General features: G+C 68.9%; 16 protein-coding genes across 28 annotated transcripts in view; 9 read left to right on the top strand and 7 right to left on the bottom strand.

Moving 5' to 3' along the window:
* The first annotated feature begins 6,289 nt into the window (after nt 1-6,289).
* On the top strand, nt 6,290-8,252 carry ZBTB7B (zinc finger and BTB domain containing 7B). Its single transcript, XM_035567457.2, has 2 exons — nt 6,290-7,296; nt 7,808-8,252. Exons 1-2 carry the CDS (start codon nt 6,293-6,295, stop codon nt 8,250-8,252), a joined length of 1,449 nt encoding a protein of 482 aa, XP_035423350.1. The 5' UTR covers nt 6,290-6,292.
* A 2,103-nt stretch (nt 8,253-10,355) lies between these two features.
* DCST2 (DC-STAMP domain containing 2) lies at nt 10,356-14,083 on the bottom strand. Its single transcript, XM_035567456.2, has 15 exons — nt 13,774-14,083; nt 13,522-13,692; nt 13,292-13,393; nt 12,975-13,169; nt 12,804-12,869; nt 12,475-12,688; nt 12,242-12,399; nt 11,983-12,147; nt 11,699-11,866; nt 11,499-11,599; nt 11,293-11,423; nt 11,069-11,184; nt 10,892-10,985; nt 10,536-10,793; nt 10,356-10,455 (listed from the first exon to the last, which is right to left on the bottom strand). Exons 1-15 carry the CDS (start codon nt 14,081-14,083, stop codon nt 10,356-10,358), a joined length of 2,349 nt encoding a protein of 782 aa, XP_035423349.2.
* Nucleotides 14,084-14,137: 54 nt separating this feature from the next.
* Nucleotides 14,138-18,003, top strand: DCST1 (DC-STAMP domain containing 1). Its single transcript, XM_050715819.1, has 14 exons — nt 14,138-14,270; nt 14,549-14,623; nt 14,711-14,839; nt 14,922-15,061; nt 15,136-15,313; nt 15,444-15,587; nt 15,749-15,870; nt 15,959-16,116; nt 16,306-16,405; nt 16,519-16,614; nt 16,694-16,820; nt 16,963-17,079; nt 17,199-17,341; nt 17,437-18,003. The coding sequence occupies exons 1-14, from the start codon at nt 14,138-14,140 to the stop codon at nt 18,001-18,003; spliced, it is 2,229 nt and encodes a 742-aa protein (XP_050571776.1).
* Nucleotides 18,004-18,757: 754 nt separating this feature from the next.
* Nucleotides 18,758-27,464, top strand: ADAM15 (ADAM metallopeptidase domain 15). Of its 4 annotated transcripts, XM_050715853.1 has the most exons (24): nt 18,889-19,067; nt 20,099-20,202; nt 20,333-20,419; nt 20,928-21,004; nt 21,396-21,474; nt 21,566-21,642; nt 21,716-21,896; nt 21,973-22,035; nt 22,112-22,180; nt 22,277-22,446; nt 22,538-22,622; nt 22,689-22,837; nt 22,929-23,106; nt 23,260-23,352; nt 23,477-23,672; nt 23,741-23,849; nt 23,919-24,069; nt 24,146-24,223; nt 24,297-24,411; nt 24,518-24,656; nt 25,013-25,066; nt 25,334-25,439; nt 26,554-26,675; nt 27,302-27,365. In XM_050715853.1, exons 1-24 carry the CDS (start codon nt 18,992-18,994, stop codon nt 27,345-27,347), a joined length of 2,604 nt encoding a protein of 867 aa, XP_050571810.1. In that variant the 5' UTR covers nt 18,889-18,991; the 3' UTR covers nt 27,348-27,365. The 4 variants fall into 4 exon arrangements, 3 of the variants coding, with proteins under 3 accessions (XP_035423390.1, XP_050571810.1, XP_050571811.1); XM_035567497.2 differs by lacking the exon at nt 20,333-20,419 and having other exon boundaries at nt 18,758-19,067; nt 27,302-27,464; XR_007709183.1 differs by lacking the exon at nt 24,518-24,656 and having other exon boundaries at nt 18,890-19,067; nt 27,302-27,338.
* Nucleotides 27,465-29,511: 2,047 nt separating this feature from the next.
* EFNA4 (ephrin A4) lies at nt 29,512-34,484 on the top strand. Its single transcript, XM_035567504.2, has 6 exons — nt 29,512-29,647; nt 32,181-32,473; nt 33,431-33,499; nt 33,612-33,671; nt 33,747-34,012; nt 34,120-34,484. The coding sequence occupies exons 1-5, from the start codon at nt 29,535-29,537 to the stop codon at nt 33,839-33,841; spliced, it is 630 nt and encodes a 209-aa protein (XP_035423397.1). The 5' UTR covers nt 29,512-29,534; the 3' UTR covers nt 33,842-34,012; nt 34,120-34,484.
* Nucleotides 34,485-46,415: 11,931 nt separating this feature from the next.
* EFNA3 (ephrin A3) lies at nt 46,416-56,608 on the top strand. The gene is made up of 5 exons (XM_035567454.1): nt 46,416-46,525; nt 55,050-55,339; nt 55,878-55,943; nt 56,094-56,171; nt 56,283-56,608. Exons 1-5 carry the CDS (start codon nt 46,416-46,418, stop codon nt 56,402-56,404), a joined length of 666 nt encoding a protein of 221 aa, XP_035423347.1. The 3' UTR covers nt 56,405-56,608.
* A 4,967-nt stretch (nt 56,609-61,575) lies between these two features.
* EFNA1 (ephrin A1) lies at nt 61,576-65,052 on the top strand. Its single transcript, XM_035567500.2, has 5 exons — nt 61,576-61,721; nt 63,332-63,627; nt 63,719-63,784; nt 64,063-64,113; nt 64,230-65,052. The coding sequence occupies exons 1-5, from the start codon at nt 61,603-61,605 to the stop codon at nt 64,343-64,345; spliced, it is 648 nt and encodes a 215-aa protein (XP_035423393.1). The 5' UTR covers nt 61,576-61,602; the 3' UTR covers nt 64,346-65,052.
* A 742-nt stretch (nt 65,053-65,794) lies between these two features.
* Nucleotides 65,795-68,555, top strand: SLC50A1 (solute carrier family 50 member 1). 3 transcript variants are annotated; one of them, XM_035567502.2, is made up of 6 exons: nt 65,795-65,890; nt 66,969-67,064; nt 67,190-67,313; nt 67,392-67,553; nt 67,635-67,754; nt 68,043-68,555. In XM_035567502.2, exons 1-6 carry the CDS (start codon nt 65,823-65,825, stop codon nt 68,142-68,144), a joined length of 672 nt encoding a protein of 223 aa, XP_035423395.1. In that variant the 5' UTR covers nt 65,795-65,822; the 3' UTR covers nt 68,145-68,555. The 3 variants fall into 3 exon arrangements, with proteins under 3 accessions (XP_035423395.1, XP_035423396.1, XP_050571857.1); XM_035567503.2 differs by having other exon boundaries at nt 66,969-67,046; XM_050715900.1 differs by lacking the exon at nt 66,969-67,064 and having other exon boundaries at nt 65,806-65,890.
* A 2,562-nt stretch (nt 68,556-71,117) lies between these two features.
* On the bottom strand, nt 71,118-71,691 carry DPM3 (dolichyl-phosphate mannosyltransferase subunit 3, regulatory). The gene is made up of 2 exons (XM_035567507.2): nt 71,546-71,691; nt 71,118-71,430 (listed from the first exon to the last, which is right to left on the bottom strand). The coding sequence occupies exon 2, from the start codon at nt 71,422-71,424 to the stop codon at nt 71,146-71,148; it is 279 nt and encodes a 92-aa protein (XP_035423400.1). The 5' UTR covers nt 71,425-71,430; nt 71,546-71,691; the 3' UTR covers nt 71,118-71,145.
* A 683-nt stretch (nt 71,692-72,374) lies between these two features.
* KRTCAP2 (keratinocyte associated protein 2) lies at nt 72,375-74,766 on the bottom strand. 3 transcript variants are annotated; one of them, XM_035567505.2, is made up of 5 exons: nt 74,651-74,766; nt 73,325-73,479; nt 73,187-73,250; nt 72,833-72,899; nt 72,375-72,581 (listed from the first exon to the last, which is right to left on the bottom strand). In XM_035567505.2, exons 1-5 carry the CDS (start codon nt 74,751-74,753, stop codon nt 72,461-72,463), a joined length of 510 nt encoding a protein of 169 aa, XP_035423398.1. In that variant the 5' UTR covers nt 74,754-74,766; the 3' UTR covers nt 72,375-72,460. The 3 variants fall into 3 exon arrangements, with proteins under 3 accessions (XP_035423398.1, XP_050571813.1, XP_035423399.1); XM_050715856.1 differs by having other exon boundaries at nt 74,645-74,755; XM_035567506.2 differs by lacking the exon at nt 74,651-74,766 and adding an exon at nt 73,958-74,075.
* On the top strand, nt 74,619-79,855 carry TRIM46 (tripartite motif containing 46). The gene is made up of 10 exons (XM_035567508.2): nt 74,619-74,681; nt 75,499-75,754; nt 75,872-76,215; nt 76,345-76,488; nt 76,662-76,757; nt 76,889-77,142; nt 77,252-77,373; nt 78,553-78,852; nt 78,963-79,260; nt 79,365-79,855. The coding sequence occupies exons 1-10, from the start codon at nt 74,619-74,621 to the stop codon at nt 79,738-79,740; spliced, it is 2,253 nt and encodes a 750-aa protein (XP_035423401.1). The 3' UTR covers nt 79,741-79,855.
* A 10,147-nt stretch (nt 79,856-90,002) lies between these two features.
* On the bottom strand, nt 90,003-98,318 carry THBS3 (thrombospondin 3). The gene is made up of 23 exons (XM_050715820.1): nt 98,222-98,318; nt 96,814-97,020; nt 96,403-96,659; nt 96,203-96,305; nt 95,727-95,753; nt 95,220-95,302; nt 94,979-95,030; nt 94,745-94,893; nt 94,409-94,549; nt 94,137-94,214; nt 93,900-94,052; nt 93,664-93,774; nt 93,443-93,550; nt 93,027-93,186; nt 92,797-92,915; nt 92,609-92,661; nt 92,309-92,502; nt 92,052-92,230; nt 91,909-91,957; nt 91,534-91,730; nt 91,264-91,436; nt 90,455-90,594; nt 90,003-90,061 (listed from the first exon to the last, which is right to left on the bottom strand). The coding sequence occupies exons 1-23, from the start codon at nt 98,316-98,318 to the stop codon at nt 90,003-90,005; spliced, it is 2,889 nt and encodes a 962-aa protein (XP_050571777.1).
* A 1,448-nt stretch (nt 98,319-99,766) lies between these two features.
* Nucleotides 99,767-103,272, top strand: MTX1 (metaxin 1). Its single transcript, XM_035567448.2, has 8 exons — nt 99,767-99,908; nt 100,003-100,072; nt 100,714-100,793; nt 101,463-101,555; nt 101,695-101,877; nt 102,062-102,138; nt 102,594-102,752; nt 102,882-103,272. The coding sequence occupies exons 1-8, from the start codon at nt 99,828-99,830 to the stop codon at nt 103,102-103,104; spliced, it is 966 nt and encodes a 321-aa protein (XP_035423341.1). The 5' UTR covers nt 99,767-99,827; the 3' UTR covers nt 103,105-103,272.
* A 1,910-nt stretch (nt 103,273-105,182) lies between these two features.
* LOC118258584 (lysosomal acid glucosylceramidase-like) lies at nt 105,183-108,770 on the bottom strand. The gene is made up of 11 exons (XM_035567452.2): nt 108,733-108,770; nt 107,674-107,792; nt 107,341-107,532; nt 107,102-107,248; nt 106,842-106,975; nt 106,474-106,646; nt 106,135-106,372; nt 105,820-106,044; nt 105,580-105,743; nt 105,372-105,497; nt 105,183-105,291 (listed from the first exon to the last, which is right to left on the bottom strand). The coding sequence occupies exons 2-11, from the start codon at nt 107,738-107,740 to the stop codon at nt 105,183-105,185; spliced, it is 1,575 nt and encodes a 524-aa protein (XP_035423345.1). The 5' UTR covers nt 107,741-107,792; nt 108,733-108,770.
* Nucleotides 108,771-118,039: 9,269 nt separating this feature from the next.
* Nucleotides 118,040-122,010, bottom strand: GBA1 (glucosylceramidase beta 1). 3 transcript variants are annotated; one of them, XM_035567510.2, is made up of 11 exons: nt 121,861-122,010; nt 120,914-121,027; nt 120,547-120,738; nt 120,324-120,470; nt 120,066-120,199; nt 119,807-119,979; nt 119,477-119,714; nt 119,097-119,321; nt 118,822-118,985; nt 118,548-118,673; nt 118,040-118,399 (listed from the first exon to the last, which is right to left on the bottom strand). In XM_035567510.2, exons 2-11 carry the CDS (start codon nt 120,978-120,980, stop codon nt 118,297-118,299), a joined length of 1,569 nt encoding a protein of 522 aa, XP_035423403.1. In that variant the 5' UTR covers nt 120,981-121,027; nt 121,861-122,010; the 3' UTR covers nt 118,040-118,296. The 3 variants fall into 3 exon arrangements, with proteins under 3 accessions (XP_035423403.1, XP_035423404.1, XP_050571858.1); XM_035567511.2 differs by having other exon boundaries at nt 121,865-122,002; XM_050715901.1 differs by lacking the exon at nt 121,861-122,010 and adding an exon at nt 121,651-121,769.
* Nucleotides 122,011-122,088: 78 nt separating this feature from the next.
* The window catches only part of ENTREP3 (endosomal transmembrane epsin interactor 3), a 5,943-nt gene continuing 3,036 nt past the window's right edge, over nt 122,089-124,995 (bottom strand). The window contains exons 9-12 of one of the 4 annotated variants that reach the window (XM_035567446.2): nt 124,438-124,995; nt 124,082-124,147; nt 123,583-123,845; nt 122,089-122,883 (exon numbers count right to left, since the gene is read on the bottom strand). The exon at nt 124,438-124,995 is cut by the window's right edge and continues 21 nt beyond it. In XM_035567446.2, coding sequence (XP_035423339.1) covers nt 122,713-122,883; nt 123,583-123,845; nt 124,082-124,147; nt 124,438-124,995 — 1,058 coding nt within the window. In that variant the 3' untranslated portion in view covers nt 122,089-122,712. Of the gene's footprint in view, nt 123,151-123,582; nt 123,846-124,081; nt 124,151-124,437 lie in introns of all 4 variants that reach the window. The other 3 variants (XM_035567445.2, XM_035567443.2, XM_035567444.2) reach the window with 3 other exon arrangements.

A 124,995-nucleotide genomic window follows, 5' to 3' on the forward strand; every position in this document is an offset into this window, starting at 1 on the left:
GACTGGCGACGGCGTGTGGGAGGTTGCAACACCCCCAGGGTGGGGGGGCCGCGGTGAGTCACCCCCAGCGGGGCCTGGCCACCAGCGGGAACCCTGAGTCAGGGCTGCGTGCCCATGCCGTGCCCCTCCCTGCCCGCCTCGCCCACCTTATCTCCCGCCCTTAGCACCTGGCACACCTGGGCCAGGGGGGGCTGGCGCCATTCCCCTCCTTTATGGGGAGCAAAGGGCAGGCGGAGGGTTGGCAGGCAGGTGCCACGCTCCCTCCCTCCCGGGGCTGCTGGCGTGAGGCTGTGCCCACTGCCATGTCCTGCCAGCCCCGAGCATCGCGGTGTGCTGGGGGAGGCTGCTGGCGCCACGAGCAGCGGGGGCCTGCCCGATCCGCGGCACGGCTGCACCCTGCCCGGCGCACGGTGCCCGCGAAGGCGAGATGCTGGCGTGGCTGCTGCCCCTCTGCACGCCTGCTGCCCGCCCGTGTGGTCGGGCTCTTGCACAACACGGCTCGGCTCTTTCCGAGAACGTTGCTGGGGCCAGAGGCCCCCTCCCTGACGGCTGGGGCGGCCGCGCCGGCGCAGCGCTCTTCCCCTTTCTGCCAGGCCTCGTGCCATGGCCAGCACGGCTCCCGGGCGCTGGCACGGCCGCCCGTGGCCTCAGCCAGGCTCGGGGGGGGAGCAGCCCCTGGCACGGCCCTGGCCGGGTGCTGAGCTGGTGTGGGCGGCCGGGGCGGATGCTGGGTGCTGGCGGTGGGGTGTGGGGAGCTCTCCTTGGGCTGCTAATTGCTGTTTAGCCGGGGATGCAGAGGGTGTAATTATGGGGGCATTGCGAGAACCCTAAGCCTGCCCCAGGCAGCGGAGCAGGGGGCTGAGCAGGGGGTGTGGGGCCGGGCAGCGGGGAGCTGAGCCCTGTGGGTGCCCCTGCCTGGGTTGCGGAGGAGACCAAGTGACGGCGGGTGCCTGGGGCCATCCACAAGCCCCTTCCCCAGGTCGCGGCGTGCGCAGCCCTTTGTGCCAGGATGCTGGTGGCCGGGCTCCCCGTGCCACCCGCCTTTGTCAGGCTGCGGCACGGCAGGACCCAGGGCGGCGCGGCGGTGTCGGGGCTGCCTTTGGGGGCAGAGCGGGACGTGCATGTGCAGGGATGGGGGGCGGCTCCGGGGCAGGCCATGGCACGCCGCACCGAGCCCAGCCCTGCGGTGGCAGCCCCGCTCCCGCCGAGCGCAGGCGCCCTCCTGGCTTGGCCAGGGCCGGCAGCGGCCAGTGGCGAGCACCCAGCGCCCTGCCCCGGGGCGGCGGGAGGGCGAGGGCCCGTCCGACGCCTCGGCGCGGGGGGCCGGTGCGGCGGGGAGGGGATGCCCGCGGTGCGGGGCGCACGGTCCCAGCGCCGCTGGGAATTTCCTCCGGCGGGAGGGTGCCGGGGCTGCCCCCTGCCCGGTTCCGGGTTGGCGCCCCGGCCGCGGTGCCGGTTGCAGAAGGGTTAATGCTGTGTGTGTTCTGGGAAGCGGGGCTGGGAGGTGCGTGACCCGGGGTGTGGGCGTCAACTCCTTTTGAGGTGGGATCCGCGCTGAAGTGCAGCGGGGAGCGGGGCCAAGTTCACACAGCACCCTGCCTTCCCCTCCCTGCCGCTCGCGGGCCGTGGACCCAACGGCGGCGGAGCGCCGAGCCACGCGGGGACACGCGCCAGGTGAGCCGTGCGCCCACCCGCCGCCGGCCACGGCGGAGACGGTGCCGAGTGGCCCTTGGGGAGCCGGCAGGGCCCTGGCACAGCCGGGTGTGGGGAGGGCACCGGGGCACCGGTTGGGAGGCTGCCGGGCCGGCCAGCGGGATGCTGGCGTCAACCGAGCCCTGCACCGCCCTCGCTGCCGCTGGGATGGGGAGGGATGGGATGGGTGGCGAGGTGCGGGTCACCTCGGTGTCCCCGCCTGGCAGAGCGGGACCCGCACCCCATAGCAGCGGTGTCGGGCGTGCCTCTGCCTGGCATGGGCAGTGGGGAAGGCTTTGGCAGCAGGATGGGGCTGTGCTGCCAGGCTGGGGCCCGTGGGCAGGGGGATGGAGTGGGCTCCCAGCTGCTGGTCCCCACTGCAGGCGCTGGGATCAGCGGTGGCGATGCCACCAGGCCGGCTGTGCCGCCATGGCGGGGCTGCCTGTGCCTGGAGCCCGGCCCCGGTCCTGGGTGCACACAGAGGCAGACTTGGGCCATGATGCTCGGGCGCTCCGGTGCCGATGGCTGGGCTCTGGGTGCACGGCTGTGACCGTGGGGCACTCGCCACTCGCAGGGACCAGGAGCTCTCCGGGTGTCACTGCGGGCCGGGAGGAGCTGGGGGGTGCGCAGGGGGCTGGGGGGCTGCTGGTGGGGCAGCCGCTGCGGGGCTCACCCCCCCCCCCCCCCAGTACAGGGCGGGTGGGTTCTGTTTGTTCTCTTGTCTCTTCAAACCATTTCCTTTCTTGTGTGCTCGCTGTTTTCTTCTTTCAAAGAGCGGGACCGCTTCCCCAGCCCACGTCCGGGCTCCCCTTCGGCATCGGGACCCCCAGCCGCACCTCTGGTGCGTGCCCCTTCGGGGACCACCAGCCCGGCCGGACCCTGACCCACTCCCTTCATTGCAGATGGCAGCGGGGCTGTGCAGCCCCCGTCCCGCAGCCATGCCACCCCCCATGCCCCACGGCGTGGGCGCCTGGGCCGCCGCTGCTCCCTGCAGGCTTTGGGCAGGGTGATGGGTGGGTGGGGGGACGCCCGGCCACCTGGGTCCCCTTCCCACCTCCCAAAGGGCGAGGGGCCCCTCTGGGGTGAGGGGCCGGGGCCCGATGCGCTGCCTGGTGCTGCGCTCACCTTCCTGGGTGACTCATTCTCCCCGGTGCGGCTGTGAAGTCCCTCGACAGCGTTTCAACTCTCGTTAATGAGAGCAGCAGCACCCAGGAGCAGCCCGGAGCCGGAGCCGCGTACCCCGGGACCCCCAGCCCTTCATCCTCCTGCCCACGGCAGGGAGCAGGCAGAGGCCCCGGGGTCCCCGCTTCCACCCGGGTCCCCAGGCCCCGAGCTCGGTGGGGGCTGGCCCCGTGGCTGTGTGCGGGGTGCTGGCGAGGTTCTGCAGCGGGGGACGCAGCCGGTTCCTGCGCCGGGTGGGTGCTGGCTGCCAGGTGCCGCGGGGCCGGCAGCGGCTGGGATGTCAGGGTGACCCGGGAGCCATTGTTCCTGCTGCAGCATGCCCCGGGCACGGGAGCCGGCTCGGCGCGGGGAGCAACCCCCCCCCCCTTTTCCCCGGCCCTGTGCAGCTGCGGAGGGTAAAACGGGCCCGGCTGCGGGCATTGACGTAACCGAGAAAGTGCTGGCTAGGTGGGGGCACGGGCAATGCTGCCAGCCCCTTCCCCAGCTGGCTGCACCCCGCTGCATCGTCCCCCCGCACCGGCCGGGGGACCCTGCCATGCAGGGGGGGCTGGGGGTGGCTCTGGCTCCCTCACACCTTGCCCCCCCCCCCCATTTCCTTATCGCCGCTGCGATCTCCTCAATGGCACCCGCTCAGCATGTGACTTCGCTCCAGTGGGGAGGATGCGCGGGGGGGGGGGGTGTCGGGGAAGAAGCAGTAACGGGTGGTTTGGTGCGATGGAAAATCCCCCTCCTGCCACCTCTTCGCCCCCGCCCTGCCCCAGCGCGGGTCGCACGTCTGCAGGCATCCGGCCCCAGCGGCCGCTCCCGGGGGTCCCGGCTCCTTCACCCCGGCCTCCGAGCTGTGCCTCTGCCCGAGGCCGTGGGGAGCTCTGCAGCACCCAGGCTGCTCCCGCGGACGGGGCGCTTGGGCTTGGGTTCCCGCGTGCACCCTGCGGCACGGCGAGGCTGCCAGAGGGATGCGTGAACGGAGGCTGTGTGTGGGCTTCGGAGCCCCCCGCGGTGCAGCTGGGGCCGTGGGTGCTGCAAAGGGCCCGTGGTGAAGCAGTACCCCAAAGGGGAGTGTGCCAGCGGTGCCAGCCCCGGCCCTGCAAACAGGAAGAGCCGTACGAGCGCGTCGTGCCCGGATGTCTCAAGGGGCTGGGGGTGCTGGAGGGCACGTGGGGACCCTGGGGCAGCGGGTGCCTCCTGCTGCCATCATGTTTGTCCAGGGAATGCAGCGAGCGATGGGCGAAGGAGGGCATGAGTGGGCTGCCTCGCTCCGCCAGTGTTTCCTGCCCTGCTTTGCTCCCGTCCGTCTGTCCTGCCAGCGTGTCTAGCAGCAGCGAGTGCCACCCGTCCCAGGACAGCTGGTGCTCAGCCTGCCTGTGCCAGCCCTGAGGTGCAGGCAGCGCTCGATGGACACAGTGTCCCTGTCCCCCCACCCAAGGGCCACCCGAGCCCCGGCACAGGGTGCTCACCTCCCATAATCCTCCCCCTGCTGCTAATCCTGCCTAATCTCATCGGGGGCTGTCACTGCCTGTTGGCTCCCAGCGCCCTGATGGCTTAATCGCCCCTAATCCGCTCGCCCCCACCCCGGCGGGCAGTGGGGACCCGGGGAGCGGTGCAGGGCGCGCGGCGGTGGGCACCACAGGGTGGGTAGGGGTAGGATGCGGGGGGGGGCACAGGATTTCGGTGGCGCCGGCGTCCCGGGCGGTCGGCACTGCCCGGCTCCCAGTTTCAGGGGCGGCTGCCGCCTGCCCTGCCGGTCGGGCCTGCTCGGCAGCGGCTGGGGCGGCTCCGCAGCCGGTTGCTCCGGGGCCGTTCCCAGCCGCCTGCCGAGGCAGCCCCAGCTGGCGGGCGCCCAAGCGCAGGGAGCGGCCGGCGTGGGGATGGGCCCCTGCGCCGGGGGCCCGCCGGCCGCGCCGCCCCTCGGCGGGCAAGAGGGGGCACGTCCCCCGCGCCCGCCGACGGCACCGCGCGGCTTGGCACGGCCGTCCCGGCGCGGCAGGGTTCGGTTCGGAGCAGCTTGGTGTGGCACGGCTCGGCATGGTGCGCTGGGGACGGGCACGGCTTGGCGCTGTCCGGCAGTGCCATGTGCGGCGCCGACAGCCGTGGCTGCGCTTGGCATGGCGTGGCACAGCACCGCCGGGTGTGCGGGCACGGCGATGCCACGCTCTTGGCATTGCCTTTACCAAGGGTCGCAGCCACCAGACAGACCCTTGCCCCGGTGCCACCGAGCAACCACAGAGGGCTGGGACAGCGTTGCTGGTGGCTGAGCACTGGGGCCACGTCCAGGCAACAGCTCCAGACCTCCTGCAGCCACCGTCCCATGCCCAGGGCTGGGGATAGCAACAGGGCTCCCTCATCCCACGGGTCCATCGCCCTCTGAGCACCAGCCCCGGCAGCTGGCCGCGGCCATGGGTGCTGCTCTGCGTTGGGTGCCTGCACGTCCCCTCCTTGCTGCTCCGTGGGGACCCAGTGGTGGCGGTGCCCCTGTGCCGGGCACAGCCTGCCCCGCGGTGCCGCAGGCCCGGGAAGGCCTCGGTGCTGGGTTTATGGCTGCGTTGACGTAAAGCCCTGCCAGTTGCAGCGTGGGAAAGGCCCTGCTCACGCAGGCAGGGCTTGGCTGGGCGAGGAGCGGCCCCGGGCTGGGGCAAAGGGGGAGGGAGGGGGCTGGGCCCCCACTGGGAGCGGGGGCAGGAACCGGCGCTTGTGCTGATCCTAATCTGCCGTGGCAGGAAGCGTGGCCCGTGTTCCCAGCCCGGCTGGGCTCTGCGGGGCGGCCCCCGGCCCTCGGGGCCCTCTTCCCGGCACTCGCCCGCCCACCCGCGCCCGCCGCCGGCGAGGCCCACGTTCCCAGGACGGGGTGCCGGGAGCCGGCGGCTGCGCCCGGCCGGGCTGGGGGCCGCAGGGGGTGGGCTGGCGCAGGAAGCGCCGCGCCTCGGCACCGTTCAAAGGCACCGCACCGAGATTTCCCCCTTTGCTGTGGTCGCGCGGGGGGCGGCGCGGGCGGCTGGGTGCTGGCGGCAGAGGAAGCGCGGGGGGCTGCGGCGGGGGGCCTGCCACCAGCCGACCTCACAGCAGGGGGCGAGGGCAGCCCCCGCGGCACGGCTGCCTCAACGTGGCGGGGAAGGTTCAGCATCCAACCCAAATCCAAGGCCCCGGCGGCGGCGGTGCTGAGCCGTACGCCCCTCCAGCCCCAAGCACCCCACTGTTGGGGGCACCCTGCCCCCAGCACGTTCCTCAAGAGCAGGGGGTTTCCTTGCCCCCCCGGCTCTGCAGCAGAGCTGACACTTCAGCCACAAAGTTTCCTCTGAGCGCCATCTTCCCCCCGCCTCCCGTCAGCCCTCTGCGCCGTCAGCACCCCACGGCTCTGAGCACCCAAGGGCGCTGCCCAGTGCTGAGCCTCCTTGGCTTCTGCTTCCTGCAGGTGAGGACGATGGCGAGCCCGGAGGACGACCTCATTGGCATCCCCTTCCCCGAGCACAGCAGCGAGCTGCTGAGCAGCCTGAACGAGCAGCGGCAGCTCGGGGTGCTCTGCGACGTCACCATCAAGACGCAGGGGCTAGAGTACCGCACGCACCGGGCCGTGCTGGCCGCCTGCAGCCGCTACTTCAAGAAGCTGTTTGCGGGGCAGGGGCCGGGCCAGGAGGTCTGCGAGCTGGACTTTGTGGGGCCGGAGGCACTGGGCGCACTGCTGGAATTTGCCTACACGGCCACGCTCACCATCAGCAGCGCCAACATGGGCGAGGTGCTGCAGGCTGCCCAGCTGCTGGAAATACCGTGCGTGATCGCTGCTTGTGTGGAAATCCTACAGGGCAGCGGGCTGGAGGCGCCCGGCCCCGATGATGGCGACTGCGAGCGGGCTCGCCGCTACCTGGAGGCCTTCGCCACCCTCCCCGAGGAAGAGGTGCCCACCCTGCCACCCGCCCGCCCCGTTGCCCGCCGCAGCAAGAAGACCCGCAAGTTCCTGCAAGCCCGTGGCTCCCGGCTCAACAACCACACCGAGGAGCTGCCCGCCGAGGCCGAGGGGTACGACAGCCCCCTGCCACCTCCCCAGCCGCCCTCGCCCCCGCTGCCCCCCCTGCCTGAGGGCCTGGTCCAGACCTACGAGAGCTACGAGATGCCCGAGGAGGAGGAGCTGCCCCCGCACCCTTTCCCCTTCCCCTACCAGCCGCCCCTGTCCCCCGAGGAGGCCGGCTCCGATGAGGACGCCATCGACCCCGACCTCATGGCGTACCTGAGCTCGCTGCACCACGAGTCGCTCGCACCCGGGCTGGATACGCCCGACAAGCTGGTGCGCAAGCGCCGCTCGCAGATGCCCCAGGAGTGCCCCGTCTGCCACAAGGTCATCCACGGTGCGGGCAAGCTGCCCCGCCACATGCGCACGCACACGGGCGAGAAGCCCTTCGCCTGCCAGGTCTGCGGGGTCCGCTTCACACGGTGAGTGCTGCCGGCCTGGCCCCCTCCCTGCCCTGCTTCGGGGGTCCCTGGGGTACCCTGTGACACGTCCTCTTCCAGCCCATGTGGCTGCTGGTGTCCCCGCAGCGTCCCAGGGACACATTTCCCCTGGGATGCATGCCTGCCTGGGGGGGCTTTGGTCTCCCTGCGCCCCAGCCAGGCAGCAGGGATGTGGTCCCCTGCCCTGCCAGAGCAGCCCGACCCCGCGTGTCCCGTGCACTCTGCTGGGATGCCCGTGCTGCCCCCAAGCCCATCCTCACTCTGGGGATGCCTGTGCCACCCCCTCGCACATCCCTGTCCCAGGGGTGCCCCTGCTGTCCCCTGGCACATCCCTGTCCCATGGATGTCCCTGCTGTCCCCGCAGCATATCCCTGTCCCAGGGTGCCCCCACTGTCCCCGCAGCGCATCCCTGCCACGGCTGTGCGCTGTCATCCCAGCAGCCGCTGCCTCGGGGTGCCGGCCACCCTGCTGACAACTCCCCCCCCACCCCCAGGAACGACAAGCTGAAGATCCACATGCGCAAGCACACGGGCGAGCGGCCCTACTCCTGCCAGCACTGCAGCGCCCGCTTCCTGCACAGCTACGACCTGAAGAACCACATGCACCTGCACACGGGCGCCCGGCCTTACGAGTGTAACGTCTGCCACAAGGCCTTCGCCAAGGACGACCACCTCCAGCGGCACCTCAAGGGCCAGAACTGCCTGGAGGTGCGGACGCGCCGCCGCCGCCGCGACGAGCCCCCGCCGCCGCCAGCCGGGCCCCCGGGGCTCGACCTCTCCAACGGGCGCCTGGACGGGCTGCGCCTCTCCCTCGCCCATTACTGGGGTCCGGCGAGGCCCGACGAGGAGGAGGAAGAGCCCGAGCCCGAGCCCGAGCCCGAGCCGGAGCCCGAGGAAGGTCCGCAGCCGGACGGCGCCGTGCCCGTGGAGACGGCGTAGGAGCCGCCGCCGCCGCCCCGACGGAGCGCGCCGGGGGGCGGCGGGCCGAGCCGAGCCGGGCCGCTTCGGGCCGAGCCGAGCCGGGCCGGGCCGTAGCGAGCCGAGCCGAGCCGGGCCGGGCCGTACCGAGCCGAGCCGGGCCGGGCCCGCTGGGCGGGGGGGGGGGGGCGGGGGGGGGGGAGGCGCGGCGCCGGCCCGCCTGGGTCCCCCGGGCAGCCCCGGGCGCGCTGCCCCGCCGCCGCCGCGCCCCGCCGCGCCTCCCGACGGGGTTTCTGTTCCTGTTTTTCCCGTCACGGTTTGTTCTGAATTATGCAAAAGGGGGAAACTCCCCCTCTGGCGGATTTGCACAATGGGGCGGGGGGGGCCCCCTCGTCGCCGCCCCCCTCCGGCCCGGGGCGCCCCCGCCGCCGCCGCCCCCCCCCCCCGAACCCCGACTTCCCGGGGCGCCCCCGCCGCCGTTCCCGGGACGCCGGAGCCGCTGGGAAGGGACCGGCCCCGGGCCGGGAGGGGCCGCCCCGCCCTCCCCCGGGGCCGCCCCCCTCCGTTCCCGGTAACCGGGAGCGCGGCCGGGGGCGGGACCCGGCCGGCGGGGGGGCGCCCCCTGGCGGCCCCCCCCACCCTCCGCGGCGCCGGCCGGGGGGGGTCTCCCCGCCCGCTCGGCCCGCGCTGTACATAGCTTGTCCCCGGAGCCCCCCCCCCAAGCCCACCCCCGCAGGCCCCCGGCCCGAGCAGCCCCCCCCTCCCCGGCGAGCCCCCTCGCCCCTGCACTCCCGGCTGCTTTCTCTGGTTGCACTATTCCGGGTGAGCCCCCCCCGGCCCCCCCCCCGCCCCCCTCCCCCCCCCCCGCGACGCCCCGGCCCTGTGGGACCCCTTCCCCGGGGTGGCCGGGCCCCCGCGGTCACCCCTCTGCCCTTTGCACATGCCCCCAGGGCGCAGACCCCCCCGGCACGACCGGGGGGCAGGGGACCGGCACTATTTGCCTAAAATAAGAGTTTTATCTATATTTAAAAAGATGATGTAATATATTCCCCCCCCCACCTCCAGCCACCCCTCCCGGCCCCTCCGCTGCTGCCCGCCAGCGCTGCCTGGCCTCTGCGTGTCTGTCCCTTGCCATGGGGTGACGGGAGGGGTGATGGGGACGGGGGGGGGGGGTTGGCTCCTGTCATGGCTTTAAAGTGCCTTATGGTGAACTTGAAATCTTCGGCTACTTGAACCTCTCTGGTGTAAGAAACCAAATGAAATAATCCGCGGGCGGCCGCGCCCCCGCGCCGCCGGGTCGCGTCTTTTTGTTGTTTGTTTGTTTGTTTGTTTGTTTTTTAAACGAAGGCTGCTTGATAATAAACAGAGAAGCAGGGATCCCGTGCGCCCTGTCTGTCTGTCTGTCCAGCCCCCTCCAGCGCCACCAGTACAGCTCTGCACAGCGTTGGGGACACCACGGGGCTGGAGTTGGGGGCATGGTGGGGCTGGGGACATCACGGTGATGGAGCTGGGGACATCACGGTGATGGGGCTGGGGACATCACGGTGATGGAGCTGGGGACATCATGGTGATGGGGCTGGGTTCACTGCAGGGATGGAGATGGAGCCACGATAGGGCTGGGGACACTGGGGGGACACAGAGGGGGCAGGGGGCACCGCTGGGATGGAGGTGGAGGCATGATGGGGTTGGGAATAGCGTGGGGACAGGGGCACCGTGCAGCTGGGGACATCACGGGGACAGAGGTGGGAGAGCCACCGGGATGGAGGAGGGGGCACAATAAGGTTGGGACAGGGATGGAGCTGGGGGCACCATGGGGACGGGGCTGGGGGCACCGTGAGGGGTGGGGACAGGGTTACAGCAGGGCTGGGGACAGCGCAGGGCTGGGGTTTGGAGCTGGGGGTACAATGAGGGGGGAGGACGGGGCCACTGCAGCGGTGCCAGATGCCAGCTCAGGGCACGAGGATGTTGGTGGCTTGAAGACCGGGTGCTTTATTCACCAACCCCTCCCCATCTGCCCCAGCAGCTCACGGCTTCCACTGCATTGCTGGGGCTTTGGCTACATCCCCAGAGCCTTGCGCCATGTCCCCGCGGCCACCGAGCTGTCTGCGCGGCACCGTCCTGCCGTCACCCGGCCCTGCCCTTGCTGCTGGGTGGCTGCAGGACCCTCACCTCCTCCAGCTCACTGCCGCTGCCCTCGGGCTGCTCCTGGTAGCTGAAATCAAGGCTGGGAGGGGATGGTGGGGGCAGAACAGCATCAGGGACCCACACCCCCATGTCCCCAAGGCCGCCCCTCCCAGTCCTCACCTGGAGAAGGAGCTGTCCTCACCAGGCACCCCGTAGCTGTCCCCATCGCTCTCCGCGCTCGCCTCCTCCTTCAGCTGGGCTCGCAGCTGGGCCAACATCTCAGGGGGCAAGCGGCGGGCTCCCCCCCAGCCCCCTGCCACCTCCTGGATGCGCTGCCTCAGCAGCCGCCCTTGCTCCCGGCGCTGCTCCTGCTCGTGGCCCCGCAGCGTCCGCAGCGCTCCCAGCCACAGCCCCACCGTCTCCTCGTCGCTGGAGTCCCTGTGGGGAGAGGGCAGGGGAAGCCCTCCCCATCCCACAAGCCCACGGGATGTCCCCAGCTCTGTGCCGCCCCCTGTGTAACCCCCCAGCCTGCTCACATCTCCTCGTCCCCCATGTCCTTGTAGCTCAGGGGACCCATGCAGATGGAGCAGACGTTGTTCAGGGCTTGGTGGCACTCGCTGCAGTACAGCCCTGGAGGGACATAAAGCAGGGTGGGATAGGTGTGTGTGTGTGTGGGGGGGGGGGGGGTTCCTGCCTCTCCTCCCACTGCCCACCTTTGCAGCTGGGTGTGATGCACGCGATGAAGTCCTTCTGCTCCGCCATCCCGCAGGCCAGGCAGTGTTTCTGCTGGATGCCCAGGAGCCGAAGCAGCCGGCCAAAGGCAGGCACCCTGCAGGAAGGAACGGGGACAACTCAGCAGGGACAGGGCAAAGCCACCCCCGGGGGTTGGCACCGACCTTCAGCAATGCCCAGTGAGGCGCATAACGGGGAGGCTTGCCTGGAGGTGAGGAAGAGGAGCAGATTGCCGTGCCCAGCATCCGCCGAGTGCAGCCTCGCCGCCTGGCGCAGGGCATGCACCAGCCCTGCCCGCCGCGCCAGGATGCTGTTGTAGAGGAAGGACGTCCGCTCCTGGGCACGAAGGCGACAGGAGGGTGAGGGCGGGCGGTTGCTGGGGGGGTTGGTGCCTTAGTGGGGGCTTCTCACCTGCTCACGAGCCGGGTAGTAAGCGGCACACACCACCCGCCGCAGGCGTCCCACGTGGTTGCCGAAGATGGCAACGAAGAGGCAGATGCCGTACAGGATGCCTGCAAAGAAGGGATGGGTCATGCCGTGGTGACCCCCCCCCCCCACCTCCATCCACCTTGCATGGGGTGCAGGCACCCCCTGCCCGCCCCGTCTTTCACCCATGCTGATGTAGGCGCTGTAGTCGGGCTCCACAGGCTGCAGGAGGCACCGCTGGGAGAGCACCGAGACGTTGCCCCGCTGCAGCACGTCGAAGGCAGAGACCAGGTCCTGGAAGATCTCGCTGGTGTAGCCTGTCCCGTTCACGCTGACGGCCAGCATCGCCGGGGCTGCGGGGTGGCTGAGTCAGGGGCACAGCAGGACCCCAAAACCTCATCCCCGAGCCAGCGAAGCAGAAAGGGGGGGGGGGGGCAGGGAAGGGCTCAAGCCAGGGATGCCCGCTCACCCCTCGCAACGATCTCGCCCTGCATCTGGTGCCGCACCAGGTCGAGCAGCCAGAAGAGGCTGTAGTCGGCCAGCACGAGGCTCAGCCCCAGCAGCACATGCCGCAGGACCCCCGCCAGCTCCAGCCCGTAGCGGCGCCGCTCCTGCTGCGAGAACCACGGCATCCCTGGGCGGGCACGGGAGCACCGTGAGGCTGTGCCATGCCGGGACCCCCCCCCGGCTCCCCGGCACAGGGGGACCCTCCCCACCGCAGGGCTCACCGGGGTGGATGTAGCGGCCGCTCTCCCAGAAGTTCAGGGGCAGCACGGTGGGTTTGCCCTGCTCTGCTCGCCGCACGTCCATTTCCATGAAGCGCTGTGTGATGTAGACGTTGTCAAAGGTGTCATCCCGCAGGTACTGGTGGCGGTACCGCAGCGCCCTGGGGAGGGTGTGGGGTTCTGGGCATGGCTCGCTGGGCTCCCCGAGCCCCAGAGCAGAGCCCCAGCACCCTCACTTCAGATACAGGTAGAGGATGGCGCAGGAGGAGGCGTATGCGAAGAGCCCCACGACCTGGCGGGTGGGCTCCAGGCGCTGGCTCACGCCCTCCATGATGTCCAGGGCCACATCACCCAGGGTCTTGCTGGAGTTGAGGCTGACGTCGAAGTGGTGCACAGCCGAGATGTTGAACTCGAACTCCCTGCGCACACGGTCCAGCGCTCTGCTGAGGGCTGCAGGGGTGGCAAGGAGCGGGGCAGTGCTGGGGGTCGGGGCGAGAGAGCCAGGAAAGGGGAAATGGGGGGCAGAGGGGGGCCCCCAGTGCCCCGGCAGTGCCAGGATGCTCACGGGCTGCGATCGTCTTCTTGAGGAAGGACTGGATGTACTGGGGGATGATGCAGAAGAGGAGGCCAGCTGTGGAAAGGGGAGGCTTTGCCAGGGTGGGGGCACAGGCAGCGGTTGTGGCTCTGCCCCACTGTGCCCCCCCTCGCCGCAGAGGTGCCGGGGGGGCGCACGCACCGTTGGCCAGGCCGCAGAGCGGCCTGAAGGTGATGATGATGTAGCAGAGGAAGAAGAGGAAGGAGAGGGCGCGCTCACAGTTGTCCTTGGCCTCCTCGAAGAGGCGCAGGCAGCGGCGGTATGGCGTGCCCAGCTCCTGGTTGCACAGCTCACCCACGTTGGCCAGCCAGCGCCACACGTTGCGCAGGGCTCGGGCTGTGGGCAGGGAGAGGGCAATGGGGACGGGGAACGGGGGCTCGGGGATGGGGACGGGAGGGGCAAGGACGGGCCCGACACAGGGTGATGAGTCTGGGGGCAGCCCGGGAGCCCCCACGCACCGACGTGGCTCACGGAGTCCATGATGGAGCGGAAGAACTTGCGGACGCGGTCGCCCACCACCTTGGCTTTCTGGGCAATGTCCTTGATTTTGGCCAGCACGTCTGCAGAGAGCAGGGCCCTGAGCGCACCCCGCAGGGCGTGGGCAGCCCGGGACCAGCCAGCACTGCCCGTCTGCTCCCACACCCCGGGGAGAGCCCCCCCACTCCCCCAATCCCCCCCCCCATCTCACTCAGCAGTGGCTCCCGGGCACGTTGCAGCCTCTCGGCCGTCTGGTTGAGGGCGAGCTCAGCACCACACGACAGGGACTCAGCGGCCCGGGAGAAGTTGTGCAGGATGTTGGTGCAGGGCCCCTGCACAGCCATGCCCAGTGCCAGCAGCAGCAGCAGCATCTTGCCCTCCCCTGCGGGGACAGGGTGACCCTGGGGCTCTGAGGGGGGCCAGCACCTCCCGTGCCCCCCGCTGCGGGACCCCGGCTGCTTACTGGTGAAGATGTGGGGCAGCGTGAGCAGCACGGAGACGCGCACCTTGGTGGAGAAGGCCATGCCCAGCCCCAGCGCCGTGCCCAGGCTGATGGTGGTGACCAGGCAGTACCAGACGTTGCCGCTCTGTGCCAGCAGGACCAGGGCCCCGTACAGGCTGGCCAGGGCCATGCCCAGCACGAAGCCGGCGGTGCTGCGCGCCACCTCCCGCACCTTGCTCTCCTCCTCCAGCCAGCGCTTGTGCCGGGGCTGCCTGCCCCAGGCCCTCTTTGCCCAGCTCCAGAGCCTCTTCAGCCCCAAGACTGGCTCCATGCTTGAGTCTCTGAGGCTCCCGGTGCAGTTCCTACACCCGATGCTGCCGGTGGAATGGCAGTGGGCGGCTCACAATGCACCGGTTCCACGGGAGAACCCGCCCATCGCTGGGACGAGCACCGAGCCACGGAGCTGGAGAGCATGGCTGGCACGGAGGCACACTGGAGGCAGAAGCCACCCAACACAAGTGAGGGCCTCTCCTGCCTGGCTCCTGGCCCCACGGGACGCGGGTGAGGGCAGGGCTGATGCTTCCCTCCCCACCCAGCCCTGAAGCGAGCAGTGGTCATGCTGCTGCCCACCTCGTGCAGCCAGTTCCTCTGGAGCCGGCCAGACCAGCACCGCGGCACCAAGTTCTTCCTTGGCGCCAGCATCGGGAGCCTCCTCGGCCTTGGTGAGCATGTCCCGGCGCAGGGCACAGAGGGGCTCTTGGCACCGGGGACTCAGGGCACTGTGCGGGTGTTTCAGGGCTCTGCCAGCTCCTCATTGTCCCCATGAACCTCACGGAGACACGCAAGGTGCAGCTGACATGCGGGCTGGCAGGTGAGGATGGAGGTGGGGGGAGGCACGGGACTACGGGAGCCGTTGATCCCCTGTGGGGCCGTGGGGACAGCTCTCTGCTCCCCGCAGGGGTGACTGTGCTGGGCTGGGCCACGTCCCCGCACGTCCGCTGCGCCAGCCTGCTGGTGGCCCCCAAGTTCCTGGGCAAGGAGGGACGGGTCTTCGTCCTCTCCTTCGTCCTTGCTGCTATCTACAATGGTAGGGACCCCCCAACCCCTGCCCTCGCGGGGTCCTCGGGTTTGGGGGTGGGTTGTGTCTGAGCCAGCCCTGCCTGCGCCAGGGCCCGTGGCCAACGTGTGGCACAACCTGGATGAGGTGATCCGCGCGGTGGGCTGCGTGACGGAGCTGCAGGTCAACCACAGCCGCCACCTCTGGCGGGTGTCCACGGTCCCGCTGCGCATGGTGATGGAGGACATGGTGGTGAGGCTGCGGGGTGGGGGGCGGCGGGAGGGGGCCGGGGGGTGCGGGTCCGAGCCGCTCCCCCCCTCTTGCAGCGGAGTGGGCAGAGGCTGAACACCGAGACGCAGAACATCTCGCGCGCCTTCGTGGGGCTCAACGAGGAGGTGGCCAGCAAGGAGGGGTACGACCTGAAGCAGGGCGAGCGCATGGACTCCCAGGCCACGCTCAGCACCCAGAAGCTGTACGAAATGAAAACCAAACTGCGCTGCACGTGTGAGTGGGGCACAGTGGAGCCCGGTGCTCATCCCCACAAGCCCTGGATGGTTCACAGCTGCAAGCGAGCAAGGGTTGGGGCGCAGGGGAGCTGTGCTCTGAGCTGAGCCCCCCACATCTGCCCCCCCAGATGTGGTGGACCAGGCCATGCAGCGGTGCCGGGACTGGTTCAACACGAAGCACAAGGCTTGCATGGCGCTAATCGTCGTGCCCCTCATCAGCCACCTTCTCTGCTTGCCCATGAAGTTCAAGTTCCTTTGCCACATCGTCAAGGGTGGGTGATGTGGGGGCCCAGCCCCGGCCTCCCACGGGGGAGCTGCTCCGGGAGCTCAGCCCCCTTCGCCAGACCCCTTGGACATGAGCCCCAGCCCGTGCCAGGGAGGTGCCTGGGGGATCCTCCGCTGATGCCAGCGCTGTCCCCTCCGTGCCCCCCAGTCATGCACAGCTGGTGCTGGGACAGGATCCCCGTTGAGGGCAACTTTGGGCAGATGTACAACATGCTGAACAACTCTGTCAACAACCTCAGCCAGCACTTCAGCGCCAAAGTGGTCTTCCAGGTGGGCGCCCACCCCATCCACCCGGTGCTGGGGCCGGGGCAGGATCGTGCCTGGCCCCACACACCCCTCCCCCCCCCCCCCGCTGCAGGAGGAGCACCACGAGATGCTGGTGGGCATCAACGTGTCCGGGGAGCAGATCGTGGAGGAGGTGACCTCACAGATCCGGCAGCACAGCGCCCACCTGGGCCAGGCCATCTCCTTCTTCCGCCTGCTGCTCTCCTTCACCTTCCTCCTCGTCTTCATCTCGTGAGCCGTGGGCTGGGCTGGCTGAGCCCTGGGGCTGGGGGGCTGGGAGGGCTCCGGCCGTGCTAGCCGCAGGGCGCGGAGGGATGGGAACCTCCTTTAAGGACAGGTACGGTGGGTTGTGAACACAAAGAAGGTGCTGGGGGGGGTTCAGCTGTCCCCTGCCTCCTTAGGGACCCCCTCTCTTCCCAGGGCATTCTCCTACACCAAGAAGTACTGCCAGGACATCTGCTTTGACAACCTCTACATCACCACCTATTTCCGCCAGATTGACGCCCGCCGCAAAAAGCAGGTGAGGGGGAAGATGGGGCAGGAAGTCCCCCCCACCCAGGGGTCCCTGCCACCCCTGGTCCTCCCACGCCCCCCCAGGGCTGTACCGAGCCCCCCTGCTCTTCCCTCTCCCAGAACAAGCGGACGCTGCTGCCGCTGCGGCGGGCAGAGATCCCTGCCGTGATCTTTCCGTGCCGCCTGGCCATGCAGCCCCGCGAGCTGCAGAGCGTGGTGAGGGGCTGGGGGGGGGGGCTGGGGGAGTGGGGTTGGGGGACTGGGGGCAGGTTGTGGAGGACCCCGCTCCCCACAGGTGCTGGAGCTGCTGGAGTGCATCCCGCCCCTGCTCCTGCTGCTCCTCGCCTGGGGCCTGGACCACACGCTCTACACCATGCTGAGCATCATCCACCAGCACTCCTTCGTGCAGTACTCCTTCCGCAGTGAGGCCCGGCCCTGCAGCGCCTGGGGGGCAGCTCCCAGCCCCACAGCCCCATGGCAAAACCTGCACCCCCCCCCCCCCCGCCTGCCTCCCCAGCCCCCAGCCCTGCCGTGCAGCCCCCACATGCCCCCGTTCCCCTGCAGGCAGCCACCACTTGTCCGTGCACGTGACGGGCACGTCCCTGATGGCTCGGCTCCTGCGGAGCACCATCGGGTCCCTGAACTCCTCCTCCGACACGGAGCTGGAGACGTCCAACTTCGGTGAGGGCCCCCTGGGGATTTGTCCCTGGAGATGGGGTGGGGATGGGAGCCCCCCTAGGCTCCCTGGCCTGGCTGCTCCTGCCCACGAGAGCTGCTCAGCGCCACCGCCTCGTCCCCAGCCTGCCTGCCGCAGCCCCGGGGCATGACGCGGCAGCAGTACGTGGACAGCTGCCTGCCCCTGGCCGTGCTGGTGCTGCTCTGCCTGCTCCAGGTCTACATGTACCGCCTGCGCCGCGCCATCGCCGCCTTCTACTTCCCCAAGGTGAGCGGTGGCACCCGACTCCAGAACCCCGGACCCCGCTCATCCCCAGGGACTACATTTTTTTTGGGGGTGCTCACAAACTGTGCCCGGCGCAGCGGGAGAAGAGCCGCGTGCTCTACCTCTACAACAAGCTGCTCCGGCAGCGGCAGTGCTTCGTCCGCCTGCAGAGGAAGCGCATCGCCCGGCGGGCACGCCGCTACCCAGCCCTGGTGAGCGGGGACGGGGACGCGGGGCTGGCACCGCACCAGGGAGCCTGGCCCCCCCTGCCTATGCCAGGATGGGCAGCCCAGGGTGTCCCCCGCTCCCCAGGTCCATCCTATTTGCCCCATGGGGTGGCCAGTCCTCCCCACAGGGCAGCTGGAGCCCCACGCGTCCCCCTCCCTGCTGCAGGGGACGTCCCTGCTGGAGTGGTGCTGTCGGCGCTGGCCGCGACTGCACCGCTGGGTGCGCCGGCCGTGCACGGTGTGCGGGGAGCCCGAGTCCTCCCGGGACCACCAGGCCTGTCCCTTGCCTGCCTGCGGCGCCTCGTACTGCAGGCCCTGCTGGAGGGACGTGGGCCGTGTGTGCCCCGCCTGCACCCCCGGCGACCACGGCCTCTCCGAGGACAGCAGCGAGGAGCAGGAGGGGTACGCGGCCTGAGGGAGCCCGGCACCCTGCAATAAATGCTGTGTGTTACCCCCACCCCGAGGCGAGTGGTGAGATGGGGGTCTGTGGGGTGACGTGCTCTGAGGGTGGGGGGCCGTGGTGCAGGGGGTGGTGAAAGTCGGGGTCTCCGTTGCGCAGGGTGACAAAGGTGGGGGGCTCTGGTGTATGGGATGGTGCGGTCAGGAGTCCACAGTGCATGGGGTGGTAAAGGGTGGGGGTCTCCGGTGTATGGGGTGATGAAGCTGAGGGTCTCCACTGTACAGGGTGATGAAGGTGGGGGTCTCCAGTGTATGGGGTATTGAAGTTGAGGGTCTCCAGGGTATGGGGTGATGAAGGCAGGGGGCTCCGGTGCATGGGATGGTGAAAGTGGGGGTCCACAGTGTGTGAGGTGATGAAGGTGGGGGTCTCCAGTGTATGGGGTGATGAAACTGAGGGACTCCAGTGTACAGGGTGATGAAGGTGGGGGCTTCAGCTGTATGGGCTGATGAAGGTGGGGGTCTCCAGTGTACGGGGTGATGAAGGTGGGGGCCTCAGCTGTACGGGCTGATGAAGGTGAGGGTCTCCAGCGCACAGGATGGTGAAGCTGGGGGTCCCAGCCCACGGGATGCTGCAGGCGGGGACCCTGCTGTGCACCAGCACCGAAAGCTGGGGGCTCTCCGGAACACCGGGCAGCGACACCAGGCTCCCCGGCGCGCCCGCTGCCGCCGCTGCGCGGAGCCCCGGAGCCGCGAGCCGAGGCGGAGCCGCCGCCGGCCCCCAGGCACCGGCCGGGGCTGGGCGTCGCCGGCGGAGCGGCGGCGGCGGGCGGAGCCGGGCGGCGGCGGGCAGGAAGTTCCTCCTCCCGGGCCGGGCCGGGCCGGGCCGCTGCCGGCGGAGGCGGTGGCGGTGCAATGCGCACCGGGAGCACCGGCGGGGGCGGCCGCGCCGGCTCAGCTCGGGAGCCGCCAGCCCGGGGCCGCGGCAGCCCGCACCGGCTCCGGGACGGGCCCCGGTGCCGGGAGGGCGATGGCACGGGCGCTGCTCCTCGTCCTGGGGCTGCTGCTGCTCGCCGCCGCTCCCGGGGCGCGCGGGCGAGGCGCAGGTGAGCGGGGACCGGGAACCGGGGACCGGGACCGGGCGCGGCGGGGTCCGGAGGCGGGCACCGGGCTCTCTGCCTCCTCCTCCTCCTCATCGTCATCTTCCTCCTCCTCCTCCTCCTCCTCCTCCCCCCGGTACCCGGGAGCTGCCATACGCGGGGGGCTCGGCGTTGTCCGGGCCGGGGCGGGGGGGGGGCTCGTCCCGGTTGGGACCGGCTGCCGCGTCACCTCCTCGGCCGTGTGTCTGTCTGTCTCCTCGTCCGTCTGTCCCGCCGTCCGTCTGTCCCACCCCCGCCAGCCCTCCCGGGGGGGCTCCCCGAGGTCTCCGCTCGGTGCCAGTGGGCGCTCGGCATCGCTCGGGGACCGCCAGCCCCCGGGGACAAGGGGGGCCGTGGCGAAAGGGAAAGGCTCCCGTGGGACCGGGACACGGGGGTGGCTGTCACAATCTCGGGGGATTTTGGGGACAACGCCACGGCCCAGGCGTGGAGGGGTCCAGCCCTCGCCCGGGGTGTCGGGGCGGTGGGGATGGGGGCGTGCAGGTGTCCCGCCGTGGCCCCAGCTGCTCCGGCCCCGGGCCGTGCCCGGAGCCCTCTCGGAGGGTGGGGAAGCGTCGTGGGGAGCTGCAGGGGCGAGGGACACTGAGTCAGCTGGGGCCAGGCCTCCCCGGTCCCCGAGCGGGTTGTACGGGGCGGCTCGGTGCCGGCGGCTGACGTAAGAGCTGGCAGGAGACCCCAGGAAACCCATCCCGCCTGGCCCGGGGCGTGCTGCGACGCGGGGCCGCAAGCTCCCTCGTGCCCCCATGTGCCACGTCCCGGCTGCAGGTGCCACGTCCCGGCACCTCCAAGGCTTTGTGCCCTGGTCCCTTGGGACCAGTGATGTTCGGGGGCTTCACCCAGTGGCAAGCCTGGAGCTGCTGGGGTGAGCCTGGGGACCCTGGCTCCTGTTCCCTACCCCAAATCTCCCGCCCGTGCCGTGGGGGGACGGACGGACTGTGCTGGGTGACCGAGCTGTGACAGTGGCTCTGGGCCCTGCGCAGGTGACAGCTGGCAGCAGCGCCGTGCAGGGCTGGGACACTACTGGCACGTGACGCCGCAGGTCCTGCGGGGTGACCGGCCGCTCCGCTTGGAGGAGGCGATGCAGGTGAGCCCCCGCCACGTCCCTGGGGTGCCCGTGCCACATGGGTGTTTGCCTGGCTCGTGACAGTGGGACTGCGGTGGGGTGGGCGCTGCCCGTGGCCTCGCCACATCCCCTTGCACCCTTCCTGGTGCAGGAAACCCAGCATCCGAGTGCCCCTGACCCCAGATCCCCCAAGGGACCGAGCACCTGGAGCCTCTGGGCGCAGCTGCTCAGCCCCGAGGTCAGTGGGGAAGGGTCCGGTGGGGTGGGGGGTCAGCAAATCCCCTCCCCTCTCCTCTCCTCTCCCGGTGCTGGGAGGGACCCTACCGGGTCCTGGCACCCACTGTGCGCCCAGCACCCCTCCTGGCCGGGGCGGAAGGGCCCAGCCCGCCCCGTGGCCGTTGGGAGTCTCTCCAGCGTTTCCGCCGCCACACCAGGCAGGAAGCGAGGGGAGCGGCCGGGGGGGGCTGGGGGTGGTGGCGGCAGCTCCGTCCGACACCCCCGTCCCCGCACAATGAGCTGCCGAGGGAGGGACGCTTCCTGCGCGGTGTAAGGGTGGGGGCCAGGGAGCACGGGGGGATCCCTTCCGCCCCTCCCTGGTGGGCACACGCCAGGCTCAGGCGGGTCCCCGGCCCTGCTGGCACCCAGCTGGGGGCCGAGGTGTTTCAGAGGGCACGTAGGAATGGGGTGGGATGGATGGGGATGGGTCCTTGGGGTTGGGGTCCCGCTGTGACTGCTGCCTGTCGCAGGGGGGGTTCCCCAGCCAGCTGCAGGTGGTGCTGGAGCTGGAGGGAACGCAGCTGGTGCTGGAGCTGGAGCAAAACTGGTGAGGTGGGGGCTGGCTGGGGCAGGGCAGGGGTGGGAGGAGTGGGGTGGAGGTCCCGTGGGCCCTGTCTCCATCTGTGGTTCGTGTGGGGTGGGGGTCCTGTATCCACTGAGGAGGGTGCAGGGTGAGGGATCCAAGGGCTCTGTCCCCATCCGTGACGCATGTGGGTGAGGGTCCCGTCTACTTCCACGGTGTGTGCAGGGTGGGGGTCCCGTGAGCCCCGTCCCCATCTGTGATCCACATGGGATGGGGGGCTGGGGTTGTTGTCTTCGTCCACGGACTCAGAGCAGGGTGGGGGGGAGATCCTGGGGGCCCTGTTTCTGTTGGTGGCATGCTGGGAACAAGGCGAGCTGGGGGACCCTGACTTGGGGCTGACACGCTTCTCTGGCAGGGATCTGGTGCTGGGCACCGGGGCGCTGCTCTACTACCTGCCCAACGGCACGCGGGTGGTGCAGGAGGCCAGCAGGCAGGTAGGACCTGAGTGCCCTGTGTCCCTGAGCCCTCCCCGTCCCCAGAGGGCCCCCAGCACGGGGCCAGCTCTTAACCCCCACTCTGCTGCAGGAGCACTGCTGCTACCGGGGGAACGTGCGGGGTTTCCCCAGCTCCTGGGCCAGCCTCTGTGCCTGCTCCGGACTCAGGTGAGCCCCCAACCCCGGTGGTCCCCGAGTCTGGGTCGTGATGTGCCGCTGACACCTTGTCCCCTCTTTGCAGTGGCCATTTCCGAGTGGCCGAGAACAGGAGCTACGGGCTGGAGCCAGATGCCAGCGGCCCCCCGGGGAGCCATATCGTGTACCGGCTGCGGGAGGTCCGGCTGGCACCGCGGGCCTGTGGGCAGGGCCCCCCGGAGCCTCCCCGGGTGGAGGTGGAGACGGAGCCACCCCGGCTGCAAAGGGTAAGGTGGCTCTGGGGTCCTCCCCCACCAGAGCAGGGTCCCCTCGCTGGTGCCCTAACCCATTTTTGTCCCCCAGGGCAAGCGGTCGACGGTGGAGCAGCGGTTCGTGGAGCTGGTGATGGTGCTGGACCACACTGCGGTGAGTGCAGGATGGGTAGGCACCCTGTGCCGGGGGCTGCCCCCTCCCCTGCTGATGCCCTTCCCTGCGCCCGCAGTTCCAGAACTACCCTGACCTGAAACGTGCCCGCACCCGGACCCTGGAAATCGCCAACCAGGTGGACACGGTGAGTCGATCAGGGGACCCTGCCACGCCGTCCGTCTGTCCTTGTGTCATCCCCTTGCTGCCGCGGGGGTCCCTGACCCCCCTGCGCCCACCCCAGTTCTTCCAGCCGCTGGGCGTGCGGGTGGCCTTGGTGGCGGTGGAGGTCTGGAGCGAGGGCGACAGGTTCGAGGTGGGGCGCAGTGCCCGGGCCACGCTAGAGCGGTTCCTGCGGTGGCGCCAGGAGGAGCTGCTGCCCCGGCTGCCCCACGACAACGCGCAGCTCCTCACGTGAGTGATGGGGACGGGGACAAGGGGATGGGGACAGGAGCAGGGCACGCAGGCGGTGTCAGACCTGCTGAGGCTCCTGCTCTCTCCCCAGGGGCTCCAGCTTTGACGACGTCGCGGTGGGGATGTCGGTCCAAGCCTCCATGTGCTCGCCCACGCGCTCCGGGGGGGTCAGCATGGTCAGTACTCCCGTGTCCCTCTGTCCCCCTGCTGCCCCCCCGCCCTGAGCCCCTCCTGTCCCACAGGACTACTCGGTCAGCGTCCTTGTCATCGCCTCCACTGTGGCCCATCAGCTGGGGCACAGCCTGGGCATGGGCCACGACGGCGTCGGGCGCTTTTGTGAGTGCAGCAACCTCTACCACGACCATGGCTGCATCATGGACTTGCCCACGGGGTGAGGGCCCCAAGGGGGACTCCGGGGAGGGGGGTGGGAGGGTGGCCGGTGACCCCCTGCCCTCCTCACTGTCCCCTCTGCGTCCCTGCAGGCTCACACCCGGCTTGAGCTTCAGCAACTGCAGCCAGCGGGACCTGGAGCGCAGCCTGGAGCAGGGGCTGGGCTGGTGCCTTTTCAATGTGCCCGAGCCCCAGCGGCTGGCCGAGAGCCCCCGCTGCGGGAACCGCTTCTTGGAGCCGGGCGAGGGCTGCGACTGCGGCCTCAGCCTGGTACGGGGGTGCGGGGGGCACCGGCTGAGCCCCAGCTGCCCTTGCCCTGGCTTAAATCTGTACCCAGGAGCTGTGCGTCCCGGCCCCGCTGTGAGGCTGGGGTGGCAGCGGGGGGGTCCCACCGTGTGCTCACCGCAGTCCCTGTGCCCGCAGGAGTGCACCGACCCCTGCTGCAACAGCAGCACCTGCCAGCTGGTGCCCGGAGCGCAGTGTGCCACGGGGGACACCTGCTGCCACGACTGCCAGGTGCCAGGGGAGGGGTCCGGGACCACCACCCACCTCCCAGCCCCTCCGCAGGGCTGGTTTTCTTGGGGTGCCACCCCCAGGGGCGCAGTGGAATCCCCGCCCGTCTGACTTTGCCCCTGTGCAGCTGCGCCGCGCGGGACATCTGTGCCGGGAACCTCTGGGGGAGTGCGACCTGCCCGAGTTCTGCGACGGGGTCTCGCCGCACTGCCCACCCAACGCCTTCCTGCAGGACGGGCAGCCCTGCGCTGGGGGGCGGGCGCGCTGCTACGGCGGCGCCTGTGCCACCTACGAGGGGCAGTGCCAGCAGCTCCTGGGGCCAGGTACGGCGGGGATGGCGTGGGGACGGCGGCCTGGTGTGGGGGCTTGGGCTCACTTCTTCCTGCCGCAGGTGCCAGCCCTGTCTCCAGCTCCTGCATGGCCTCTCTGAATGCGAAAGCGGACGAACGTGGGCACTGCGGGCAGCTCCCCAACGGCTCCTACGTCGCCTGTGCCCAGCAGTGAGTGCTGTCCCCATTTTCACTGTCCCCATCCTTGCTGTCTGTGCCCCTGACCCTCGATCCCCACAGGGATGCCGGCTGCGGGAGGCTGCAGTGCCGGCGTGGCGGTGCCCGTGGGGGCCGAGCGGAGGGCTCCTGCCGGGGGACCGTGCTGCCCGGGGTCGAGGACGTGAGCGATGCAGCCATGGTGCTGCCCGGCACAGCCTGCGGCCCCGCGAAGGTGAGCGTGAGGGCTGCGGGGGGGTGCCAGGGGTGTTCTCCGTGCCCACGGGTCCTGACGCCGCGTCCCACCGCAGGTGTGCCTCCAGCACCAGTGCCAGGACGTCTCGGTGCTGGGCGACCAGCAGTGCCGGAGCAAGTGCCACGGGCACGGGGTGAGCTGTGGGCCTGGAGGGGACGCGGGGGCTGCCAGCAGCTGGGGACTGAGGCTCGGTGTCACCCACCCAGGTGTGCAACAACCACGGCCACTGCCACTGTGAGCCGGGCTGGGCGCCCCCCACCTGCGAGAGCCCCGGAGCGGGGGGCAGCCAGGACAGCGGCCCCGCCGCCACGCTGGAGCGAGGTGAGGGCACGAGCTCGGGGAGGGAGCAGCAGGGAGGAGAATGGGGCTTTGTGCGGCCCGAGGCGGCGCGGGGCACAGCCGGGCACTGACGCGTGGCTCTCGGCAGGGGGGAGCGCCCTGCCCACCGCCCTGCTGCTGAGCGCGCTGCTGGGGCTGGCGCTGGTGTTGGGGCTGTGCTGCGTGCGCCGCGCTGGGCTGCACAAGCACCTCTGCCAGCTGGGCAAGGGGACGTCGTGCCAGTACAGGTGAGCGCTGGCGGTAAGCACCGGGGGCGGCCGCCCAGCCGTGGCCGTGCACACACGCGCGTGTGGCTGCACGTCGTGGGGCTGCCTGCGTGCATGTGGGCACGTGTGTGCGGCCGTGGGGGGGAGCGGGGCACGTGGGCTTGCATGAGTGTGTCCGTGAGCAGGTAACCGAGCCATGTCTGTGCGCATCCCCCCCAGTGCAAGTAGCGGACCCCGTCGCACTTCGTCGTCCCGTGTCACTGCGGTTCCTCCCCCCCTGTCGCCACCCTGCCGCCACCCTGCCCTCCCCACCTCTCCACCGCGCTGCAGGCGAGCCCCAGCCCCCCCGGGCTGAGCCCCGACTCTTCTCCCCACAGCGCTGAGACCCGGGTCCGATTCCTGGGTCCAGAAGCCCCAGACGGCTGGAGCGGGTAACGTCACTGCCGGAGCCTGGGCCTGGGGGCTGTCCCTGAGCCGTCCTGCTTCGCAAGGCGTCCGGTGCTGCGATCTTCCCCTGGCAGTGCCCTTGGGGTGTGGGGACGGCCCCGGGCTCGGGGGCGCAGGGTGTCGCATCCTCCGGTGCCGAGGGGTTCGTTTCTCTTCGGCTTCTGCTTGGTGTTGGTGTCGCTTGGTTGCCGTGCGGGGTCCCCCCCAAGGGCCAGGAGCGAGCGGGGCCTGATCCTGCCTCTCCCCTGCAGGATCTCGCAGCTGGAGCCCCCCTTGGCCGGGCAGGGCCCCCCGCAGCGCCCCCGGCCCCCGCAGTGGCGCCAGGCCACGGAGCTGCAGGTCATGCACAGCAGCAAGGTGAGAGGTGGGGGGCTGCGGGGGGGGGGATTGGGGACGTCACCCTGGGGAGGGGGCTGCCGTTGCCGTGGTTATGGGCTGTGCCACCAGCCTGCAGTGCGGTTGCCTTGGGTACCGGGGTTTTGTACGGCTGTTGCTGAGGAGATGCCCGGCGGGGAGCAGCTCGGATCGTCCCCGCTGACCGCAGCCTCCTGGTGCTGCGTGCTTCGGCTCCGTGACACCCTGAGCCTGGCACAGCCCCGGACCGCTGTCCCGGTGTCCCTGTGCCCGGCACGCTGTCCCTGTGCCCATGGGGGCTGCAGGCGGGGACCCCATGCACGGTCCCGCAGCCTGGGGTCTGTGCCTGGCCGGGGGCTGCGGTGGCCACCGTGGAGCGGGGCTGAGCCCCGGATCCCCCTGCTTGATGGTGGGGTGGGGGGGTCTCTGCTTTGCTGGTTCGGGGGGGGGGGTCTCCGCATGCTGCACGGCTTGCACGAGCCCCGTGCACGGCTGCATGGCGCGCCTGCCCTCTGCCGCCTCTCTCTTTCTGCAGCCGGCTGTCCCGGCCCGGCCCGATCCGCCTGCGCGGCCTCTCCCGCCCGACCCTCTAACCAAGGCCTCCCAGGTAACGCCCTGGCCGGGGTGGGGGTCCCCGGGCCCCCCCTTCTCTCTGCCCTCCCGCCACTGCTGCATGCGTCTGTGCACGACCTCAGGGGCTCGGCCTCAGGGGCAGAGGCTGGGCTCAGCACCCAGGCGGGCTGCGCCCACCGCCCCCGGGGCCTGGCACCCCCACGTCCTGACACCCCCCCCACCCTCTACGCCCACCCAGCCCCTACCTCGGAGCCCTGCCCTGGGAGGCTCAGCCCTGCGCCCCCCCGCCACCCCGCTCCCCAGGCTGCGCTCACCGTCCCTGCTCTTTCTGCCCAGGCCCCCCCCTCGGACAGGCCGCCCCCCCCCACCCGCCCGCTGCCTGCGGACCCCGTGGCGCCAGGCACTCAGGTAACGGCAGCACGGCGGCACCCGGCAGGACAGCGGCCCCCTGCTCCCGCTGGGGCAGGGGAGGTGGTTGGGCCCCCCCAGCCTCCCGGGGGGGGTCGCTCCGTGCCAGAGCTTTGACGCCCCCGTTCCCCCGCAGCCCCCAGGTCCTGCCAAGCCCCCCCCGCCTCGCCGGCCACTGCCCTCGGACCCCCCGGGGCCTTCACTGACGCGCAGCGAGACCCCCCCCGGCCACCCCCACGTCACCGTCATCCCTTCCAGGTAAGGGGGGGGGGGGAGGGCAAGCTGAGGGGCTGCAGGCAGTTATGGGGGGACAGTAGGGCCTGTAGTAGTGATGGGGGTGGTAGGGACTGTAGCAGTGGGGGGGGGGGGCGGTAGGGACTGTAACAGTTGGGGGGGGCTGCAGGGACTATAGTGTGGGGGGCTGTAGGGACTATGGGGGGGAGCTGCAGGCTGTTATGGGGCAGGGTGTAGGGACTATAGTGGGGGGGCTGCAGGGCCTATAGTGTGTGTGGGGGCTGTAGGGGGAGCTGTAGGGACTCTGGGGGGGTCTGTAGAGGTGGCTGTGGGAGGGGCTGTAGGGATTATATTGGGGGGCGGTGGGGGGGCCTGCAGGGACTATAGTGTGTGTGTGGGGGCTGTAGGGACTATATGGGGGGGCTGTAGGGACTTTGCCGGGGTGCTGTTGGGGGCGGCTGTAGGGGCTATAGTGGGGGGGCTGCAAGGGCTATCTCTAATGGGGGGCCTGCAGGGACTTCGTGGGGGACGGGGAGCTCAGGGGCTGAAGGCGGTGAGGTGCAGCTGGAGGCCGCAGTGGGGCACAAGGGGTGCTCGGGGGTCCCTTGCCGCCGCCCCCCCCCCCCTCAGCGCCCCTCTCCCCTCCCCAGGCCGGCACCGCCGCCGCCGCCCGCGGGCGCCCCCCGGGAAGCCTGAGCGGGGCCGGGACCGCCGCTGGAGCCGCCGGGCCGGGCCGTGGGGGAGGGCCTCGCCCCCCCGGGGCCGCGCCGCCCGCTTGTCGCCGCCGGGCCAATAAAGGGGCCGTGAGCCTGCCTCCGTGCTGCCTCCGGGGCCGGGGCACCGGGAGGGGGACGGGGAACGGGGAACGGCACCGGGGGGCGCCGGGACTACAACTCCCGGCAGCACTCGCGGCGCTCGCCGGAACCGCCGCCGCTACCGGAAAGGGCTCCGGGGGCCGCCAGCGCCGCCTGGCGGGAGGGGCGGGGGGGACACCGGGGCGGCCTCACGGGGGGCGGCTGCAGCGCGGGGCGGGCCGTCGGTGTTCCTCTGGGTCCCCCCGCGCTTCTGGGGGGCCATGGGGGGGTTGAAGGGGCGGGGGGGGAGGCAGGCAGGGCACGGAGAGGGCCTCGGGGGTCTGCACTGGGGGAGGGGCGGGGGGGGCACCCCCAGAGACTCGGTCCTGAGGCCCGTGGTGCGGCTTTATGTCCCCGGGGGGAGCGGAGGGACCCCCTGAACCTCGAGGGGGTCACCCCGGCCCCCCCTCCCCGGGCTGTAGCCCCAAAACACAGCTGCACCCACCGAGGGAGGGGGCGTCCCGCTCTCCTGAGTCCCCCCCCCCCGCAGCGCCACATCAAGCTCTGGGTCCCCAGCACGAGGCGGACGTGGGGCTGGTGAGGCCCGAGGAGGCCGTGAGGCTGCTCGGGGGCTGCGGCACCTCTGCTGCGGGGCCAGGCTGGGAGCTGGGGGGGTCGGCCTGGGGAAGGCTCCAGGGAGGCCCCCCTGCAGCCTTTCCATACGCAAAGGGGGGTGTGAGGAACCAGGGGGGCTTTGAGCTCCCTGCCACCCCAACCCATCCCATGGGTCTGCGAGATGCCTTGGGCACGCAGACACAGGTGTGAGCAGGAGCTGACCCGCGTGTGCAAACCCACGTACGGGAGCTGGCCCAGGGATGCACACAGGCGCAGGAGCTGCAACATGCACAGACACACGTGTGTGGGAGCAGCCCGTGTGCAGACACACGTGTGTAAGAGCAGCCCATGTGCAGACGTGTGTATGAACAGCCCACGTGCAGGCACATGCATGTGCAGGAGCTGCCCTGGGTGCAGGACCAGCACTGGACCCCACTGGGCGAGCAGCACCGGGTGCTGGTGGCCCCTGGCTCCCACTGCACTTGGCTGCAGCCAGGGTGCCCCAGGCCACTGATACCGGTGCTGGGTGGGGACCGGTTCTGGGCTCTTCTGGTCAGCGCTGGTCTCGGTGCAGTCAGTACTGGGAGCACTGGGAGAGTCCATCAGGGCTGTGGGGGGCGTGGGGATGCCAGGTCGGTACCGGGGATGCCAGGTCGGTACCAGGGATGCCAGGGTTGGCAGTCCCAGTCCTGATTGGTACTGGGGATGCTGGGCCAGTGCCAGGTGGTACTGGGGATGCCGAGCCCGTGCTGGGGGTGGTGGTCCCAGTCCCGATCGGTACCGGGGATGCCAGGGGTGGCGGTCCCAGCCCCAGTCGGTACCGGGGATGCCAGGCCGGTGCCGGCTGCGGTGGTCCCAGTCCCGATCGGTACCGGGGATGGCAGGGGTGGCGGTCCCAGCCCCAGGCGGTACCGGGGATGCCAGGCCGGTGCCGGCTGCGGTGGTTCCAGTCCCGATCGGTACCGGGGATGCCAGGGGCGGTGGTCCTAGTCCTGATCGGTACCAGGGATGCCGGGCCAGTGCTGGGGGCAGCAGTCCCAGTCGGTACCGGGGATGCTGGGCCGGTGCCAGGCGGTACTGGGGATGCCGAGCCCGTGCTGGGGGTGGTGGTCCCAGTCCCGATCGGTACCGGGGATGCCAGGCCGGTGCCGGCTGCGGTGGTTCCAGTCCCGATCAGTACCGGGGATGCCGGGGGCGGCGGTCCCAGTCCCGATCGGTTCCGGGGATGCCGTGCCGGTGCCGGTCGGTTCCGGGGATGCCGTGCCGGTGGCGGGGTGCCGGTGCCGCCCCCCCCTCTCCAAAGGGTTAATGGCACTCGGGGAAGTTGCCGGGCGGCGGCGCAGCGCGGATTGGCCCGAAGTTGGCGGGGCGGGGCGGGCCTGGCCGGGCCGGGCCGGGCCGGGCCGGGCCGCCCCCGGCCCCCGCCCCCGGCCGCCGCCGCCGCCGCCGCCCCCCGCCCGCCGCCGGCGGAGCCATGCGCCCCGCGCCGCTGCTCGGGCTCCTGCTCTGGGCGCCGCTGCTCTGGGCACCGCCGCCGCCGGTGCGCGGCCTCCGACACGGCGTCCACTGGAACGGGAGCAACCCCAGGTAGCGCCGCCGCACCGGGGCGGCCCGGGCCGCCCGCCTTTGTGTGCGCCGGGCGGCGCGGCCGAGCCCGGGCGAGGCACCGGGAGCGGCACCGGGAGCGGCACCGGGAGCGGCACCGGCCCCGAGCCCGCGCAGCGCGGCCGGTGCTCGGCACCTGGGCACGGGGCGGCCCCGCCGCCGTGCGAAGCCGGGGCCGCGCCGACGGGAGGGTCGCGGTACCGGGGCGGCGGGACCCCAGGGCGAGGCGGAGCCGGCGGGCACCGAGCCACCGGGCATCCCCAGTGGGCGCCGAGCCCCGGCTGGCACCGAGCCGCTGAGTCCTTCGGGCGGCACCGAGCCACGGGGCACCTCGGGGTGCCACCGAGCCCCGGGCGCCACTGAGCCATCGGGCACCTCTGGTGGCACCAAGACCTAGGTGGCACCAAGCCATCGGGCACCTCCGGTGGCACCGGGCACTCCCGGGTGACAGCAAGCCTTTGGGCACCACCGGCTGACACCGAGCCCGGGGTGGTACCAAGCCAGTGGGCACCCCCAGGTGAGAGGGAGCTGGTGGGCACCCCTGGGTGGCACTGTGCCCCCGGTGGTGTTGGGCATCCTTTGCTGGCACCGAGCCCCCGGTGGCAGCAAGCCCTGGGTGTCCCCAACCTGCCAGCCACCCCTGGGCAGCACCAAGCCCCCCACCCTCGGTGGGGCATCCTCGGGTGGCGCCAAACTGGTCACCCGCTCTGGGCATCGTGCTGGTGGGCACCGAGCCCAGCATCGCCCCCCTGGCCGGGGGTGCCGCCCGCGTCTCTGCCATCATCCCTGGGCTGGGGTCCAGCCCCGCACTCGCCTCAAACCCATCCCTCCCTCCTGGCCTCCTCCATTTTAGGCATTTCCAGGCTCGGGGCTGCTCTGGGCGCTGGAGGAGGGGGGAGTGCAGGGGGCAGGGTCGGAGCGCTGTGCTGGGGGCCCTGGAGCCGTGCTCCCCCGTGGGGGGCTCGTGCCTGTGGAGCCAGGCTGAGGCAGGTGGGCACACACCCGAGCAGGGTTTGGGGCACCACCTCGGGTGTGGGGAGCCATGGATGCAGGAGGTGGGACCCAAAGCCCACAGGCGCCCGGTGATGGAGGAGGGGGGTTGCTCAGCACAGGGCTGGGGTGCTGAGCACCCATCTGCAGGGTCAGGGTGTGGGCCCTGGCCCCCGGGAGCCCTCAGCCCTGCCTGGGCTCGTCCCGGCCAGCGTAGCCCAGCGGGAGCAGCCTGGCTGATGCTCTGAGTCAGCTGGGAGCCCACGCCTGGTCCTGTCCTCGAAGAGCCCCCGGCTTGGGGGGGGCTCACAGAGGCCTGAGCCTCCCAGGCCCGACAGCGCTGCCGGCCCGGTGATTAATGCGCCGGTCTCTGCCACAGCTGCCAAAAATCTGCGCCTGGTGTAAACACTGCCCCGGCTGGGCATGGGGGCAGGAGAAGGGGGAGGCTGCTGGCCGGGGGGGCTCCCCGCTGGCCCTCCTGGGCCAGAAGTAGCCCCGGAGATGGGGCAGCACTGCTGGGTTGGCTGCAGCAAGCGGGCGATGGGAGCCCTGGGCTGTGCTGGTCCCCACATCCATCCCACCCTGTCAGGCTGGTAAAGGGTGCAGGGGAGCACCCAGTCCCAGGTGCTGGCTCCACGTCCCCATCCTTGTCCCCATCTCTGCGAGCAGCCAGGCTGCTGAGCCTCAGGAGTCCCCTGTCCCACCACAGCTCTGCCAGCACGGCCAGGGCTCTGCCTGCTGCCAGCTCGACACCCAGCCCAGTGCTTGCCCCGGCTGCAGCAGGATCCAGCCGACTGGGAGACGTGGGCGTGGGGGGGGGCTGCCACCCTACTGGGGTGGGGATGGGGGAGATGGACTCCTGCTGCACCTCCCGCCCCGGGCTGGCAGAACCGAGCATGTGCACACATGTGTGCATGTCTGCATGTGTGTGCACACGTGTGTGTCTGCAGAGGTGTCTGCTCCACCCTGGCCTGGCTGCACAAGCTGTTTGCACAGGCGTGAGCTCATGCCGCGTCGGTGCGTGCCTGCCTGCACAGGTACCTGGGCTGTGCCCCCTCCCCTGCCCGTCCCCGGGCTGGGTTTGCACAGCTGGGGCAGCCCCTCTTTGGGGCCAGAGCCCCCCCCCGCCAACCCCAGCAGCTGCCCCATTGCAAGGCCAGCAGCACTCGGGGCCACCCCCCATCGGGGTGTCACCGCCGATCAGCGCTGGGGGCCGTGAGGCTGCTGCCTGGGGCGAGGGGCTTTGTGCCCTGGCCCCTGGCCCTGGCCCGCGTGGCCGGGCTCCTGCAGGCCAGCCCCGGCCCCCCAGCTGCAACCGCTGAGCCCATTCAGCTCCATCGGGCTGCAGCTAATCGGAGCTGATGCCTGTTTGTTTGGAGAGGCCGGGTGCCCGGTAGCTGTTTCAACAAAAGCCTGGCCACCCGCTCTGCCGGGGCGAGGAGGGGGCTGAGCAGAGCAGCACGGGGTGGGGGGCGTCTCTCCCGGACCCCTGGTGCCCACTCCCCAGCTCCTCCCTGCCCGGCAGGTTCCTGCGGGACGACTACTCCATCCAGGTGTCCATCAATGACTACCTGGACATCTACTGCCCGCACTACGAGGGGGCTGTGCCCGCCGGCCGGGCAGAGACGTTCACGCTCTTCATGGTGGACCGGGAGGGCTACCGCGGCTGCTACGAGACCCCCGGGGCCTTCAAACGCTGGGAGTGCAACCAGCCCCAGGCGCCCTTCGGGCCCGTCCGCTTCTCAGAGAAGATCCAGCGCTTCACCCCCTTCTCGCTCGGCTTCGAGTTCCAGCCGGGGGAGACCTACTACTACATCTGTGAGTGCCCGTGCTGGGGGCCTGGGGCATCCCCGGGGCTCTGGGTGCACCCAGGTCGGGGTGCGTTGGGGCTGGCGTGGGCTGGGGGGTTGCATGCGGTTGTAGTGGGGTGCAGCAGGGGTCGGGGTGCAGCTGGGCTTGGGGTGCACTGGGGGTCTGGCTGCCCCCAGGGCTGGGGTGCCTGGGGGGTACCAGCTGTGCCTGGGGTCTGGGTGCAAATGGGGTTGTGGTGCATCGGAGGTGTGGGTGCACTGGGGATCTGGGTGCAATGGGTCAGGGTGCACTGGGTGCAATGGGTCAGGGTGCACTGGGGGTCTGGGTGCAATGGGTCGGGGTGCACTGGGGGTCTGGCTGCACCCGTGCAACCAGGATTGGGGCACATGGGAAGGTTGGGGTGTAGCAGTGGTCTGCATGGAACTGGGGTTGGAGCACGCGGAGGGGCAGGATGCAATCGGGGTTGAGGAGAACTGGGGGGGGGGGTTGTCTGAATGCACCCAGGGGTCTGGATGCGATCAGGATTGGGGCACACGGGAGGGTGCAGTGATTGCACCTGGGGCTGTGCATGCAACTGGGGTTGGGGGGGGCTCCAGCTGTACCTAGAGCTCTGGCTGCATGAGGGATCAGGGCACGGGGAGGTGGGGGAGGTCTGGGTGCCCCCCCGGGGGGGGGTGCACCATGACTTTGGATGCAGCCAGAGGTGCAGGAGGGGTGTGGGGGGCATCTGGGTGCCCCCGGGGGCGAGGCGCACGGAGAAACGGGGCTGTGTGGGAGGTGGGGGGGGGGGGTCTGGATGGGCGGGGGGGGGGGATTCACGCCCCGCATTCCGCCGGGAGGGGGCGCGCCAGGCCCGGCTCTGGCCCGGCCCGGCCCGGCCCGTCGGGGAGCCCCGGGGCTCCCGTCCAGGGCGCCGGTGCCGGTGCCGGTGCCCGCGGCAGCTGCTGTGTCCGCTCTGCCCAGCCCTGCCGAGCCCCGAGAGCGCCGGGCGCTGCCTGAAGCTGCGCGTCTCCGTCTGCTGCAGAGCCACCAGTGAGTCCGTGGGGGGGCTGCTGGGGGGCACTGGTTTGCACTGGGGCTCGGGGAGGCGCGCGCTGGTGCCGGGGGGACGCCGGCTCTCTGACGTCTTCTGGGTTTGTTGCAGCGCCGGAGCCGGTGACAGAGGTTCCCAACTCCCAGCCCCGCGGGCGAGGAGCCCCCGAGGGTGAGTACGAGGTGGGGTTGGGGTGGGGGGCCCCCCCGGGCCGCCTCGCGCTGACCTCTGCTCCTGCCCTTGCAGACACAGGGACACCCCGGGACACCGCGGCCCCGGCCCTGCAGCAGCGCCATGCCCAGTGCCTGGCTCTTACGCTCCTCGCCCTGCTCTGGATCTGACCCCGCGGCGCTGCCCGCGGCGGGGACACGGGCTCCTCCGCCACGCTGGCCGCTTGCAAACGTTTTTCTCCTGCCACTGTCCCACCGAGCCCGTGGGGCAGCCCTGGGCCACAACTCTCCTGCCAACCCCCTGCCGAGCTGAGCTGGGGGCCAGGGGCTCCCGGCTGGAAGGTGAGGGGATCCCGGGGGGCTCCCTGGGCCAGGCAGCTCTGCAGCCCCTGGAGCTGTGCCCCTCGGCCGTGCCGCAGCGTCTCCTGATGGCGCTTTCTCCTTCCTAGGGGCCTTGCTTCCCTGCCAGCATCCCTGCACGCCGGCCCCGACAGCCACCCTGCCCCGGCGCTGTGGGCTCCCTGCAGCTCCTTGGACACCTGCTCTGCCCCAGGGCCGTCTCCTCATCTTGTGCCTTCCCCCATGGACCCCCTGCTGCGGGGGGCCGGGGACCCCCAAGCCCTGGAGCAGGGCGACAGCTCCTCTGGGCGCTGGATGGAGGCAGGCGCCCGGCCCCTCCGCTCGCCTTGTCCTCCAGCGAGGACACCGATCTGTCTTCTGCGAAGACGCCCTCCTCCTCCGTGCGGTTCCAGTCCGTACAGTTTGGTTTTAACCCCTGGTAGTGACTGAGCCAAGTAATACAGTATTTGCAAGACCACCGTGCCCTCGGGCTCTGCGCCCCTGTCCCAAGCGCGGTCCCTGTCCCCGCGGGATGCTGGGGTGTCCGTCTCGCAGCCTTTGCCGCAACCTTTCAGGCTGGGGGGGGGTTAATTGCAGCGATTGATATTGAGACGTCAGCTCATGTGACAGGGAGAGCTTTAATTACGGATCAGTCGCCTGCAATTAGTGCCTGGTGGCAGGGCCTGGCGCCGGCACCTGCAGAGGGGCAGGGGCGAGGGGGTGGCAGAGCGGGGGTCGCTCTCCCACAGCCCCAGGCCGAGCGCCCTGGTCCTGATCCCTGCCCGTAGCTGGGCTCTGACGCTGCTCCTTGCCCTGTCCGTACCCACCCTGTGCCGCCCGGCCCTGCAGCAGCACCTGCGGCGCCCAGGCAGGAGCAGCGCTTGCGTATGCCCTGCAAAAAGCCCATGAAATGGATTTATCCCCGGGAGCCGGCGCCCTCCTCGCAGCACAGCTCTACCCGGCATTAAGAGGGTCCCCTCCCCTCACCCTGCGCTTAAATGAGGCAATTAGGCTCCGCCGTGCGAGGCGGGGGGCTGCGTGCGGCTGCAGAGCCCTGCAGCAGCCCCTTCACACAGCCAGACCCGTGGAGCCCTCCCCGCCCGGCTCTGGGGGTGCCACCCTTCTCCACCGGAGCACCCATGGGTGATTTCGTGGTGCAGCGGGGCCCAGCACCAGACCAGCAGCATCCTGCTTTGTCTGCTGGGCAAGCGGCGCTCGGGGAGGCATGGGGATGCAGCTCCTGTCCCCCTGCCCCATGGGTGCAGCCCCCGATGTGGGGCTGAACCCCAGCCTCGGGGGGGGGGGGATGCTTGGGGGCAGCCGGGCCCCGCCACCCCCATTCCCGGCGCAGGCGTTGCGGCCGCCTGCCGCAGTGGTGCCGGGCACGTCAGACAGGTTTTATGGCTTCTCGAGAGAAACTGCTGGGCGAGAGGCTGAGCGAAAGCGGCGGCCGCCGCCGCGCCCCTCCCTCGAGCCGCTGCGCCCGCCGCACCCTGCGCCAGGGGGGCCCCCGCGCCCTCCCCGGGGCTCGGCAGGGCAATGGGGCCTGGCCATGCCATGGGGACGGGGGGCTGGAGGGGGACATGCGCTGAAGGGCCCCCGTGTGGGGATGCTGGGGGTCCTGTGCCCTCTGGGAATCCCCTTGCAGAGGTGCTGGGGGTGGGGTGTGTCCCAAGAGACCCCCCAGTGTGTGGATGGTGGGGGGGGGGTGCCCCGAGGACGCCCTGTGTGGGGATGCCAGGGGTTTCTCAGCCCTAAGGGCCCCCCCCGTATGGTTGCTGGAGGGTCTGTACCTTAAGGCACCCTATGTGGGAATGCTGGGAGGGGGGGCCTATGCCCCAAGGGACCCAAAATGGGGGTGCTGGTCAGGGAAATGCCCCAAGAGACCCCCCCCATGAGGGCATGCTGGGGGTACTCTGCCCTGTGGGACCCCCATGCAGGGGTGCCATGTCCCAGGGGACCCCGTGCAGGGATGCTGGGGGGATCTGTGCCCTGCAGCACCCCAGTGTGGGGAGGGTGGTGTCTGTGCCCCAAGGGACCCCTGCGCAGGGATGCCAGGGTCTGTGCCCCACCCCCCCCCCCCGGGCAACCCATCTCACCACCCCAGCACCCCAACCCCAGCCTGCTGGGACTTTCCTGGGTGATGCCAGGGGGTCCTTGTGGCCCCAGGGGGACGCCCCCCGCTGGGTCCCGTGCCCCGCACCCCTGTGTGGTTGGGCCCTGTCCTTGAGCACGGGTTGCTTGGTATGCTGGAGCCACCGCCGGCTTCAAATCCCATCGACTTCCAATGAGCAATGCCATCAATAAAAGCTAATTGATGGCACGGCCGCTCCAAATCAGATTCCCCGTCCCCTGAATCGAATTGATGGCTCCGCGCCCCGCAGCCAGCCGCGGCAGAAATTGAATCTATTAAAGGAATAGGCTCCATTATCCCTTCCCTTCCGTCTCGCAACCCCCCCGCCCCAGGGCTCCCTCCAAATGCCAGCCCCCCCGCCACCCATGCCAGTGCTGGCTGGGATATTTGGGTGCCAGGGTCCCACGTGGGGAGGGTGAGCAGGGCCGTGGGGTGAGGGTGCCCCATGGGCTGCCTGGGTCCCGCTACCCCTGCTCCAGCCCGTGAGGTACCGGGGCTGGTGCTTGGGGTGGATCTGTGCACCTGAGCCCTGTAGGACAGGGGCTGTGGGGTGCGCATCGGGACGGGTCCAGGACCAACCTCGGGGCCCTGCGGCGCTCCGCGGCCGGGCGGCAGTGCCACAGCCCTGCTGTGAGGAACTTGGCTCCAGGGGGGGCAGTGTCCTGCTCCTGGGTGCTCCCACCCAGCCTCCAGGACAGGAGACCCGATGCACCCCGACACCTCTCAACAGCCTGGGAGGAGGCCAAGCACCGCAGCTGTCCCAGGGGGGCAGCAGCAGGGCACAAAGGGCTGGAAGTGGGGCCCGGCAGCACCCCAAAGGCATCAAAGGGAAGAGCGTGCTCCCCCCCCCAAACATACAAGGGGCTCATCCCTGCCAGTCTCCCATGGGCGCAGGGCAGTGGCTGCAGACCCCACCCCGGGAGCTGCTGAGAGCATCCCGGAGATGGGAAATGGCTCCGTGTCACCATGGAAACGGGGCCACCGGATTGCCATGCCGAGGGGACAGGCACGTGCGGAGCCCCACGGAGCGCAGCACTGGGCAAGCCGGGCACCGGGCACCAGACCCACGCCCCCAGCTGCGACCTCCCCAGCACCCTTTGGCCACGCCACAGAGCCCATCTCCTGCTCCTGCATCACCCACACCAGCAGGATGCCACCCCAGCAGGACGTCACCCCAACAGGATGCCACCCTGGCAGGATGTCCCCCTGGCATGATGCTGCTCCAGCCGGGCAGCCCTGCACCGCTGCAGCTGGGTGCTCAGCGCCGGGCGCACGGGGCTGGAGCCGGCTGTTCCCCGAGCAGCCGTCTGATGATGCGCATCGTCAAGGTTATAATTTAGCAAAACACTCAGCAGGGGCTTTGGAGGGAGCCGGCCCGCGCCAGCTAATTATCCAGAGCCGCACGCACCGAGCCCACGCCTGTCATAGCAATGAGGGTGTGTGTGTGTGTGTGTGTGTGCACTGGGCTGGTGGGCGTGCACACCGCTTTGCACCAGCGCAGCGCACACATTGCACAGGGCAGGGGCTGCTGCATCCCAGCTCGCATCCCGTGGGACCAGGGCAGGGTGCTGGGTGGGCAGCATGGCTACGCAGGGCTGGGGCAGGCTCAGCGTTCCCCTGCCCCCGTTTTTCTTTGCTTTCTCCTTGCTTGGAACAGCTTAGCCCCCACCGGGTGATGCACGGTGCAGTCCCTGACCCCCCCCCCCCCACACACACACACACACTGTGCTGCCCCCCCCAAATCCATCCTGGGCCCAGCACGCCGGGGCGGACACTTCGTCCTGCACCCGCTGGGGAGCTTCTCTCCGCGTCTTCTCCAGCCAATTCCTGCTGACGGGGTCGGAGCAGAGGGCACCGCTGCCTATCTCCGCTGGCCCGCCGCCAGGGCAGCAGCCAGCACAGCGGGGAGAGTGCGCGTGAGCTCGGGGCGTGCGCTCGCCATCCCGTGCACCCGCCGGGTTTGCACGCCCAGGCAAACGCTGCCGGCACGTGCTTCTGCTCCGCGCCGCTGCCAGGCGTCCGTCTCCATCTGCCCGTGTCCTGTCCTGGCCGCCCCCCAGCCTGCTATAATCCCAGCGGACAATAATCCTGCCGTGCCCGAGCAGGACGGGCAGGAGCTGCCCTTGCAGCGCAATTCAGCTGCCAGCTTTGTCGTTGCCTGCCATCACCTGCTGCATACTAAGGGCCCTCGGTGCTGGAGCTGCCTCTGCCACACCTGGGGTCCCCATGGCAGGGACCCCTGCCCGGTTCCCCGGGGACGGGGCTGGTGGCTTGCCATGGCACCAGGGAGCACAGGCAGAGCCTGCAGTGTGGGATTTGCCCCATCGGGATCTGAGCAGGGCACGGGGCAGGGCTCCCCCCCCAGGTTTTAAGCATCCCATCCTCTCGCTCCTAATTGGTTTTAAATGGAGCCGAGTCCATCCTGGGAATCTCCGGCTGGCACCCGCCCAGCTGGCAGGGGGACAGCGGAGCCGCAGCTCACCCAGCGCTCAGCGACGTGGCTGGGAGGAAGATCAGGAAAATAACGGGTTGGTGCGAATGATACGGCATCAACCCCTGGCGTGCTGCGTCCCCAGAGACAGCTGGAAGGGGCGGCCAGGGTTGGGCTGGGGCTCATGCTCCTGCACCAAGGGCAGCATCGCCCATGGGTGCGCTGTGCCTGGGGTGGGTGCTGCGATGGTTGGCATGGGGCCAGCTGCTCGGATGCTTGGGGTTCACTGCGGTGCTAGCAAGGCTAGGTCATGCAGCGGGTGCACAGCCTTGCTGCCCCATCCAGCACCTCCTCACTGCCCCATCTGCCCCCTCCACGCACGCATCTGGCTGCTGCCAGGTGCTGGTCCTTCGTGGAAAGCAGGGCCTGCGCAGAGCCCCCCTGTGATGGCTGGAGGGAGACCCCTGCAGCTGGTGGCGAGGCAGGGTGGGGAGGAGGTTCTGCCCATCCTGTTACCCCGAGCCCCCTGCCCGTCTGGGAGGGATGGGGGCCCTGTGCTGAGGGCTGAGCTGCACAAACGATGCCCGGGCACAGGATGGAGGTGCTGGAGCTGGCAGGCTCCTCTCCATGGCTCCCTGCCAGCCTGTGCAGGGGTCCCTTGTCATGCCAAAGGCCCCGGCACAGGAGCCCTGCAGTGCCTCTGTGCCTGTTCCCCATGTTCATTGATCCACTCCATGCTCCTTTGATCGTCAAGCTGCTAACGAGCTTCCCTGGCAAAGACCTCATCAGCTGTGTGAGAGCCCTGTGCTGCCCAGCCAGCACTGCTGGGCACAGAGCTGACGTGCCCGGCCCCGCTCCAGCAGCTCAGCACCCCCAGTGCGTGGGGTGGCTCCCTGGGGCTCCCCAGCTCCATGCAGGGCCCCAGCCGAAGACGGGGACGAGGACAGGGACGGGGACAGGCTGGTCCCCCTGTCTGGCAGGAGCGTGCCTTGGCCGGCCCATGGCCAGAAGCACTTGCAGCAGGAAGCGGATCGATGCGCTGAATTATTTAGCGAGCGAGCGCGTGGTGCTTGCGCGACGGCAACACCCCGTGTGGTGGCGGGGGCGCGGGGCCAGGCTTGCACCCGGAGCACAGGAGCCCAAACACACACACACAGGCTGGAGGGGGCAGACAGACACCCTGCTGGGGTGCTCTGGGCTCCCCTGGGTGGCACTGGGCACCCCGCTCCCCAACAGCTCTCTGTCCCCAGGCGGTGCCACCAGCACCCCAGGGGTGTCCCCAGCAGGGCACCAGCTGCTGGGCTGGGCAGGGCTCGCAGCGCCCGGCGAAGGAGCCATCCCTGTTCCTCGGGGCCCCAGCTGGGCTGCCACATTCAGTAGGCGAGCACTGATCTATCGCCACCCTCGCCCCATGCGGCGCGCAGCCCCTCTCAGAGCCTTTTATAAGCGATGCATTATTAAAAATACCCCGCGCCATCACTCACGGCCAGCGTGTCTCTGAATGCGGCACGGGCGCTGCATCAAACCTGATAAATATTTCAGGCCCTGAAATCTCCCCGCGCCTTTATTTTTTATCCCAAGCACCCCCCACCACTCCCCGGATTTATTAGCTTGTTTGCTTCCCTGCCATTCGGCACCGAGGGGGCAGCGGAGGCAGGGTCGCTGCACGCGTGGCGAGGCTGAGACCGGGCAGCAGGGCTGGGGCAGCCCTGCTCGTGTCCTTCCCCCGTGCCTCAGTTTCCCTCCCTGGCTGCAGGGGTGCCTGCTCCCCCGAGGTCGGGAGGATTAACGCAGCCCTAGAGCAGCTCTTTGAAGAAGGAAGCAGCCCCGTGACCGCAGCACATTTCCATCACAATGCCGGTTCCTGCTCCTGCTGCACCCTGCTCAGCCCCTCGCCTGACCCCTTGCCCCGACCCCTTGCCCCGATCCAGGCCTGGGGGGTCGCTCGCTGCCAAACCACAGCTCCAGCCGAGCACCCTGCGTGCAGAGAAGTGACCTAGGGCAGCGATGGAGCTGGCTGCACATCCCCTGCGTAGATAGAGCCAGCGCAGCCCCACTAATCCAAGCTTGGGGCCAGCTGGGGGTCCAGGGGCACTTCCCGTGTCCCCTGGGACCCTCACACACCTCCTCTGGCACCGAGGAGCTGCAGTCCCCCTGGCACCACCACCCATGAGAGCAGGCTGGGAGCACGGGGACAGCCCTGGGCATGGACCCCATCCTGCTCACCCCCCACACACACACCCCTTCCTGCAGCCGCCTGAGCTCCTGGTCCTGGCAACTGCAGCTGCTAATTGTGGCGTGATCTATGTACGGCGGGAGCGGGATATTGATGCCGCCTGTCACCCCGCTATCGGATTAATGTCACTTAGGCACCGGTAATGGGTGGCTCAGAGCTCTCTGCTGCTGGGCTGGGAGGGGGGCTGGCAGCGGCTCAGGCACCACCGCCCTGCCCCAGCACACAATCTGGGTGCCTCTCGCCACTCCCCTAGGTCCCGTTCCTCGCTCAGTCCCCGCGGCTGCTCTGCTGGTGGCTCAGTCACCCCGCTGCACCCAGGGCACCGCCGGGGCCATGGTGGGGTGCACACGGCTGCCTGTGCTGGGATGCAGCGGGCGGCCCCTGTGCATGCTGACAGTGCCGGCACGCGTGCTCCTGCACACACCCACACACGCTCACCCTCGGGGTGCACACGGGGCCCCGGGCACAGGCAGAAACCGTGGAGCTGGCAAATGCCAGGTGTAGGCAGCGTTCGAGGAAGGCGAGACGCCCGTCACCCCCGCGCTGCTGCCAGTCCTGAAGGCAGCCTGGGATTGTCAGAAGTGGGTCTGTGGGACAGCACGGCCCCAAAAAAGGCTGAGCCGAGCCCAGACCCCGGTGATGCTGCGAGGCCAAAAGGGAGCTGAGCACCAGGGCAGGCGGTTGCTGGCCCAGCTCTGTGTCCTTGGCCCTTCTGTGGGGAGCAAGGGCTGCTGTGCTGCAGTGGGGCCAGGTGCCAGCCCCTGCCATGCTCGCCCTGGTCCAGCTCCCTCCCGGCACAGCCCTCGCACCCTCTCGAGTGTCCTTGCCATGGCTGTGCTGGAGCAGGAGGGGCTGGGCACAGGCCAGCGGGGCTGGGGCTGCAGCTGGCAGATGATATTGGAGTGATCTTGAGGCCAGGGAAGGAGGTGTGCCACGCAGAGGAGAGGAGAGGAGCTGGCTGAGCTGCTCAACGCTGGCTGCTGACACAGGCACTTCTTGCCAGGTAGCCCCTGCTGCGGGCACGGGGGCAGTGGGACCAAGGGGTGCGGGGAGAGGGGGCAGCAGGCCCCCAGCACCCCCCCAGCACCTGGTTTCCACCTGCACCCGCGGTGCTGCCTCGCATTGCGGTCCGAGGCGTGCGCACCGGTGTCAGTGGCGCCCCGGGGCATGGAGCCCAGTATCGGGCTGTGATCAACCATGGCAGCACCGCCACACCGGGGAGCAGCGTGGGGTGACAGCGGCTGCGGCTGCCGGGCCGTGGGAACCCCAGGGACCTGGCCACCGCCGTGTACATGTCTACGTGTTTGCACACATGGGCGACCCCAGTGCCTCCTGCCCGGCCCCTCTGGGTGCCCGAACCGCCGGGTGCTGGTGGGATTTGGCATCGAGGAGTCTGTGTGCTGCCCCGCCGGAGCCAGGCTTCCTGCGAGCAGGCGCCTGGCGCCCAGGGCAGGGATCCTGCGGCTTCCTCCCTCCCAGGGGAGCAGGAGCTGCCAGGCCCCGTGAGAAACCTCGGGGCTGGCAGCGGTGGAGCCAGGAAGGTATGCATGACTTAATCCCGGCGACTTCGCGAGGAAGCTGATTTCCTCCGACAGCCTGGCTCTGCGCTGCCACCGCCACCCGGCACAGGCGCCTGCTCATGTAGCCACTGCAAGCGTGGCGGGGCTGCTGGTGGCTGTTTCTGCATCGGTAATTAACCCTCCTCTGCGAGCCTGTGCCATCAAGTTCCCCGTCAATTAACTCAAGCCATCGAGGCGATAATTAACAAATCACCCCCATGTTCATCTCCGTAGCGGAGCTCACCTCCGGCCCCCCAGCCCCTGCCACGCACAGCATGAGACCACCAGCGAGGTGGCCCCATGGCCCTGCCACCCCTCTTCCTTCCTCAGTGTCACCTCCCTGCCCTCGGATGATGCAGTCTGGACCAGCGGCACCTCCACCATCCCAGCTCAGTCATGGGGCTGCAGTGCCAGCAAGCCACAGGGTGTCCAGTGGGAGGCTCCCAGGCTGGGGGTCCCCCTTCTCCCCAACACGGGTGTCCCACCCAGCACCCAGCGCTGCCATGGGGACAGCTGGAGCCCGGCGCTCACAGAGACACTGACGCAGCGCGACCATCCGTGAGGCCTTCATTCAAATTTAAAGACCGACACGTGGACGAAAAAGGAAGCGGGGAGCAGGGCGCAGGGGGACCATGCTGTGGCGAGACCGTGCCCCAAGAACGCCAGCCGTGCGCACTCTCCAGCAGGCCGGCGGCATGCACGAGCTGCGGCACGGGGCTGGATGTGGCCGTGTCATTTGTACGGCTGAGCACTGGGCTGGATGTGGCCAGGCCATTTGTAGGTCTGAGCGTTGCCCAGAGGAGCCTGGGCACCTGCCCCGGTGCCGCTCGGCTCCGCACAGACGTGCCCGAACCTCCGGCCACCTGCTCCGCAATCGGGGGGCTGCAGCCGTGGCCCTGCCGCCTGCACTGCGTGTAATTAGCATGTTCTTGCCGTGTCCGCTTGGACACGCGCCGGCGCCTGGCTCCTCCCCAGCAGGTCGGGAGCCCTGAGCTCAGCGTGTTCGGGGACGTGTAGGTGTGGCTGGTGAATATTTCATGCCCGCGTTCACCGAGCCCTTTCTTGGTTACACTCCTGCCTCCTCCCCGCGTTCTCGCCATGTTTATTTATTTAATGAATTATTTATCGGCTCCCCCTCTCGCTTGGCTGGTCGCTGCTCCACTGCTGCCCCCCCCCCTCTGCTCCCACCCCCCCCAGCGCCCAGCCCAGCGCGATGATTTATTGAATGCTGGCTCTGCTTTGCGGTTGCGACATGCTGTCACAGGAAGCCGTGGTTAAATATTAACCAGAGCAGGCGACGCAGGTCCCCCTTGCCCCGCCAGGCACCCACGTCCGACAGGACCCCCGTGCCCACCCCAGCTCAGGCACCACCAGCTCAGGCTCGTGGTGCCCCCCCTCCAGGGACAGGGCTGGTCAGGGACAGGGTGAGCCCCGCATGGGGTGGGAGCTGCTGTGCCGGTGCCCACGTCCACCTGCTGCTCTGCTCCGACCCCCCCCGTGCCTCCCGTGTTGACGCACAAATCTGCTGGTCCTCACTGCGACGGGCGCAGGGGGTGGAAGAGCCAGGGGTCCGTGCAAATGGAAGGGGGGGGGGAACCCCCGGCTGCTTCATGCCACGGCGCTCCTGGAGCTGCTGGGAGAGCTCAAGGCCTCTCGCATCCTCCTGAGAGTGCAGCCACCCGGCTGGCAGTGTCCCCAGGCTGTCCCCGCTGCAGACGCCGTCTCCTGCTTCTGGCAGCAAAATGGAGCCGAGCCCCTCCGTGTGCAGGGTTGGGGGGACGGGGGACGGGGGGGCCTGCAGGGTGCAGGGGGTGCTGCCAGGTGGGTGCTGGCACCCACAAGTGGGTGCACGGAGGGGGCAGGGTTCACTCAGCCATCCAAGCCCCTCCATCCCCGCACCTGGGCATGATGGTGCCGTGCCCCCCCCTTCTCATACCTGGGGGGGGTGGTAACGGGGTGCGTGGCCGTGCATGCGGGGTGCTTCCAGACGGGCGAGCGCGTTGCCATGTGCGGGGTGTCTCCATGTGGAGGTGTGTGTTGCCATGGGTTTGCCGAACGATGGCGTTTCCATGGCTGCAGGCGCGTTGTTGGTCGCGGTCCCTTCCAGAGGTGCGCGCCCCCCCCCCCCGCCAGCATCGCCCCCCCCATCCTCCCAGCACCATGCCCCAGCCCTGGGACAGCGCAGGGATGGAGCCACCGCTGCTGTACGGGGGGACCCGGGTGCCTCGATCCCCCCTGCAGCCCCCGGCCCCCTCCTGTGCCCCCCAGCTCTCCACCCACCTCCCCCCCATCCTTCCCCCCCCCCCAGGCCAGCCGGGGCCCTTTCTCACGTGTTGTATTTTCTTCACTTCACTTCTCCAGATGAATAATTAATGGATGCTTTTTTGGTCCTCCCGGTTGTTTCACCAGCACCCTCCCCCTTCCTGGCAGGACTCCGCTGGGGGCTTGGCCCCCCAGTGCTGCTGGTGTGGGTGGGGGCCACGGAGCCGTGGCACAGCCCTGCTGCGGGCACCACTGGCAGGAACGGGGACCAGGGAAGGACCCAGCACGTGCTAACTGGAAGCGAAACCTGGCAGAAAGTGGGACCAAGAGACCTGCCCTACCCCAGGCAGCGCTGCCCTCACCCCTTCTCCACGGTCTGGGGCAGCATCCGCTCGTCTGGAGGGTGCTGGGGAGCCCACAAAGGGGTCCCCAGGGGGATGAGGCTCTGCTCCCACTGAGAGGTCCTCATCGTCTGGCAGCAGATTCCCCCCAGGTTACACCGCGTCTCCCTGCCAGTCCTGGGAGCAGCCGTCCTCGGGCGCAGGGGACACGGGGAATGGGCGCTTGGCCCCGCACCGCCGCGGCCGCGCTCTCTGCCACCACAAGGCGCTGGGCCCGGCAGCACGGCCACCGGCGGCAGCACCCAGGGCTGGCTCAGCAAGCTCGGCTGTGGTTTCGATAGCCTCCCGGTTTTGCTTGCAAGCTCCTCGAGCCGCCGAATCCCCAGGTCATGTGCAAGGGCTTGGGTCAGTGCCGGCAGCGGGCACGCGCGCACGCTCGGCCACGCATCCGTGTGCGAGCTCACAGCGAGCCGGGTGTGTGCGTGCCAGTGCCTGCACTGGTGCGAGCGTGCTCGTGTGCGCACACGTGTGCCGGGGCGTGGAGCTCCTGGCACACGGGACCTCTGGGCGGTGCCGCACCAGCAGTTGCTAAGGGAACTTGCTGAGGACTGGCAGCTCGCAGCTGGCACCCAGCTCCATCGGCACCCAGCTCGATCCCTTCCCGCATGGCCCACGGGGACTGGTGCCCAGGGAGCACCTGTCCCCCCCCCCGCCAGCTGCCACGGGTCCCCTGGGTACCTCTGCCCTCCAAGGACCTTCGGGGGAAATGAGCCACGAGCGTGGGGAGGGCAAGGAGACAGGGCCAGTGGGTGGGCGCTCAGCCAGACGGGCTCCTCGGGGCAGGACAGGGCAGAGCCTGGCGCTGTGACTGTCCTCCCCCGGCATCCGGGGTGCCCTGGCTGGGTGCCCACCTGCTCCCTCTGGTTGCCTAATGGCCCCCGGGGCGGCCAAATCTGCGAACCCCCGGCCCCCCCGTGGTGCCAGCAGCATGCTGACCCACAGCTCTTCCAGCCACGTGAACCTCCAGGGGCTGGGGCGCTCAGCCCTGCCACCCCCCCCACACACACTGGGGGGCTCGGTGGGATCCAGCCCCGGTGCTCCCACCTGTGCGGGTCCCGGTGAGCCCCCCCCAGCAGGACACGGTCCCGGTGAGCCCCCAGACCCGGTGGGAACCGAGCCCAGTGCTTCCACCTGCGGGGGTCCCGGTGGGACCCAAGCCCCTTCCCCACCCCCCTCCACCGCCGCGACCCCCATCCCCGCCGCCCGGTGCCGGTGCAGGCGAGCCCCGGGGCGGCGGCGGCGGGCGCGCGCGCGCGCGGGGGCGCGGCGGCGGCGGCGGGCGCGCGCGGGGCGGAGCTGGGCGCCGGGGGCGCGGGGCGCGGGCGGCTCCGGCTCGGTTCTTCCATTCATTGGGATCGCGGCGGGCACCGCGGCGGCGGCAGGATGGCTGCTCGGCTGCTGCCCCTGCTCCCGCTGCTGCTCTTGCTGGGCCGGGGGCCCCCGGGGGCCCTGGGCAACCGGCACGCCGTGCACTGGAACAGCTCCAACCTGCAGTGAGTGCGGGGCGGGGGGGGGTAGTCCGCCGGTACCGGCGTGGTGGTGGTGGGGGGGGGCAATGTGGGGGGCGGTGGTGGCGGCATGGGGGGGTCCCCGGCGCCGGTTTGGGCGGGGGGCGCCGCCGGGAAGGACGCGGCGGGGGCGCGCTGAGGATCGCGCTGAAGGATGCGCGCCCCGGGGGCTGCGGAGGGGGGGGGGGTCTACACCGGGCCGGGGGTGCGTGCACCGGGACCGAGTCGTTCCCCCTCCCACCCCACCCCCGGTACCGGTGCCGGTGCCGGCGCGACGCCCCCGTGCGGGCGGGGCTGCCGGGGCACGGCCCCCACCGGCCGCTCCGCTGCCCCTCCCGGGCCGCCGCAGCTCGCCCTTCCCGCGGAGGCGGGGGCCGCTCCGGTCCGGCGCACCGGGATTTTTTTTTTTGGGGGGGGGGGGGGGGGGGCAGGTACCCGGGCCGCCCTGACCCGACCGGCGGCGGAGCGGAGCCCCCGGTGCCACGGTGCGAGGCGGCGGGGTGGGGGTGGCGCGGGCACCGTCAGGGTCGGTGCCCTCCGGCTGCGGACGGGCTCGCCGCTGGCACCGGGGCTCGGCGGCACCCGGTGAACCGGGGGGCAGCGCGGCGGTGCGGGTGGGGGTCGCTCGGTGGCACCGGGGCCGAGCCCTCCCCGACGGCGCGGGAGCTGCCGGCGGTGGGCAGCGGGGGTCCCGCGGACCCCTCCCGGGGCGCCGTACCGGGCACCGGGGTCCCGCAGCGCCGCCGTTCCCGTGGCCGCGCCGCCAGACGCCCCCCCCCCCCACCGCCTGTCTGGGCGCGGGAGCGACACCGGCGGTGCGGCGCGGAGGGGGGGGGGGGGGCGAGAGGGGAGAGCGGCGAGACCCCGCTGCCTCCCCGCCCCCCACACCGGCGGGTGGCCCCGACACGGTGACATCCCGGCCAAGGTGGATGCGAGCGGCAGGCAGCCCCCCCTGCCACCCCCCCAGTCCTACCGGGGCTGCCGGCTCCCCCGGCGGGGGCTGCGGGGGCGAGTGGATGGGGTTTGGAAGCGAAGATGTGGAAATTGCCGTCGCGCCCACGGCTGCTGTCAGCAGAGCCGCAGGGAGCCCGGGGCGATCGATGGGCACGAGCAGAGCCGGACCCACGGCGCAGCCCCCACGCCTCGTGGGGGGGGGCTGAGCGCTGCCCTCGCCGGCGAGGGGGGGCCGGGTGGGCATGTGGCACTGCTGCACGGTGCGGGCACGGCTGTGCCGGGGGGGCACCGTGTGGGCTTTGGGCACGGGTGGGCACAGATTGATCGGGCTCCTCCCTGGTGTGGCAAAAGGGGTTTTGGGGACCCCAGGGGGTACGTGGACCCCCCTCCGTGGGAAGTGGGGGCCTCAGCCTGCTGGGATGGCCCCTCTCCCTCACCCCTTCTCCGGTGCAAGTGCTCAGGGTTGTGGCTAGGGGCTGTGCCCAGCCAGAGGGACCCCCGCCACCCGTCCGTGCTGGGGCTCCCCTGGGCTCCCCTTGACCCTGCACCCCTTTGTGCGGGGAGGGAGCATTTGCTGGGCAGCTCCTTCCCCTCTCATTGAGGTTGTGTCTCCAGGCGGAAGCCCAGACCCCATAAATCGTGCGTGTGTAAGACGTGCCGTGCCGAGGCGCAGCACAATGGCAGGGCACTCGGCTCGTTCCGCTGCGCTTGGGCACCTTCCCGCACCCCGCTCCTCTGGCCAGACCCCGCTGACGCCCCCATCCCTGCTCTGTGACATTGCCGGGACCCTGGCGGATGGGCGATTCCCGTGCCCACCCTCGTCCTGCTGCTCCCAAGGGGCTGCCTCCCCCCACCCTGTCGCCCGCAGCCAGCGCTGTGACCCTGCACTGCCCTCGCCACCTCCTGGGGGACGGGGCGGGGGGGTGCCGGAGGTGCCCCCGCCGTGCCGTGCCGTGCCATGGGCGTCGCAGCCAGCTGCCTGCGCCCACCACGCACGCGTCTCTGGCGCGGCTGCGAGCGTCCAGCTCAGGGCACGGGCGGCGAGGTGGGGGCGGCTGCGGCAGAGACGTGTCCCAGGGACTCCGGAGCGAGGATATTTATTGTTAGGCAGTGCGGCAGCTCGGCCGCAATTATAGCCGCACGGCAAAGTGTCTGGATTAGATAAATTATGGGGGGAATTAGGCTCCCTGGGCCTCAGCCTGCAAATCCCAGCAACCCCAGTGCAATCAGAGCAATAAACAAGCCCTGCACAGCACCCGCGGGGCTCTCCGGGGAGCAGGGCGTGCGCTGCCAGGCTCGGCTGCAGATCTGTCCTCCAGGGGTGCCGGCTGCGGCAGGAACCCCACAAATGTATCGCAGCTCTGCACCGCTCTGGCCACCGCAGCCGCTCCCCTCGCTGGGAGGATGTCGCTTGTTGCTTGCTGGCACACTGCTCTGCTCCTCCACGGCCCCTTGCCACCACGGGAGACAAGGGGTTGTGCATGGAGGACAAGGGAGGCAGAGAGGGCAGGGCACCCCTCTATGCAGTGGTTTTGGGGTGCCTGGTTGCAAGGCCTGGGGTGGGGGCGAAGGCAGGAATTGAGGCTCGAAGGCAGTGGAGGCTTCTGGCCGTGCTCTGCGTGCCGTTTGGGTGTGCTCTCTGTCTGTCACGCTGTTTCTGCTGGTGGCAGCGTGAGGGGTGCGGGATGATCCTTGGTCCCTGCCCTCCGTTCCCAAGTCCTGCCAGGAACAGGCGCGGTGGCACGGGGCAAAGGTGCCGGGTGGCCGTGTCCCACCCAGCGCTGCCATTCGGGGCCACGGCTGCCTCCCAGTGGCGCCCTGTGGCCAGGGGCTGGGAGCTCTGCAGGGTGACCCCCAGAGTGCCACCTCCCTGCTGGGAGCCCCGTGCACAAGGGATGGGGACAGTGACACAGGGTTTGTCCCCACACATGGGCATGGGCATGGCCAGCTGTCCCCAATGAGCCCCCAAAACCGGCTCCGGGGTCCGCCCCGCTGGCTGTTCCTGCAGAGCCACGTCCCCTGAACCCGCATGCCCTGGGAGGTGGCAGCAGACCCATTGCCCCACACCGGGGGGACACTGCAGGGCCCAAGGGCACAGCTCAGGGTGCTCAGCACCACGGCTGGAGCTGTGAGGAAGGGGTACGGGAGGTGCCGGTGGCCGGCCAAGGCAGGTGGGTCAGAGCCCACCTGCGTGCAGGGAGCGCCCAGCATTGTGCAGCCCCCCCAGCCGCCACCGCCGCCGCTGCGCTCACCACTTCAAGGCGGCTTTTATCTGCCTGACTTTGTATTTCAGGCGGCGAGAGCTGGAGCGGGCTCTTGAGAGAGCCCTCGTGAGGAGCAGCCTCTCCTGGGAGCATCTCACGCAGGAGAGCGGCCGCGGCCCTGCTGTGGGGTGGGGGGAGCGGCACACCTGGGCCCCCCGAGGGTCCTGGGTCCCGGTGCTGCGGCTCCATCCCTCGTCACCTGTGGCGTGATGGGGTCCCCTCTGTCCCCCGCGGGCATCCAGGAGGGGGGATGCTGCAGGTGTGGGGCAGTTACGCCATGCAGGGTGTGTATGGGGGCGGGGGTCGCTTCCCATCCCCAGCGTGGGTGTGGAGATGGGGAAAGTGGGGATTGCACCTCTCCGGCTGGTGATGGCCCAGTCCCGGCTGCCAGCATCCGTGCCACGGCATCCCCATGTGGGCTGGGGGCAATGGGGGGGGGCTCAGCCACCCCCACCCGCAGCTGTTCCCCCCACCCATGGAGATCTCCCTGGGGTGCAAAGCCCTGGCTGCCCATGCAGCGCGGGGTGCTGGCTGCAGCGTAGTAGGAGGCGCTGCCCGGGGGCAAAGGGTGTTGTGCCCCGTGAGTCACCGTGCGGGGCGGCTCCGAGCCCAGGGGATCGCAGGGGCCGTGGCCGGTGCCCCGCGGGGTTCCCATGCCGAGGGAGGGCCCTATGGGAGCAGAGGCTGTGGCATCGGGGCGCAGGGGCTGAACCGAGGGTGCAACAGGGCTGGGGCCACCCGCTCCTGCCCAGGCTGGTAATTGAGTCACCGGTTGCAGATTGATGGTTTAATTAAAACCCAATTAAAAACCTCATTGATCTTGTTAGCAAAGCGGGAAGGTACGGGCTTTAGCAGGGATTAAAGGGATCGTGCAGCCGTCGATATGGACGGGGGGGGGGGGCTGCAGGGGCACCTGTAAGGCAACACTGGGGACACCGTCCTGGGGCTGCGGCTGTGCCTGCCACCCCGGCATGGATGCGGCCCCATCCGCCCGCTCCCCAGTCCCTTCTCCTGCTGCCACGGCCCCGAGAGATTTATGGCCGTGCTGGGGAGCAGCCCACGGCCCCCCAGGAGCCCCAATCCCCCCCCCCGCACACGCCCCCGGGTGTGCGAGCCGGGGAGGTGGCCCTGGGGACAGGGACGCCGTGTGCTAGCGATGCCTTTTGTGCCTGCACCTTGCAGCTGCGCCAGGCGTGAGCCAGGCGTGCCGGGGAGGGGGGCAGCACAGGGGGGCCGCCATGGCACCATGCCACCCGTGCGCGTGGGCTGTGTCGCAGGCGCTGTCTGCCGAGCGAGCGCGCGTGTGCGCGGCCGTCTGGGTGCCGTGACTTTGCAGCGCTGCCTGCGTGGGGAGGGGGACATCCGAGTCTGTCCCTCCGTCCGTCCGTCCGTCGGGGGCGATCGATGCGCCTTCACCTCTCGCTGTCGCGTGGAGTGACTGGAAGGGGAAAGCGTAAATCAATGGCACTTTTTTTGTTCGCCGGCTGATCGATGGGCCCCGGATGTGCCGAAAGGGCAAAGCTCCCAGAGCCAAACAAAGGGCTGGGGGAGGGGATCCGCCGTGGCCCCCCGCACTGTCACCCGCACTGGGGGACGCCCCACATCGCCCCAGTCCCCGGCACTGCCCTCAGCACTGTGGGACACCAAGCCCGGATCTGTCCCCAAACCCGCCGGGCCTTTCCTGGGACGGGTCCCGTGGCGTGGGGGTCCCCGTGGGGGTCTGGTTCCCCCTTGTGCTGCTCCTGCCAGGGGTGGCCCAGGCATGCTGCAGTGCACCAGGCGTTCCGTAGCAGCGCGTTAGCGAGCGTGCAGTGCTCAGCCCAGATTTATCGCAGCAGATGGGAGCGGAGCAGCCGCCCAGCTCGCCAGCGGCTGCGGCGTGCCAGGTAGCCGGGGTCCTGCCGGTGCAGGGCCCACGGGCGCCGAGCCCAGCCTGTGCTCGGGATGGTTCTGCCAGGGGAAATCCATCTGCCCAGCTCCGACAGGATGCTGGAAGGTACCACTGCTTTGCGAAAGCCCTGCTCTAAAAATGCAGTCGTGCAGAAGTGATGCTGCCCGTTCTGCTCCCGCGCTTAACCCTTTGGGCCCTGCCGGAGCCCAACGTGGCCCGCCAGCCACAGCAGGGCTGTCTGCACCCAGAAGGGCTCTGGGATCTGTCCCGACCGGGGTCACCTCTCACTGGGGCTTCCCAATAACCACGTGGGCCGCCAGGAACCTGGCGCCCTGCGCGCTCTCTAGGGTGGGTTTCAGTGGGGAAAGGAGGTTCGGGATGTCATGTTGGGGTCTGTCCCATCCTTCTGCCTGAAAACAGGGACTCTGGGTGCTCCGGTGGTGGCACTGGGACTGCTGGGATTCAGGGGCATCCAGTGCCCTGCCGCGTCGCTCCTCACCCTGCAGATGGGTGGTCATGGGGGGCTCGCACAGTGCAGGAGCCGAGGATGCAGCATCGCAGCCAGATCTGCTGCAGCCCCGGGAAGCGGTGGGGACACCCTGGGGCTGCTCTCCCCCCGGTACCAGGGAGCTGGCAGGTCTGTGGAGGGGGCAGCAGCCGCCAGAGCCCCTTGCTGAGCCCCTTGCCATGCCCCAGGCCATCATGGCCCCCCAGCTCTGCCCACTTTGGGGGTGTTCCCCAGCCCCTCCCGGCTGGGGATGGTGCCCTAATGCCTGCGAGCTCCTCGTGCACGGTGGCTGTGGGGCTTGTTGCTGGCCGTGGGGCTCGCTGCCACGGGGCACAGAGCCCCTGCAGCACCTCCTGGGCTCCCCAAACCCCTCCACTGCAGTGCTGGCGTGCCCCAGCCCCGTCCCTGCCCGGGGAGCCGGGCCCTCGGTGCCCCAGGGGGAGCGCTCGTTAGTTAGCGAGGCTGTTTATCAGGAGCCGTGTTTCCTAATGGGCCCCGGGGGGGGTCCCAGGTGGGGGCACCCTCAGCACTGGGTGCACCGGGGGAAAGGAGGGCTTCCAGCCCCGCTGCTCCCCGGCACGGCGTTTCCCTCGGCGCAGTGGGATGCAGCGCCTGTTTTCACTCCCGTGCAGCCCCAGCAGTGGTCCCGGGGGGGGGGGGGGGCACGGCTGCCCCAGCTCCTTGCTCCTGTGGTGCTGAGCGCCAGCTACCGGCCCCCCCTCATGGTGTGGGGCAGCTGGTTCGGGGTGTGCTGGCGTCCCAGCCCTGAGTCCCGTATGGAGTTAATTGCAATTTTCTCCCCGGGGCCATTTCTTTAATAACAAGCTCCCCCCCCCACCCCCCAACACCTCCCTTTCACACCACATCAAAGGTGGAACATGAAAGGTCGCCGGCACCGCGCGGAGCAAGGGTGGCTGCCTCAGCACCTTGATGTCGGAGGAGTTGCCCGGCGGCCGGCGGCTTGCTGGGCTCCTGCCTCGCCGGGCTGTGGGGCTGGGACGGGGAAATAGCGGCTGCGCGGCGAGGGAGGTGCCACGGGGGGGCTGCTCCCTGCCCCGCGAGGTCTGGCTCGGAGCCCCCCACGGCACTGGCAGCACCGCCAGGAGGGCGGCAGCGCTGCTGGGGTCCCTGGTGGGTGCTCGGCCCCGTCCAGTTCCCTCCACGGTGCTGATCCGGGGCGCTGCGTGCCGGGTGCCCCGGGCCCTGGCCGGACGCCCGGGCTCCCCAAATGGTGCCGGGGGCAGTTTCCAGGGTGGGGCGTCTGCACGCGCAGCCTTGCCCGCTGCCTGCCGAGCCCTGCCGGGCGGCCATGAGAAGCTGCACTGCGGGCACGGGTGCCAAGGGGTCCCCGAGCCCTTCACCAGGGCCCCATGCGCCAGGATTCACTGGGAAAGAAGGGAAAGGGGCCGTGGGGTGGCGGTCCCAGGGGAGCGGGGCGAAGGGGAGGCTGCTCGTCCCTCCAAAAGCAGCAGGGTGGTGGCACCCGGGGGTGCAGGGGGGGGTCCCCTTGCCGCAGCGTGGCCACCGGGTCTCTGCCGAGCTGGGCGATGGAGCCGGGTCTGGTCGTCATCCCGGGGCTGCTGCGGCATCTCGGTGCGGAGCCAGCGCCTCGCAGCGCCGGCTGGTAATTAATTGGCAGGAGCAGGGGGTCAGCGCCAGGCGGCTCGGCTGCGAGGATTACCGCGGCCGGGATTTCAATCGGGCACGGATTAGGAGCCAGCGGAGCCTCTCCTGAGTGGATCTGAGGGGATTGCCGCTCCTAATCAATGTAAATGAGGCTCCCCCAGGGCCACCCTTTACGGCATTAACAAAATAACGGGATTAGCCAGAGCGGGGTGAGAAATCCTCTCTCTGAGCTGCGGCGCGTGGCGGGGCTGGGGCTGTGGGGCTGGGTGCGCAGTGGGCAGCCGCTGCGGCTGCCAGAGCACGGGGAGCACTGGGGCCATCGCGGCCGGGGTCCTGAGCCCCTCCTGTGTATCCACGGCCGTGCTCTGCCCCAGGGCTGCGCAGGCTCTGCGTCCTCCAGGGTCCCTGCATGCCTTCGGGACCCTGGTGTCCCTCAGCCCCACGCACTGCTCAGTGTGTCTGTCTGTCTGTCTGTCCATCCTGCTCTGAGGCTGCCGACGCGTTGCCTGCAGCACCCAGCACCCCCGTCTCACGCTCCTGTGCTCACACGGCGGTGTCACCCGTGCACGTGGCTTGGCATCCGTAGCATCCTTCCCTGTGTGGCGGCGTCACTCCTGCCTCAGGCAGCCCAGGGGGGTGGTGAGCGCCCGGGAGCCCCCACCCCAAATCAAGCCCCAGGTCCGTGGGGCACCGGGCCGGGGGGATGGGATTGTGGGGAGAGGGGTTTGCCCACCCTGGTGTGGGGACACAGGGTCCCCCCTGTCTCACGTCGCAGAGGTGGCCCAGCCCCGCTCTGCCCCCCGAGCCCCCCATGGCACGGCCCTGCAGGAGCAGCAGACCTGGCTGCAGCCCCCGCGGGCTGGGGGCTGGGGGGCAGCCCCAGTGTGCCACGAGCTCTGGACCAACGTCCCCGTCTGTGCTGTCTCGCTGCGTTGCTCATCCCCACCGCTGCCTTCCTGGTGTCCCATGGGTCTGGGAGGCCCGCAGTTACCCACGGCAGCTGCCCTCGGGTGTCGTGCACGGTGCTGCAGTGGTGCCTCCCGGGACAGGGTCTGGGGCCTGGAAAGGGACGGATCCTGCCCCAGGCTCGCCCCCACGCTGGGGGTCCATGGGGCTGAGGCTGGGCAAGGCGGGTGCGTGGGGTGGCTCAGATGGGGGGGGTCAGGAGGTTGGTGGTGGGGGCAGAGCACTCGGGCCGGATCCTGATTGCTGTAAGCCAGTCAAGCACGGGTGTCTCTAACCCCATCCCCATCCCTTCCCTTGCAGCCTGCGGCGGGAGGGCTACACAGTGCAGGTGAACGTCAACGACTACCTGGACATCTACTGCCCGCACTACAACGCCTCGGTGCCCGAGCACAGGCTGGAGCAGTACGTGCTGTACATGGTGAACGCGGAGGGCTACCGCACCTGCAACACCAGCCAGGGCTTCAAGCGCTGGGAGTGCAACCGGCCCCACGCGCCCCACAGCCCCATCAAGTTCTCGGAGAAGTTCCAGCGCTACAGCGCCTTCTCGCTGGGCTACGAGTTCCGCGCGGGGCAGGAGTACTACTACATCTGTACGTGGGGCAGCAGGATGGGACCCCCGCCCAGACACCCCTCAGCATGCCTGCCCCTGACGCTGGGTCCCCTGAATCCCACCCCAGCTCGTCCCCAGGCTCTGGGGGGGGCCTTTCCACATCCCCCACACACACTGGGGACCCCTGGCCAGGCGGCTGTGCCCACCCCTGCTCCGAGGAGGCCCCCTGACCTCAGGGATGGGGCGAGGGTTTAGGGGTGCTGTGGAGGGACAGGGGGTGGGGGAAGCTTGGGGGTGCGGGTGCCAGTGTGAGGTGGGGATGCCGGAGGAAATCTGGGGTGCTGATGGGTGAGGTAGGGGGGTACCAGGTGGGGATGCAGTGTGTTTTGGGGTGCAGGGTGGGGATGCAGCATGTTTCGGGGTACAGGGTGGGGATGCAGTGTGTTTCAGGGTGCAGGACGGGGGTGCTGCAACCCCCCCGCACCCAGAGCCAGTGGGCAGCAGCTCGCTGAGCTGCGGGGTGCCTGGCACTGGGGTCCCCTCCACAGGAGCCACCCCAACCTGCTCTTGCTTTGCAGCCACACCGACACACAACCACCGCCGGGCCTGCCTGAAGATGAAGGTGTTCGTGTGCTGTGCCTCCAGTGAGTAACCCCCCGTGGCACCCTGGGGTGGGTGCTGCAGGGATCCATCGGGTCTTAGGGGGCACCCAGGTCCCCTTGTCCCGGCCGGTGGGGCTGCGGGAGCGGGGTTGGCCAGGGTGCATCACCCCATCCCCTCTCTCCCTCTTGCAGCGTCGCACTCTGGGGAGAAGCTGGCGCCCACCCTGCCGCAGTTCACCCTGCGGCCCGAGGTGAAGATTGAGGACCTGGGTGAGTCTGGGGCAGCCCCAGCCCCACGGCACCCGCACCCCGCAGCCTCCTGGTGGGGGGTCAGGGCCAGCAGCCCCCGCCGCTCCGCTCAACGCCTCTCTCTTCCTGCAGAAAACTTCAACCCGGAGATCCCCAAGCTGGAGAAGAGCATCAGCGGCACCAGCCCCAAGCGGGAACACTTGCCCCTGGCTGTGGCTGCCGCCCTCTTCCTAATGACGCTGCTGGCCTCCTAGCTCTGAGCGCGGCGGGGGCCCGGCCAGAGCAGCACCGCGGAGCGGGGACCCCTCGTCCCCCCGACCTGCTGCTGTTTGCCAGGATGGAGCTGCCCCGGGAGCTGCGCCCAGCCCCTCTGCACCGTCAGCGCCTCCAGCCCAGGGACCCTTCCCGTGCGGGGCAGGGGATGGTGGCACGTGCCCGGCCCCGCTGGGACCTGCATGGGACTCGCCCCCACCCACGTCTCCAGCCCCTGCTGGGGGGACTCAGCTGGGTGCTGCCGCCTCCCACCGATGCCGTCCCACAGCGTGGAGCCCCCAGCCCTGCCCGGGGGCTGCTGCGGCCCCACCAGGCGTCCCATGGCTGGGAGCAGCGCTGGGCCCCGTGAGGGCAGGGCGCCGGGGCCGGGCAGCCTGTACATACCTATATAGAGATCTATACATACTGTACAGAGAGCGACTATATAGATATATCTATAATGTACCATAGGCAGTGGCGCTGGCCCCGGGCTGGCTTGTACATAGTCAAACGTGTTGGATTTTCCTCGTCTTCCGTGAAGACCCGACCTATGCAAACGCACAGACACTTTTTGGGGAAAAAAACAAAAAAACAAAAAAACAATCTCGACCTTTTTTTCAAAGTGCTTTGGCTGGTGATTTTCATATTCTGCTCTTAGTCTATAAAAAAAAAGGAAAAAAAAATCAAATAAAAGGATTTAAAAAAAAACACGAACGTACCCCATGTCCTGGCCCTGCGCAGCGCGCCCCGGTGCCCAGCCCTGCCGGTGCTGTCCCTCCTTGTGCAAACGGACCTTCCACGTGCCCCCCACCTCGGGCACAAAGGCGCCATTTGTGGGGCTGACAGCAAGGCCCCCCCTCCTGCCCCCCGGCTTGTAGCTGCCCCGGGGCTCTGCGCTCCCTCCTGGGGGCTCTGCGTCCCCCCGACCCCGAGGCACCGACGCGGAGGCAGGAGGGAAGGATCCAGCTGGGACCTGGCGCTGCAGGAGCCCAGAGCACGCAGGTAAGGGCAGTGCGGGGCCATCGTGTTTGGGTGGTGGGTTGTGTCCCCCAGCCCTGGGGGGGAGCGGGACCGGGATATCCCCAGCCCATCCCTCCTCTGTGGGCTGGATGTGGCAAGCAGGGGGGGAGAGGAGGGGGCGTGCAGGCACCCCCATGTGCGTGGTGGCCCCACGGGAATCCCTGTGGTCCCCTGCTGGTGCCTCTGGCTGTGCCAGGCACCCCGGGGCTCCTGCTGGCACTGGGGGGGTCTCACATGCCTGTCTGCATGGGGGTGCCCCCGGCACTCAGGAAGGACCATCGGTGCCAACCGGGGGCTAAGGGATGCGTAGGGAGGGGACTGTGCCCTGGGACCCCGTGGGAGAGGGGCACACCAAGGGGCGGTGCTGGGTCTGTTGGGGTGTGAAGTGCACCCAGCCCCATGCCTGGCACCCCACAGCCCCCACGGGGTGAAGGGGAGCAGGCACCTGGCGCAGCCCCGGGCCTGCTGCGCCCTGGGGGGGCCTGGTCAGCCCCAAGCGGGGGACAGCCTGCTCTGCCCACCAGGCAGGGTGGAACAGGGCTGCACCCCCTTCTCCTGCTGGGGACGAGCATGCTGTGGACGTAGCCTCAGGTTTGGGGGGGGGGTCCCCACGGCCATCCCATCAGTGTGACGTGGCCGCTCTCCCCCCAGCCGGCGCTGCTGGGCGGTGGCTGCGCTTCCCGGCCGGCCTGGGCTTGTCTGGGTGCGGGACGAGGCGGCGAACCCGTCCAACGGGTCCTCGCAGCGCTCCCGGCAGGCGCCGCGCTCCCCAGCTCCCTGCGGCCCCGTCGCGCTCGCGCAGACCCAGCCCAGCTGTGGGGCCAGGGCCCCATCCCCCTGGACCCTCACCCTGGGGGCTCGGAGCAGGGCTGCCACGGCCAAGCTGGGCCACGTGGCCAGGTCGGGGGCCGTGGCATGCCATGCTGCCCGGTGCCGTCCCCACGCTGAGTGCTGGATTTTGGGGACCGGCCACAGACGCCATGCTGGTGCTGGCTCCCCACAGCGCACGGCAGGGCGGGCTGGGGAGCCCAGCGCAGCCCCGTTTGCCATTGCGTCGCAGTTGGGGGAGCCAGGGACTGAGTCAGCCGCCCCAGCACGGCGAGCTGCGCTTGCAAAATCCCTCCTGCCGCTTGCCTCGGCCTTGGCACCATTCCCCGAGCAGTGCGTGGCACTGGCCATGCAGCCCTGCTCCCCTCCGTGTCCCCAGGTGCCACACAGGTGCTGGTGTGGGGACCCCCAAGCCCCAGGCAGGGGGGAGCCCTCGATGCAACCCCAGCTCTGGGGCTCGGGTGCTCCCCACGTGCAGGGTGGGCTTCCCCAGGACCCGGCAGCAGGTCAGGTCCGGGCTTGGGCGCAGGATGGGTGCCTGGACCAGTCGCATCGTGTGAGGCTTTGCACCACCCCGCAGCAGTCTTCCAAGGTCGGGGCTGGCTGCACTGCGCTCCGGCCAAATGTATAAGGGCCTGGCGTGGCCAGACAGCCTCTGGGACGCCGCACTGCCCCTGCCATGCGTGGGGCCGGCCCAGCCTTTGCCTACCTGCCGGGCCGCACGCAGGCAGCACGGCACGTCACCGCGGCCTTCGCTCCCCGCGTGGAGGGGACGGCTCCTGTCCCTCCTCCAGCCCCGTGGCCGCAGACGTCAGCCCAGGTAGTGGCTGGAGTGCACCTGGGTGTCCCGAGCCGATAAACCATAAACGGTTTGTCACGAGCTCGGTGGCCTCCAGCCAGCCCCACCTGCCCTGCTCTGTTTTGCTTCAAGTGCTTGCGGTGTGTAAAGTTTTCACCTTTGGCTGGCGAACCGCGCCTGCGCGGTGGGAGCACTGCCTGCTTGTGCATTGACACCGTACCGCGTGATGTGTGCTGGCCCCATGTCCTGCACGCACGCAGGGGGTGGCATGGCCGTGACCTTGCACTCCCCTGCTCCTACCTCCAGCGTGTTGCGGGCGGGCGCCCACCCTGCACAACGCGACGCTGGCTCCAGCAGTCACCACGTGCCTGCAGCAGCCTGTCCCCCCCGCTGTTGAGACATGGAGAGCCAGCACGGGGATGTAACGGGGCACCCTCCAGCCCTGGCTTGTCCCCAGGCTGTCCCCAGCATGGCACACGTGCTTGTTCTCCCTCCCCAGGCCCAGCCTGCCGCCGCCCTTTTGCTGTCAGACAGGGAGGGAACGACGCTGGGACCCGGCCAGGTCCCTATGGCCTCGCTTCCAGCCCTGTCCCATGTGCTGGGGACCCTGCCCCAGGGCTGGGGACTGTGGCACTCACCTCCGGCCATCCAGAGCGGGGGGAGCCCCTCAGCCAACAGCACTGGGTGTCAAATCCCGGCCGTGTGTGGTGCTCCAGGATCCATCCCCAGGATGGATGTGCTGCAGTGCTCTTGCCGTACACCAGTGCTTGCACCAGCCCGCTGGGGGGGCAGCCTGGGGTGCTGGGGTTCGCTCAGCGCTGGAGGAGTGGAGGTGCCCATGGGGAAGGGACTGCGTGCCCCCCCCCCCATCACTGCCTCAGTTTCCCCAGGTGCCCAGCCTGGCCTGGGGCATGCTTGGGGCAGGAATGGGGACAAAGCGAGGGGTGGGAAGAGGCCGTGGCGCTGACCCGCTCCACCCACCCACCGCAGCCTGGCTGCACCCAACCCAGCATCTCGCGCGTGACACGCTCGGGCGCTCTGATCCCGGCGGGCCGCAGACCTGAGGGGTGTTCCCGGGAGTTCCTCCCTGTACAAGCCGCAGCAGCGCCGGCTTCCCGGGAGCAGGAGGCCTCGCACAGTCATTCCAGCTCAGGGGATGATGTCAGGCCTGGCCACAAAGAGGGAGGATGAAAGGCAGCGAGCCGGGTCCCCGCTCCCCGGGGAATGTGGGGTGCAGGGACGGAGGGTGGGGAGAGTGGCCCGGGGTGGGACGCGGGGAAGGATGTGGGGCACGGAGCTGCAGCCCCGCACAGGCCCCGCGCTGGCTCCTCGGGCAGCCGAGAGCCGTAGCAGCCGCTCTCCGGTTACAACCGCGGTGCCGCCGCCTGCCCGAGCCCTCGCCGAGCGTCGGGGGAGCAATCCTCGCACGGCTGCAGCCAGCCTGCACCGCCTGGGCTGCGCCGGGCATGCAACATTACCCACAATCAATGGATCATTATGTAATAAACAAGAGGAAAGTTGTTTTGCAAATGCAGCTGAGTTATCGCTCCACGACACAGTGGCAAAAAAGCATCTCTCCGCCGGGCTTAACAAGAACGGATCGGTGTCGGGGGCGGACAGAAGCACGGAGCGAGCAGAGGCCAGGCAGCCGGCAGGGAGCCCGTGCCCCCCCTGCTCCTGCGGCGGGGGCTCGGAGGTGGAAATTTCACAATATCGAACCGACAGAGAGTGAACGTGAGCGGGGTGGGGGCCGCCTGCTGTGTTTGTCTGGCAAAGCCCTGGGGAGCAGAGGCAGCTGGTAAGGGCAGCAGGAGGACGAGGAGGAGGAGGAGGATGAGGAGGGTGAGGAGAGCTGCGCTTGCTGTTCCCTGTCCCTCTCCCTACCCCCACACCTTATCAGCAGCCGCTCTCAGCCCCCAGCCCCCACCTATCCAAGTGTTTCTGATGTCCCCAAACATCTCAGATAAAGTTTTTTTTTTTCTATGGCAAGGGCCAGGAGGACAACAGCAAGGCCCTGCGTGCCAGCAGCCTGCTGCCCGTGTCCCCTCTGCCATGTCCTCAGTGGGGGGGGACGACAGTGGCAGCTCCGTGCCCAAGCCCCCCGGCACAACCCAGGTCCCCCCCGGCACAAACACATGCGTGTGCGCACAGGACCCCGGCCTCCACGGGTGCCACCGCCACACGGTGCCACCACAGGGGGTGGCAGCACCTGACCCCGGTGACCTCCGTGCCGCATCCGTGCCTCCTTCATGCTGCCCCCAGCACAGCCGGGGGGGGGGTTCAGGCCTCCCACCCCCTCCCCACCTCGTCCCGGGGCTGTCCCCGCGTGGGGACGGGGCGGGGGGGGGGAGGTGTCCCTGCGTGGCACCGTCCCCGCGTGGGGCCCGCTGCCCGTCCCCGCGCCGCCCCCGCCGTGTTGTTGTTGTGTCTCGGCCCCGCGGCCCGGTGAGGCGAGGCGGGGCCGGCGGGGGCGGGCGGGGCAGCGGCGGGGCCGCATTTAAGGACCGGGAGCGGGCGGGGCGCGCAGCCCGGCGGAGCGCACCGGCGGAGCGCATGGAGCGGCTGCGGGTGGCCCTGGGGGTGCCCCTGTGGGTGCCCCTGCTGGGGCTGTGCTGGGCGGCGGCGGCGGCGGCCGAGCGCCACACCGTCTTCTGGAACAGCTCCAACCCCAAGTGAGTCCCGGGAGCCCCCCCGACGCCCCCCAACCCGGGAGGGGGTGGGGGCAGCGCGGACCGGGCGGGCCCCCGAGGGCGCGGACGGCGGCGGCGGGGCCGTGAGCGGGGCCGCCTTCCCCGGGGCTGCGGGCTTTGTTCGGGGCGGCCGGGGGGGGCTGCACGCTGCCCCCCTTTTGCTCTCCCCTTCTCCCCCCCCTTGGCTCCCCCCCGTTCTCCCGACCCGGCACCGGGGGCGCCCCCGGGGCCGGGAGGGGCCGGGGCGGCAGTGGCGGGGTGAAGTCCGCGGGGCCAGGTGCGGGCCCGGAGAACCGGGAAGAGGGGGGGGGTCACGGAGGGGGGGGGGGCCTTTCCGTTCCCAGGGCCGAGCGGAGCGGGGCCTCTTCCTTCCCCGGGGGGGTGGCGCGGCGCCAGCGGAGGCGCCGGGGCTCAGGGAAGCCGTGTTGACAAACACGGGGCTGGCCCCGGGTCCCGCGGCACGGGCAGGATGTGCGCGGCCGGCGGTGCCCCCCCGGAGGTGGAGGGGGTGGGGTGGCGGCAGGGGCCCTGGGCAGTCCCCGTGTCCGCCCCGGGGCTCGGTCCCCAGGTAGGGCCGGGTTTGTGGGGTGCCCACCCGAGGTTGTGGGGTTCCCTTTAGCTAAGTGCCCCTGTGTGTTGTAGGGGTGCCCCCCTTCTCTAGGCCGTGCCCCCCCCCTTGGTTGTAGGGGTGCTCCCTTACACGCTGTGGGTGTGCTCCCCAGCTGTGTGCCCCCATGTGCTATAGGGGTTACCCAAACCCCCAGGATGTGCCTCCCAGCTGTGTGCCCCCACATGTTATAGGGGTTACCCACACCCCCAGGATGTGCCCCCAGCCCTGTACCCCCACAAGTTATAGGGGTTGCCCATCCCCCAGCCCTGTGCCTCCACATGTTATAGGGGTTGCCCAAACCCCCAGTTTGTGCCCCCCCAGCTCTGTGCCCCTACATGTTATAGGGTCACCCCCCCCCCTCCCCTCCACCCGGAGTTGTGCCCCCCCCAGCTCCATGCAGGGCAGCAGACCCAGGTGGGGTCCCACAGGGGTTTGGGAAGCTGGAGCCGGCCCCACTTGGGAGGCCATGCCTTCCCCAGGCTGCCACAGCCAGCGAGGTGAGGAGACCCCTCTGTGGCCCCTCGCAGGCTGCGTTCAGCCCCCTTCATCCCCCCCACAGCGGCCCCGGTGCCGTGCAGCCTCCCGGGAGAGCCGCGCTGGCGGGCGAGGTGTGGGGAGCAACATGCTGGAGCCGGGCGGGCTGCCCCCCCCCCCCCCCGGGCAAGAGCTGCTCACACCTAATGGCTCCCCAGAGCTTTAGGGACAGCCGGGGAGCTCGTCCCAGCCGGTCCCCTCCCTCCTGCAGTGGGGCTGGCCCCAGGGGGGGAGGGCTTTTCCCCAGCACCACCAAAAAAAAAAAAAAAAAAAAACCAACAACAAAAAGCACTCCCAAAGAGCACCGCGGGGCTTTGTGTGGCGCTGAGCAGCTCTCAGGTTGCCCTGCGTTGGGCTCTGAGGGTTTTGGAGAGTTGTGGGGCATGCTACCTCCGTGCCCCAAATCCCCCCTCCACACGTGCTGACCCCCGCCGCCCCCCTGCCCCAGGTTCCTTTGGAGCGACTACACGGTGGAGGTGCGCCTCAACGACTACCTGGACATCATCTGCCCACACTACGAGGAGGGCAGCGTGGCCCCGCACGCCATGGAGCGCTACACCCTCTACCTGGTGGACCTCGAGGAGTACCAGGCCTGCAAGGCCCGCTCCAAGGAGCAGATCCGCTGGGAGTGTGACAAGCCCAGCGCCTTGCACGGCCCCGAGAAGTTCTCGGAGAAGTTCCAGCGCTTCACACCCTTCACGCTGGGCAAGGAGTTCAAGGAGGGGCACAGCTACTACTACATCTGTGAGTGCCCGGGGGGGCTGTGTTCCAACCCCCGTGGGGCTGGGGTCCCTCTGGGTTTTTCCCCCCTCTAACCTCCGCCTCCTGCCCGCAGCCAAGCCGATTCACCACCACGGGGAGACGTGCCTGAAGCTGAAGGTGACGGTGGTTGGCAAAGGCAGTGAGTATCTGCGGGCTTTCCCCTGCCTTGTGCTGCTTGCCCTCCTCCCCCCTCGAGGCCTTGGGTACTCCGAAGGCTCTGCCTTTCCTGCGCTGAGTCATGGCGGGGCCATGGCCCCCTGCCAGCCCTGGCTGTGGGGCCGGGGACGGTGCCAGCAGACAGAGTGGGGATGGCACGGGGGAGACCGGGCTCCTTGGCTGGGGGGGGGGGCGCCTTAGTTGGGGGCTCAGGGAACTGGAGCAGCCCCTCACCGGCGTGCCTTTGTGTTTGCTCTGCAGCTCAGGCGCCGCCTGCCCCCGCCTCGACGCAGAAGGGGAGGATCCAGGCAGGTAGGTGTCGGAGGACGCATCCGAGCGGCTGCAGGGCTGGTGGGGAGCTCCCCGGGGCTGGCTCAGGAGCAGGGTGTGGGGCATGGGGGCCGCTCACAGCTCCTTTTGCCCCGCAGACGATGCAGCTGCGCATGTCCTGAGGAGTGTGGGGCAGAACTCGGCGATGCGGGCTAGCAGCCCCTTCACCTTCATCAGCCTCCTGGTGCCCCTCCTGGTGCCACAGGGGCTGTAAGCGGGGTCGCTGCGCCGGGACGGACTGCACTGCGCCGTGCCACTGGGGATGGAGCCCTGTGGGGTGGCCCCCGCCTGCTCGGGGACCCCCGTGGTCCTGCACGCACACCTGTGGCGGGCTTCCCTGCGGACATCTGGGCAAAGCAAAGGATTTGTCAGTATTACGGGGCCAGCGGGCCTGAATTGGAGCAGCCAAAGCCCTTGGGGCCTGAATTGGAGCAGCCAAAGCCCTTGGGATGCCACCTCGCCCTCGCAGGAAGGGTGCTTTCGGCAGCTGGAGGTTGAGCTCCGGACTGGACGGGCTGGGGGCTGGCCCCCCTGCCCCAGCAGCACGGAGCTCCCCGGTGGACGTCTCTGGGGGGGGGCGCTCTGACTGTGAAGTGTCCCGCGGGAAGGGACACGGTGCTGGCCCAGCTGCGGCGGTGCCCTGGGGCTGGCTTCAGGAGCATGGACGTGCTCGAGATGCCAGGCAGTCGGCGGAGCGGAGTCACAGGGGACAGCGACTGCATGGCGCTGGGCCCCCCCTCCCCAGTGTCCCCCATCTTGGGTGGGGGGCTGTGGAAGCTCCCTCTGCCTGGTGCCGGAGGGGCACGCGCCCCCTGCCTGGGCCAGCACAGAGGCCGTTTTGCCTGCCTCTCCATTTGTACAGCTTTGTACAGCTAACACTGGAATTTTTATACGATTGTCTTGAATAAATAACTGAGACCATGCCTGAGTATGGGGGGAGGAAAGGGCCTGTCCCCTGCACTGGGGGCTGCACCTGGGTGAGGGAATGGCTACGGGGGGGGGGGGTTAATTAATTAATTGGTGTTTGCACAAGGCTCTGGAGGGGGAGGTGTCACATGGAGTAGTGCCAGGGGTTGGTTTCAGGTGGAGGTGCAAAGTCCTCCTGGGGCTGGGGAGCAATCACTGGGGTGAGCCGGGGGGGGGGGGGGGGGGGCTGGAGCTGTGGGTTTTGGGGTGCAGCTGTGGTCAGCTGGAGCCCCCTGAGCTGCTGGGGGGGGGGGGGGGGGGACACACAATAACAGAGGGTGGTTATGGGGAGAGATGGGCCCCAGAAACTGGCGGACCCTGGGGAAAAGGGGGCCCGGTGGGGTAGGGATTCTAGGAAAGGGGGATCCTGGGACCCCAGGAATGGGGGATGTGGGGTGCTGGGGGAGTCACAGGGCTGTGACCCCAATCCTGGGAGACCCTGGGGTGCTGGGGGCGGGGTCGCTGAGCCGTGGGTCCCATGCACGCAGCACCCCGGGGTGCTTTGGGAGGGGGTCACAGGGCCGTGACCCCAAACCTGGGAGACCCTGGGGGGGGGGGGTGTCACAGGGCTGCGGGTCCCGCGCACACAGCACCCCAGGGCGCTGCCCGCAATCCCGGTGCCGGTCCCTCCCCGGTAGTGCGCCCCGCGTTCGCCTCGCCCCGCCCCGCCCCGCCGCGGGCAGCGCCACCCCCCCCCCCCCCGGCTCCCGGTGCCCGCGGCGAGCATGGAGCCGCTGCCGGTGCTGGCCGCCGCCTGCCTCCTCTTCACCGTGGGCATGTTCTGCAGCGGCCTGTGAGCGACCCCGCGCCGCCGCCGGGAGCCCCGGCACCGGGAGGCGGCGGGGGCGGGGAGCGGGGGTGGGGGGGGAAGGGAGGGGCTCGGGGTGCCGGGGGAGGGTGCTGGGGGCGGAATGGGGGGTGCGGGGGGGTGTGGGGGGGAAATAGGGGGCAGTGGGGGGTTGGGGGGGATTGGGGGGGGCAATGGGGGTGCAATGGGGGGGTGCAATGGAAGGCTGGGGGGTGTGCAATGGGGGGGGAGCAGTGGGGGAGTGCAGTGGGAGGCTGGGGGGTGTGCAATGAGGGGTGCAATGGGGGGGTGCAATGGAGGGGGGAGCAGTGGGGGAGTGCAGTGGGAGGCTGGGGGGTGTGCAATGAGGGGTGCAATGGGGGGTGCAATGGGAAGCTGGGGGGGTGCAATTAGGGTGCAATGGGAGGCTGGGGGTGCAATGGGGGTGCAATGGGAGGATGGGGGGTGCAGTGGGGGAGTGCAGTGGGAGGCTGTGGGGGGAATGGGAGGCTGGGGGGTGTGCAATGAGGAGTGCAATATGGGGGTGCAATGGGAAGCTGGGGGGGTGCAATTGGGGGTGCAATGGGAGGCTAGGGGGGTGCAATAGGGGTGTGCAATGGGGGGTGCAATGGGGGGTTTCAATGGGGGAGCAATGGGAAGCTGGGGGTGTGCAAGGGGGGGTGCAGTGGGAGGCTGGGGGGTTGCAATGGGGGGGAGCAATGGGAGGCTGGGGGGAGTGGAATGGGGGGGTGCGATAGGAGGCTGGGGGTGCAATGGGGGGATTCAGTGTGGGGTGCAATGGGGGGAGCAATGGGAGGCAACGTGGGTGCAGTGTGGGAGGCATTGAGGCTGGATCGGGGGGCTGGGGGTCCAGGCTGAAGGCCAGGCGTGCAGGGGAAGGTGGGGGCTCTGAGGGTGCGGGGGGGGCACTGGGGTGTGGGAGCAGAGGCAGAGAAGGTCACAGCTGCTGAGGAGGGGCTGGCGGTATTTCAGGGGGGCTAAGATTGTAGCCCCCCCCCCCAACACTGTAGGGCCCCCCCATGGCGCTGGGCACCCAGGAGGCCTCTCCCCCCCCTGGCCCTAGGTCTGACCTGCGCTGGATGATCACCGCCAAGAGCGTGGAGAACATCCAGCTCCTGCCCTTCCTCACCACTGATGCCAAGTACACAGGAGTCAAGCTGTGTGTGGGGTGGGGGGAGGGCGGGCACATCCTTTTGGGGCCAGGGAGTTGAATTTTGGGGGTGGGTGTAGGCAGAAGCCCCCAGGCTACAGCAGCAAGCAGCGCCTGTGCCGCTCGCCCTGCAGCAACCTGGGCTGGCTGGGTTACGGGTGCCTGAAGCAGGACCGGACGCTGATCGTCGTCAACAGCATTGGGGCGGCTCTGCAAAGCCTCTACATCCTGGTGTACTTCTACTACAGCACCACAAAGGTGGGTGCCGGCCCGGCTGGGTCCTGGGGGGGCGCACAGCAGACCCCCACGCTGACGGCCCCGCGCTGTGTGCCGCAGCGCGAGGTGGTGCTGAAGGTCCTGGGGCTCCTGGCCCTGCTGGCCGTGGGCTATGGCTGCTTCACCTGCCTGACCCCCGACGAGCACACACAGCAGAGCTACCTGGGGCTCTTCTGCAGCACCTTCACCATCGCCATGTACGTCTCGCCGCTGGCCGACCTGGTGCGTAAAGCTCGATGGGACTGGGGGTGGGTGTGTGTTGGGGGTCTGCATGGCACCGGGCCAGCCCCTCGCTCCCCGCAGGCCAAGGTGATCCGGAGCAGGTCGACGCGCTGCTTGTCCTTCCCCCTGACCGTCACCACCTTCCTGGCCTCCAGCAGCTGGACGCTGTACGGGCTGCAGCTCTCCGACCTGTACATCACGGTGGGTTGGGGGCAGCAGGAGGCCGGGGGCTGCTGTGGGTTCCTCCCCCCCGCCAAACCTCCAGCCCCTTTCAGCGGAGCGCTTGGCACCGGGCCGGACCCCGTCCGGCGTCGCGTGTGTGTCACACAGCAGAGCCCGTGACTAGGCTCGGCAAGATGAGTATTGATTTTAATTAATTAGATGGGATAAGGCCAATAAATCTCCCCCGGCGACGCGGGGCTGATGGCGCGGGGGAGGGCAGCAGCACCGCGAGCTGGGTAACGCCACCCGGCCCCGTGTCCTCCGCAGGTCCCCAACGTGCCGGGCATCGTCACCAGCGTCGTGCGGCTCTGGCTGTTCTGGCGCTATGCCCCAGGCCGGGACAAGCCCTACAGACCCCTGCACGCCTGAGGGGGTCCTGCCGATGCCGGAGCCCCGGAGCCAGGCCGGTCTCAGACACTTGGTGACCAAGGAAGGCCCCCCCAGCTCACCATTCTGCTTCTGCTGCCGCAGCGTGGCCAGCTCCCGCTGGGTGACACCAGGGTGTCCCCATCGACCGAGGGCTCCCAGCAGGACTGGGGCCCTGGGGGGGCGCCTCCGGCCCTCGCCACCGTGGTTTGCCCTCTGGCAGCTCCTCTCCGTTGTCCCTCGAGCCGGTTTTCCTGCGGTGGTGGTTGGTTTGTTCGCAGCGATGCCTTCGGGGTGGCGGGCTGCCCCAGCCCCCGTCCCCGCGATGTTCTTCCAGGCCCTGCCCCAGCCCCAGGGCAGCCCAATTTTGTACAAATCGAAGTGCCTTTTAATAAATCGCAGACTCTTCCCAGCGCCTGCTTGTCGTCCCCTCCCGCTGTGGGCTCTGCTGGCTGCGGAGGCCGGCACGGCTCCTGTCCCTGCAGCGCTTTGGCCTCGGGATGCTGGGGGCTAATCCTGGCACCCTCTGAGCCCCGCAGTTCCTCATCCACCGGCACCCGCTTGCCCGTGGGGTGCAGCAAGCCCCCCGCAGGGGGCTCCAACCTCAGCCTGGGGAGCGGGCAGCAGCACTTGGTGGTAGGGGCAGGGAGCGGGGCACGGAGGAAGGCAGCGCTGCTTGAGGGTGCTTCTCTGACCTCCTCAGGCAGCAGCATGGGGACACCGGTCACGACGTGGAAAGAAAAGTCCCTTCCATAGCATCGACACAGGGCTTGCTACCGCCCATTATGCCAGCAAACTTAAAATCAATTAAAATCCTCGCTAAAACCACGACGCTCGAGTGTGCGCATCAAATCAAGGCAGCCATTGGCATCGACCCAAGCTCAATTAATGAATTAACAATGATCTGGAATGAAGTTATCAGGCAAGCACATCAGCAGATGGACAGGAGCGAGTGCGGGTGACCAAGTTACACAACAGATGCCGGAGCCGTACAAAACCGGGGGCCCGGGGTGGCGGCGGCCCCGCGCAGCGAGGAGCCCCGTCCCTGCCAGCTCCCGGGAGGCCCTCGGCGTGGGCACGGCCGCAGCCCGGCTGACGCAGGCCGGATTAAGGAAGTGTTGACGAGGAATTTGGCCGCGCTTGTGCACTCAGACGCTCGCTCACACCTTGCGCTGTGTCCTGGGAAAAACCAATACGGTGGCAGCGGCCCTGCCACGCCAGCAACAGGGCAGGGGCGGGAGAGGGGAAGATGAACTCCAGCTGTGCTGCGGCACTGCGGGGCGTGCTGTATCCTGCTGCCGTGGCCTGCGGGGTCCGAGCCCTCGAGGAAGCTCCTTCGCTGGGCTCCCCTTGGCTTTTCCAGCTGCGAGTGCAGGTGTTTCTGCCCTTGGGACTCCCCCATGGGGCTGCGCTCCCCGGGGCCCCACAGATGCTTTTCCCACCAGGTTGGAGCCACCGATCTGCTCTGGCTGCTCTGGCACTGGGGCTTCAGCTCCCGGCCCAGGAGGAACATGGGGGGACAGGGCAGCTTTTCCCGGTGACGCAAGCGAGCAAAAACCCAGCTGCCAACCGGTCACTCCGGCTGGCGTGTGCCGTGAGCGGCCGTGACGCAGCCCCGCTCGTGAGGCTGGAGGTGAGCAAGAGCAGCCACCGGCTACGCGAACGCCTGCAGCGGGCACGTGCCCATGCAGGGAGAAGCCGGGGCCGTGCTGCTACCTGCCAGCCTGCAGGGCTGCAGGGAGCCCGCCGAGGGCTCCCGGCCTCGTGCCACGCCAGCACCGCGGTCCCAGCCCCGTAAAGGCTGCGCTGAAGCCGAGGGGCTGCCACCCCCCAAAACGGCCGCACACGGGCACGGGACTGCGGGAGCCGCCCACCCCGCTCCGAGCTGCCACTGTTGCTCAGGAAACAGCTAATTAGTCGCTCCTGCTAATTAGCCCGAGTCCTCCCTCATGATACCAACTGCTCCTTTTTGCAGAAGGATGCGCAGCCGATAATTAAAAAAAACAAGAAAGTCCTTCGGCTGGTATGCGAAGAAGCCGGGGAGGCTGCCAGCAAGGCAGGCCCCAGCATGCGTCACCGCCAGCAGCACGGCTCCGCCAGCCGGGCCGGCAGCGCGGCTCTCGTGCACCCCCAGACAGGAGGCACCCCCGGACCGAGGCCACCCAGGGCTCCCCCCCCCCGGTGTAGCAGGGACGTCCCTGCTGCAGGAGCCCCACACGCAGCTCCAGAGCACCTGCGTCCCATTTTTCCTGTGGAGGCGTGGGGCAGAGCAGCAGCAGCCGCAGTCAGCGCTCCGCCGGGATCGGGGAGCAGCCCCCCGGCGTGGGCTGCGCCGCCCCAGCAGGCTGGGGGAGACCACAGGCTCTGGGCACTCTGCATTTTAAAGGCTGCGCCACCCGCTCCACCCAGCCACGCTCTCTCCTCCTTCCCCGGGAAGCAGGCCAGCAGGGCCGGGCCGACTCTTTTTCCAGCTCCCACCTGACGGCGCAAACCACATCTGAAGGGCTGCCGGGAGCCCGCTCTGCCCGCAGTGCTACCCAGCGCCGCGGGCTGCTGAGGCAGGGCCCGATCCTGCCCTCCCTACCTCGCATCCCTGCCTGTGCGGCCAAGCTCGGGGATGCTCGGAGGCTGGGTGGGACAGCCCAGGCTCCCTGCAGCACCTGCGGAGGGGTGTGGGTGCCGAGAGGGGGCCGAGGGGACGCCCTGCTCTGCTTGGAGCCCGCACGAAGACAGCTGGAGCCCGGCTGCACAGGGCAGGGCAGGCAGCTGCCCCCTGAGCAGCACCGGGGGGACTCGGCCACCCCCTGCCCGCAACCAGGGTGGCACAGCCCAGGCCGGAGCCCCCCTTTCCCCTCCTGGCAGCATGGCACAGCCCAGTATGGCCCAGTATGGCCCAGTACAGCCAACACGGCCCGGTACGGCCCGGTACAGCCCAGCACGGCCCGACACGGCCTGGCACAGCACAGCACGGCCCGGTAGGCACACTTTGTCGTCTTTATTGTGCTCAGAAGCGCAGCCCCCGCCGCCGCAGGTCCTCCCGCGCTGCGCTGATGTGCTCCCGGAGCTCGGCGGCCGCTTCCTCGCAGTCGTTGAAGGTGGCCAGGCGGTAGCCCACGGTGGCCAGCGCGTAGCAGCCGAAGGCCACCAGCAGGTAGGCGGGCAGCGGCAGCAGGGCCTGGCGGTACGGCGCCGGTAGCCGCAGGCCCGGCGGAGACAGCGCCAGGGCGGCCCAGGCCGAGCCCAGCAGGGCGAGCCCGCACAGCCACTGCGCCAGCTTGGTCATGGCGGCCTGCGGAGAGACGGACAGCGCCGTGAGGGCGGCGCCGAGCCCCCGGGGCCGGCCCCGGCCCCTCCCGGTGCCCCCGGGGCCTGCCCCGGTCCCCCCCAGGCCGCTCCCCCCCCACCTGCAGCGCTCCCAGGCCCGGCGCTGCTCTGCCCGTCGCTAGGTGACGTCACTGCGGCGCGGCGGGCGGCGCGGGGCACGCTGGGAGTTGTAGTCCGGGACGGGGCCCCCTGGCGGCGGGGCCCGGCCCCGGTCCCGGCTCAGGAAGCGCCGCGCTTTGGCCGCCGGGGCCGGGGCCGGGCCGGGCCCCGCCGCAGGAAGCACCTGGCTTCCTCCGCGTCCGGCCGCGACGGGGAGCGCGGGAGCGGCGTGGGAGCGGGCCCGGCCCGGCCCTCCCACGGGCCTGGGCCTCCCACGGGTCTGGCCGGGCGCCGAGCCCCGGGGGCACCGGGAGCAGCGGGCGGCCACGGCCCCGAGGGCCGGGTGTCTGCGTGGGCCCCCCCCCCCCGCACCCCCAGCTCGGGGGTTTGGCGGCGCAGCAGCTGGCAGCGAGGGCAGGAGGTGGCCCCGGGGGCTGCTGAGAGCGCTGCGGACACGGAGCGCGGCGGTGCTGGAAATGTCCGAGCTCCGCTGGCAGCGGGAGGAGGCCGGGATCGGCCCGCCCTGCCCTGCCCCCCGCCGCTGCAGGGGGTGCGGGGTCCCCGCGGCTCCCGGGAGCTCAGTTAATCGCAGCCGGGGCTGCTGGCGCCCCTCTTTCGGCACGTCAGAGCTGCTGTTCCCGGAGCAGAGGGCTCCGAGCATCTGTGAGGTGCGAAATCCACCGCAGGCTGCCACAGCCGGAGGGTTGAGCAGGATCAGCACCACACGCGAGCACACAGCAGCTCGAGAAAGCCGGGCTGAGGGCCAGCAGAGGGGACCCCTGGGTGCTGAGGAGGAACCAACCCTGAGGCTACAAAGAAACTGCTTTATTGCCTGGCTCAGAGTCCGAGTCCAGGCTGGAGGAGAGGGAACTGGCCCGGGAAGGGGCCCCGGGACATCAATTCCTCTTCCTGCCTTTGCCAAGGGCTTTGGTGGGAACAGCTGCGGGTGCTGCGGACTGGTAGAGCGTGGAGGAGATCTTGTTGATGTAGTAGAGGCCGACCATGGAAAAGATGAGGCTGCAGGTAAAGAAGAGAAGAGGCTACTCAGCTGCAGCCCTTGTGCTGCAGGCAGGAAGGAATACGCCAAGGCCAAACTGACAGCACCCCCGCGCTCCCACTGCGCTGCAGTGCCTAGCACTGGTCACCCCAGGTGCTCCCGGCCAGCCTTGGCCCCGCCAACAGGGAGCACGAGCCACCAGGGCCCCTGGCAGCCACCCCGGAGCGTGACAAGCTGCTTCCCCACCCTCCGGGGCAGGCTCTGGTCTTACCAGGTGGTCACGCAGACTCTGTGGATGAGGCCGGAGGCAAAAAGAGCCAGCAAGAGGCAGGTGAGGACTGCAGGGAAAAACAGGAGAGGAGAGATGCAGCCACACCGTTCCATCAGCTGCACAGCCCCTCCTGAGAACCTCAGCAACGCGGTGAGACAAACCCACGCAAAGCACAGAGGGAAACAGCAGGATGGGCTCTTCCCCTAGCTGATGGCTGGCATGCCGAGGTGCCCAGGGAAGCAGAGCACCCGCCGGGAAGAGCCGCGCTGCGTGCCCTTTGCAAACCCAACGTGGGGCAGCACGCCCAGTGCCCGCAGCCGACAGCGCCTTCACCTCCCCGCCGGTGGCACTTACTCTCGGGGAATATCTTGGCCTGGAAGCCTTTGCCAAACACCAGGTTCTCGAGGTTGTTGAAGGCCTGCGCAGGGGGTTAAGGTACAGAACCGGGAACCACCTCCTCAGCCCCGCTCCCCGTGCGGCCCCAAAGGATACGGTGAGGGAGCAGACGAAGAGCGCGGCGCCCAGCAGCCCGCCCTGGATGGTGAGCCACTCGGTGGAGGCCAGCTGCCGGCTGTACATCTGCATCCCGGCGAACAGCAGCAGCGACAGCAGCGATGAGAGCGCCAGCGACGTGCCCGTGCCTACGGCTGCGGCACGGCCCCGGCTCAGCAGGGCGGGGGGGCCGACCCCCAAAGCCCCCTCAAGGCCCTGAAAGCCCCCTGAAGCCCCCCCAAGGCCCTGATTGCCCCCGACCCCCCCGGCCCCGATCGCCCTCTGCAGCCCGCCCCCGAGGCCCCTCCCCACCCACTCAGGCCCCGGTCCCGGTCCCTGCAGCCCCCCCAGGCCCCACTCGCCCCCTGAGGACCCGGTGCCTACAGCCCCCCCCCCCCAGGCCCCGATCGCCCCCTGCAGCCCCCCCAAGGCCCTGATCGCCCCCCCCGAGGCCTCCCCCGCTCCCTGAGGCCCCGGTCCCGGTCCCCGCAGCCCACCCCGGGGCTGCAGCCGCCCCCCGAGTCCCCCCCGCCCCCTCAGGCCCCGGTCCCGGTCCCTGAACCCCCCTTCAGGGCCCCGATCGCCCCCCGCAGCCCCCCCCCGAGCCCCCCCCCGCCCCCCCGGTCCCGTTACCCATGGTGCCCCGCGGCGTCGCCCCCCCCGGCCCTTTCCCCTCCCGGCCCCGCCGCCGCCGCTCCCCCCGCACTACGCAGGCGCGCCCCGGAGCCGCGCACGCGCACTGCGCGCCCCCAACCCCCTCCCACCACCACCACAACGGGACACGGCGGCAGCCGCGGGCACGCGCGGCTCATGCGCGCCCCCGCGCGGGGCTCGGCCGCGGCTCGGACGCCCCCTAGCGGCCGGGCGCGGCGCTGCAGGCCCCGCCGGTCCGCGCGCCCCCCGGCGGCGGGGAGCAGGGCGCGGGGAGGCCCCGGGGCACCGGGCGGGGGCGCGGCCGCCCCCCCCCAGCAGCCCGCCCCCCTCCCCTCTCCCTCCCCCCCCCCCCCAACCCTCCGCCGGCTCCGTTCGGCCCCTTCCCGGCTCCGCAGCGGGCCCCGGGCCCGGCGCCGCGCTGCCGTCCGCGGGGAGCCGCCGGGGGCCGCCCCGGGGAGCGGAGGGGGCGTCCCGGTACCGGCCCGGTGCCACCGCCCCCCGCCGCCCCCCCCTCTCCGGGGCGGGTCCCTCGGAGCATGCGCGCCGCCGCCCCCCCCCGCCCTCCCCCCGGTTCCGCCGCTCCCTGCACCAGAACCGGGCGGCCGCTGCTGCCGCCGGGACCGGCCCCGGGCGCGGAGCCATGGCCGAGGGCGAGGACCTGCAGACCTTCACCTCCATCATGGACGCCCTCGTCCGCATCAGCGTGAGCGGCGGCGGGGAGCGAGCGGGGAGCGAGCGGGGCCGGGCCGGGCTCTCCCGGGACCGGCGTCGCCATGGCAACGCGGCGGGGCGGTGGCGGGGCCGGGGCGGCGGCGATGGCCGCGGTGGGGCGGGGGGGGGGAGCGGCCGGGGTGCCCTTGAGGGCCCGGCAGGCCGCGGAGAGGCCTCGCTGCCTCGGCCCGTTCCCCGCCGGGCCCGGGGGGGCCGGATCGGCCCTCACCGAGCCCCGGGCGGGGCGCACCGGGCACCGGGGAGCGCCCCCCGAGGCCTCCCAGGACGCCGAGAGCCCAGCGCCCCCCGCGGGGACCGGGGCGGGGAGTGCCCGGTGCTGCCCGTGCGCCGTGGGGGGGGTCCTGGGGCTGGGGCTGGTCCTGGTCCTGCTCGGGACCTGATCCCGGTGCTGGCCTCAGCCTGCATGCAGGTCCTGGTCCCTATCCTGGCCCTGATGCTGGTCCCTGTCCTGGTCCTGGTCCCTATCCTGGCTCTGGTCCTGGTCTCGATGCCCGTCCCTATCCTGGCCCTGATCCTGCTCCTGCTTCTGGTCCTGGCCCTGATTTTGGCCTTGATGCCAGACCCTGATCCTGGTCCTTGATCCTGGTCCTGATCCTGGTCTCGATGCTGGTCCCTATCCTGGCCCTGGTCCTGGTCTCAGTGCTAGTCCTGTTCCTGGTCCTGCTCCTGGCCTTGATGCCGGCCCTTATCCTGGCCCTATTCCCAGTCCTAATCCAGGCCCCAGTCTCCGTCCCGCCCCGGTCCCCGTCCCGGCTGCGCCCGGTGACACTCTCCCCCTCTCTCCTCAGACCAGCATGAAGAACATGGAGCGGGAGCTGGTGTGCCCGGTGTGCAAGGAGATGTACAAGCAGCCGCTGGCCCTGCCCTGCATGCACAACGTCTGCCACGTCTGCGCCAGCGAGGTGCTGCTGCAGCACGGCTACCTCTGCTGCGACCCCACCTCCGAGCCCTCCTCGCCCGCCGCCACCCCGGCCACCCGCAGCCCACGCCTGGGCCGCAGGGGGGTCCCCAAACCCGACCGCCTGGACCGGCTCCTGAAGTCAGGTGGGACGGCCGGGGGGGACGGGGATGGCGCGGGTCGGGGGTAGAGGGGCTCTGCTGGCCCTGAGGAGGAGCCGCAGGGTGCTGGGCTGCGTGTGACGCCTCCCCGGCCTCCTGCAGGGTTCGGCACCTACCCAGGGCGAAAGCGGGGCACCGTGCACCCCCAGACCATCAGCTTCCCCTGCCCGGCCTGCCAGCGGGACATCGACCTGGGCGAGCGGGGCCTCGGCAGCCTCTTCCGCAACCTGACCCTGGAGCGCGTGGTGGAGCGCTACCGCCAGACCATCAACATCAGCGCCGCCATCATGTGCCAGTTCTGCAAGCCCCCGCAGCTGGAGGCCACCAAGGGCTGCACGGAGTGCAAGTCCAGCTTCTGCAACGAGTGCTTCAAGCTCTACCACCCCTGGGGCACCCAGAAGGCTCAGCATGAGCCCACGCCGCCCACGCTCACCTTCCGCCCAAAGGTACGGCCTCCTCCGTCGGGGGATCTTTCCTACTTGGGGTTCCCCGGGTGCCACAGCGGACGAGCTGGGGAGAGACCCTTGAGGGGGGGGGGTCCTAAAACTCTGCTGAGCTTCCTCGTGTCCGTGCAGGGTCTGATGTGCCCAGAGCACAAGGAGGAGGTGACTCACTACTGCAAGACCTGCCAGCGGCTGGTGTGCCAGCTCTGCCGCGTGCGACGCACTCACACCAGCCACAAGATCACGCCGGTGCTCAGCGCCTACCAGGCTCTCAGGGTAAGGGCTGCTGCGGGCACGGGGCTGCGCGCTCGGTTCGGGGTCAGGACGCCTACGGGGAGGCAGGGAGGAACCAGGGGTGCGAGCTCAGCTCGCAGCACAGATGGGGTGAGGGCTCTGTTTGTAGGTCGGGGGTGCACGAGGCCAGCGGTGGCTAACCTCCTTCCTTGCAGGAGAAGCTGACAAAGAGCCTTGCCTACATCTTGAGCAGCCAGGACACGGTGCAGACCCAGATTGCCGAGCTGGAGGAGACGGTGAAGCACACGGAGGTAAGGGCGCGAGGTCCCCGAGCAGTCCCTAGGTGGGGATTGGTACCGCCTGGCTGGTCCCTCTTTGTCCCGTGCTGTCTGTGGCGCGGGTAGGGGGCCGTACAGCACGCTGACAGCGCCGTGCCTGGCAGGTGAACGGCTCGCAGGCCAAGGAGGAGGTGTCCCAGCTGATCCAGGGGCTGTGCGCCATGCTGGAGGAGAAGCGGGCGTCCCTGCTGCAGGCCATCGAGGAGTGCCAGCAGGAGCGGCTGGCCAGCCTGCACTACCAGATCCAAGAGCACCAGGCCATGCTGGAGAACTCGGGCATGGTGGGCTACGCCCAGGAGGTGCTGAAGGAGACCGACCACCCCTGCTTTGTCCAGGCTGCCAAGCAGCTGCACAACAGGTACCGGGCTGCGGGGACCCATGTGGGTGTCCCCGCGGTGTCGGGGCTGGCCGGTGCCCAAGGCAGCCCTCGTGTGCCACCCTGACGTCCCCGCCCTCCCGTGCTGCAGGATCCTCAGGGCCACCGACTCGCTGCAGAGCTTCCGGCCCGCAGCCACAGCCTCCTTCAGCCACTTCCAGCTGGATGTCAGCAGGGAGCTGAAGCTGCTCACAGACCTGGCCTTCATCAAAGGTAACCGCAGCAGGACCCTGGCACCGGCTGCGGCCCGTGTGGAGGCGCAGCCCCCGCGGGCAGAGCAGCTCCGTGCCCGCCCGTCTCCTCCCTTGGAGCCAGAGCTCGGCTCCGGCCACAGAGGGATGCGCTCAGGCGGGCGCTCGTGGATCTGCCAGCCCCCCTCCCTGTCAGGAATGGCCCCAGCAGCCCCCAAAGTGCTCCCTGCCCTGCCCTGTGCCAGGGCTGCAGGCAAGGGGGCAAGAAAGGCAGGGCTGTGGTGTGAGGTAAGGGCAGCAGAAGGGTGAGTACGGAGTGGAGGCTGCCCCAGGTGCAGGGCAGGCGCTTCCCCCCCAGGGCAGGTGCCGCCCGGGCCCTGCCGGACCGGCTGGCAACACTTTTCAGACCTGCTTCTACCTCTCTTTGTTTATAGGCTGTGGCCGCTGCTGATCGTCACCGAAGTAACTGAGGCAAGTCACTCCCCTGCCCCAGAGCCACCCCTGCTCTCTCTGTCCCATCCCTCCATCCCCACTCCTGCCCCATTCCCACTCCGCCGCCATCGACCATCCCCGTCCTGCCCGCTGGTGGTGGCAGGTGGTGGCTCTGCCCGCGCTCGCCACCCTTCTCTGCCCCCTCCCTCCATCTGCTGCAGCTCCTCCTGCCATCCCCATCCCCTCCTCACCCCATTTCTGTCTCTGCATCCCCTCCTCACCCCATTTCTGTCTCTGCATCCCCTCCTCACCCCATTTCTGTCTCTGCATCCCCTCCTCACCCCATTTCTGTCTCTGCATCTCCTCCTCACCCCATTTCTGTCTCCTTTCCACCCCTGCTTCCCTGCTCCAGTTCCGCTGGCATCTTCGCACCACTCTGCCATTCCCATCTCTTTCTCCTCCTCCTCTCCTGCTGTCTCCATCCTCTCTCTCTCTCTCTTTCTTTCTTTCTCTCTCTCCCTCCCTCCCCCCGACTTGCACTCAGCCTCTCTGGTCCCTGGAGCCTCACAGCAGCCAGCTCCTCTGTCTCCCCAACTCTCTCCCCCCTCTGGTGCCTACACACAGTCTCTGCAGCCAGATCCCCCTAGACTCCTGCTGGTTGTGCGTCCGTCCGTCCGGAATGCCCCCTCCCTGCGTCTGGCCGCCTCCCTGCCCGCGGGGGGGGGATGCTGCCTGATGCCTGCCCCCCCCCCCGTGCCTCTCCCCGCAGTGCCCGAGGCCCCCGTCATCGACACGCAGCGCACCTACGCCTACGACCAGATCTTCCTGTGCTGGCGGCTGCCGCAGCACTCACCCCCCGCCTGGCACTACACCGTGGAGTACCGCAAGACGGACACCAAGGCCAAAGGGCTCAAGCTGTGGCAGCGGCGGGAGGAGGTGCGCGGCACCAGCGCCCTCGTCGAGTACCTGGACACCGACAGCGTCTACGTGCTCCGGGTGAAGGGCTGCAACAAGGCGGGCTTCGGGGAGTACAGCGAGGACATCTACCTGCACACGCCGCCCGCCCCAGGTGAGGGGACGCCCACGGGCTCCGATGGGGAGCAGTCTCCCCCAGCCCGCCCATCCCTCGGGCTTTTCACCGTCCCCTTCTCACCTCCTCTGCTCTCCTCCTCCCCGCAGTCCTCAACTTCTTCCTGGACAACCGCTGGGGCTTCAACCGGGACCGGCTGGCTATCAGCAAGGACCAGCGCGCCGTGCGCAGCGTCCCCGGCATCCCCATGCTCTTCGCGGCGGAGCGGCTGATGACCAGCTGCCACCTCTCCATCGACCTGGTCATCGGCGACGTGGCCGTCACGCAGGGCAAGAGCTACTGGGCCTGCTGCGTGGATCCCAGCTCCTACCTGGTCAAGGTGGGCGTGGGGCTGGAGAGCAAACTGCAGGAGTGGTTCCAGGTGCCTCAGGACGTGGTGAGCCCCAGGTGAGCAGGGTGGGGGCGCAGGGGGGCTTTGTGGGTCTGCGGGAGGTTGTGAGGCAGCCTTTGTAGAACCTCTGCGCCGGGCCTCACCTGTCCCCCTGCCGCAGGTACGACCCTGACAGCGGCCACGACAGCGGGGCAGAGGACACGACGGTGGACGCGCCCCCACCCTACGCCTTCCTCACCATCGGCATGGGCAAGATCTTGCTCTCGCATGGCTCGGCACTCACTTCTCGTGACCCCAACGGCTGCACCGTGCCCTTGCCACCGCGCATCGGCATCTGCCTGGACTACGAGCAGGGCAAGGTGAGCTTCTACGACGCCGTGTCCTTCCGTGAGCTCTGGGAGTGTGGCGTGGACTGCTCGGGGCCTGTCTGCCCCGCCTTCTGCTTCATTGGAGGGGGTGCCCTGCATCTCCAGGAGCTGGTGGCCAACAAGCAGGAGCGCAAAGTGACCATCGGGGGCTTCGCCAAGCTGGACTGAGCTGCGCGCGCACTCCCTGCACGCACATCTGGTGTGACCCCTTCTTGTCAAGCGAGCTTCAGGGCCTGGAGGGGACGCGACCATGCAGGGAGCGCAGCTCAGCAGGGGCAGCCCCAGCCCTGCCCGGGGCTTGGAGCAGGCCAGGTGTTTGTTTTGTGGGACTGGGGGGGGACGGGGACAGCTCCGCCGTCCCCTCCCTTCCCCATCCACCTGCCCCTTTCACCAGCTCGGCTCTGTGGCGCAGACCTGGGGCTGCAGGCAGAGGACGGCAGCAGGTCTTGGCAGAGGGTCAGCCCTAGAGGTGGAGCAGGGAGGGGGACGCCAGGGGGATGCAGGGCTGCACGGGGAGGGGGGAGGCAGGAGCTGGTTGGGGTGACGGTGGGGGGAGCGGCTGGACAGTGGCTGGGGCGGGGGAGGCAGACGGGCTGGGGGAGAGAGGGAGGGGGGAGGCTGGGCTGGAACAAGGTACGAAGACTTTTTTGTAAAAATGGCTCATTTTTGACGCGGCTCACCCGGCTGCAGCATCGCGGCCAGGCACAGCCGCCGCTGGGTCCTGTGGGGCTGTGGGACCTCGGTGTCCCCCACCCTCCTGAGGGGCTGCGGAGCACTGCCGGGTTCTCTGCTCCCTCCCCGCTGCGTGGGGCCAGCCCAGCGCGGCACCCACCCCCGGGACTCGCTCAGTGCCCCCGTTACACCGCTCAGTGCCAAACAGCCCCTGCCAGCCGGGGCTTGCGGGGTTGGGATCCGACGTGGCCAGGAGCCATGGGGGGCTGCCCCCCGCTGCAGGGGCCTTGGGGCTGCGGTCCCACGCTGGGAGCCGTCCGAGCTGCTGTAGTTTCTCATGGGTTCTGTTACAATTGCTGTCTTTTCATGGTTTCCTACAATAAACTGCAGTGCCAGACTTCTCCAGAGCCGCCCGAGGGCAGCCGCAGCCCCCTGGGGGGTTGAGGACAGAGCAGCAGCACCCACCCGTGCTCTGCTGGCCGCTCCCCGTGGGGCAGGGCCCCGTGGTGTGGAGGCCGTGGGGCAGAGCTGTCCTTCGGGCTGTGGCCAGCAGAGGCCAATCCTGCCCAGGGCCGGTCTGGGCAGCGCTGACGTGTCCGATACCCGCTCGGGCTGTGCCCGGCCACGTGGCCGCTGCTGCCCCCCTCTCGCTGCTCAGCCTCCCTGGGGTCTCGCTCCCGTCCCACCTGGGAGCAGCGGCCATCTCCTGCTGGCCCTACAAGGGACAAATCCTGGTAGTGGGTTTAGCGTTAGTGGGGTATGATGAGAGGGAAACATCGGGGTCCTGGGAGCGCTGGCACAACCTCCTGGGCTCTCTGGCATCCTCTGGGGGTGAGCAGCAGAGGCAGGAACCCCCCCGGGACCATGAGGGCAGGCGGAGGAGCTGCCTGTGGGGCTGGGCCCCCTCCTCGGGGCTGGCTCCTGCTGCTGGGAGAGGCGGCACAGGTGGGGCCAGGCAAGGAGCGGGGCCAGAACGGGCACCCTGCGAACAGGAGTTTCATTGTACGGCCCAGCCCTGCTCTCTGTTTCGATTCCTCCAGGCCCTGCCCAGGGCTGGGAAGGGGGGTGAGGGGAAGGGGGGTGAGGGGAAAGGGGGTGAGGGGAAGGGGGGTGAGGGGAAGGGGCACCTTCACAGGGCTGGTGCACCCCTGGGGCTCTGCTCCAGCAGCACGGCCCCGCTCTGCTGCCCCGTCCCCAAAGCTGGCTATGGGGTGGGGAGGGGGGACATGGCCCCACACCGCAGCCCACCTGCGGGGCTATTTTTAGCTTCGTTCCTTCCTCCCAGCAAATGGGGCAGGATCCGGCACAGCCCTCCCCACCTGGGCCATCCTGCTGCGGCCGTGCACATGAACCCCTTCCCACCCCCCCCGGTGCTGCCCTGCCTGCTGCCTTCTCCCACTGCAGCCCCTCGGCCCCGTGCCGCCCGGCTGCTGGTTTCGGTTGCTGTTGGCAGCTCTATCAGCGAGGCACAATGGAAAATATAAAGCATCACCCCCCCCCCCCTCACACACACACCGCATCCACACCCCTCGGCCCCATCTCCAGCCTCAGGGCTTGCGTCACCCACCCTCGCAGCCAGCCCAGCCGTGCCCCAGAGCCCCCAGCCCCTCGCCCTCACCCCCTGGCACCCCCTGGCACCCGTCGGGGTCCCCAGGCACCAAGGTGACGTCCCCCTGCCTGGGGCCCACGTGCTGTGGCCAAGGGGCCCGCGAGCCACGTGCCGTGGGGTCACAGCTGGTCCCGGTCCCACGGCTGGTTCCTGTTGAAGCTGCTGGCCCCGCGCCCACTCTGACAAATGATTTCTTTATATAAGTTGTGTTTCCTTGTTTTTCTGGCCCTTCGGTAGTTGCCAAAACTCTCCCAGCCCCCAGAGCAGGCGCCCTGGCCCATCCCGAGCCAAGCAGCTCAGCCCGTGTCCCCACACCGGGGCAGGATGCGTCCCCAGCCCCGGGACTTGCCGCTGCCCACCCTCGCCCCTCCGCACACCCTGCAGCCCTGCAGCCCAGCTCCTCCTCCCAGGGCCTCCAGGAGCAGTTTCGGGGCTCTGGCTGTGCCAGGATGGCTTCAACCACAGCTTTTCAGGCTCCTGAGCCCAGACGCAGCCCTGGCTCAGGCAGGGGACGATTTTGGGAGCAGCCTGCCTCAGACACGACTGCAGCCCGCAGGCGGCTGTGACAGTGATGCACATGACATGTCTTTTACAGCTCTCTCCCCACGGCTTTATGGCTTGACCATCACCTCCACGCGCTGCTCGTGCAGGGTGACAGGTTGCACTGACCGAGCCCCGTGTTTGCACAAAACAAACCCCAACAGAACAGTACTGGCCAGGCGGGGGGGGATGTAACAGGAGCAGGGGCCTGGAAGGAGCCTGTGTCACACCCCAGGGGGTGGGGGGGGACGGACACCACCCACATGCAGGTGACTGTAGGAAAAGTGACAGAAATAACCTCATAAGCCAGAAACCTGAGAGTGCCTAGAAAGAGAAACGAGAGCAGCCGCCAAGCTGAGCGTCACTCGAGGTGATGGCGATGCCGGGGAAGCTCCACCAGCCGCTGCTCCTGAAGGCATCAGCAAAGACCCCCCCCCATGGGAGCTGCCCCGCGGGTGCTGGGGATGCCCCCCCACAGGACGCTGTGCCCAGAACCACCGCAGACCCCCTCGGCTGTGCAGGGAACCAAGCCTGACTGCGCCCATCCTTTTATTGTGAAATGCGATAAATACACCACCGCCAAGGACCCCGCAACCCCGCAGCCCTGCGGAGCCCAGCCGCAGAGCCTGGCACCGCCATCCCCTATATATATATATATATATATATTATATAAAACGACACCACAAAAAGAACAATTGGAGCCCCGGGGGCGAGCGCAGGCAGGATGCGAGCCCAGCCCCCTGCCCGCAGCACGGAGCAGGGGGGGTGCACAGCCAGGCTGGGGGGCTTGGAGTGGGGCCATGGGGGAGGAAAAAAGGGTGTGTGGGGGGCACTCGTGCCCCAAATCTTTGTTCTTCCAGTTCTGTCATGCGCGCGAATCCGGCTGCTCCAGAACCTTCCGGCTCCCGCTGCCCATGGCGAGGGGCTGAGCGGCGCCGGGGGACGTGCCCAGGGCCGGTGCTGCCGCCCCAGGAGCGGGGGGGTCGCGGCCGTCCCGTCCCCTCGCATCCCTCAGAGGTTGTCGGAGGAGGCAGACGGGTTGGTGTAGGCGAAGGTGCCGCCCCCCGCGATGGTGCCTGCCACCTGGGAAGGGGGGAAACAAGGCGGGGGGGGTCACAACAGAGCTGGGCTGGGAAGGGCCGGGGGCTGAGCTCCCCCAAAGTCCCCCCGAGGCCTGGGGGCAGTGGGAGACCCCCTGGCAAGCAGATCCATGGGGGTCAGCCCTGCAGCAGCCAGTGCCATGGGCACCACGAACAGCCCGGTTTTAACCAAAAATACCCATGTGGACACCCCCAGCCCTCCTCTGGGGCCGTCCCAGCCCCCCGGCCATGGGAGCCAGTGGAGGATCAGCGCAGCCAAAGCAGCCTGGGCCGCTTTTCTCTCCTCCCGCTGGCTAAGCCTGCCCAGCAAGAGCGAAGGTAAATATTTACCCAGGCCCCTGGTATTTGAACAGCGCGAGCTGCTTGCACAGTGCGGAACAGCTGGATACGGCCCCCGCCCCGCAGCACCGGGCGCAGCAAACAGCGGGGCCGGGGCCAGCCCCAAAACCCGCATCACTCAGGGCAGCCGCAGCCCCGCACGTGCACGCGCGGCGCCCGACGCTGCTGGTGCCAGATCTGGACATCCCCCCCCCCCCAGCTTTGCCCCCTCGTGCCCCAGCTCCAGGGTGCCAGGATCTGGCCGAGCCTGAGGCTGGGGCGCGGGGAGGCAGCGGTTCCACCGAGCCCCCGCGCACCCAGCGAGGGTGGGCGGGGTTGGGAGCAGCCGCCCAAGGTCGCCGGCAGCTTCCTGGCTCCGGCCACGGCTCCATCCAGGCGTGAAAGGTACGCTCACCTCCCAGCTCACCTCCCAGCCAGCCGCAGCCCGGGGCAGGCTCCCAGGGACCGGGGCCACCAAGTCCCCGTCCCCACTGGCTGTTTTCGTCCTGCCGGCTCCGTCAAGGGCAGGGTCGAGGGACGCGGCCGCACCAAAAAGCAGCGACCCCGGCACCACCCCGGTGCCAGGGCACCGCCGGCACTCGGCTCTCACCTGGCTGTAGGGGTTGTGCTTGCTGTTGGGGGACACGTAGCGCCCGTGGCTCTGGTACGGGGGGTACTCAGCCATGGGGTGGTAGGAGTCCTTCGTGCTGAACAGGTCCAGCTTCCCTCGGCTCTTCCGGCGGCAAGAGCAGGTGGTCTGGGGGGGCAGGGGGGCTCCGTGAGTGGGACGGGGTCAGGGGCCCAAAGGCAGCGGGGACGGGGACAGGGGCTCAACAGCGGAAGGCCGGTGAGGATGAGGATGGGGACTCACCAGGAGAGCACAGATGAGGATGCTCAGCAGCAGCAGGACGCAGACCAGGACCAGCAGAGCAATGGCCCAGTCCGGAACCTGAGGCTGCGCCACCGGGGCCGTCACTTCCACGCCGCCTGAGGAGCAGCAGAGCTGTGTCCGTACCACCAGGCACAGCCCCGCCAGACCCCCGGGAAGGGGCCAGAAGGGAAAGAGCCCTCCTCCCCTCGGGCCCAGCCCAGCACACTGACACAGGCACTTGTCCCACTTGTCCCACCAAGGATAAACCCAGGACAGGTGCAGAAGCCACCCGAAGCGGCCGTGCCGGAGCCCGGACCCCTGCTCAAAGCACCCCCGGGGCCCGAGCCCCCCGCTCACTTTGGATGTCGGCCAGCTGCAGATCCATGATGTACCCATTCGAGTCCAGCTGGCTTCTCAGCTTCTTCTCGGCAGAGTCACTCGTGATGGAGTCGTTGCTGTGCCCAAACACGAGGGTGGATTGCACTGCCACCGACCCTTGGCTGCTTGAGAGAGGAGGTGTTGGAGCCGGGACTGCCACCTACCGCTACCCCCTCTGCTGTCCCCCCCTGCCAGGGGCTCTGCACTGCGCTGGGCTTCCCAGCCCGAGCCCCCCACCCACAGTACCTGAAACGGAGCTCACTGCATCCCTTGTAGGTCTGCCTGCCCATGCAGCTCGTGCAGCCAAAGACACCTTCAAACTGGAAAAAAAAAGCATGGGGGGGGGGGGTCACGACCACATCCCCAGCTCTCACCCCACTGCCTCCCAACCCTGGCATCCTCCCCTTCACCCCAGCATGGCCCCATCTTCTGCTGCCCCCACTTCTCTCCCCAGTGGGACTGGGCTGCAGAAGCAGCTCACGGAGCTCAGGGCACATTTACAGGGAGCCCCTACCTAAGGTGGCTCCTTCCTGGCACAGACCATGAGGTCTTTGCTCGCCCAGGGCAGCCAGCGGGCAGGGCTGGCACTCACCATGGTCAAGACAGCACGGCTCAGGCTCCTGTACTCCTTCGACGTGGGATCGAGCAGGCTTTGGCTGAAGTTTCTGTTCAGAATGCGGAAGGACAGCGGGACGCGGAGGAGCAGCTGGACCACGGTGGGAGGCAGAGCTGCGGCTTTGCTGGGGTTGGGACCCCCGCTGCTCCCAAGCACGGCCGTGGGGGTCTTGCCGTGCACTGTGCTGCCCTGAGAGGTGACAGAGGCTGTCTTTGTGGGGACAATCTCGGCGCTGCTGTTCGCGGTGGCGTTGGTGTTGGACGTGGGGATCACGGTGCCACCAGCCACGGGGGAGGTGGGAACCACGGAGCTGCCGTTGGCTGCGCTGCTGGTTTTGGAGGGGGGGACCCCATTGCTGTCGTTTGCACTGATGTTGGAGTGGGGGAACATAGGGATAATGGAGACGGGCACCACGGTGCTGTTGGCTGTGGCATTGCCAGCAGAGCTGTTGCCTGTTTTTGGGAACACTGTCACATGGGAGGGGACAGGGCCAAGGGACCCATTGCCGCTGGTGTTCTGGGAGGTCGCGTTGTTCAGAGCGGGCATCATCACCGTTGTCTCAGTGGTGGTCGTCTCCACAGTGGTGGTCTCGGTGGTGGTGGTCTCTGTGGTGGTTGTCTCGGTGGTGGTGGTCTCCGTGGTGGTGGTGTTCGAGACGTGCGTACCTGAAGGACAAAGGGGGTCAGGAACTGGGGCTACAGCATCAATTTGGGAAGAAATTCTACACAACGAGGCTCCTTTACGAGACCTTCCTTGGGACAAAAACGTGCAGAGAAGTCCCACAACCTCCATGAGACCAACACCTACGAGGCCAGCAAGAACTTCAGGAACAGCCCCGGTGAGACTCATGCTGGGCGCACGTGGCATGAGCAAGGGGTGCCTGGGCGGCTGCCCCATGCCCAGCCCTGCAGAGCCGTGCCCCGCTCAGGACCCACTGCCATGTTGTGCCACTAAAATCTTTGTGATGAATGCAAACGGCTGGGCTAGGAAGGCAGAAAGCCCCATGGCGCTCACACCTGTGCTCACCAGGACATGCATCGCCTGGCTCGCGGCCAGCGCAGGCGGCTCCTCGCGGGCGCTTTCCCAGCAGGTGCCACAGGAGCCCTGGAGGAGCGCCCGGGGTCCGGACATCTTGCTGAGGCACACGCCCGCATACCAGCCTGCGAGCCCCAGGCACAGCCTGCTCCATCCAGCCCCAGCACAGCCTGTCCGCCCCGTGCTCAGCCCCGGCCGATCCCTTCGGTCGGCGCTAAAAGGGACACGGACACGGCCAAGGGCTGAGCAAGGTCCCCAGCTCCTGTTTTTTTGGGGGACAATCAGCCCTGGGGCACTGCACCCTGGGGACAGAGCACACCAGGCGGTGATGCACCCACTGCTGGGTGCTGAGGGTCACGGGGTGCCACCAGGTCCCCGCTCACAAAGCCGCCCGGGTGACCCCCCCCTCTCGCCTCCCCACCCCGTTACCGCCCTGCGCACCCAGGTCCCAGCCCAGCTCCCACCAGCTCGAGGTGCCACCAGCCCCCGGTGCCACCAGCCCCAGCGCCTCACCTGCACCCAGCACCACGAGCAGCAGCGGCAGAAGCGCGGTGAACTCCATGGGGCTTGTCCGGGGGGGGGGGGCCCAGTGCCTGTGGGGGCTCAGCGGCAGCTGCTCCTCCCGTTAGGCAGCGGCGTTGCGCGATCGGGAACTGGAGGCTCAGTGGCGGCTGCAGCTTTATAGAGCACCTGGAGCAGGTGGGGAGGCCCCACCCCGCCACCGGCCCCGACCTGCACGTGGTGAAGGGGGGGCCCCTCCACCCTGCTTGACACAGGGCACGAGGGTGCCATCTCACCACCGGGACCCCTGGGACACCCTCCGTCCTGTGCTGGGGTCCTCCTGCAGCTCCGTGCCTTCCGTGCTGGGGTCCCTTTGTGGCTCTGCGTTCTCCCAGCTTGGGGACCACGGAGGGGACACTGCCACAGCGTCCCTCGTGCCATTGGACGTGGCCTCAGGCAGGGGCGCTGGGTAGGGGGCAGCCATCGGACGGTCCTCGTACGGGGGGGGGTCCCAGCCGTGCCATGGCCCCTGGGAGCTGGTGGGGAGCATGGGGTGGGGGCCAGAGCCCTGCAGCCCCCCTGTAGATGAGGGGGCCTCATCCTCTCATTCAGCCTGGGGTTAATCATTACCGGCCCGGCCACTGCCTCGCCCTACACTCAAATAAACTCTGGCACCCCCCCCCCCCAAACTGCTTACGCAGGTGAGGCCCAGGGCCCCACTAAACCCCAGTCCCTCCCCACCGCCAAATGTCCCCACCTGGTCCCTAGGCTGGGCACAAGGGTCCCAGGGGGCACGAGCCCCCCTCTGCTGCTGGAGAAGACTTTCCTGCTCGCCCCGGGGGACACCAGGAGCAAACCCCATGGGGGGGGACACGGCCCCCGATGCCTGGTGCCAAGCCGGATGCCCGAGCCCCACCCCAGAGGCACCAGGTGCCACCCAGGCCAGGCACAGAGCCCCCGTCCTCCCCTGGGGCCATGTGCTCCCCCCACGGCCAGGCTGCGGGGTCCTTTCTGCCCCCCTGCCCCTGCCCAGGGGGGAGAGCCCCAGTTCCTGCGGAGGGCTCGGTGTCCCCGCTCCTGCCCAGCCCCAAACTCCCCCCCCCCAAGCCCCATGCCGGGGGTACTGCTGTGCGCTGGGGGGGGGTCTGGGGGCATTGGGGCAAGGGGGAGGGCAGCAGAGGGGGAACCCCCGGCTGCAGGAACAGCAGCACAAAGGAGAGGCTGCCCGGGCCCCAGATCCAGCTGTACCCAGTGCCCGTGATGGGACTGTGCTTTCCTTACCCAGCCCCTCAGTTCTGTGCCCAGCTCAGCCTCAGCACCGGGGATGGGGGTCCCAGGCTGCGAGCCGTGCTCCCCCCCCCCCCCCAGCTCAGCACACGGGCACAGGTTTGTGGTTGTCGTCGTTTGGCTTTGTTTTTGGCTTTTTTTATGGGCTGCGAAACTCCTCTTAGCAGAAAAACACAGAGTGGGGGGGAAGGAAGGGGCCGGGCACCCGAAGCTGCGCCCCCGCGCCCCCAGCGCCCCCCAGCACCGGGCTCGGGAGCCGCGAGGCCGGGCCCCAACCCCCCTCCACGCGTGAACGCGGGGCACGAACCCCACGCGCGTCCCCGTCGCCCCGCCCGGCGGCTCTGGAGCTGCGGCGCCTCCTGGCGGGAGCGGCCCCGCGCAGAGCCAGCACCGAGCCCCGGTGGCGCGGAACGGGACCGGGACCGGGACCGGGACCGGTACCAGGGCCGGGACCGGGGCCGGGACCGGAGCCGGCAGCTGAACCCCCCGCGCCTCCGTCCCCCGCCGCAGCCCGCTCCCTCGGGCCCGGTGCCGAGGGCTGCCCGGGGATACGGGCACGGCACCGGGCCGAGGGCTGGGAGTGGACGGGACGGGACGGGACGGGAGGGGAGATGCTCGGTACCGAGCGGTGCCTCCCCCCGTCCCGTCCCGTCCCGCTCGGCGCACGTGCCCGCAGCCCCGCCGCTCTGCCCGGTACCGGCAGCACCGTGCCGGTAGCAAGCACCGGCCCATCCCCTCCAGGCTCCGGTACCGACGGGGCGGCGGCTGCCCGGTACCGGTCGCGTTGCCCTTTTAAGAGCGGGGCCCACCTCCGCCGCCGCGGCGGGGCCGGTGCCGGTGCGGGCCCCGCGCGCTCCGGGGCGGGGCGGGGCGGGCTCGGGGGGGTGGGGGGGGGGTTCGGGCGGGGGTGGGGGGGGGCACATTCCGCCGCGTTGCCGGGCCAGCCGTCGCCATGGCGACCGGGCACTGCCGCCGGGGCTCGGCGCTCACGGCGCAGTTCCCACGGAGCGGCCCCGCGCGGCGGCGGCGGCGGCGGCGGCTCCGCTCCGGTCCCTCCGGGGCGGCGGCAGGGCCGGGATGCGGTGCAGTGTTGTGCCCTCGCCTACCAATATTGCACTCGTCCCGGCCTCCCGCCGTCCCGGGTTCCGCCGGTAGGACCGGCCGGGCACCGGGCTCCCCCCCCGACGACCCACGGGAGGACGGCGAGGGAAGGAACCGGGAGCACGGGGCGGGGGGGGAGGTTGGGGGGGGGGCCGGGGCCGCCCCCTAGGAACGGGGCGCGCAGGCGAAAATCCGGTGGAAACTTTATGGCCCGGCGGCGGGCGGGGCAGGGCCGGGGGGGGCACACGGCCCCGCCGCCCACCGGAGCCGCCCCGCTGCTCCCGGCAGTGCAAAGTCCGCGGGGGGGTGGGTGAGGATCGGGGGCGTCGGGGGGCAGCGGAGCCCGGACCGAGCCCGGGTGCCGCGGGCGGAGGGGGGGCCCCGGGCCGGGGGGGGGGCGGCTCACTCGCGGCCCTCCAGCAGGAACCGGCGGAAGGGCTCGAAGTCTGCGGGGATCGTGTCTGCGGGGGGGCGACAGCAGGGGGGGGCCGTGAGGAGCCGGGGCGGGGGAGATAGAGCCCCCTCCCGGGACAGCCGGACCCCCCCCGAGCTGCCCAGGCGAGCCCCAGAGAGCGGGACAAAACCCCCCGGGCACCGGGACAGGCCCTGGCCCACGCGGGGGGGGTCCCGGGGGACTCCCCGGTGTGTGTGGGGGGGGCATCCCGCTCCCCCCCCCCGCTCCGTTCGCCACGGGGCAATAGGGGCGAGGCTGCTCGCTCCCTGCCCCGGTGCTCGGGGGGGGGTCCCAGTGCTCGGGGGAGGGGGTCCCGGTGCCCGGGGGGGTCCCGGTGCCCGGGGAAGGGGGTCCCGGTGCCCGGGAGGGTCCCGGTGCCCGGGGGGAGCCCCGTGCTCACCGTTGCAGCGGTACTGCAGGTTGGACCAGATGATGTTCTCCTGGGAGAAGCAGAAGACCCCCAGCCGCCCCCCGCGCATGGTGGTGTCGATGATCACCCCCGAGTCCGCCACCAGCCGCGGGCCTTCGTACAGCCGGACCCTGCGGGGGGGGGCAAAAGGGTGGGGGGGGGGGTCAGCCAGGACCGGGGACCCCCAACCCGGGGGGGGGGGGGGGTGCGGCACGCTGCGGAGCGGGGCGGGGGGGGGGAAACCGGGGGAACTGTGAGCCCCCCCCCCCTCCCCACCCCATAAAAAAGAACCACCGCCGGGATGGAGCCCGGGGCCCCCGCGCCGCCCCCGGCCCGGCCCCGCTGCCTTTTGTCGGGCGCTTTGCATGTGAAAGGCCCCGGCGGCCGGCGGGGTCGCCATGGCGACGGGACAATGGCCGCGGGGGCCCGGACGGGGCGGACGGGCCCGGCTCCCGGAGCCTCCCCCCCCCCCCCCCCCCCCGCGGCGGCCGCCCCGACGGGTTCCTTAAAGGGGAAAAAAGCGCCGGGGGGGCCCCAACGGGGCCGGACCCACCCCCAGCGAACGGAATCTGCCCCACAGGTCTGATCCCCTCTCCCAGTGGATGCCGTGCCCCCCTCCCCCCCCGCCCCGTCGGTCCCACCAGCCCAGGACCCCTCCCCATGCTGTCACCCCCTCACCAGGCCGGGACCCCTCCCCGAGGACCCGCAACCTCCGCGCTGAGACTGGCCGGGCTCCTGCCTTCCCCCCCCACCCTGGGTGCTGCCAGCCCCAGCGGCACCCCCCGCGGCCCCCCGCTCACCTGATGTAGCCCACCTGGGGCCTGTGCACCAGCTGCCAGCGGTACGATGTCTTGTCCCTCCAGCCCACGTTGCGCGGGTCCTTCCACAGCAGGCGGACATGCTCGGGCGTGTGGCCCGTGTGCCATAGCGCGTTGCGCAGGTGCTCGCCGGGGCCCGTCGAGGACTTCACCGCCTGGGGGTGCGCGGGGCATCAGGGGGACCCCGCTGGCAGGGCCTGACCCAGTCTGGGGGGGGGTGGGGGACAGACACAGGAGGGTGGCAGCACCCACCTTGAGCTGCAGCCCCGGCTCGGCCACGGCACGGAAGGGGGTGGCCTGCCAGTACGTCTGCTCCGTCTGCTTCCACATCACCACGTAGAAGCTGGCGCTGTCCTGGTAGCTGAAGATGAAGCCAGCGTAGTCATCGTCGGTGACGGTGTTGACGTGGAAGGTGCCCTCAAAGTCCACCCCGTTGAAAGCTGTGTAGCCTGCGGGTGGGCAAACAGAGGAAGGAGCCCCCTCCCCAGCATGGGGACAAGACCCCGTGCACTGCCGCCATCCAGGGCGGTTTTTACCCCTCTCCACGGGGCACAGAAGTGGCCCTTGCCCCCCAGCGAGCAGGGGACAAGGATAAAGGGGCTGTCCCACGGGGTCTGCACCTCTTACCAACAGCCAAGCCTGGGTCGCTGTTCATGGTCTGCACAATCTCCATGCCCTGTGGATGAGACCTGGGTTAGGGGCGTTTCCGGGGACCTCCCGGCCCCTCTCCGCTCCCGCCCCAGAAGAAACATGGGGGGCAGCACCCACACCTGGTTGAGGACAACCCAGTTGGGATCAATCTGCGCATCCCCCTCGGGGTCCAGGATGACGGTCTGGTAGGCGCGGAAGTCGGTCAGCGTCACCTCGGCGCTCTCCGGGCACACGTCCAGCTGGTCGATCACTGTGTCGTTGTCGAAGTCCTCCTCGCACGCGTCACCCACGCCGTTCCCTGGGCACACGCACATGGGTCACGGAGGGACAGGTCCCTCCAGAGGGCTCTGCCTCCCCCTGCCCGCCCAGCACTCACCATCCGAATCCTTCTGGTTGGGGTTGGGGATCAGGCGGCAGTTATCCGGGCCGGGTGGTGTGTAGTCAGGGATGCCATCGTTATCATCATCATTGTCACAGTCGTCCCCCAGCCCATCATTGTCTGAGTCCAGCTGGGAGCTGTTGGGGATCTCAGCGCAGTTGTCCTTGGTGTCCTGATGCCCGTCCCCATCACTGGCAGGAAGAACGCAGTCAGGGCAGCACCACAAACGCGGGGACCTGGCGCTGAGCTCCAGCACCTTCACCCACCCCAAAGACCCCTCATCTCAAGGACCCTCACCTGTCCTCGTTGGTGTCACAGATGTCCCCTACCAGGTCACTGTCCATATCTGTCTGGAAGAGACCAAAGCCCTAGTTCAGCAGGCACCCTGAGGCGACAGGACCCCAAACCCCGTCAGCCGGGGGGCAGGGTCCTGCAGACCCCAGGCCACCCCTGTCTCGACGCGTGCTGGCTGCCCAAGGCCATACCTGAGTTGGGTTGCTCATTTCAGGGCAACTGTCACAGGCATCCCCAACGCTGTCCTCGTCCCGGTCTGTCTGCAGCGGGTTGGGCACCTTGGGGCAGTTATCCAGCATGTTGGGAATTCCTGCAAGGACAGAGGCGTGTGGGTGCCCTCAGCACCCCAGCATGGCTGTGACAGTCCCTGCTCTGCAAGGAACCCCCGGCCACACACAGTCAAGCCTCATGAGCCACTCACCGTCCCCATCGATGTCATTGTCACAAGCGTCCCCCTCGCCATTGCTGTCCGTGTCCCGCTGGTCATTATTGGGCACGTTGGGGCAGTTGTCGCAGGCATCCCCAAAGGAGTCGGTGTCCGAATTCTGCTGGTCTTTGTTGGGGAAGAGCCGGCAGTTGTCCTGCAGGGAAGGGAAGGACAGAGATGTCCCCATTGTGGTGGCTGGCAGAGCGGAGCCACGCTCCGGCATGGGTCAGGGCAGGGGGACATCTCCAGTGTGCCCGGTGAGACCATCCCAGAGCCACAAGCCCCGGCCTGCTGCCTCCCAGGAGCAGCATCCTGGGGGCACCAGAATCAAGCCAAAGCAAGAAGCTGTGCCCCTTGCCCAGCACGAGCCCTAGCACCACAGGCACGTCCTGCCCGCGTAGCACAAACACCTCCACGTTCTTGATGCCATCACCATCTGCGTCATCATCACACTGGTCCCCGATGCCATCGTTGTCGGCGTCCTCCTGCCCTGAATTCGGCGTCAGGCGGCAGTTGTCCTGGAAGCACAGACACCAGTAAAGGCAGGGAGGAGGACAGCTCTGGAGCCCAGCCCCATGACAGGCTAGTGGTCTCCCAAGCCCCTTGCGCCCCTCGCCACGGGGAGGCCCACCTGCTTGCAGTGCTTGTTGTTGTCGATGCAGGGCAGGGGCTCATCAGGGTAGCCGTCGAGGTCCGTGTCTTCCCCACACACATTGCCGTTGCCAGCCCAGCCCACGTTGCACTGGAGAAAGGAGGAATCAGGGGCTGGGAAACAGGGAAGAGTCCTGGCAGGAGCAACCGCTGCTCATGCCAATTCCTCCGGCACCCTCTGCTTCTCAGTCGTCCCGTCCCCGCCTTCCCGCTCACCGCACAGGAAATTTCACCGTTCCTCTCGAACATGCAGAAGCCGTTGATGTCGCAAGGGTTGGAGGTGGGAGTGCTGCAGGACCGCTGCGGGATGCAGCCGGACGTCTGATTCCCCACAAACCCTGACTTGCAGGGGCCACATTTGTAGGAGCCCTGGGAGAAACGGGGCACGGGGCAGGATCAGGAGAGTGAAGAGGCCCCCGATGTCGGGTGGGGGAGCAGGGCAGCTCCGCTCACCGGCGTGTTGGTGCAGATGGAGTTGGGGTCGCAGCCACCATTGTTCCCATCGTTACATTCATCAATATCTGTGCAAACCTGCAAGCAGGATGGGAGAAACCATCGATCTTCTGCCCCTGCAGCTCCTCCAGGAGACCCACCCCATGCCCGCGGCCTGCCTTCGGCACTGCTCTCCTTCAGAGCAGGGTCTGGCAGGCTCAGCATCCCCTGCCCGTCCCTGCAGCCCAACAAACCGGAGCACTCATGGCCAAGCCCCACAGCACTGCACTCACCTGCTTGCTGGCCTTCGCATAGTCGGCCCCCACGCCAGAGACGGTGTTGCCCCGATAGCCACGGGGACAGGGCTCACAGCGGAAGCCAGGTGCCGTGTTGATGCACTTCGAGCCGGGGAAGCAGGGGTTGGCATGAGCGCACTGCGGGCACGGGGAGAGAGAAAAGCTTTGCCCCGGGTACGGCACCGGCGAGAGCACCCCGGTGGGTCTGTCCCCGCCGGGTGGCTCAGGGACACATACGGAGAGGGGAAGCATCTCGTGTGTGACACCTGCCCATGTTGTCTGCCAGCTCTGGGGCTCAGACCTCCCCCGTTGACAGGCATGAGGCCCGCTCACCTCATCGATGTCGACGCAGTGTGTGCCGTTGCCCTCCAGGCCCGGCGGACAGGGCCCGCAGCGGTACCCAGGGTACTCGTATGTCTCCATGCAGTCCACGCCGCTGAAGCAGGGGTTGGGGTTGCAGCGAGAACGGTGCTCATGGAAGCCTGCGGAGATGAGGGCCGGGCAGGGTGGTGAGCCGGGACGAGCGCACGCTCCCTGGGGTGGGAGCCGAGCCACGGCAACACTCACCGCAGACCTGGCACTCCATGATGGTGTTGCGGATCAGGGACATCTCCTTCACCTGCGAGGCAGCAGAGCACAGGGCGTTAGGGATGGGGGTGACTTGGGGAACATCACACCCCTGGGGTGCAGAACCCACATCCAAGCCCTGCCACGTATCTTCGAGCTCCACGCTGCCCTCACGGTGCCCAGTGCACTGCCCTTGGCCAAGCCCAGCCTGGGCAGTGCCAGTACCACTGCCCCACCTCACCTGGTCCCTAATGTCTTCTCGCAGGTCTGTCAGGATGCGGTTGAAGAGGGTCAGCTGCGTGACCAGCGCCTTGGTCTGCTCGCCTGCCACAAGCAGGGAGGACAAGGTCAGCCCCAGCCCCAGGACAGAGGCAGCCTCCTGGGGCCAGGGGCTAGGGGCTGCCGTGCCCATCCCACGCCGTACCGGGGGGCACGAGGCAACCCCCGACCCTTCCTTCTCCTCCCTCGTCGGGCGCAAAGCCGCCCAGGTCATGGTCTTTGCACTGCAAGGACAGGTGCCAGCAGCAAGGACCTGCCCAGCTAGTTCATCCCCACTGGGGTCCCAAGACCTCGCAGGACCCCTCCTGTACAACACATCCCATGCCCCTCTGATCTGCCCCATGCCGGGGTGCCCAGCAGGTGCTAGGGACTCTGGGACAGGCTCCAAAGGGTTTTACACCTCCATGGAGCCTCAACCACCATCACCGTCCCCCCAGCTGGAAAAAGGGGAAGCAGAGCAGGGACTTACCCAGGATGGAGGCCAGCGCGCTTGTCACTGCAGGGAGGAAGACAAGATCTTGTTGAACACTGCTTTGGCCAGCACACGGCCTGGAGACCCAGCACGCCTCCTGCCAGGGTGTGCTTGAGGGACAGAGGAGCCACCAAGGAACAAGGTCCCCACGCAGAGGACTGCAGTGCCACCTGCCATCCCTGCACAACAAACTGCTGGGCAGGCTCTTGAGGCTCCGTGGCCCTCCAGACCGCAGTCCTCACCTTCCCTTGCATGGTTGCTCCTGGCCACCACATGCACAGGAGCTCCCGTGTGCATAGGGCTGTCTGGCATGGCGCAGAAGCAGAAGCTCCCCCTGCACGATGTGATGCTGTGCCCCCTACGCACCAGCCCGTGCTCTTTGTGGTGCCCACCCAACGTGCCGTTCGACACGTAGCATGCATGGGGGAACCGGCCAGCCCCCCGTGCTCGGAGCAGAACACACGTGCCGTTACCTGCGCTGTGAATGGATTCATCTCCCTGGAACGGACACTCGCTCAGGGCCCCGACTCGGCTCATGGAGCCTCCCAGAATCAGCTTCATGGACTCCACGAACCCCTGACGTACCAGAGGAGACGCAGTCAGCCACGGGAGGCTGTGCCTGTCCGAGGGGTGCGAAGGACACTCGGCCCCATGCGGGGGTCCCAGCACTCACCTGCATCCTCTGGTAGGCCTTCTGTCCTGTGCGCACCTCGATCGACTCCACCTCTGCCAGGGGGATCTCGGACAGCTCGGGCAGCCCCACGCTAGAGTCCACTTGCTTGCAGTCCACGTAGAGCTCCACGCTCAGCATGTCCCCACGCAGCCCGCTCAGGCGCACGATCACCGTGTGGCTCTGCCCGTCCGCCACGTGCGCGTGCTGCAGGTTGACCGAGTGGAGCTTGTTGTCTTCCCGCAGGTAGCGCACCAGCACTGTGGAGGAGCGGGAAGGGGCCGTGAGCTCTCCTCTCCGGCCCCTTGGGACCAGTTGCAGCAGACCCGAGCAGTCCCCGCCGAGCTCGGTCCCTGTTTCTCTTCCCACATCCCCGGCGTGTGCCCCCCGCGTCCCCACGGAGCAGGCACCTACCCTTGTTGATCTTCCCCACCACGGACACCTCCAGCCACCTCGTGTTGTCCTTTTTGGAGTAGAGGCCAAAGAGGGTCCCCCCCTGCTTGGGGGGCAGGCGGAAGGTGGAGAGGAGGAAAACGTCGTTCACCGTCAGGAGCTCCATCCGGATTTTGTGCGTGATGCTGGCCATCTGCCGGGCCTCGCTCACCAGGAGCAGGTCGATGACTGCGGGGAGCCAAGGACGGGGGTCGCATCCTGCCCGGCCGCGCGGGATGCAGGGGGATGCCCGCTTCGGGGCACCGCCGCCGGCCCGACCCGCTGGAAACCGGCCCCACCGGGCCCGGGGAAGCCCCGAGGACTCCCGGGGAGGCTCCGCACGGCCCCGCCGGCTCCGCCCAGCCCCGGCCCCGCGCGGTGGCGCTCCAGGACCGGGAGCGGGAGCGGCCGCCCCGCCGAGAAGGATCCGCGGAGTCCCCGCCACCGGCGGCCCGGAGCCCGGGAAACGGGCGGGGCCCCCGGCTCGGGGCCTTCCCCGCTCCCCCTCGCCCCGGGGTTTCCCCGCGGGGGCGGCCGCACCGCCCCGAGCATCCCAGCTGCCGGGCGGGGAAGGCTGGCGGAGCCCCCGGCCCGGCGGAGGCGGGGAACGGAGCGGAGCGGGGACGCGGCTCCCGGGGAGGCTCCGGGAGGGGGAAGCGCGGAGCCCCACCGGGGCCGGGCCCCGGGAACCGGCGCGGAGCAGCCACCGCGGCCGCCCCGCCGAGGCGCTGCGGGAACCGGAGCCCCGGCGAGGAACGGGCCGGCTCTCGGCACAGGCCCGGGGCGCTCCGGGGGAGCACGGAGAGCCCGGTCCCGCCGGGGCACGGCAGCCCGCTCGCTCCGTGCCGCCGCACCGGGCAGACCGGGAGGAGCCGCGACCCTGGGGCGAGCGGCGACCGCGCAGCCCGACCCCGGCAGCCTCCCCGCTGGCCCCAACGCCCCTCGAACCGGAGCCCTCCCGCCGCGGGCACCGCTACACGGAGCCGGGACGGGGACCGGCGTCCGGGCGGGACTGGCGGCGGCCCTGCCCGCAGCTGGCCCCGGGACTGCGGGCAGCGGCGACCCTCGGGGGTGCTGGCGGCCGTCCCGAGCTCCGGGGATGAATGTCCCTCTGTCCCCAGCGCGGAGCGCCGGCTCGCCGCAGCTGCCCGCAGCCCGGCTGCCAGACCTCCCAGGGAGAGCACAGCCGCTGTCAGCGGCCCCGGGCCGGCCGGCGGGGGCCGGCAGCCCCCGTCTCAGGGCAGCGGGGCAGGGAACCGGCGCCTCCCCGGCTCGCAGCGGGCCGGGAACGGCGGGGGCGCCCCGTCCGCGTCGCCCCGTCGGGGCTGTCCGGCCGTCCCCGCGCCTGCCGCTGCCCGGCGGGACGGAGCGGCACAGGGAGCCGCCTTACCTTGCAGCCCCTGGCGAGCCGCGCCGGCGGCGCCCAGCAGGAGCAGCGCCAGGAGCGCGCCGAGCGCCGGGCCCCCCGCGGCCGCCGGTGCCCCCATGCCGCCGGTGCCGCCGGTGCGGAGCGGAGCGCGGCGGGGCGGAGTGGCGCGAGCGGGGAGGGGCCGGCGCTGGCGGCGAGGAGGAAACAAAGAGCCGTCAATCACGGACGCGCATCCCGGGGACCCCGGCGGGCGCTCCGCCGCGGCGGGCCGGCCGCAGCCCCGCCAAGCGGAGAGGAGCGGGGCGGGGCGGGGCGGGGCGCGGTGCACCGGGACCGGCCGGCGGCAGGGCCCGGAGCTGCGGGCGACCCCCGGGCACCTCGGCGCTGCCCGCCCCTGCACGGCTCCCGCTCACAGAAATTGAGTGTGGCAGGCGCCGGTTCACCGGGAGGTCAGGCAGTCTGGGGCCGCCTCGCTGGGAGCCGGAGCGGCCCCGGCAGCGCCGGAGCGTCCGGCCCGGGAGAGACGGGGACCGGGAGCCGCGGGGACAGCGCGGGGGACGGGGGGTGGCCGAGGCGGAGCCGCTTTGCCAAGGGTGCCTCGCGGCGGGGTCCCAGCCCCCGGGGCCAGGCGGCGCCCCCCGGGCAGCGGAGCCTCCGGGGGCCGGCCCCGCTCCCCTGGCCGGAGAGGAGCGAGCGGAGCCAGGCCACCTGGAGCCGGCTCAGCGGCATAAATCAGCCTCAGGAACCGGCCCAAGCCTCCGGAGCAAAATAATGAGCTCATCTGAGAAGCTCCTTCACCTCTGCCCCGGGCTGGGAGCGGGAGCCCTGGGGACGCCGCAGGAGCCCCGACGGCGGATCCCGACGGCAGCGGGGCGCGGAGCTGGGGGTGCGCCCAAGCCCCCGGACCGGGGATGCTCAGCCCCGGGGGCCGCCTGCCCTGCGCTCTCAGGCCTCAGCCTCCCGGAGGGCTCCGGCAGGGCTCGGGGCACTCGGCCAGGCTGCAGCTGGAGGCCGCGGGGAGCGGAGCCGCGCAGCCGGGAGGCCGGGGCGGGCCCGGCGGCGGGGCAGCCCCGGCAGCTGGCCCCGCAGCTCCCGCTGAGCGCCGGCCAAGGCGCAGGAGCAGCGCGGCTCCCCGGCCGTGTTTACGGCTGTTTCCCCCGCCTCCATAACAACGGGCCGGGCCGGGCCGAGCGGAGCCGAGCCCCGGGGGCCGCCTCAGCCCCGCTCCGCCCCCCCCCCAGCCGCTCCGGTGCACGCTAGGGCGGCCGTGGCCACACGGCTGCCTCCCCCTGGTCCCCCCCGTCCGGTGCGTGCCCGCTCCCCCCCGTGTTTTGTTTTTTTTTTTTAATTATTATTATTATTTTTTTCCCCATAGCAACGCGCGGAGCGTCCGGTAACGGACCGGTGTGTGTGTGTGGGGGGGGGTGGGCTCCGCTCCGTGGTGCTCGGTACCGGGCTCCGCGCATCCCCGGCCGCGGAGGGGCCCCGGGCGCTGCGGGAACTGCCCCGACGGCGCGGCCCCGGCTGCCGCCGCCGGTAGCGGAGCCTCCGCCGGTGCCGCCGGTCCCGCCCCGCGGTGGTGGCGGGCGGAGCCGCCCCGCCGTGTGGTTCCGGGTCGGGCGGGAAGATGGCGGCGCCCATGGAGCTGTTCTGCTGGGCCGGGGGCTGGGGGCTGCCCTCGGTGGATCCCGACTGCCTGGCCGTGCTGGTGAGCGGCGGCGGGACCGGCGGCGGGGCCGGTGCGTACCTCCGGGTCGGGCCGGGCCGCCCCCTCCCGTCCCGTCCCCTCTCCTCTCTTGCAGACGTACGCGCGGTTCACGGGAGCGCCGCTGAAGGTGCACCGGGTCAGCAGCCCCTGGAGGAGCCCCTCCGGTAAGGGTCCGCACCGAGGCACCAAGCCCCGCTGCACCCCCTGCTCCATTGATGCACTGTCCCATTGTACCCCCTGTCCCATTGCACCCCCCACCCCATTGCACCCCCTTGCCCTGTTGCACCCCCATTGAGTCATCACACAGCCCTGCTCCACTGTACCCCCACTGCACTGCGCCCCCCATGCCACTGCGCCCCCCACTGCACTGCTCCCCCCACCCCATTGCACCCCCCACCCCATTGCACCCCCCACCCCATTGCATCCCCCACCCCACTGTGCCCCCCACCCCATTGCACCCCCCACCCCATTGCACCCCCTCTCCAGTTGCATGCCCCCCATCGCAGAACTGTACCCCAGTGCACGCCCCACGCCCCATTGCACCTCCCTTTGCCCTATTACTTGCCCCCCCCAGCGTGCTCCACCTGTCCCATCACGCAGCTTTCATCCCCTTATCGGCCCCCCTTGCATCATCCTAGCCCCATACCCCCATGCGTGTGCCCTCCCTCCCATCCTGCACACCCCTCGCTCTGCCCTGCGTGCCGTCACCCCAGCGTGGGGGCCCTGCTCCCCCCGCGGACCCCCCCAGCCCCTCATCACCGGTTGCAGGGGGACGCCCTGCAGCCACCCCTCTCCCTGCCCTCAGGGCGCCTGCCTGCGCTGAAGACGCGGGACGAAGGCACCATCTCCAAAACGCAGCAAATCATAACTCACCTCAGGAAGCAGGTAGGGGATGGCGACGGGCACCCCCTGGGTGCTGCAGGGGGCAGGAGCGCTCGCTGGGATGGAGGGAGCTGGAGCTGGAGCAGCAGCAGCGAGGGCATCCCCGGGGATGGGGCCAGGGCGCAGCTCCCTGCTCTGGAGGCAGAATGGTGCAAACCGGTGCGAGCTTTGCCCTGTGGACCCATCTGGCTGTCCCCGTGGTGGTGTTTGTTCTGGGGGCAAGCACAACCCCATCTCAAGCCTCATGTATCTCGGGCAAGGTGGGCGCTGTCCCCTCCGTGCTCTGTGCTCCAGCGTGGCTCTGAGCAGGGAACAGACCTGCAGGGCCCCTGGGACACCCTCAGCTGCCCGCTCCCAGCTCTTCCCTTTGGGCCTGGAAGTCAAGACAAACCTTAACTCTCCTAGCGCTGGGTCTGGACACGGGTGGGTAGCGCTCAGAGGGGGCACAGCACCAGATCCTGCCCGCTCTGCTCCTGGGGTTGGCCGGGTGTCCATCCGGATAACCTCCCAACCTCCCAGCACACAGAGGAGCGAGAGCAAAGAGGGGTACGGAGCAGGGCTGGCCCTGCTGGCCAGTCCCTCTGCTCGCAGGCACTCGCTTTGTCACGGTCCCCTGAGGTTGCAGGATGGCTGCTTCCCTGCCAACTCAGCCCTGTTTCCTTTCCTCCACAGAAATACAATGCAGACTACGACCTCTCAGCCACACAAGGAGCAGACACGCTGGCTTTCGTGTCCCTGCTAGAAGAGAAGCTACTGCCAGTGCTGGTGAGTCTCAGTGTGGCCGCAGGGAACATCTCAGAGGTGCCTGCGTGCGCTGGGCATGGGCTGTCCTTGTGCCACCGCCATCGGCTGTGCTGGCTCTGGCACTCCCCGGGGCATCGGCACGGGTTGTCCTCTGCTGCAGATCCACACGTTCTGGGTGGATGCGAAGAACTACGTGGAGCACACACGGAAATGGTACGCCGAGACCATCCCCTTCCCGCTGAACTTCTTCCTGCCCAACTGCATGCACAAGCAGCACGTGGAGCGGCTGCAGCTCATGTGGGGAGATGGCTACATGGAGGATGAGGAGAAGCTGGAGAAGGAGGTGAGGGGATGTGTGGGAAGGAGGTGCCCAGCTCTGGGTGCCGCGGCTCCTTGGGGATTGCCCGGAGGCACCATGCAAGGCCAAAATCTCAGCCTGGGATCTGGGGTTCCCAGCCTGAGCACCCCCTCCCCGTCGCAGTGACACCGCGACGCTCTGCAGCCCTGGCTCTGTCTTCATTCTCTAGCTGTACCGGGATGCTCGGGAATGCCTGACACTCCTGTCCCAGCGCCTTGGCTCCCAGAAGTTTTTCTTCGGAGACTCGTACGTGGCTACAGGGGGAACGTACTGTGGGGACTGCAAACCCCCTGCACCCAGGCAGGACTGAGCCCCCGTGGCTCACGGGGAAGCCATAGCCCACAAACGTTGCTTTGGGGAGTTGGACAGGCTGGAGGGGATGGAGCGACACGGGCAGGAACGATGCGAGAGCTTGTGGGATTTGCCACCAGCCTCAGCATCGCTTTTCCCCAGCTGCTGGGCATTTGTTGGAGCCAGCAAGGCTGCTCAGAGACAGGACTGTCCTGCATCCCACGCCCCTGCCCTGTCCCCACCACTGGGACTGGGAGCAGGGAGCCCTCCCGGCAACGAGGAGCTGCTTGCTGTCCCCGGGGGCACGGCGGGGTGGCACGGAAGGCTGTGGGTGGCCGCTTCTTGGTGGCTTCGGGTGGGGACGGGGCATGGAGCTGCCCATGACCCAGTGGCGGATCTCTGTGCCCCAGGCCCGCTTCCCTCGACGCCTTTGTCTTCAGCCGCCTGGCGCCGCTCCTGAAAGCGAAGCTGCCCAACGGGAAACTGCAGCAGCACCTGAAGTCCCTGCAGAACCTGTGCAACTACTGCACCTCCATCCTCAGCCTCTACTTCCCCTGGGACGGAGGTGAGATGCACACCCAGCCTCACGCTGCACCTTTGGGGTGCCCTCCTCAAAAAAAAAACTCACGAAACCCAACACTGGTGCCCTGCTGCACCCTGTTTCCCCCCACCCCCCGCTCTGTTCACCCCCAGGTGACCCCCCCTGCCAGCGCCCCGCGGGTTGGGGGTGCCGAGGGTGGCGACGCGGAGGAGGACCCCCACAAGCGGCGCAACCAGCTGCTGTCGGTGCTGGTGGGGCTGGCGGCCATGCTGGGCTACGCCTTCCTGAGCGGCATCGTCTCCATCCAGCGCGGCGCCGTGGGGCCGGCTGGCCGCCAGCCCATCGCCCTGGAGGAGGAAGAGGAGGAGGAGGAGGAGTGAGGAAGAGCGGCCGCTCTCAGAGCTGTGATTATTTACTCGTCCGGCCACTTGAACTGACTGTTTTTACGCCGGTGGCCTCACAGCGTTGCTCCCTGCAGGTGTGCCACGCTGCGTCCCAGCAGAAATTACAGCCCTTGCCCGCCGCACCAATAAACCTCACTTTCTCCACCCACGCTCTCCCATCCTCCCTGCGGCCTCTTGTGCTTGCAGGGCTGGCCACCTTTCCCTTTCCCCCTTCTCCCAGGTGCCCAGGCTGGGGGCACTAACGTGCTGCTCCACGGGTGCTCCAATCCTGTCCCCCTCCCCACCCCCCCCCCCCCCCCCAAATCCTTCCCTTATCCCCAGGAGGTCTGCAGGGTCTACAGCACCGGGAAACGTGGCGAAGAGGGAAAACTGTGGGTTTTCAAGGTCCTGTAGCTGCTCAGCACCTTTGTTTGCATCTGTGGCAGTGCTGGGAGCATCTCCATCCCTCGGCAGTCGTGGGGCTGAGCTCTCTGCCTCTTGCCTTCGCAGCTCCCCTGCCCTCAGGCTGGCCAGGCAGAGCCAGCAGCACGTCCCATGGCACCGGTGTCCCCCTCCTTCTGTGCCACAGAAGGTGGTGCCACCCAGGTGGTGCAGCAGAAAGCAGCGGCGCAGGAGCCCAGGCTGGCAGCAGGACATGTCCCCAGCCTGGCAGGCCACGAGCTCTCCCCTCGCTGCTGGAGGGCCGCCCGCCAGCCCGGCTCACCGCAGCAGCGCGCGTGGGGCGGCGAGCAGCCACTGGGCCTGTGGCTGCAGCAGGAATTCCTCCAAGGATGACAACTCTGTTTGCATTCCTCCACGCCTGCCAGGAATGGGGAGTTCCTTGCAGCTGGCACTGCCAAAAAGCACGTAGTGCGGTGAACGTCGCTCCGCAAGCCCTGCAAGACCCAGGGCTGCTGGGGGGGGGGGGGGGGGGGGGGGGGGGGGGGGGGGGGGGCTCTGTCCCAGCACCGAGCGGAGCTGCCGCTCTCACCGGGGGCTGCCCGGCCTTGGGGCTCGGCACCCGGCCCCTGGGGCAAGTGGGGCCGTCAGCAATGCTGCGGTTTGCCCCAGCTGCCGTCAGTTTACGAGGGTGTAAATGGAAAAGCGGTGTCTGGCCAGGCTCGCACACGCGTGTGCTGGCTGCCAGGCGGCACACAGCCCTCACTTGTTCGGCTGCGTGCTGGGGCTGCCACCCTGGCTCCGGTGCCCTCTGGGGTGGTGGGGGGACGGGGGTGGGTTCTGCACCCTGGGAATACAGCCCCACGGCACACGGGGTCCCGGTGCAAAGGTCCTGCACCGGGCATGGGTTTGCAGGCCGGGGGCCCCCAGGTTTGCACCGTGGCTGGGAGAGGAGGCAGGGTGTGAATGGTTTCCCTCACCCGCGTGGCGGCCGTGGAGCCTCCGGTTCGAGGGGCCCTGCTGGGAGGGGAATGACTCAACGCAGCTCCCCCCGGCCCCGCTCCCCCCATAACGTCACTCGGGAAGTATGCGCCCGACGCTCCAGTTTCCCATTAGCGGAGGGGTTTATGGCTGCTCCAGCAGCAGAAACCGCAGCGAGCAGCCTCCTGCTCCTGCCAGCAGGAGAAACTGGGGCTGCTGACGTCAGGCCGCGCGCCGAATCCCAGCGGCCGAGCCCAGCTGCCACTGTCCCCAGGCCCATGCTGGCTTCGGGTCCTGGCTCTGCCACAAGGACCCTGCCAGTGGGTGGGGAGCGATGTCCCCGAGTTCCCCCCCCAGACACAGCCTTCATGGGGCTGCCTCCCACCGAGGTCACAGCTTGGGGGGGAGTGGTGGGTGCCCAGGGGGTGCCGCGGGTACGCCCGCTTCCACACCTGCCTCCTCACCCAGCTCCAGCACCATGAGGAGGCAGCAAGGGAGGGCAGAGGACACACAGGCAAGGTTGTAGAAAACCTCTTTATTTTATGAAAACATCTAGAAAACAGCAGGTGTCGTGGCCTGTGGATCAATCAGGTCCCCTGGGGTGGTGCAGGGCCACAGGGGACCGCCCCTGAGCCCCCAGGGGGGTGAGGCAGCCCCCCAGCAGCGCTGCTGGCACCGGAACCGCTGCAACCATGCTAGGCCGGCTGCTTCCACAGGAACGTCTGGATGGAGTCGCTGGGAGCTGCGGCCTCAATGAAGCCGACTCTGGGGTCTGAGATCCCAAAGGAGACATCCACGGGGGACCTGGGGGGGATGCGAGGAGGGAAGCAGGTCAGAGGAGGTGGCTGGGCTTTGGGGTCAGGGCGCAGGGCCAAGCCACTCACCGGTTCAGGACCACCAGGACCACAGCGCCGTCGGGGCGCAGGAAAGCCGTGTGCTCCAGGTTGCACCTGCGACACTTCTTGGAGACAGCCAGCCCCACGCGCTGCGAGCCCTCAGGGATGAACTTGCTGCAAGGACAAGCAGGGGCTGAACGCAGCACCCAGGGGTGCTGTTGGGTCCCCTTGCCGGCCACCCCCAGCCCCAACCCACCTGAAGTGCCCCATGTGGTAGAACATAGGCTGCTTGTAGAAGACGTCCTTGCTGCTGTCCACAATGACGGGGCTGTCCACGTAGTTCTTGCTCCAGTTGGGGCCCCCCTGAAGGTCCAGCGCCAGGTTCCAGTCGGTCCAGCCCGTAACATAGTTGTTGAGGTCCTGCAGGAGTGGTCACAGTGCTGAGCGGCATGCTGCCGAGGGGGGCAGCGTGTCCCGCGGGCCCACCCAGCCCTACCGTGAGGATGCTGTGGCTGTACTTGCTCCCGCGGTCCCAGCCACCAAGCACCACCCGGGGCTCCCAGAAGTAGGAGCCAGTGGAGGCCTCCGTAGAGAGGAGGAAGTAATTGGGGAAGAGGTGGTGGGTGATGGAGAGGGTGAGGTCGATGGGCGCCAGGAAGTCCAGGTACCAGTGGATGCCGATGCCGCTGATGTAGCTGGCGGCCACAGGGTCTTTGAGAACCTGGGAGGAGAAAAGAGCGAGGCCCTCAGAGCTGCCATGGGGCAGGGCAGAGCCGCCGTGGGGCAGGGCAGAGCCGCCGTGGGGCCTTACCACTTGAGCCCAGTAGGGCAGCATCACGCGCTGGTCATCCAGGATGATGAGCTGGACATTGCGGTGGGAGCTGTTGGCCAGAGCGGGGCCCAGGTCCTGCGCGATGAAGTCCCGCTGGTGCTCCGGGGAGAAGCCCAGGCACTGGAAGGGGTAGAAGACGATCTCGCCGGCCGTGGGCTCGTTCCCTGCTGTCACGGCCCAGAAGGTCAGGTTGTGCTTGGCATATTCATCCAGGAACCTGGGCACAGGAGCAGCAAGGTGAGTGGCCTCATCACAGCAGTGCCAGCCTGGCTCTGGGGTGCAGCCCCCAGTGCCCTTTGGGGTCCCTCAGCTGCTCACCGGATGAAGTATTTGGCCCAGGCCTTGTGGTACTTGTCCCCCGGGTTTCCCTTCAGCGTCCCTCTCCCTGTCATGGCACCATTCGTCTTCATCCAGACCGGGGACGTCCAGGGGCTGGCATACAGTGACAGGGGGCGCTTGGCTACTGCCTGGGCTGCCTGTAGGATTGGGATCTGGGGACAACACAGAGATGGCAGTGAGTTCTCCCGGGTCCGTGCCAGCTCCAGCACCACAAGTGGAAGGGTGAGCCCTCTCCTTCCCCCTGCCATGGGGAGCCACCTTCTCCAGGCCACCCATCCCACCCAGGACCCAGCCCCAGCACCTCAGGCTTGCCCACCCCATGGCTGCCCCCCATCCACAGGACTCGCCTTCATCCGCGTATCCTCCTCTGTCAGATTGAAGTGCTTCAGCTCAAAGTCACCCTCTGCATCAGCATAGGTGTAGAGACGCACAGAGAAATCGGTGCTGGCCATGGGGACACGCACGAGGTTGTACTCAATGCCTGGGGACGGGGCGGGGTTGATGGGGGGGCCCTGGGAGGCATTCGGGGGTGCAACCCCCCAGTCCCTCAGCTGCTTTCCAAAACCAAGGCCAGGCACCCAGCGCTCTTGCCCTGCCCCGGGCTCACCTTCCTCAGAGAAATAGGAGCGGAGCAGGTGGCTCTGAGTCTCCTTGGACAGGGACTGGATGTTTATGGCAGCCGAGTCTGTGACGGAGCCTCCAAAGCCCTTCACCTTCTGGTAGCGCTGCGCCGTGTCCAGAGTGAGGTGGAAATCTGCGGGGGGTGAGCAGCATCACGGCCACGGCGTGGGGACGGTGCCTCTGTCCCTGGGGATGTGGCACCGCGTCCGCACCCGGGGCAGGTACCTAGGATCTCTGCATTGCGCTGGAAGCTCCCCTCGCTGCGCTCCAGCCGCTTGCCGGCCTTGCTGCTCTCGTACTTGACGTAGGTGCCCGGGGCCGGCAGGACCACGGGGTCCAGCGTGTCACAGTACACGGCACTGCAGGCACACACCAGCGAGCCGTGCCCAAAGTCCTTGGCATTGCAGGGCCGGCCGCCTGCAGCGGGAGGAGAGGGGCAGGCGGAGGTCTGCCGCAGACCTTCCCCTGCCAGGAGGGAGCTCCTCCAGCCCCCAGCTCACCCCTTCTGCCCCACACAGATGCCGGACCCCCCCTTGGGGACACAACCCAGCCACTCACCTGCCACGCGCGGTGCTGCCTGCAGCAGCAGGAGCCAGCCCAGGACGCTGGCACACCCAGGCCACATGGTGCCTCCACTGCCGTGGGACTTGGACAGATGCAGTCAGCGAGCTCTGGGGCTGGGAGCAGGGCAGTGGATGTCAGCAAGCAGCTCCTCTGCCCCGTCCCAGCCCCACACGGGGTCAGAAACCCCAGGCAGTGACAGCTCCTGATCTGAGACAATGGGGTTTGGGAGCCCCAGGACCCACCAGCACCCTGGCCCGGCACTCGCCCTCCCTCTTGCCTCACCGGCAGCATGCTGCTCCCACAGGGCTGTCACCCATGGGTGTCTCCAGCCACACCGAGACCCAGAGCATGCGCACCCCAGCCAGAGGTGCAGCCCCCAGCATGTGCCGCCCTATGCCCGGTGTTCTGGCACTGCCAGCCGCCCACGCTGGCGGCACCCGGCGGGTCGGATCACTCCCGTCCTCGCCTCCCTCCTTCCCTGCTCACGGTGCATGCGTGCCTCCTTCCCCCGTTGTGTGACCCTCAGCCGTGCCATGCCCCTGGCAGGACTGGGGGGCTAGCACATGCTGTGGTGCCACAGGACGGGCTCTGGATGTGTCCCTGGTGCCTCCTGAGCCACGGCCAGGAGCAAACAGCTCTGTGCTTGCACCCCAGAGCGTGGCAGCCAGGGCTTGCCCAGCCAGAGATGTTTGGGGCTGGAGCCCAGAGCATGGGGAGGTCCCACATTTCCCTGTCCTCTGCAGCTGCTCCCACCCTGTCTTGTCCACCCTGCTCTGCTGGGCAAGGAGCATCTCAAAGAAAACATGGGATCAGCCACCTCTGTGCCTCCCTGTGCTGCTGGCACCAGGACAGGGGGAAGCAAATTTCGGGACAGTGCCACCACGAGACCCTGCAGAATGGGGACCGGGGCCAGGAGGGCTCTCGTGCACCCGTCATCTCCTGCCGGCAGTGACTGGCCAACACGGTGCTCACAGCCTCAGCCTGGTCCCAGGTCCTCGGCCAACCCCGTCCCTGCTGTCTGAAAAAAAGCCATTCCAGATCCAGGCTACTCACCTGCTCCCAGAAAACCTTCTCTTGCCGTGTCTCTGCTTGGGAGCAGGGCGGCGAGGCAGCAGGACCTGCTCTCTGGGCTGCAGCTGGGTAGGAGGCGACAGCTTCTGGCTGAGCAGGAAAGGTGAGTCCCAGGCGAGAGGAAGGCTCATGGGATTTGGGTGCGTTTGAAGAGGAGCCCGAGGAGGGTTTTGCAACACCGTGCCAATGAGAGCTTTCAACACTTCCCTGCAGCGTTTGTGAAGTTCTCCCGAAACCTGTCCCAGCATCTGCAGGGCAACCAGGGAGGGGGACAGGACTGCCCACCTGCACCTCTCTGCAGCAGCTCCCCCTTATGCCTTGGTCATTCTGGCCACATCTCCCCATGCAGATACCATCCCTCAGCCCTGACGTGGTTCCCTCCGTGTCTTCTGCGCCGCAGATGCAGGCAGAAAGCGTCTCTAGCAAGTGTTGTGGCTGAGACCCACGGCCCACTCATGGGGAGCACCAGCTGGCTTTCCCCATGTGGCAGCTGTGTGGCCAGGGCTGCAGGGCACCCCAGGACCATCCGAAAGCAGCGGGAGCCATCACACCACCCCTCACCGCCCCTCCTTGGGGGTGATGCCGGGGGCCGCAGGCTCTGCCCCGTGCTCCCCTGACTCGCCCCTGCCATGGGGTTGCATCCCCCGATGCCAGCCCCGGCCACGCGGCAGCGCTGGGTGGAGCGGGCTGCAGCACTTCATCGACCACATCGCGGGCTGCGGAACAAGCCCAGACAGCGCACCTTCTAATTTAGGATCCTTTCTAATTGCCAGCACCTGCCCATCAAGAGAAACAGGATGGGGGCAGCACCTGCCCCATGCCAGCCCCGCTCCCCCCCAGGCTCCCCCCTGCAAGGTCCCCAGGGCAAATCCCACAGCCTGCGCCCCTCACAGCCATGGCACGGCACTGGGGATGGCATGGCCCTCGCCAGCTCCATCGGCGCACGGGGAGGAAGGCAAGGCACCAGCCTGTGGCAGCCGTGCTTGCAGCTGGCAAGGGAGCACCGAGGCTGGCTGCTGGGGCTGTGCCGAAGTGCTGCAGCACACGCGTGTGCTTCAAGCATGGCAAACAGCAGCTGCGGGGCTCCAGACATGCCCATGTGTGCCTCCTCTGCATGGCAGAGCTTTAATTTAAATTAGGAAGGGAAGGAATTCCAGCCGCGGTTTGGTTCAGCACTACCCAGAAGCATCGACAGAAGCGCAGGACTGGCAGAAGTGCCCTATGAATAGGGCTGAGAACGAGCCAGGTGCTGTCTTCATGTCGAGCTCCAAGACAGTTGTTAAACCTCTTTTTTTTTTTTCTTTTTCCTCCAACATCAGCAACTCCACAGCTTACACACAAGTGGAATTTGCTAAGGAGCTCTCTGGCTTTCTAATTCCTGGACTTCAAAGATACTGGTAACCTTCCCAAAGACTGGAGCAAGCAAAAACTGTAACTGGTATTTAAAAAGAGTAAACAGGATGGTCAGGTAATTGTAGCCTGTCAGCTTGACTTCAGACAGAGCCAGAATAGAGGGGAGTCTGTCATGAGGCTCCATTAGCAGAGGATTACTGGAGATGCCAGGCGGTGTGAATTTATGGAAGAGATGGTATCAGATTAATCTGGCTGCCGCGGCTGCGGGGTTTGGTTGATGGGGACATGGCTCCAGCATACTCGGCCTTTTGTGCAGTGTCCCCCCTGATGCAGCATGACATTTTGATTTAAAAAAAAAAAAAAAAAAAAAAAAAAGCAAGCTAGGAAAACCAACGGCACATATGAAACGAATCAAAAGCTGGCCCCCGGCACAGCCTCTGGCTGCAGCTACAAACGAGGCAGCCACACAGAGGACGCGGGGACGGAGGCTGCCCTAGGACCCCCTCGGCACTCAGCGCCTCACCCACATTGTGGAGGAAAAGGGAGGAAAACGGAACAATTTCCGAGCACGTAGGGGAAACAATGACGAGGAACGGTGCATACCGGAGGGAGCACGTCAAGGCTTTATTTGGCGTGCGAGACACATGCGAAGGTTTGGAGGGAGCCACGTGTGGAAGCGTGGCCTGGTGCAGGGCATGGTGTCCCGGGGGACACTGCCGCACCGGGAGGGGGATGCAATGGGACCGTGGCACCCCTGGCACAGAGGTGGGAGGACCCCTGGGCCACCCCATGTCCCCAGGGTGCCACCACCGCTGGAGAATGCTGGAAATGGTGTGGGGAGCAACCCCCGCAGCCCCCAGCACCCACCCCCAGCCCTGGGGACAGCCCCGTCACTGCTGCCGCCACAGGTAGGTCTGGATGGAGCTGGCCGGAGCCACGGCCTCAATGAAACCGACCGCGGGGTCCGAGATCCCGAAGGGCACATCCCAGGCAGACCTTAGGGGGAAGACGAGAGGGGCTGAGTAGGTTGGCACCGTGAGCCCCCCTCCCCAGCCCCCGCTGACCTATTGAGGACCACCAGGACGACGGCGCCATCGGGGCGCAGCAGTGCCACGTGCTCCAGCTGGCAGAAGAGGCACCGGCGGCTGCTGCGCAGCCCCACGCGCCGTGAGCCCTCGGGGATGAACTTGCTGCAGGAGGGGAACGGGGGCTCCAGGGGATGCCAGCAACCCCGTCCCACTCCCAGTGATCGTGGGGGGCAGGCAGCCTCATCCCAGGCATGGGGCACAGCTCCAAGGACCACTGGAGCCAGCCCTGACCCACCTGAAGTGCCCCATGTGGTAGAACATGGGCTGCTTGTAGAAGACATCCTTGCTGCTGTCCACGATGATGGGGCTGTCCACGTAGTTCTCGACCCAGTTGGGGCCCCCCTGAAGGTCCAGCGCCAGGTTCCAGTCAGTCCAGCCAGCCACGAAGTGGTTCAGGACCTGGGCAGCAAGGAAAGGGGCTCAGGGCGGCCATGCTGTGCTCGCGGCCGTGCCGGGAGAGGCCGTACCGTCAGGATGCTGTGGCTGTAGCGGTCCCCTCGCTCCCAGCAGCCCAGCGACACGGAGAACCGATAGGTGAGGAAACCGCTGCAGGCCTCAGTGTAGAGGAGGAAATGGTCGGGGAAGAGCTTGTGGGTGGCCTCCAGGCTGCATCTGGCTGGGACGATGCTGTCCAGGTACCAGTGAACACCGACACCAGCCACGTAGCGGGCGGCGGTGGCATTGCCTAGGACCTGGCGGGACAAAGGAGATGCCTCAGGGGCCACCCCTGTCCCCACGGGGCTCAGCACATGGACCCCATCATGGTCTGCCAAGACTGCCTGCCTCCCCTTTTGCAAGCACCAGGGTCTCCTTCGCTTGCACCCTAACCAGCAAGGAGCACCCAGAGGTGGCTCCAGCACCCTGCTGGGCACACGGAGGGACACCTCCCACCCCTCCTTCCTCATCCTCGGCACCGCTGACCCCCAGGGTCTGCTGCTCTGAAGGAAGGAACACGCTCACGCTTTGTCCGCCCCCTGCAGCTCCATCCTTGCTCAAGGCAAAGACAGGAGCAAATTTTCCTTTCCTTGTTCCTAGTCTAGATGAATTCCCATGGCGGCTCTTCAGTATTGCAAAGGAAGGAGGGCAAGGAGTAAAACAAAGCAGCTGAAACTGCCTGGAGAAGCAGCCGGCGTACAGGCAGTGCCTGTGGCTGCCCTGCTGCAGGAACATGGGACGAAGAAGCCACCTCCTGTCCCTGCCTCAGACAAGAGCGCAGGGGTGGCTGCTACCAATTACCCAGCTCCTGCTCTCTCTGCAGCACGCCTGATTTGCCTTCCCATCTGTCTAGGACTGGGAGCGGCTGCAGGCTTAATTTTAGGTTAACATTCAATGGTTAGGCGTGAAGCAGAGCAGACCAGCTAGAGGGGAAGCCCCGTGCCTCACCACTTTGGCCCAGGCGGGGAGGTGGATGCGCTGGTCGTCCATGATGATGAGCCGGGTGCCGTGCGAGCTCTGGGCCAGTGCAGGGCCCAGGTCCTGGGCCACAAAGTCCCGCTGCTGCACGGCGGTGAAGGCGATGGTCGGGAACTGGGGGTGCGCTAAGAGCGCTGCGAGGGGCTCGTTCTGCGCCGTCACCGCCCAGAAGGTCAGGTTGTGCTTGGCGTATTCGTCCAGGAACCTGGGAGAGGGCAAAGTGGAGGGATGCTGGCCACGCCGCAAGCGTCCCCTGCCCCAAACACGCTCCCCCCTTTGCCCCAGCCCCAGGGCATCCCAGCCCCAGGGAATGGTACTTGATGAAGTAGTTGGCCCAGGTTTTGTGGTACTTGTCCCCCGCCTGCCCCTTCAGCGTGCCCTTCCCGCGGACATCCTCATTGCTCTTCATCCAGGCCGGGGAGGTCCAGGGGCTCGCGTAGAAGGACAGCGGCCGTTTGGCCATGGCCAAGGCTCGGTGCAGGATGGGGATCTGCAGCACGGGGCAGAGAGAGGCTCAGCTCCAGCTGCAGCCCTTCAAAACCCCAACAGGAGGAAGGGGAGCACCGAAGGGCCCTTGCGAGGAACGGCAGCCAGAGAGCGCCACCCATGGCACGGTGCCCCGGCTCCGCTCCCTGCCAGCACCAGGCGGGCACGGCGGGACGCACCCCAGAGGAGGTGCCAGCTCCTGCGGGCTGTCCCCACACACCCCGCACCAGGATGGCAGTGCTCGGGCACCGGGGTCCCCAAGCAGGAGCTCCTACAGCAGAGCCAATGGAAAGAGAGGGACCCAGGCACTGGCGGCAGGCTCAGCCTCCTACCTTCATCTTCACGTCCTCCTCTGCCAGCTTGAAGTGCTTCAGCTCATAGTCATAGGGGACGTCGTCATTGTAGCTGTAGGGGCGCACGGAGAAGTCGCTGCAGGCCATGGGGAGCCGGACGAGGTTGTACTCAATCCCTGTGGAGAAGGAAAGGCACCGAGCAGCACCGGAACAGCAGCTCAGGCGATGCACGTCCCTGCAGCTGGGACACCGCAGCTCCCAGCAGGGACCCAGCGAGCTGCCCCACGCTGCCAGCACCCTCGCTGCTCACCGTTCTCGGAGAAGTAGGACCGCAGAAGGTTGTCCTGGGCCGGCTGCGACAGCCCCAGGATGTTGAGGGCAGCAGCATCTGAGAGAGACCCACCGAAGCCCTTCACGTGCTGGTACAGCACAGAGATGTTGAGCGTCAGCAGCAGCCCTGCGAGGGACATCCCAGCCTGGCTCAGCTCACGGGGGACCCGCAGGACCACCCGCTGCCTGCACACAGCAGGTACCTGGGGCACGGAGGCTGCGCTGGAAGCTCCCCTCGCTGTGCTCCAGCCGCTTGCCGGCCTTGCTGCTCTCGTACTTGACGTAGGTGCCCGGGGCCGGCAGGACCACGGGGTCCAGCGTGTCGCAGTACGTGGCATTGCACACGCACACCATGGAGTCACGGCCAAAGTACTTGGGGCTGCAGGGCCGGGCGCCTGCGGGCACAGGCAGATGCTGGAGAGGGACGCTCCCTAAGGGGCTGCGGCCCCTCGAGAGCTCTCCCTGTGCCTTGGGGTGCTCCCTAAAACCCTCCAGCCCCGCGCTCCCCACCCTGCTCACCCTACCCCGCCACGTCCCTGCGCTCACCTGCAGCCCTGGGCACTGCCTGGAGCAGCAGCAGCCAGCGCAGGACCCCGGCACGCTGGGCCCACATGGCACTGCCACGTCCCCTCGGCTCGGGCAGACCCCAGGGAGCAGACTCTGTGTTTGGGGGGCACGCCGTTAGGAATCCCTGAGCTGGCGCAGGAGGGGATGGACAGGGCAGGCTGTGCCCTGCATCGGGGAGCAGGGCTGGATCGGCTGCTTCGCCTTCAGCTGCTGGAACTGCTGCCTCGCCAGCCGTCCTTGCCCTCCTGCCAAGACCCTCGTTTGGGGCAGGGGAGGTGGGTCTATCCTGCCCCCGGGGAACCCGGAGCCCACCTGCCTCTGTGTCGCTTGCCGTGCGTTGCTGCCTCCGGCCCTGCTCTGCACCAGACCTCCTCCTCCTGAGGCAGCTCCGAGCTCCCCACCTTGCCTTTAAGGGGAGCCGAGTCGAGACCTTCCCTCGCAGCACACCCTCCTCTCCCACCCCCACAGCTCCTCCTTGCTCTCCCTCTGGTCTCGGACCCGGACCATCAGGTATATGTCTTGACACAGGCTGGCGGGGCCAGGGCTGAAGGAAATCAGGTCCCGTTTGCCTCCCACTGCTTTACCCCCAGGAGAGGCAGAGCCAGAGACATTGTGCTGATGGATCCGGCTGTGCCACCAGCCCGGCCAGCACGGGGAGACACAGCGTGGTGCAGCTCTGAGAAGCCGTTGCAAGGTTCTGAAGAAAACTCGTTTCTTTCTTTTGTCAGACAGGCTCTGGATGAATCCCAAAAACCACAGCAGAGCCCACAAACACACTCGGGGACATTTTGGGCTGCCCTGCTAATGATTTCCAACAGCACGTTGGGCAATTTACCCCTGCCCATCACCTTATTTCCCTAAGAGCTGCCACAGCCACATGCCGGGCTGAGGAGGGTCCTGGATGCCCCGGCAAGGATGGGAAAGGGAGAGGAGCCACCAGGCACTGTGCGGGAGCCGGGGCTGCTGCCGTGCCCAAGCCTTTTTGTGTCGCTCGCCCCCACCCCAGCACCGCTGGAGGAGGGCAGCAGCAGGCTGCCTAGCACCGCCGTTCCTCCGTCTCTGCACCGAGGAGCCAGACCCGTGGAGGGGAACCCGCTGCGGTGCCAACGGTGCCTCCACCCCGACAGCAGCGCTGCCAGGGAGCAGAGCTCAGCTCTTCCACGCCCGCAGGGCCAACTCCGGGAACGCTCCCTGCCACGGGGCTGCTCCTCGAGCAAAGCTTCGCAGTCAAAATTGCTGGGGCTGAAACTGGCTGGGCACATGGGTACCGCCTGCTCCTGGTCACATCGTACGGGACATGCACACGCACCCATTTCTGTACAGGCACCCTCAGCAGCCCGGAGCAGCAGGGAACAGCTCACCCCCTGCCCGAGAGCACCAAAAGCTGGGGCTGGCAGCAGAGCCCAAAGCTCCCCACTGCTTCTCTACCAGCACTTGGTGAGGGTTAAACTGCTCAGCCACCCTCTGCGCCGTTAGCTCTCCCTCTCCAGGGTGGAGCAGCAATTTATGACTAATTTTCTCCTTTTCAGCCATATCAGATACAGCTGTAGGGCAATCCGATCCATCTTCCCCTGCCCTCCAGCACTGTCCCGCTGCGGTGGGGTGCACACCACAGCCCCCCACGTGTGCCCAGGGCCAAGCCCCAGGGCCACCCACTGGAGGAAGAGGGTGGCTGGGGCCAGGCAGCCCCCGGATAAAACCTAGGGAGCGAACAGCCAGCCCCAGAAGGAAGCTGCTGGCCCGTCCCCTCTGCCCCGCACGACTCCCACCTCCAGCTGTGACTAACCTGTCAGCCAGGTGCTACGCCCAGGCTAATTAGCCCCAGTTTTGGGGAGGGATTAATTGATCAGCTGCAGCCTGAGGCTGCTGGCCTGCTGCCCCTGACCTGGGATGCCCCATGCTTGCCCCATTCTTTTCCTCCCCGTTTTGGGGTCTGGCACAGCTGGGGCCCCGTGGCCAGGCTGGGTTCCCACCGCAGCCCCAGCAGAGCCTGGCAGCCCCGAAACGGCCCCAAACAAAAACACTGCGGAGGCTGCCGGGACAGCCGGGAGCTCATCCCTATCAACAAGGGCTGATAAGAGCTTCTTGCTCAGCAGGAAAAGTGAGACCCAGGGGAAGGGCAACGCCTCAGTGCTGAGCTGGTGGCATAGGAGCCGCTGGGCAACCCCATCGAATCCCCAGCCAAGCCGTTTCTTGCTGATGTCCCCAGCACATGGGATTTCTCGCTCCTTCTCGGGTGAAGGAGCCTGGGGCACGAGGAATTTGTCCCTCAGCCAGGCCAGTGCCGTCCTGTGGGGACGGGAACCCGTGCAAACACAGAGCTGGGGCTGAGCTGCCCGTGCAGGATTGGGGGGTCTGTGTGTGCCCCAAATGGGTCAGTGCTTTGTACGTGGGTTAACAAGCCAAGCCCCAAGCGCAGCGATGGGATTTTCCCCTCCGCATTTAACCCAGGCTTGTTTGGTCCTTTGGGGCCAAGCAGAGCAGCAGGACAAGGGGATGTGCCTGGAGGAGGTGAAGCATCTGGACACTGGCTTTTATTACTGAGGCTGGGAAAACCTCCAAAAGCGTGTAAGTGAGGGACCTGCGAAAAAAGAAGTGGGTGGGAGAGCAGCAGCTGCTTGCTGGAGCCTGGTGCTGGGCTGTGGGGATGCCTGGAGCAGGCTGGGAGCCGCCGCGATCCTGGAGAAATATTTCCCTCTTGTGGACAAACACAAAGGGCCTCTGGGCAGCAGTGGGGTCCAGCAGCCACCCCACTCCCCAAATTGCAGCTGTGCCCCCCCGGACATCGGACAGGGGGCTTAAGGGGAAGTCCCTTCACTGCTGTCAGCCCTGACGGCACCGGGAAGCTGCATCTTGCCTGCCCCGACCCAGCCCCAGCCTCCCTTCCCAGCCCTGCCTGCAATCGTGACCTCCCCTGCCCTAATCCCCTGCCCAGCACACCCTCGTCGCTACCTCCTTCCTTCCTGGGTGTGCCGGCGCTCTGCACCCACTCCTGGTCCCATGCCTGCTTACTCACCCTGCCTGGCCCCGCAGCTCCGGATGGTGCCGAGTCCCACTGGGGATAGCATGCCCCAGCGCAGGGCTGCTGCTGCCTGGCGGGTGCCATCTCGGCTCCTTCCCTGAGGTCTGTGGGCTGACCTGCCTTGCCAGGGCTGAAGCTCACCCAGGTGATTCAAAACCTCAAGTGGCTCGTGGGGATGAAAGCCACCCATGCTCCAGCTACATCCAGGGATCCACCTCCCTGCAGAGCCCCACGAAGCTTGCAGACCCGTGACCCCATCCAGAGCAGACTCGTGTGCCAAACCCCCCACGCTGCAGCGCTCCTGGAGCTGGTTCTGCCTCCAGCCCCGGTGCTGGGGAGCTCCCTGCAGCCTGGGCTAAGACGTGGCTGGGGAACCTGTAGCCCTGCAGGGCTGGGGAGCCCCAGGGCAGAGCAGAGATGACAGGGAGCAAGCCCCAGCTCCAGGAGAACGAGGCCAGGCCACATGTGAAGCCCGCAGTGCTGGCCCGGATGGCTCCCACCTGGCAGTGTGGAAAGCTGAAGCCTCCTCCTGCTCCAGGAGCATGCGTGTGCAAGGTAAACCTGGAACCATATCCTAAATCTGCCCACAGCAAGGCAGCTGGGGAGCATCCAGGCTTGCTCATCCCCCTGCCAAGGATCCCCCGGTGCCTGGATCCCCTCCCAGGGCTGCACCCAACCACTGCACTCAGGGAGCAGGGCAGGGACCCGGAGGTTTCTCTTCCAGCCACAGACACAGAGCCAGCATCAGCATTTAATGTTGGAGCAGCAGAACCAGCGCTCACAGCCTGTAGGATCCCCACCCTGGGGGTGCCAGTGCCCCCGACCTGTGCACGGCGCTCCCTGTCCTGTCTTGCCCGAGCGCTCAGCTCCGCCACGGGGCACAGCACCGCGCCGCCTCGGCCACATCTTCCCAGCCCAAGCACGCGGGCAGCGTGGGGCCGCATATCCACTGTCTCAGTCCAGCCCCTGGCCAGCCACGGGCATCTCAGCCCCGTCACTGCCGCCGCCACAGGTAGGTCTGGATGGAGCTGGCCGGAGCCACGGCCTCAATGAGGCCAACCACGTCGGCCAGCCCGAAGGTCACATTTTGCAGGGACCTGGAGGGTGAGGAGGGGCAGCAGGGTCAGGAGGACCCTGCAGCAGGTCCTGTGCGCCAACAGTGCACGAGGCCCAGCAGGATGGGTGCGCACGTAACGGCCTGGCTGGCTGGGGTCCCGTGCTTGCAGGCCGGGCTGCGTCGCTCACCTGTTGAGGACCACCACCACCACGGCACCGTCGGGGCGCACGAAGGCCGAGTACTCCAGGTCGGTCTTCTTGGACTCTTTGGAGGCGACGAGCCCCACGCGCTGGGAGCCCTCTGGGATGAACTTACTGCACGAGCAAGGCCAAGAAGCAAGCCCAGGAATGAGGTCAGACCGCAGCGGAGCTCTCTCAAGACGTCCTGCACAGCTCTCCTCCCAGCAAGCCGCTGCTGTGACCACAGAGCTGGAGGCCAGGCAGCTGGGGAGCCCCGACCCACCTGAAGTGCCCCATGTGGTAGAACATGGGCTGCTTGTAGAAAATGCCTTCGCTGCTGTCCACGATGACGGGGCTGTCCACGTAGTTCTTGACCCAGTTGGGGCCCCCCTCCAGGTCCAGCGCCAGGTTCCAGTCGGTCCAGCCGGCCACAAAGTGGTTCAGGTTCTGCAACGGGACAGCAGAGATGTCTGCCCAAGCAGCAGGGCGATGAGGGGAGAGGGGGGGTGCCAGCACCCCTCCTGGGGGCCCACCGTGCAGGGTAGGGCAGGCTCTCACCGTCAGGATGCTGTGGCTGTACTGGTTCCCCCGCTCCCAGCAGCCCAGGATAACATCCCGCTCCCAGAAGTGGGCCCCGATGCACGCCTCCGTGGCCAGGATGAAGTAATCCGGGAAGAGCTCATGAGTGGGCACCACGGTGTCCTGTATGGGACCGATGAAGTCCAGGTACCAGTGGATGCCAATGCCGTGGACGTAGCGAGCTGCCTGTTCGTCCTCCAGCACCTGGAAGGGACAAGAGTCGGCCAGTGCCAGGTGCCGGGGGGCAGCGCGCCAGCACCCGAGCCCCGGTGCCGCAGGACGGAGCAGCCGAGCCCTCCGTAGGGACGCACGCCCCAGTGGGACGGGGCTCAGGACCCCCTGTCCTTTGCTGCGCTCACCACTTTGGCCCAGTGCGGGAGGTGGAGGCGGTTGTCATCCAGGATGATGAGCTGGATGTTGCGGTGGGAGCTGTTGGCCAGCGCGGGGCCCAGGTCCCGCGCGATGAAGTCCCGCTGCTGCTCAGCCGTGAAGCCCAGGCACTGGAAGGGGTAGTTGTTGATCAGCCCGGCCGAAGGCTCGTTCTCGGCTGTCACCGCCCAGAAGGTCAGGTTGTGCTTGGCGTATTCGTCCAGAAAGCTGAGCGCAAGGGAAGAGGTGTGATCCAGGGATCTCCCCAGCTCCACCGCCGAGGATCCCCTCGGCGTCTCCCCCCGTCTGCGCCTCTGTACCGCACGAAGTAGTTGGCCCAGGTCTTGTGGTACTTGTCCCCCGCCTGCCCCTTCAGCGTGCCCTTCCCGATGAAGGATTCGCTGGTCTTCATCCAGGCCGGGGAGGTCCAGGGGCTTGCGTACAGGGACAGTGGGCGTTTGGCCATGGTCGAGGCTCGGTGCAGGATGGGGATCTGCAGCACAGGGCAGAGAGAGTGGCTCAGCTATAAGCCCCTGTGCCCCTTCCTGCGTGACCCCCTCACTCCCGCCCGCTGCTCACCTTCAGCTTCGTGTCCTCATCCCGCAGGCTGAAGTGGGTGAGCTCGTAGTCATAGGGGACGTCGTCGTAGGTGTAGGCGTGGAGGGAGAAGTCACAGCTGGCCATGGGGATGCGGACAAGGTTGTACTCAAGCCCTGCCAGGCACAGAGGGGTTGGGATGGGCAGTGGGACAGGAGGGCCCCAACCCCCTCGGCTCCCATGCAGCAGCTCCTGAGGGTCCCCATCACCAGCCCCCCTGCCTTCCCCACGACTCCTCACCTTCCTCAGAGAAATAGGAGCGCAGGAGGTGGTCCTGGGCTTTCTCGGGCAGGGAAAGGATGTTTATGGCAGCCGAGTCAGTGACAGAGCCACCGAATCCCTTTACCTTCTGGTACCGCTGCGTCGTGTCCACAGTCAGGACAAGATCTGCAGGGGAAGAAACCCAGCATGACAGAGGGTCGTGGGAAGGGCTGGGCCCATTTCCACCAGCCACAGCAGGTACCTGGGGCACGGAGGCTGCGCTGGAAGCTCCCCTCGCTGCGCTCCAGCCGCTTGCCGGCCTTGCTGCTCTCGTACTTGACGTAGGTGCCTGGGGCCGGCAGGACCACGGGGTCCAGCGTGTCGCAGTACGTGGCATTGCACACGCACACCATGGAGTCACGGCCAAAGTACTTGGGGCTGCAGGGCCGGGCGCCTGCGGGCACGGGCAGATGCTGGAGAGGGACGCTCCCTAAGGGGCTGCGGCCCCTCGAGAGCTCTCCCTGTGCCTTGGGGTGCTCCCTAAAACCCTCCAGCCCCGCGCTCCCCATCCTACCCGCACCCCAGAGCCCCCCAGAGCCCTTGCCACCCCGCCACGTCCCTGCACTCACCTGCAGCCCTGGGGACCACCTGGAGCAGCAGCAGCCAGCCCAGGACCCCGGCACGCTGGGCCCACATGGCACCGCCACGTCCCCTCGGCTCGGGCAGACCCAGGGGAGCAGACTCTGCGTTTGGGGGGCACGCCGTTAGGAAACCCTCGAGCAGCCCCAAAAGAGCCGTTCGCAGCTGTGCTGGCACCGTGTCCGCGCTCGCTGCCAGGCCGCCTCCGCAGCACCAGCGCCAGCCTCGCCTTTAAGGGGACCCGAGCTTCCCGTCCCTCCCACGCCGCAGCTCTTCTTCCAGGAGCAAGACGGGGACAGGGCGTGATGGGGACAGGCCGCGGCCCATCCCGCACGCGTGCCTGGCACGGCAGCGTCTTGCTCAACCGGGGTCACGGAATCACGGCACCGCGGGCTGGGGTGGCGGGGAGCTCAAAGTCCCCGTCGTTCCTGCCCCCACCATGGGCACCGCCCCTGCCCCCATCCCCATCCAACCCCCATCCCCATCCAGCCCCATCCTGCCCCCACCCCCATCCAGCCCCCATCCCCATCCAACCCCATCCTGTCCCCACCCCCATCCAGCCCCCAGCCCCATCCTGCCCCCAGCCCCATTCAGCCCCATCGTGCCCCCAGCCCCATCCCGCCCCCAGCCCCCCCCCAGCCTGGCCTTGGTTCCCCCCCATCTCCCCCGGGCAGCCTGCGCCGGTCCCCGCCGCCCCCCCCCCCGGGGAAGGATTTCCCCCCGGTACCCGCCCCAAAGCTCCCCCCGCTCCTCTCGCCGCAGCCCCGTGCAGAAGCCGCTCCGCGGGGCAGGAGCGGGGCCGCCCCGGCAGCAGCAGGGCCCCGCAGCCCGGTTCCCGTTCCCGGGCCGTCCGAGGGGAGCCGCCCCGCACCCCCCCCCCCACCCCCCGCCACCGGCGGAGCCCCGGGAGGAGGCGGCCGGGCCGCCCCGCGCTCACCCACCGCCGGCCCGGGGCTCAGCCCGGACCCAGGCTCCCGTCCCCCGGCACCAGCCCCGTCCCCTCGATCCCCGCCGGCCCGGCAGCGAACGGAGCCGCCACCGGGCGCCGCTCCGCCCCGCCGCTCACGTGACCGCCGGTGTCAGCTGACACACCGGCACCGGTTCCCCCCCCCCGCCCCGGTCCCCACGGAGCCCCCAGGCGCCCATCCAGCCCCCCCCCGGCCCTGTCGGGCAGGCGAACACCTTTATTTGGTTCTCTAGCGAGTGGCAGAGCAGCTGCAAGCGCCGCGGCCCGGTGGCAACGGGACAGGCCCCCCTCCCCCCCTTACCGACCCCCCCCCCATCTGTGCAGGGACCCCCGGGGCGGTACCGGGGTGGCGGGGGGCGCGGGGACACGCAGGCACGGCCGGTGCGGTACGGGGCTGGGGGGCCCAGGCACAACCGGCGGGGCTGGGATGTGGGTGCAGGGCCAGGGCGCTACCGGTATGGCGCCTGGGCACTACCGGTATGGGGCCGGGGCACTGCAGGTATGGGGCCGGGGCACGGCCAGCGCAGGGGACCAGGGACAGCAGTGGGGACAGTGGGGACAAGGCACGGGCACTGCGGGCACAGGCACAGGGTCGGGGCAGGGGACGGGGGCACAGCCCACTTGGCCCCACAACAGCCACCCCAGGGGACCAGCCCCTCACCCCCGACTCCGGGAAGGGGCCATGAGGAAGCCCCAGGACAGCGACACCAGGGCCCAGCCCCGCAGGCGGGCAGCAGCGTCCAGGAGCGGGGCCCTCCCGTTACCCCCCAGCTCCGGGGTCTCTCCGGAGGCCGAGGCCATGCCACGGGGCCAGCGACACCCTCAGAGGACGCTCTCCTTGCAGGTCCCGCTGAGGCTCCGCGGGCGGCCACGTTCCAGCCGGCGGGCGGACAGGAGCCGGCGTAGGGATGAGGTGGAACTCAGGTCCCCGCAGCTCCGCAGGTGGATGCCTTCCTGGGGCTGCTCCGCTCCTGGCCAGGCGCTCCAGGGGACCTGCAACCCCATGGAGACAGGCTGTGGCAGTGCTTGCCCACCCCGTGGGACGACCTCCCGCAGTGGGAGGGGAGGCTCGTGCTTTCTGGGGAGCCCGTGTGCTCCAGCAAGGAGGCTGGAGGCTGGCAGGTGCGCTGGGCAGGACGGCAGGAGTGGCAGGGGTTGGCAGAGGCGTGCATGACACGCATACGCTGTCATTAAGGACAGACTCGTTCCCATCGCGGCTCCCCAGGCTGCGCAAGGCCTCCAGTGTCCTGCAAGGGAGGGCTAATCCAGAAAGCAGGAAAAGGATCATTAGGCTCCCCGGCTGGGAAGTCAAGGCTGGGATGTCACAGTGGCTTCCTCGAGGCTGCAGTGACTCAGGAGCAAAGGCAAAGCCATTGCAACACACAGGGTTCTCACACTCATGGCTACAGCTGGTCAGGGCCAAGGGGAAGGGACGCATCCTGGCTCCCGGAAAAAGGAGCTGGTGTGGTGAGAAGGGCTGGGCAAGGGACGGTGCTGCGGGACAGAGCCCCTGCCTGCAGCCAGGGCCCTGACACCAGGACAGGCAGCACCCAGCTGCAGGGGGCCAGGGGAGCCAGGACCCCAGAGGCCAGTGCCGAGGTGCTGGCGGGTGGGAGAGGGCACGCGTGGGGCTCCCTGGGGAAGGGGAGCTGGGGAAGGGTGGGCAGGGATGCCCCGGCTGTCAGAGCCTACCTGCTTGTGCCCCTGGGGGCTGTGCCCAGGCACCTCCACTCCAGCTGCGGGGTTGCGCTTGGGTCTCTGCAGAAACCTGGCCACCAACCCGCGGGTGCCCCGGCAGACCTTCAGGTCCCCCAGGGAGCGGGTCGTTGTCTTCGACAGCTGCTGCGTCACTTTCTTGGACACCGGCAGCTTGTTCTTCCCCACGGAGCCAGCGCGGAGCAGCGGGGGCGAGTCACAGTGCGAACGGTGGAGCAGGCAGGCCTCCGAGCACAGCCCTGCAGAGACGCAGCTGTGAGGTGCCAGGCAACGTGGCCCTGTCCCTACAGTCCCTGTCCCCACTGTCCCTGTCCCCACAGCTCTGGGGACCCTCTCGCCTCCTGTCGCCTATCAGTGGGCACAGAAGCACATGCAGATCTCCAGCATCCCATCACCAAAAAGGGTGGTGCTGATGCCTCAAGGGGCTGCCAAAACCCTCCCCCTAACCCTCCCCAGTGTTCCCCAGTGCCCTGACCTGTATCTGCAGAGGAATTGGACACGGTATCCTCCAGTGCTTTGGTATAAAGTACTTCCCTGAAATCTGCTGGAAGCACAAAGAGCACGTTTAAGGTTTGGCTCTGTCCTGTGCTGCTGTGCAGCCCCACAGCACCAGCCGGTGCCCCCGCCAGGCCCAGCACCAGCATCCCCATCCTCCCGGCCAAGCAGTCCGTGCTTGCCTCTCCCCCATCCCCCGGAGCAGCCGCCAACCCCAGCCCAGCTTTAACCCTGCCCGGCCTCAAAGAAATGCAGCAAACCCCACGGAGCATCCCAGCTGCACCAGTCAGAAACTGCTGCGCACACATCCCCGTCTCGGCAGCCGTTCCCACCTACCGGTGTCACCAACCATCAGGACACCGGGGTCACTGTGCGATCTCACGAGTGGCCGCTGGCTCAGACCCGGGGCTGGAGACGAGGGGCACGAGGTCTCGCTGTTGCGCCGCGGGTGGAAGAGGCGCCTGCTGCCGGGTCCTGCGGAGCGGCTGCCCCTCTGCCCCTGCAGCGAGCTCTTGTCCTTGAGTCGCACCTCAGGGAAGCAGGGCCCGATGCAGCGGGCCAGCCCCTCCAGGCGGTTGCAGCTGTGGGTCACGGCTCCCCCCACCAAGATCCCGTTGTGGCCGGGCTCTGCCGTGGAGCAGGAGTAGGAGCGCTCGCCACGTGCCCGGGGCTGCGGCGTCTCCTCGAAGGGCCCCTGCAAGCCCAGCGTGGGGCTGCGCGCGTGGTGGCTGCACTGCACACAGTCCACGCTCAGGCAGTAGTCAGCGCGGCTGCGCTGGATGGAGCGGAAGAGGACGTAGTCCACGGAGCGCATGGAGCCCTGGAGCTCCAGCAGGCACGAGTCCTCCGAGGGGCTGCTGTCCCCGGGGATATCCACGATCTCAGACATGATCA

This window comes from Cygnus atratus, chromosome 28, assembly GCF_013377495.2.
Source record: "Cygnus atratus isolate AKBS03 ecotype Queensland, Australia chromosome 28, CAtr_DNAZoo_HiC_assembly, whole genome shotgun sequence".
Classification (NCBI taxonomy): Eukaryota; Metazoa; Chordata; class Aves; order Anseriformes; family Anatidae; genus Cygnus; species Cygnus atratus.

What these genes read in the sequence shown, in the direction of transcription:
- ZBTB7B (XM_035567457.2), top strand. Translation starts at nt 6,293, where the DNA reads ATGGCGAGCCCGGAGGACGACCTCATTGGCATCCCCTTCCCCGAGCAC. An exon ending in TGCGGGGTCCGCTTCACACG is followed by an intron (nt 7,297 to 7,807) that starts GTGAGTGCTGCC and finishes CCCCACCCCCAG; the next exon opens with GAACGACAAGCTGAAGATCC.
- DCST2 (XM_035567456.2), bottom strand. Translation starts at nt 14,083, where the DNA reads ATGGAGCCAGTCTTGGGGCTGAAGAGGCTCTGGAGCTGGGCAAAGAGG. An exon ending in GCTGCCCCACATCTTCACCA is followed by an intron (nt 13,693 to 13,773) that starts GTAAGCAGCCGG and finishes CTGTCCCCGCAG; the next exon opens with GGGAGGGCAAGATGCTGCTG. An exon ending in CGGCCGCTACATCCACCCCG is followed by an intron (nt 12,148 to 12,241) that starts GTGAGCCCTGCG and finishes GTGCCCGCCCAG; the next exon opens with GGATGCCGTGGTTCTCGCAG.
- DCST1 (XM_050715819.1), top strand. Translation starts at nt 14,138, where the DNA reads ATGGCAGTGGGCGGCTCACAATGCACCGGTTCCACGGGAGAACCCGCC. An exon ending in CCTTTGCCACATCGTCAAGG is followed by an intron (nt 15,588 to 15,748) that starts GTGGGTGATGTG and finishes CGTGCCCCCCAG; the next exon opens with TCATGCACAGCTGGTGCTGG. An exon ending in GCTGGAGACGTCCAACTTCG is followed by an intron (nt 17,080 to 17,198) that starts GTGAGGGCCCCC and finishes CCTCGTCCCCAG; the next exon opens with CCTGCCTGCCGCAGCCCCGG.
- ADAM15 (XM_050715853.1), top strand. Translation starts at nt 18,992, where the DNA reads ATGGCACGGGCGCTGCTCCTCGTCCTGGGGCTGCTGCTGCTCGCCGCC. An exon ending in TGTGCCTGCTCCGGACTCAG is followed by an intron (nt 21,643 to 21,715) that starts GTGAGCCCCCAA and finishes CCCTCTTTGCAG; the next exon opens with TGGCCATTTCCGAGTGGCCG. An exon ending in CGCCGCCACGCTGGAGCGAG is followed by an intron (nt 24,412 to 24,517) that starts GTGAGGGCACGA and finishes GGCTCTCGGCAG; the next exon opens with GGGGGAGCGCCCTGCCCACC.
- EFNA4 (XM_035567504.2), top strand. Translation starts at nt 29,535, where the DNA reads ATGCGCCCCGCGCCGCTGCTCGGGCTCCTGCTCTGGGCGCCGCTGCTC. An exon ending in GGAGACCTACTACTACATCT is followed by an intron (nt 32,474 to 33,430) that starts GTGAGTGCCCGT and finishes CGCTCTGCCCAG; the next exon opens with CCCTGCCGAGCCCCGAGAGC. An exon ending in CGTCTGCTGCAGAGCCACCA is followed by an intron (nt 33,500 to 33,611) that starts GTGAGTCCGTGG and finishes GGTTTGTTGCAG; the next exon opens with CGCCGGAGCCGGTGACAGAG.
- EFNA3 (XM_035567454.1), top strand. Translation starts at nt 46,416, where the DNA reads ATGGCTGCTCGGCTGCTGCCCCTGCTCCCGCTGCTGCTCTTGCTGGGC. An exon ending in TGGAACAGCTCCAACCTGCA is followed by an intron (nt 46,526 to 55,049) that starts GTGAGTGCGGGG and finishes CTTCCCTTGCAG; the next exon opens with CCTGCGGCGGGAGGGCTACA. An exon ending in GTTCGTGTGCTGTGCCTCCA is followed by an intron (nt 55,944 to 56,093) that starts GTGAGTAACCCC and finishes TCCCTCTTGCAG; the next exon opens with CGTCGCACTCTGGGGAGAAG.
- EFNA1 (XM_035567500.2), top strand. Translation starts at nt 61,603, where the DNA reads ATGGAGCGGCTGCGGGTGGCCCTGGGGGTGCCCCTGTGGGTGCCCCTG. An exon ending in TGGAACAGCTCCAACCCCAA is followed by an intron (nt 61,722 to 63,331) that starts GTGAGTCCCGGG and finishes CCCCTGCCCCAG; the next exon opens with GTTCCTTTGGAGCGACTACA. An exon ending in GACGGTGGTTGGCAAAGGCA is followed by an intron (nt 63,785 to 64,062) that starts GTGAGTATCTGC and finishes TTTGCTCTGCAG; the next exon opens with CTCAGGCGCCGCCTGCCCCC.
- SLC50A1 (XM_035567502.2), top strand. Translation starts at nt 65,823, where the DNA reads ATGGAGCCGCTGCCGGTGCTGGCCGCCGCCTGCCTCCTCTTCACCGTG. An exon ending in GGCATGTTCTGCAGCGGCCT is followed by an intron (nt 65,891 to 66,968) that starts GTGAGCGACCCC and finishes CCCTGGCCCTAG; the next exon opens with GTCTGACCTGCGCTGGATGA. An exon ending in TCTCGCCGCTGGCCGACCTG is followed by an intron (nt 67,554 to 67,634) that starts GTGCGTAAAGCT and finishes CGCTCCCCGCAG; the next exon opens with GCCAAGGTGATCCGGAGCAG.
- DPM3 (XM_035567507.2), bottom strand. Translation starts at nt 71,424, where the DNA reads ATGACCAAGCTGGCGCAGTGGCTGTGCGGGCTCGCCCTGCTGGGCTCG.
- TRIM46 (XM_035567508.2), top strand. Translation starts at nt 74,619, where the DNA reads ATGGCCGAGGGCGAGGACCTGCAGACCTTCACCTCCATCATGGACGCC. An exon ending in CGCTCACCTTCCGCCCAAAG is followed by an intron (nt 76,216 to 76,344) that starts GTACGGCCTCCT and finishes GTGTCCGTGCAG; the next exon opens with GGTCTGATGTGCCCAGAGCA. An exon ending in GCGCCTACCAGGCTCTCAGG is followed by an intron (nt 76,489 to 76,661) that starts GTAAGGGCTGCT and finishes CCTTCCTTGCAG; the next exon opens with GAGAAGCTGACAAAGAGCCT.
- KRTCAP2 (XM_050715856.1), bottom strand. Translation starts at nt 74,753, where the DNA reads ATGGCGACGCCGGTCCCGGGAGAGCCCGGCCCGGCCCCGCTCGCTCCC. An exon ending in TCTTCGTCTGCTCCCTCACC is followed by an intron (nt 73,251 to 73,324) that starts GTATCCTTTGGG and finishes CCCCCTGCGCAG; the next exon opens with GCCTTCAACAACCTCGAGAA. An exon ending in AGAGTCTGCGTGACCACCTG is followed by an intron (nt 72,582 to 72,832) that starts GTAAGACCAGAG and finishes CTTTACCTGCAG; the next exon opens with CCTCATCTTTTCCATGGTCG.
- THBS3 (XM_050715820.1), bottom strand. Translation starts at nt 98,318, where the DNA reads ATGGGGGCACCGGCGGCCGCGGGGGGCCCGGCGCTCGGCGCGCTCCTG. An exon ending in ACTGCGTCGACATCGATGAG is followed by an intron (nt 94,550 to 94,744) that starts GTGAGCGGGCCT and finishes CCGTGCCCGCAG; the next exon opens with TGCGCTCATGCCAACCCCTG. An exon ending in AGCCGGGGCTGCAGCTCAAG is followed by an intron (nt 91,437 to 91,533) that starts GTGGGTGCTGCC and finishes GCGCACCCCCAG; the next exon opens with GCGGTGAAGTCCTCGACGGG.
- MTX1 (XM_035567448.2), top strand. Translation starts at nt 99,828, where the DNA reads ATGGCGGCGCCCATGGAGCTGTTCTGCTGGGCCGGGGGCTGGGGGCTG. An exon ending in CCCCTGGAGGAGCCCCTCCG is followed by an intron (nt 100,073 to 100,713) that starts GTAAGGGTCCGC and finishes CCCTGCCCTCAG; the next exon opens with GGCGCCTGCCTGCGCTGAAG. An exon ending in AAGTTTTTCTTCGGAGACTC is followed by an intron (nt 102,139 to 102,593) that starts GTACGTGGCTAC and finishes TCTGTGCCCCAG; the next exon opens with GCCCGCTTCCCTCGACGCCT.
- LOC118258584 (XM_035567452.2), bottom strand. Translation starts at nt 107,740, where the DNA reads ATGTGGCCTGGGTGTGCCAGCGTCCTGGGCTGGCTCCTGCTGCTGCAG. An exon ending in CTCCTATTTCTCTGAGGAAG is followed by an intron (nt 106,976 to 107,101) that starts GTGAGCCCGGGG and finishes CCCCGTCCCCAG; the next exon opens with GCATTGAGTACAACCTCGTG. An exon ending in ACAGCCACAGCATCCTCACG is followed by an intron (nt 105,744 to 105,819) that starts GTAGGGCTGGGT and finishes CCACTCCTGCAG; the next exon opens with GACCTCAACAACTATGTTAC.
- GBA1 (XM_035567510.2), bottom strand. Translation starts at nt 120,980, where the DNA reads ATGTGGGCCCAGCGTGCCGGGGTCCTGGGCTGGCTGCTGCTGCTCCAG. An exon ending in CTCCTATTTCTCTGAGGAAG is followed by an intron (nt 120,200 to 120,323) that starts GTGAGGAGTCGT and finishes TGTGCCTGGCAG; the next exon opens with GGCTTGAGTACAACCTTGTC. An exon ending in TGGGCCAACTACTTCGTGCG is followed by an intron (nt 119,715 to 119,806) that starts GTACAGAGGCGC and finishes CCTTGCGCTCAG; the next exon opens with CTTTCTGGACGAATACGCCA.